At 49.3% G+C, this 125,278-nt stretch overlaps 1 protein-coding gene across 4 annotated transcripts; it reads right to left on the bottom strand.

The window, feature by feature from the left end:
• Positions 1 to 26,227: 26,227 nt before the first annotated feature.
• On the bottom strand, positions 26,228 to 112,874 carry LOC148138675 (uncharacterized). 4 transcript variants are annotated; one of them, XM_087981380.1, is made up of 4 exons: positions 112,717 to 112,874; positions 111,294 to 111,409; positions 31,371 to 31,486; positions 26,228 to 27,448 (listed from the first exon to the last, which is right to left on the bottom strand). In XM_087981380.1, exons 1-4 carry the CDS (start codon positions 112,862 to 112,864, stop codon positions 27,427 to 27,429), a joined length of 402 nt encoding a protein of 133 aa, XP_087837506.1. In that variant the 5' UTR covers positions 112,865 to 112,874; the 3' UTR covers positions 26,228 to 27,426. The 4 variants fall into 4 exon arrangements, 2 of the variants coding, with proteins under 2 accessions (XP_087837506.1, XP_087837507.1); XR_015753819.1 differs by lacking the exon at positions 112,717 to 112,874 and adding an exon at positions 112,058 to 112,410 and having other exon boundaries at positions 26,259 to 27,448; XR_015753818.1 differs by lacking the exons at positions 26,228 to 27,448; positions 31,371 to 31,486 and adding exons at positions 39,640 to 39,748; positions 42,612 to 42,668.
• Positions 112,875 to 125,278: the final 12,404 nt, after the last annotated feature.

Below are 125,278 nucleotides of genomic sequence, written 5' to 3' on the forward strand. Positions count from 1 at the left end.
GTCACCCTGACGCCCTCACACTCACTCCATCACTACCACCCTAATCACCTCACACTCACTCACTCCATCACTGCCTTCCTGAACCCCTCACACTCACTCCATCCCCGTCACACTTAAACTCCTCACCCTCACTCCATCAATGTCACCCTACCCCCTCTCACTCACTCCATCACTGTCACACTGACCCCCCTCACACTCACTCCATCCTCGTCACATTTAACCCCCTCACACTCACTCCATCAATGTCACCCTGACCCCCTCACACTCACTCCATCACCGTCACCCTGAACCCCTCACCCTCACTCCATCACCGTTACACTGACCCTCTCACACTCACTCGATCTCTGTCATCCTAACCCTCTCACACGCACTCAATCACTGTCACACTGACCCCTTACACTCACTCAATCACCGTGACACCCTGACCCGGCACACTCACTGTCTCAGAGTCACCATGACGCACACGCACTCACTCCATCACTGTCACACTGACCCCCCACACTCAATCCATCACCGTCACCCTGACCCTCTAACACTCACTCCATCACCGTCACCCTGACCCTCTAACACTCACTCCATCACAATCACCCTGACCCCATCACACTCATTCCATCACCGTCACCATGATTCCCTCACACTCACTCCATCACCGTCACCCTGACCCCCTCACACTCATACCATCACTGTCTCCTTGACACTCTCACACTCACTTCATCACCATCACCCTGACTCCCTCACACTCACTCCATCACTGTCACCCTGACCCTTTCACACTCACTCCATCGCTGTCACCCTGACCACTTCACACTCACTCCATCCCGACACACTGACCGCCTCACACTCACTCCGTCACCGTCAAACTGAGCCCCTCACTCTCCCTCCATCACTGTCACCCTGACCACTTCATACTCACTCCATCATCGACGCACTGACGAACTCTCACTCACTCCATCACCGGCACGCTGACCCTCTCACACTCACTGCATCACTGTCACCCTGACACTCTCACACTCACTCAATCATTGTCACCCTGGCCCCCTCACACTCACTCCATCATCGTCACCCTTAACCCCTCACATTCACTCATCACCGTCACTCTTAACCCCTCACACTCACTCCATCCACGTCACACTCAACCCCTCACACTCTCTTCATAATGTCACCCTGACCACCTCACACTCACTCCATCACTGTCACCCTGACACCCTCACACTCACGCCACCACCGTCACACTGACACGCTCACACTCATTCCATTGCCGTCACACTGACCCCCTCACACTCACTCCATCACTGTCACCATGACACACTCACACTCACTCCATCACTGTCACCCGGACGTCCTCACACTCACTCCATCACCGTCACCCTGACCTCCTCACGCTCACTCCATCACCGTCACACTGACCCTGTCACACTCATTCCATCATTGTCACCCTGACGCCCTCACACTCACTCCATCACCGTCACCCTGACACGCTCACACTCATTCCATCACTGTCACACTGACCCCCTCACACCTCTCCGTCACCGTGACCCTGACCTCCTCTTGGCTGATCATCCACAATCAGTATCCTGTTCCTGCCTTATCCTCATAACCCTTGATTCCATTATCTTTAAGAGCTCTATCCAAATCTTTCTTGAAAGTATCCAGAGGCTTGGCCTCCACAGCCTTCTGTGGCAGAGCATTCCACACACCCCCTCACACTCCACCACCATCACACACTGCCCCACATCACCCCCACCCTCACACCCTCACACTCCACCACCATCACACACACTGCCCCACACCACCCCCACCTTCACGCTCACACCCTCACACTCCACCACCCTCACACACGCTGCCCCACACCACCCCCATTGTCATGCTCACACCCACACTCTCTACCAACCTCACACACATTGCGCCACACCATCCCCACCGTCACGTCCCCCCCTCACACTCCACCACCATCTCACACACTGCTCAATATTACCCTCACTGTCACGCTCGCCCCCTCACACTCCACCACATTCCCACACACTCGCCCACACCACCCCACCTTCACGCTCACACCCTCATACTGCACCACCCTCACACACACTGCCCCACACCACACCCACCGTCACGCTCACCACCTCACACTCCACCACCATCACACACACTGCCCCACACCATCCCCACCGTCACGCTCACCCCTTCACACTCCACCCTCACACACACTGCCCCACACCACCCTCACCGTCACGCTCACCCCCACACACTCCACCACCCACACACAAACTGCCCTACAACTCCCCCACCTTCACGCTCACTCCCTTACACTCCACCACCATCACAGGCACTGCCCCACCCCACCCTCACGGTGATGCCCACCCGCAAACACTCCACTACCCTCACACACGCTGCCCCACACCACCCCCATTGTCATGCTCACACCCACTGCCCCACTACACCCTCACCATCATGCTCACACCCACACTCTCTACCAACCTCACACACATTGCGCCACACCATCCCCACCGTCACGTCTCCCCCACACACTCCACCACCATCTCACACACTACCCCACTCCACGCCCACCGTCACGATCATCCCCACACACTCCACCACCCTCACACTGCGCCACACCTCCCCCACCATCACGTTCATACCACACTCAAACACACTGCCCCACATCACCCTCACCGTCACGCTCACCCCCACACTCCACCACCCACACTCACACTGCCCCACACCTGCCTCACCCGTCACGCTCACCCCCACACACTCCACCACTCTCACACACACTGCCCCACACCTGCCTCACCGTCACGCTCCACCCCACACACTCCACCACCCACACACACACTGCCCCACACCACCCCCACCGTCAGGCTCACCCCCCTCACACTCCACCACCATCACACACACTGCCCCACACCTCCCTCACCGTAACACTCACCCCCACACACTCCACCACCATCACACACATTGTCCCTCACCTCCCTCACTGTCACGCTCACCCCCTCACACTCCACCACCATCACACACACTGTCCCACACTGCCCTCACCGTCACGCCCACCACCACACACTCCATCACCACCACACGCACTGCCCCACACCTCCCTCACCTTCACACTCATCCCCACACATTCCACCACCATCACACAAACTGCCCCAAACCACCCCCCACCCTCACACTCAACCCCACACACTCCACCACCATCATACACACTGCCCCACACCACCCTCCCCGTCACGCTCACCACCACACACTTCACCACCCACACACACTGCCCCACACCACCCCCAACGCCACGCTCACCCCCACACACTCCACCACTACACAATCCACCACCATGACACGCACTGCCCCACACCACCCCACCGTCACGCTCACCCCCACACACTCCCCTACCGTCACATTCACTCTCCTGCAGTCACCCACCATCACACTCACTCCACCACACAATGCCCCACTGTCATGCTCACCCTGCACAAAGCCTCACCACCAGACTCACTGAAATACACTCTTCCCCACTGTAACACTCACTCCCCCCCCCTCCACACACAGCCCCATCCTGATTCTCAGACCCCGTGCACTCCCCCCACCACCACACTCACTCCCTCACACATTCCCCCATTATCCCGCTCACTCTCCCACACAATCCCCCACCATCCCACTCACTCCCTCGCACACTCCCCCAGCATCACGCTCACTGTCCCACACAATCCCCCATCACGCACACTCCCCCAGCATCCCGCTCACTCTCTCACACAATCCCCCACCATCACGCTCACTCCCTTGCACACTCCACCATCATCCAGCTCACTCTCCCACACAATCCCCCACCATCACGCTCACTCCCTCACACACTCCCCCAGCATCACGCTCACAGTCCCACACAGTCTCCCACCATCACACCCCTCACACACCTTAAACTGAGCTCCTGCCTGTGAAAACTGACCCAGTTGATCCCCTCTAAATGGCTTTTAACCCCATCCCCATTCTATTCCCTGAGTAACAGACAGTATGTCCCACACAATGTGTTCTGTTTGTGATATCCTGTTGTACCAGTATCAGCCACAGCCTACGGTGCCACTCCACCTGTTACCCACTAGTAACAGCTCGTGTTCTCACACCCACTATGCCCCGAGCAATGGCGTTTGGCCCAAGCTCCATACAGTTGCCCTAGCAATGGCCTGATATGTCATCCCAATCTCTGTTCCCTAACATCGGCCTGAAGATCGATATCCCTCTTCTGTTCCCCCAGCACCGAAGGATTCCAGGAAGACAGTAACATTGGGAGGTTATGATCGCAAGATGGAGAGAGAGTGAATGAGATTGGGGAAGGCAACGACAGTGGAATTGAGTGTGTAAATGGGAAAAGGAGAGAGAAATAGCAGTGCATTGTGAGAGTGGGAGGGATATATGGAGGGAGAGTGACAAAGGGAGCAAGGTGAATTCTGCTGAGAGCCACGTTGGAGTGGGAGACCCAGAAGGGAAAGTAAGGACAGAGGGATTTAAACCCAGCTCCTGAGCTCAGGGCGCAGTGCCCTCCCCTTCCCTGAGGACCAGGACTTGGGGCTGAGTCTGCCTCTCTCCAGCTCAGCTTCTCCAACACAAAGACACACAACAACATCGGTCACTCTGCTGCTTGGCACGCTTTAATCAACATTTTTATTGTGTACAATACAGTCAGTGAGATAGTGCCTTTTCTCACTGGCCCCTGAGTTGTGAGAAACATTGAAATGTTTCCCTGTAACCCCCCCCACCCCCCACCCCGTGGGATAAGGATGGACAAACCAGCGCTACCCTCAGTCTGTTACCATAGCGACAGGCTGCTCCATCGCTGAAACACTGAACTGAAATGAGAAAATCCCAGATGGATTGATTAATGAGGGAATTTGATTGATGGATGGATATGGGTGAAGGGATATTTCAGCACATTCTTCAGCTGCTGCCTGAACTTAGTCTGGGTCACGGCATAAATCGCGGTGTTTGTGCAGCAACTGAGGAGCTGCAGCATGAAGCCCAATTCCTGCACAAAGTCATGGAGATACACAGACCAATACCCAAAATACCACATCTGGTTCAATATAGAATACAGCATTAACGTTGACCATAACAGAATGAAATTGGCCGAGATCACAAACAGTAAAATGATGGATTTTTTTTTGGCTTCTCATTTCTGTGTCAGACTGAGCGTCCCCATTGGTGTGAGCACGGAGTCTCCTGTGGGCTCTGCTGGTCACTAAAATGTGTCTGACGGTGAGAACATTGAGCAGCAGAATCAGGAGAAATGGGACACACGGGGTTAGAATCTGGTGGAGGAACTCGATTGTGACCCAGTCAATGGAGGATACAACAGCGACTGTTACATCACAAAACCAGGGGCGGTTCTCCAGCCAATACTGAGCCGTGAGCATAAAATACCGGGAAATGTTCTTTTTATCAGCTCAGCACAGTCACTGCTCCCAGAACCACAGCCGCCGTTTTCTCACTGCAATATTTACTTTTCAGCTTCTGGCAACAAATGGCCACAAACCGGTCAAAGGTGAAAGTGACGGTGAACCAGACAGAGCAGTCAGTGGCTTCATAAAGCAGGATGGCGTGGATATTACACTGGGACGGAGTCCATCAGGAAATAAAACTGTTCCAGATAAACAATGGGAATGTGTCTCAGTATCAGGTCGAGGATAATGACCAGGAGATCCGCCGCTGCCATGGCACCCAGGTAACGCCTGACACATGGAGACAATCCACAATCTTTATAAAGCAGGACATAGATGGTCACTATGTTAACTGTGAGGAAGGAAAGGCAAAGGGACCCGTTTGATCTGGGACCCAGTGAGATTTTCAAATGTGTCCCTGTATTCAGGGATTTATTAAAATAATTGGAGTTGGAATAACAAATGGGAAGTTCAGAATTACTGACAAAAATGTGACATACACCACAAGAAACCCTCCCTCCCCAAACACTCAAAGACACATCCATAAGGGCAGATGGTTTCTAGAACATTCCCACACTCTCGCTCACTCGAGAGCAGACACAGGTCACTCCTTCCCAGTTCCTAAGACGGAGGGTGAAAATGTTGCTGTCCTGAAGGATTCTCTCCCAGTTTCCTGAAGACAAACGGAGTTTGGGGATTTCTGTATTTTGGTTAAAATTGTGGTCGATCCTGTGTCAGGAAGAAATGTAAATGCAGGGAAAACGTATTCACCCCTTTAACTGCCTGAGGGGCCTTCGGAACAGTGTCTCCTTCTGCCTGGAATGGGATCTCTTCCCTCGGGATCTTATCGTTTGTTCAATTCACTGATGTCCGGCCGTCACAAACAATGTCAGGGACAGAACGTTCCGGGGAGTGTCGGTTTTTGAATGTTTGGGACAGAACGTTCCAGGGAATGTCAGTTATAGAATGTTGGGGACAGAATGTTCCAGGGAATGTCAGTTATAGAATGTTGGGGACAGAACGTTCTGGGGAATGTCGGTTATAGAATGTCAGGGACAGAATGTTCTGAGGAATGTCAGTTATAGAATGTCAGGGACAGCACGTTCCGGGGAATGTCAGTTATAGAATGTCGGGGACAGAACGTTCCGGGGAATGTCGGTTATAGAATGTCAGGGACAGAATGTTCTGGAGAATGTCAGTTATAGAATGTCGGGGACAGAATGTTCCGGGGAATGTCAGTTATAGAATGTCGGGGTCAGAACGTTCCGGGGAATGTTATTTATAGAATGTTGGGGACAGAACGTTCCGGGGAATGTCAGTTATAGAATGTTGGGGACAGAATGTTCCGGGGAACTCCTTGACCTGTCCATCACCTTTCCCCCCTACCCACCCCATCAACATTATGAACTGTGCCGGGAAACACTGTAACATTAATGGGGTGAGAGGCAGAGGGTCCAATCACAGGAATGGGAACTAAAAGCATTCAAAGTTTGTGAGAAGATTTGTAGCTCGGGTGCTCGTTGCTGTGGTTCTGTTCGCCGAGCTGGAAGTTTTTGTAGAAGATTTGTAGTTCGGGTGCTCGTTGCTGTGGTTCTGTTCGCCGAGCTGGAAGCTAGAACTAAAGGCATTGACAGATCAGCTGAAAGGGTGAGATATACCACATTCTCAATCCACCTCACAGAACCAGCCTAGACACCATCAACCCAGAGGAGATATCCGTTCACCGTGGAACACGGTGCAGACCAGGCCAGTGTACTGCTCAGTACAACCCAGCAATCTGTCCAGATTCATCCATTACACTGGTCAATACAACCCATCAATCTGTCCAGAGTGGAGCACTGCACAGATCAGATCAGGGCATTGATCGATAAGCCCAGACCATATATCTGTCCAGCACTGGGAGCTGTGCAGACCACAGCAGTGCATTGATCTATAAACCCGGACTAGATATCTGTCCAGCACGGGGAGCTGTGCAGACCACAGCAGTGCATTGATCTATAATCCCGGACTAGATATCTGTCCAGCACCGAGAGCTGTGCAGACCACAGCAGTGCATTGATCTATAAACCCGGACTAGATATCTGTCCAGCACGGGGAGCTGTGCAGACCACAGCAGGGCACTAATGTGCAAACCTGAAACAAATATCCATCGCTGGGGCTACACAAACCACATCATTGCATTATCTATAAACCTCAACCTGATAGTCTGACCAGCACAGCGACCTGTGCAATGATCACCCGTGAATTAATCTGTAAACCAGGAGCAGTTACCCTCCCAGCATGTAGGACTGTGTACATCACCCCAGTGCATAGATCTGTAAACCAGGAGCAGTTACCCTCCCAGCATGTAGGACTGTGTACACCACCCCAATGCATTGATCTGTAACCCAGGAGCAGTTACCCCCCCCCCCCCCCCCAGCATATAGAGCTCTGTACCCCAGCCCAGTGCATTGCTCAGTAACACTGTGTTAGATCCCTGCCCAGCGTGGGGAAACTTGCAGCCCATGCTGGGAGTGACAGGTTGTGTAGCTCCCACCCATTTACAGCTCCATATCTCCATTGTGCCCTGACAACGGGGTGCTGTGGATGTGAACATCACTGCCAGAGAGAGATGGCGGAGGAATCAGTTTAAATATCACCACATGGGAGGGGTTTGGGAAATAGACAGAGAGGGGGAGACTGAGGGACAGTGTCATGGAAAGATGTGTTCCCAAGTTTCAGAATGCTGAAATGTAGACACTTGGATAGCATCCTGTAACATGAGCCAATCTTCCCAGGAAAGATGGGAAAAAGGGATATTGGTGTGAGGCCAGATGAGCATTTGTTCTGCATCTTTTTAACTGGAATTGGTTTCAACACAATCTATGACTCATTGGGCAGTTTCTAACAATAATTTGTCTGAGTGACATTTTCATTGAGTGTGACAGAGGGATTATCTGCACGAGGCTGAGCTAGTTTCCTGGTGCTATCTTATTGAGCTCATTAACTACCCACCCCACCCCATGGTGTCCCTCTCATTCAATACCAGCCCGATTCTCCCACTCATCATGGCTGGAGGTACACACCATCGCCTGGTTATACCTGGATATTTCGTGATCCCTGACACTGGCGCCATCTTTAAAAGGCAAATGAGCACACAGTTGAGCTTTCTTATTTGGGAACTGGCCTGCACAGTTTACCCTGAGCATGGGGGATAAGGTACAATTACACCACGGTTTGTCGACAGGGGCACGGAGGTCCTGGTACAGAGGGGGACCATTCTCTTCCCAGAGGGGGGCACACCACCAGACCCACCGAGCATGGTCTGAGCTCCCCACTCAGCTCAGTGCAGTATCTGCTGTCTGTAGAAATGCCCAGCAACACAGGACAAGCATCAATAACCTTCCCCGTTCTGTCAGGGTAAGGATCGCTGTATTCTCTCTGCACCCTCACACTCACGGATATCTGTTTTAGCACCGGCCCCCGAACAAGGCTCATGCTCCACCACTCTCACTACTGCATGCAGCACCTTCTCTCTGTCTCTGTCTCTGTCACTCTTTCTCTCCCTTCCCCCTCTCTCTCTCACCCTTCCCTCTCTCTCTCCCTCCTCTCTCTCACTCTCTCTCCCTCCACTTTACCTCCCACACCAATAACACTGCCTGGATACAACACTGTCGACTGACTCCCTCCGGACACCTCACCAAATCTCCTCCCACCCCTCACCCACACCGACACTAACAGTAGGACCACCCACTCCCACCCTCACTCCCTCCATCCATTTCTCCCATTCGAGGAGAAACAGGAATAGGACAGAAAGGGCCAAGCCGGGTGGTGGAGTGCCCGATATCAGTTCTCTCACTCCCCCAACCCCCACTCCCTGCCATGTGGGGAGGACCCTGGTAGGAGCTGGAGAGGACCGGGACACCTCGTGTGGAGATTCTGAAACATCCACGTCCCACCGACTGAGTAAGGAGCAATGTTCAGTGAAGGGCAATTCTCACTTTAAACCCATTGGCAGCTCCGTTTCCCCCCGGCACAACTTAGAAGCTATAGCCCTGATGCCATCTCCCATTTGTGTCGAGCTGGCACGGTCTCGGTGGACAGGAGGGTGGGCTCACAACACATCGTCACCCCCACCTCCCAGGAAGGTAGCACAGAGACTCCCTCCTACACCTCCCCCTGTAAACAGCTCAGATACTGAAACTAATCTGTGATAGTTACTGCTCTCCTCATTTGTCCTGACATCTTCAACAATCTGTGCTCATATACACGCAAAGTTCTCTGCTCCTGCCCCCCCCCCTTTATAACAGTGCAGCCTGTTTTGTTTTGTCTTTCATTATCCTTCCTATCAAAGTGCATCACCTCACACTGCTCTGCATTGATACCCACCTGTGTGAAAATTACACCAATGAGTGATTTTACTGTTAGAGTTCCACACGGTCCTCCATAGCCTTCAGAGTTCTTCCAGTTTCGGTGCCATTTACAAACATTGAAATTGTCATAGTATCACAGACCCCAAGAAACAACTGAAATCCTGCCACACTCACAAGTGCGAGCAAGTGAAATACTGATATATTCCCACGGAGGGAATCAAATAATGAAATACTGTCAACAGACCAACAAAAATCCTGATACCCACCAGGCACATTGACAAACCATGGGGCAAGAGAAATCCGGATGTGCTCTGCTTATCTTCATTGACTTCATGGTATTAATGTTATGAAGTTGAAAGTGTGTACTGTACCTTTAAGAGAGAGTGAATTTGGTTCTGAACTTATCCTCTCTGAACACATCCTCTCATATACACAGGAGCTTCCAAGCTCCTGTGTATATGAGAGGATGGCAGACACAGAGTGTCAAGGACAACTGAAAATATGTCACAATCTGGCTATGAAATTGATCCCTGAGTTGGTTGCTCTTTGGACAACAATTGGAATTTTACCAATCCGTTTAAATTATGCCCCAGGATACTCAAACCAAATCAAGTATGAATTTATTGGTTTTCGATAATATCCCCAATCTGATGTTGGGGATATTAAGAATGCAGGCATTTTGAAAATTGCAAACAGCGCAAATACCATCAACATAGATCCAATAAATTGGAAAACAATCTCTATCAAAGGTACCTTTTCATTTGAAACATATTCATAGTAAAAGAAAGAAGATAACCCAGGGAGATCCACAGCTGAACGAAAACACCGAAAACAACAGCTGCTGTGTGGTTTTGAAATTAAGGTGATGTAATTTTAATAAGTGTCTTATTGAAACAGTATATTGCTATAGGGTTGGAATGGGGTAATAGGGATTGGGGTCCCAGAGCTGTGAATAGTTGATGTAAAATGTTCACTTTCAGAGTTCAAAAATAAATTGATGTTTTTATTTAAACAGTGGAATTTGGGAGTTCTCTGTCACTCAGATGTTAACAGTTTTTGATGCAAATTGAGCTTTTCTTGGTGTTTAGGTTAAATTACCAGATGAGCTTCACGCCGTGTCCTAACAATTGCTGTGCGTGTATCTGTGTGTCTCCGTGAGGGGCAGGTCCAGCAGTCACTGTGGTGTTTAAAGTGATGCAATACTACCCTCTGCTGGCCTCCCCACGCCACTGCACAGGCATTGGCAGAGGGTGAAAACCAACAGGGATTTATTCAGAGGAGGAGGAGGGAGAGGGCAGCTGCTCACAGCACCATCCAAACGGATGTCTTATCCATGTACTGATCTAAATGTCCCTTAACCGTTGTAACTGTCACTGCTTTCGTCACTTCCTCTGGAAGTTCATTCAACACACAAGCCAGCTTCTGTCTAAAATAATTACCTCTCATCACTTTTGTAAATCTCTTTTCCTCGCATCTTAAAATGTAACTCAGTTTTGAATCCCCAACTCGAGGGAAAAGACATCAGCCCTTCAGCTTATCTGTACCCCTCATGATTTTATAAACCTCTGTAAAGTTACCCCTTAATCTCATACTCTCCAATGAAAAAATGTCCCAGCCTATCCAGCCTCTTCTTATAGCTCACTCCCTCCATTCCCAGCAAAATCCAGGTTAATCTCTTCTGAACATTCTCCAGCTTAATAATATCAAGATCAATAATATCAAAGTGAATAGTCAAGGTGTTTTCTAAGGGTACAGGGAGTCCAAAACTAGAGGACATAGGTTTAAGGTAAGAGGTGAAAAATTTAACAGTGACATAAGGGGCATCTTTTTCACCCAGAGGGTGGTGTGCCTATGGAATGAGTGGGCAGGATGACCAGATTGGACACAGTATTCCAGAAGAGGTCTCACCAATGTCTTATACGACCTCAACATGACGTCCCAATTCCGATACTCAAAGGTCTGACCAATGAAGACAAGAGTGCTATACACCTTCATAACCACACTATTTATATGAGATGCAAATTTTAAAGAATTATACCTGACGGTAAAGGTCTCTGTTCTCCAACACCGCCAAAGGCCCTACTTTTAATTGTATTGGTCCTGCACTTGGTTGATTTACCATATCCAATACCTCGCATTAATTCAAACTAAACTCCATCTGCCACCCCTCAGCCCTTCTCACCTTCCACCTTTAATTTTACAATTCTCTCCCCCTCTCCAGGAAGCCTGCACACTTCGGCCTTGATTTTCACAAAGACCCTGAGCTTGGTTTGCCTTGTGTGGCTGGGGGAGGAGGGACAGATTGCAGACACAGTCAGTGGGGAGGAGAGGCTGGACAGTAATCAGCGGCCTGGTATCATTTCATGGTTTTAGGAAGAGGGTAGTCACACATTAGAGGTAGGCAATAGTGATCGTTTTTTTTGGGACCAGAAATTATAGTCTTTTTGGTCTCTGGTGTTCAGTAATAAATATCTATTCGAGACCCATCATTGTGCAGAGTGTGTCTGCATGATTTATGTCCTTAATATTGCAGACTACAGATAATAGCGATTTAAAATAGAAATCATAGCCAAGCAATTAAAGATGTTGTGGGCGGCACGGTGGCACAGTGGTTAGCACTGCTGCCTCACAGCACCAGAGACCCAGGTTCAACTCCCACCTCAGGCGACTAACTGTGTGGAGTTTGCACTTTCGTCCTGTGTCTGCGTGGGTTTCCTCCGGGTGCTCTGGTTTCCTCCCACAGTCCAAAGATGTGCAGGTCAGGTGAATTCGCCATGCTAAATTGCCCGTAGTGTTAGATTAGGGGTATGGGTCAGTGTGGACTTGTTGGGCCGAAGGGCCTGTTTCCACACTGCAATGTAATGTAATCTAAATCTAATGTTCATGGTTTATCTTGATGGCACAGCACATGCACTCAGCATGTTACAGTTGCGACAAATATCTTGCATTTGTTTAACAATGAAAAGTTTTTTGTGTAGTACAGCAATATTAAACAGATTTTAATAAATCCACACCGACTGAAAGCTGGTAGTTAAAATGTGACCCAAATTCTGGGCATGGATTAGATTTTGCATCATGAGTAATGCCCCTGCCTCTGAGCCAGAATTCTGGATTTGATTCTAATTGCTGAACATGTGTGATATTCTCCCTAACTCTAGACCAGACGGTCTGGATTCAAGTCCTACCTGTTGTGGAGGTGTGTTCACAGCATGTCAGAACAGGCTGATGAACAAACACACAGGAGAATAATATGGCAGCTTTGGGCCTATTGCTCTATCTCTGGGCACAAGGTTCTCATTTCAAACCCCACAAAGGTGTTTCATGGTGTGTTTAATCAATCTAATGGAGAAGGAAGAGGTGTCATTAACAGGAGGTTTCATTAACAGGAGAATCGAGTTTAAGAGCCGTGAGGTTTTGCTGCAGCCCTACAACTCCCTGGTGAGACCACACTTGGAATATTATGTCCAGTTGTGGTCGCCCTACTACAGAAAAGATACAGAGGCTTTGGAGAGGGTGCAAAGAAGGTTTACCAGGATGCTGCCTGGACTAGAAGGCTTGCTTTATGAAGAAAGTTTGAATAAGCTTGGATTTTTCTCTCTGAAGACAAGGAGGAGAGAGGAGAGCTGATCAAGGTGTACAAAATAATGAGAGGAATAGATAGAGTCAATACCCAGAGAATTTTCCCCAGGGCAGGACTGACTAGTACGAGAAGTCATATTTTGAATATATTAGGAAGAAGGAATAAGGGAGACATCAGAGGTAGGTTCTTTATGCAGAGAGTTGTGAATGGTGGTGGAAGCAGAGTCATTGGGGACATTTAAGCGACTGCTGAACATGCACATGGATAGCAGTGAGTTGAGGGGTGCGTAGGTTAAGTTACTATATTTTACATTAGGATTAAGTCTCGGGACAACATCGTGGGCCAAAGGGCCTGTTCTGTGCTGTACTTTTCTATGCTCTATGTTCTATTTTGTATACTTAAAACAGATACAGATAAGTTCTTGACTGACAAGGGGATCAAAGGTTACTGAGAGGAAGCAGGGAAATGGGGTTGAAAATCTATCAGTTGTGATCGAATGGCGGAGCAGACTTAATGGTCCGAATGGCTTCATATCTGCTCATATTGTCTTGTGACCTTATAATATATCGGTCCTGGATGGCACGGTGGCTCAGTGGTTTGCACTGCTGCCTCACAGATCATGGAACTGGGTTAGATTTCCTCCGGGTGCTCCAGTTTCCTGCCACAGTTCAACGTTGTGCTGGTTAGGTGAACTGGCCATGCTGAATTTCCGATTGTGTTCAGGGATGTTGAGGTTAGGTGCAATAGTCAAAGGTCTATGAATAGTATTAGGGTAGAGAATGGGTTTGGTTCACATGCACTTTGGAGGGTCAGTATAGACCTGTTGTGCTGAAGGGCCTGTTTCTGGACTGTAGGGAATCTAAGAAAATGCAGGCTGCTGCAATGTTCCAATGAAGCACAACCCAAGCTCGAGTAACACCTCACTTTTCACTTTGGTACGTTACAGTCTGTAGGAGTTAATATTCAATTCCATAAATTCACAGCCTGAACCCATTATGGCTGTTCTCCATTTTCCGTACACTCTCCCTCCTGGATCTTCCTAAGATCGTGTCTTTTTATGTTGCATTCAACAGAGAGAATCAATTTCTAATATTTACACATTAATTTACACCCATTATATGTTTGTGTCTCTTTCACCACAATTTAAAGCCCATTTGCCTTTCACACTGGGCCTCCAAACACACTTTCCCACCTCTGCCAAGATACTAAAATGCTCACTTTCCAATCCTTTACACTTCTGAAGAAGATTTACACTGGATTGAAACATTAACATTGTTTGTCTGTCTCTGCGGATGTTTCCAGAGTTCATTCAAAAATGAAAAGTTACAGAACACATTTTCAATATAGCAAAGATCATTGGACACAGGAAATCTGAAACAAAAACAAAAATTATTGGACTTACTGAATGCTTTGAGGAACAGTCACAGAACCCGAAATATTAACTCTGCTTTCACTCCACAAATGCTGTCAAACTTGTCAGTGTCTTCAGCAATTTCTGTGTTTGAACAAGTTTCAAACATGTGTGTCAAAGCTGCTCACACGCCCTGTCCAACATGGAGAGCCATACACCGGGAAGTGCATGATAACGCAAGGTATACAAATTAATTAGTTCTGAAACTACATAAGGCTGTCATCACCGACACGACAGAACTTTTTATCATGCTCATGGAGAGAAACAGAGGGAAACACATTCCCTTTAAACAGAAGATGGCATTACTGGAGGGGAAAGGATTCAGATGAAAACATTAAATGTTTTTGAGGAATGATACGAATTGGAGGCATGGCATCATGAAGATACTCTAACAGCGTGAGAATTTTTAAAAAAGGAAACGTTCCCACATCAGAAATCAAAATAGGGCACTGTGTACAGGGTAGAAGGGTGACCAGGTCCCCGTGCAAATTGAGGACAGGCAGCAGAATTGTATTGCAGATATTGCAGCTCAAACTGGGCATTCATGTGATGCTGCAAATCATAGCAGCTGTAGTAGCAGCAGCAGCAGAATTATATTCAACCACCATATAATCTCTCAGTCTACCATTACCATGAAGCTGGTCTCCGGTTCAGTGATGAGTGTGGGTGAACATGCCAAGGTCAGAACCATGTGTACCTAAACCTGATGACAACCCATTCAAGCTACCACGCTTACTGCTTACATTAACAAACAGCAGAACTAACATCTGGTAGAGAGGGCGCAATGACCACAAGACTGTGACCACTTCTTTTAAAACCAGCTATGAATTACTGCTGACCTGTCTACTCTTACTCTTATCTGTTAGAAAAATCCTTGTTTCTTTTGTTAGAGACGGTTCAAGAACTTCCCTCCTATTACCATTTTGTTTACATCATTGAAATATTTACTGTGCCTTCCCCTGTGAGGAAAGATGTAAAACATGGGTGTAAATTATCTGTCTGCTCCCTGTAGCCAATTCTTCAGTCACACCCTCCAATTATCCTCGATATACTTTCCTGACTTAATTTCACCTAAGGTCACACACTCATCCTGAACTTTTTTTATATGCTCGGAAAAGCTCGTGCTGCTTGTTTTTTGTATTTCTTGCCAAATGACTACAGCATTCGTGTCAGAGCCCTCAACTCTGACTGGTCAAAAAGCAGTCCCTGCCCCACACTGTGGCCTATTGATATGTGCAAAAGACGTGAACACAAGGGCTCAGGGAAGAGTGATCGGCCCTGACATCAAGGCATCATTTAACTAAGGACGGTCTCAAGGAGCCTGAGCAGGATTGCACTTAATGGGAATGAGTTGTAAACTTCCCTGGTTAGAATGATTTAAAGCATAACGCACAATGATTGTGGTTTGTGGACAAAAATCCATACATTCCTGGACATGTTTGCAAAAGATCCTCAAGGTAGCTTCCTCAGCACAAACATCTTCAGCTGTTTCAAAAATGTCTTGCCCACACCATAAGATTAGAATTGGGGGTGTTCACTGAAGATCACACAATATTCAGGAAAAATGTCCCCCTTCAGCTCCTGAACTAGTCTGTGTCCATGTGCAGCAAGACCTGGACAACATTCAGGCTTGTGCTGTTGGAAGTATCGGTAACATTCATGCAACAGTGCTGCTGGACACTGCACATTTAAAAGGAGGAGATTATTCAGCGCCTCACGCTAGCTTCACAGGAATATGAGGAAGTCATTCAGCTCAATGAAATTATTGGAGAAGTGTAGAGATAGCCCATTTAGTGACTCCAACCAATTATAAGGAAGAGAAGGAGTCACATGTTATGGACGACAGCAGAGCTCCTCAAAAATATTTGAAGGCGTTGGCCTAGACTCTATTAATAATTAAGTGTTCTGATACATGTACTTGGCAAAAAGGAAAGATCAGACACAGATTCTCAGATGCAGTTCTCCAATCGAGGAGGGAAAACAAATCAAGTGAAAATTTAGAGAGAGTTGCAGCCAGGAGACTTCCACTGAAGCTTCCAATTCTGTGGAGACCCCAATAGTTTCTGATGTTACTGAGAAACCAAAACACTTGCTGTAATATGGCTGCCAGAACTGCACACAGTAATCTATCTATGGCTTAACCAATGGCATGTTTAACTCATGTCGCCTCGATGAATAAACACTATGCCTACAGTCCCGTGTGATTTCTTAACTGGCTATTACACTGTCCAGTCACATTCAGGGATGTGTGGAGAAACACCCTCTGACATCCCTTGTGTTCTACTATTCATTGAATTCCCCCCTGTCTGGTTACTTCTTACAAAGTGCATCACCTCATATTTATCAGGGTTCCATTCCATCTGCCATTGATCTGATCATCTGACCATTCTATCTGTACCTTCCTGTAACATAAGGCCTTCTTCATCACTGCCAACCACCTGGCCAATCTTTGTGTCAAACACAAAATTACTTATTATGCTCAGCCCCCACCTCCCACACATTCACATTTACATCATTTATGAATACCACAAATAATTTGATATACTGCACTGCTCGCTGTGGTACACCACGAGACACTGGTCTATCTCTACTAGGGACCAGCTATGTGGTCCCAGTAACTTGGGACCACATAGCTGTTCTCCAGTCCTCTAGCACCTCCCTTGTGTGGTCAGATTCAACTAAAACATTTAGGTCAGGACATTTCCTCTCTTGTCTCCAACAGCATCCTGCGATACAACTCATCTGGACTTTACATTATCCAAAACCATCAATCCCAACTTGCATCTTATATCAATTTGTTCGAGAGCTTCCCAGTCCATCTTCTTGAATTCTGTACCTGCATCTTCCTTCTCCCAACTAAAACAGATGTGAAGCTCTCGTGTTACAGTCTAACAATTTTCCCAGTTTCACATACTGAATACCCCCTTGGTTTCGAAATGGATCCTAATTTTTCCCTGGTTATTCAGCAATGGAGGAGACCTGAACCATGCTGGAACTGATCTCAGCCAAGCTGCAGAAGCATGACCAAGAGATCCAGCGTCTCGGGCCACACGTTGTGGAGGTGGTAGAGTGGACTGCGGCTTTGGAAACCATGGCAGAATCCTCAGCGGGTCGGGTCCAAGCCCTAGAATGGTAGGTACAGGCCTTAGTAGAGCAGGTCGAGGACCTCAAAAATTGGAGCCGTCAGAAGAACATCAGCTTGGTCAGGCTGCCGGAATGGAACAAAAAAGCCAGCTTGTCAGCTTCTTGGAACAATGACTCACACAAGTTTTGAAACTGGAAGTCAGGGCAGACTGGGTGCGGGTCGAGCGGGCCCACCGGGTTGCAGTGTGCAGGCCCGGATCGGACTAGCATCCCTGTCCGGTCCTTGTGCAACTCCAGCACGATAGAGAAAAACAGGTGCTGGAAGCTTCTTGGGTCGTACAATTAAGGGGAGACTTTAACTGATGTGTGGACCCAGAGGTGGATAGGATGTCAAGGGGTATCGTAGGTATTTCCCCGCCACCCAGGCAGCTGGTGGACCTGAAAAGGTAGCTGGGTTGGTGGATGTGTGAGATGTCTTCACCCTGAAGATAGGGACTTCACCTTTTTTTCGAACCCACCTAAATGATATACTAAGATTGGCATGTTGTTTGCCCTTTGGTCGTCTTAAATTCGATGCTGTCCTTTAGAATTGGGAACGATTTCTGATCATGTGGCAGTGTACATGGAGGTCAAGGATGGTGGTGATGGGACAGGCTCACGACACTGGCACGTGGATCCTTTCCTCCTGAGGGATAGCAAATTCATTGAGTATTTTTCGGGGGAATTTAATTTTTTTTGGAACATGAACTTGTGCACGATCAGTAATCCGATGGTGCTCTGGGAGACTGCCAAAGTCTATACAAGGGATTTGATTATTTCTTACTCAGTGACTCAGAAGCGGCAGAAGGGAGAACAGCTGCGTATGCTTGAGGCTCGGCTGAAGAGAGCTGATACACCATATTTTGTCAGACCGTCTATAACTTAATTGCAGCAGATTACAGCCCTCCGGACTGCTCTGAATGCTGCACTCACCCAGAGAGCAAAGAGAGAGATTTCCTTTGTGAAACAGATGATATTTGAGCATGGTGATAACCAGAGCTTCTTCAGGAACCCGAAACGTCGATTCTCCAGCTCATGCCCGAAACGTCGATTCTCCTGCTCCTTGGATGCTGCCTGACCTGCTGGGCTTTTCCAGCAACACATTATCAGCTCTGATCTACAGCATGTGCAGTCCTCACTTTCTCCATGGTGATAACCAGGTAGATATTAGGCATACTTGGCCGGAAAGAAGATTGCTGCTATTATCACCCGCGATCCCAAAAAGATTAATGCAGCGTTCAGGAAGTTCTACTCTGGGTTGTTCCAGTCAGCGGGCTTGGAGGACTGATTGGCGATGATGGAGTCCTTTATTAAGACCTTGAACCTCCCAGGTGTAAGTTCAGAGCAGGCGTCTCTTTAGAATGCCCCTCTGATAATCAGAGAGATACAGGAGACATTGAGGCAGCTCCAGAGTGGTAAAGCCCCCGGCCCAGATGGATTTTTGGTGTGAGATAGACATGCTGGCTGGGCCAGTGTTGGATATGTACAATTATTCCTACAGTCAGGACTGCCTCCCATCCTCTCTGAGAGAAGGAAATATTCATCTTATTCTCAAGAGAGGGAAAGTCCCAGAGGATTGCACTTTGTATGTGCCTATTTCATTATTAAACATGGACTTTAAAATTTTGTCGAAAATGCTGGCTTTGAAGGTCCATTGTGAAAGAGGACCATTTTTATTAGGGGCCATAGGTCCTCTGATAATATTAGAAGAGTGCTAAATAAGGTTCCAGTCTGCCAGCAAGGCTCAGTTGTCTCCCTGGATGCAGAGAAAGCACTTGACCTGATGGAGTGGATGTGCACCTTTTATGTCCTTGAATGGTTTGGTCTTGGAGGGGTCTTCGCCAGGTGGGGTGGCAGTGTTATATAGTGACCCAAAAGCAGCAAATTTCATTAATGGTATAAGATCTGACAATTTTAGTATTGACAGTGGCAGCCAACAAAGTTGCCCCCTTTCACTGTTACCATTTACATTAATGATTGAGCCGTTGGCATCTGGAGCAACGCCAATATCACTGGCAAGGAGGAATAAGATCACCCTTTAAGCAGATGGCATTCCTCTCTTTCTAACTAACCCAATGATATCTGTGTCCTGTTTAATACGAATGATTAATTTATTTGGATCTTTCTCAGGTTATAAAGTCAATTTTATGAAATCGGAGGCCATCCTGTTGGGGGTCTTATTGGAGTACCCGACCTTGATTACCGAATCTGATTACCTTCCAGATGGTCACAAGGAGGTTTAGGTATTTTTATCATCCAAGTCTTCGATTAATTATATAAAACTAACTTCGTGCAGTTGCTAGAGAATCATCCAATATTCTGTTTGGGTTAGCTCTGGTTAAAATGAATGTCCTTCCTTGTTTATGATACCCCATGCCAATGCTCCCTTTGACGCTGCCTAGGCAGGCGCTATGGAGGCTTAACAATTGGCTTTGATCTTTCATCTTGTGTCAGAGATGGCCTCCTATTAACCTGGACAAATTGCAGCTTCCACAGTGAATGGGGGCGTGTCGATTTTCCATAGTTTAAGAAATACCAATCAAGTTCCTTGCTATCTGATGTGGCTGATTGGGCTTTTCAGGACCCATGGTCAATTTGACTGGACATCGAGGCCTTCTAGGCAAATTGTCCCCTCATTAATCTGTTGTTCATGGACAAGATGAGGACTGTTAAGGAGAATTGCAGAAACCGATCGTCCTTAACACAGTGAAAGCATGGAGAATGATGGACAAGTTGAGAGCACTTTACAAAACAAAAACTTCGGCTTTCACTCCCATTGTAGGATTGGGAGGATTCCAGCCGGGATTTTTGGATTCTGGCTTTAGGCTCTGGGAGTCCAGATGAGTTTCCTGTTTGGGAGAATTTTTTGACGGGGAGGTCATGATGAATTTTGAGCAGCTGAGACAGGAATATGAGGTATCTGGGAGGGACCTCTTTTGTTACTTTCAGCTTCAGGACTTTATACAGAAAAAAGACTATATTAATGGTTCATCTCTGTAAGTCAGATATGGAGACGAGAGTGCTTCAGAGTACGGGCACTCTCTCGTTCAGTGCCTTCTGTCATTTATTAGGAGGTAGTGTCTTGAAGGACATTGACCCTGTTACACCAGTACAGGAAGAGGCTATTCAGCCCCTGAAGCTTGATATACAGTTACGAGAGGAGGTCAGTCAGCTCTTCAAGTCGATAACACTGGGCCCAGAGTAGGCATGCAGCACCAGTACCCTGTTATGCAGCAATAGGAGCAGTCTATTCAGCCTCCTCAAGTCTGTAACATAGGAACTGGAAGAGGGACTGGAGATTGGTGCACTGGGATACCTGGAGAATATTCAGTCCCATCAAGCCTGTTGCACGGGAATTGGAGAAGGATGCAAACTATAAGATTTCTTATAGGAAAGGAGGAAGAAGTTTACCTCACGTGTCTGGTTTATGGGAACAGAAGAAGGCCAATGATTCCCTCAGTCCTATATCAGGGATGCAGGAGAGACCGTTCAGTATCTCCAGCCTGTAATGGAGGAATATGAGAAGTTTTTTTCATCCCTCAAACTGTTACACAGCAACAGGAAGATTGCATAAGCTCTCACGACTCTTACGCATCAACAGGAGGAGGACAGGCAGACTACCGAGATGGTGATGTGGAACACCAGAAAGACATCAGCCTATCGATTTTGTGCACAAGGAAGAGAATGAGTCCATTCAGCGACTCAGACTTCTTCGAGAGCAATCAGAGCAGGTCATTTCACGCCATATGCCAATTATACAGGATTGGAGCGAACAAAGAGATTATAGAGAGGTAAAAATTTAGAATTATCACCTTCACGATGGAATATAGAGTAGTGAGGAAAACTGTTGAAATTTAAGAAATATTGTTAAAGTCGATTATTCAGAAATTTGAAAAGTCAAACCACAATCCATCAGAATCAACATGATTTGGATCATTGTGGTCCTAGAGATGAAATATTTGGACTTCCAGAAGGCATTGAATAGCTCTGCACAAATGATTAATCTGCAGAATAAGATCGTTTACGATTAAAAGTAATTTTTCAGCTTGGATACAGGCTTAGTGAAGCAACAAAATGCAGTGAGATGGAAAAAATATGGGTCATTTTCTGTTTGGCAAAATTCAACTTTTAGGAAACCATATGTCTTGGTCCCCAGGCCCCAACTATTTACAATCTATAGTCTTAAGTAGTTGAGAGGATAGAACATGTTATAACCAAATTAACAGATGACACTAACTCAGGTGAGAAATTGCAATGAAGATGCAAGAAGTTAGAAAATGTATATGGATAGGTTGGGGCAACATTTGACAGAAGAAACTGAACAACGAAAAGTATAAGTGTATCCGTTTGGATCAGTGTAACAGAAAGGCAAATTATTATCCAAATGGAGAGAGACTTCAGAATGATTAGGTGCAGAGGGATCTGGCTGTCCGCGTCCAGAATACTCAGATATAGGTACAGCAGATAATGAGAAAGGCAAGTGCAACTTTGGCATTTATTTATAAAACAATGGATAATAAAGGGAGGGAGGTGTGAGATCGCAACGGAGTACTGTGTGCAGTCTTGGTGTCCTGACTGTAGGAGGGATGTATTTGCCATGGAGGCAGTTCAGAAGTGGTTTAATCGATTTACTCCAGAGGTTTGTCCTCTGAAGAGAGATTGAGCAGTTCAGGCCAACACTGCCTGGAGTATAGAAAAATGAGAGGAGATGTCGGAGGTCTGGACGATGTTAAAGGTGATTTACAATGTAGATGTGAAGTTGATATTTCCTCATGTGGGACAATCTCGAACGATCCTAAAACCATAGTTTTAGGATGAGGTGGGGGAGAAATGAAACAGGGGTGAGGAGAACATACTTCTGTCACAGGGTTGGGAATCTGTGTAATTCACTGCCCAGAGTGCAGTAGGTGCTGGGATATTGAGTAACTGAAGGAATATGGAGAGCGGACAGGAACGTGGAACTGAGGCCGCAATGACATCAGCTATGATTGTATTCAATGTCGGAAGGCCTGAGGGGCTGGATTGCCGAACTGATGCTCCTCGTTCTTATTCAGTGCTTTGAATGTGTTACACATAAATGGGGGAGGACTGGTTATCAGACAGGAAGCAGACACTCCAGATAAATCAGCCTTAGTCAGTTTGACAGAACGTCACCAGTGGAGTCACACAGTGACCAGTGCAGGGTCCACAGCTCTTTACAATCTGTATAAAGGATCAGGAGGAGTGGAACAAATGTACTGTAACTATGTATGCCGATTAAACTGAGATAAACAGGAAACTAAATTATCAAGGGAAGGTGGAGAGTCTGTAATTGGATATGGATAGACGAAGTCAATGGATAAAAGTTTAGCAAATGGGATTAAAGATAATATATAGTCTGTCATTTTCTTTAGGAAGAATGGTAGGAAGTGTTACTGAAACGGAAAAATACTACAGGCCTTAGTGATGCAGTGTGTACTGGAGGGTTCATTCTGACCCGATCAGACAGGGGAAGTGTTGCTCCATCTTCCTGATGTTCCCAGGTACCCCATTGCTCTCAACTACCATATATATCCTCCGTCTCCAAATGGCGACGTTGACGTCGACATACTGGGAGATGATGGATCTGTCACCCACTCCTGCCTGGAAAGTTCGGGATCATAGAAGCTGAGTGAAACAGTGACCCCGGCAGCACCGTCCTCCCCTGGTGTGAAGATGGAGATTGTGTTGAAGGAAGTGACACCACTCTGTGACCAGCTCCTTGTTCAGAGCTGAAAATGTGTTGCTGGAACAGCGCAGCAGGTCAGGCAGCGTCCAGGGAACAGGTTCCCTGGATGCTGCCTGACCTGCTGCGCTGTTCCAGCAACACATTTTCAGCTCCTTGTTCAGTCAGGCTCCCCTCACACTCTGCTCCTGAATTAAATGTAACTTTGGGTTTTCCAGGAACAGCTTCCCGAGTGGATACAGCAGATCCCTTTCCCCAAGCACTCACTCCGTGGTTTCAGATCTTCCTCTCTATGCAGCCTCTGCTCCATTTGTTGTTCATCTTACAGACGCAGGTGTTGTAACTACAGTCCCTCTGCGCCATCCAAAGTTGGGTCACCAAATCCTCAGGTCTCCCTGAATGTCTGAGGCGGGTCACAGCACAACCTCTAGCAAACCATTCACTAACCTCCACTAACCTTTCAATAACAGGAGACAGTCAGAAGCCCCTCAGCTACAAGTTAGAGGCCTGCTCCTTTACAATAATACTCGAGAGGTTTCTTCGTGTTACTGACCACACAATCATCTGAGAGAGACAAGCACAGTGGACACGCACAGTCCAAGGTTCAAAGGCATGTCTAAAGCAGCCGGAACCCCTGTCCAACATGAAGCACCACATGGGGCACACCGGGAAGTGAACAATAGACCAGCACGCACACACACCTGTCCAATGATCACCACATGGGGCACACCGGGAAGTGAACAGCAGCCAAACACACCCCCCCGCCCATGGACCAGTACATGGGACACACCGGGAAGTGAGCAACAGTCAAACACATACACCCCTGTCTTTGGAGTACCACATGAGACACACCAGGAAGTGAACAACAGCCCAGCACACACCTCCCTGTCTATGGAGCACCACATGGAACACACTGGGAAGTAAACAGCAGTGTGACACATACCATTTCATTGTTTCTGAGCTTCGCAATGCCAGCTCTCGATACACTAGGGATCCAAATGGGACTCACAGCCAAATGGGACGTACAGGAGACCACGAGCCATACATTTTGCAAATTGTTTCTGAGCTTCATAATGATTTCCCCGGGATTCCAGGGATATGAGTACCAACGGCCAGGTTAAGGTACAGAAGGACGGATATTCATGTTATAGTTGGATGAGTACTTGATCGACAAGTTCAGTAAACGTGGCTCTTCTCAGACAAATGGGATTAACTGGATGAGTAGTACTTTCTTAGGTCCAATAACAAAAATATGCATATAAAGTAAATGTGCTGACTAATCAGCTGAAATCCACGTCACAGAATCAGACACCATAATCCAGATGATATATCTGTGCAGCATGTAGCAGTGTTCAGACTAGGCGAGTGTACTGCTCAATATAACCCAGCAATCTGTGCAGACCACACCAGTCCATGAACTGCCTCTCCAGCACTGGGAGCTATGCAGTGAACAGCAGTGAATTGTTATGTAAACCAGGAGCAATTACCCTCCCAGCATGTAGAGCAGTGTATGCCACCCCAGGGCATGGATCTGTAAACCAGGAGCAGTTACCCTACCAGCATGTAGAGCTGTGTACACCACCCCAGTGCATTGAACTGTAAACCAGGAGCAGTTACCCTCCCAGCATGTAGAGCTGTGTACACTGCCCCAGTGCATTGTTCTGTAACACTGTGTTAGATCACTGCCCAGCCTGGGGAAACCTGCAGCCCATGCCGGAAGTGACAGGATGTGCAGCTCCAATCCATTTGCAGCTCCATATCTCCATTGTATCAATGGATGTAGAATATCTCAAGAGGAAGGAGGAAAATGACTTAGGGTTAAGTAGGCAAGGATCAGACAAGGCTCTAGAGGGTTACAAGGTAGTCAGGAAGGAAGTGAAGAATAATCTCAGGAGAGCGAGAAGCGGGCATGAAAAAGACTTGGTGAGTAGGATTAAGGTAAAACTTAAGATGTTCTATATTTTTGTGAGGAACAAGATGATGGCTTTAGTGAGGGTAGGGCTCATCAGGATAGTGGAGGGAACTTGCGCCAGGAGTCGGAGGAGGTAGGGGAACATACAACATAGAACACTAGAGCGCAGTAAAGGCCCTTCGGCCGTCTATGTTGCGCTGACCTGTCATACCAATCTGAAGAGGTAAAAACAATGACTGCAGATGCTGGAAACCAGATTCTGGATCAGTGGTGCTGGAAGAGCACAGCAATTCAGGCAGCATCCGAAAAGCTTCGAAATCGACGTTTCGGACAAAAGCCCTTCATCAGGAATAAAGGCAGAGAGCCTGAAGTGTGGAGAGATAAGCTAGAGGAGGGTGGGGGTGGGGATAGAGTAGCATAGAGTACAATAGGTCAGTGGGGAAGGAGATGAAGTTGATAGGTCAGGGAGGAGAGGGTGGAGTGGATAGGTGGAAAAGGAGCTGGGCAGGTCGGACAAGTCCGGACAAGTCAAGGGGGACAGTGTTGCTGGAGGTTAGAAACTAGGATGAGGTGGGGGAAGGGGAAATGAGGAAGCTGTTGAAATCCACATTGATGCCCTGGGGTTGAAGTGTTCCGAGGCGGAAGATGAGGCGTTCTTCTTCCATGCGTCTGGTGGTGAGGGAGCGGCGGTGGAGGAGGCTGTTTCAAAAAATTCTCAAGGTCAGGTTCGTAGGAGAGTAGTCTGACACAGAACAAACGACCAAGAGGCGAGTCTGCTAGAATATGGGCATTTTATTCCCCGCAGCGTCGCCACAACGGGTCTGGCTTATACTCACTCTACATGTTACCAAAACTGGGAGCCGTCAGTTCTCGTAGAGCGGTTGCCAACAACCCACGCTCGGCGGTTAAACGTAACCCCGGAGCAGACTCACCGAACTGGAGACTTTTTCAGCTGATATACTCTTTTCCAGATATAAACATTCATGTGAACAGCAGAGCAAGGCTAAAAAACACATTCCATTCTGGTTACATACAGATAAGAAGATTCACACGGGACTAAGCAACACCTCCATTCCGGTTAGATTCACACATGTATTGGGACATAATTTTTAACCGTTTCACCACATTCCACTGCTTGGAATTTTACACCACATTCCACTGCTTGGCCCAATACATGTGTTACATTATGCTTAATTCAGTTCAATTCGTTTCAGTTAATTTCAGTTCAGTCAATTCAGTGTAATTCAATTCAGCTCAGTTCAGGTCTGTTCAGTTCAATTCAATTGTGTTCAATTCAGTTCCGTCCATTTCAATTCAATTTAGCTCAGTTCCATTTTGTTCCGTTCAATTTGATTCACTTCAGTTCCACTCAGTTCAGTTCAGTTCAATCCCATTCAATTTTGTTAACTCCGCTTCAGCTTTTTGGACATGCCCACATCCTCCGCTGTACCCCAGGCAAGGGGTTCTTCGGCAGGACTGGGATCCTTTCTCAAACAAACTGCCACGTACATGCCCACATCCATGCCATCCCGGGACGGTCGGGACCTCCACAGTTTGTTCTTCTGGTTTCTTAGTCTTTTTCCAAAACATTGTTCTGTATCAAAATCTCTCCTCAATTGCGATTGACCCTGCTCGACTACGCCAAATGTTTCAAAAAATTCTCAAGGTCAGGTTCGTAGGAGAGTAGTCTGACACAGAACAAACGACCAAGAGGCGAGTCTGCTAGAATATGGGCATTTTATTCCCCGCAGCGTCGCCACAACGGGTCTGGCTTATACTCACTCTACATGTTACCAAAACTGGGAGCCGTCAGTTCTCGTAGAGCGGTTGCCAACAACCCACGCTCGGCGGTTAAACGTAACCCCGGAGCAGACTCACCGAACTGGAGACTTTTTCAGCTGATATACTCTTTTCCAGATATAAACATTCATGTGAACAGCAGAGCAAGGCTAAAAAACACATTCCATTCTGGTTACATACAGATAAGAAGATTCACACGGGACTAAGCAACACCTCCATTCCGGTTAGATTCACACATGTATTGGGACATAATTTTTAACCGTTTCACCACATTCCACTGCTTGGAATTTTACACCACAGAGGCCCAACACCTCCATATCCTCGGCAGAGTGGGAAGGGGAGTTGAAAACCAAACCGCCCTGTGGGCACCAATGAACCAAACCGCCCCGTGAGCACAAATCAACCAAACCGTCCCATGGCCCAGCATTTCAACTCCCCCTCTCCCAAAACCGGGTCCCTGATACAGTGAGACAGCTGTGCTAACTACTGAGACATCATGCCCCCCTCCTCCTCCCCCAGATCGGGTCCCTGCTCCTGTGAGACAGCCATACTAACCACTGAGACACTATGCCCCCTCCACCTCCCCCAAAACCGGGTCCCTGGTCCTGTGAGACAGCTGTGCTAATCACTGAGACACGATGCACCCCCTCCCCTCCCCCACAAACCGGGTCCGTGGTACTGTGAGACAGCCGTGCTAACCACTGAGACACCATGCACCCCCTCCCCCTCCCCCAAACCGGTCCCTGATACTGTGAGACAACCGTGCTAACCACTGAGACACCATGGCCCCCTCCCCCCCAAACCGGGTCCTTGGTACTGTGAGACAGCCATGCTAACCACTGAGACACCATGGCCTCCTCCCCGCTAAACCGGGTCTCTGGTACTGTGAGGCAGTCGTGCTAACCACTGAGACACCATGCCCCCCCTCCTCCCATCCCACCAAACCGGTTCCTTGGTACTTTGAGACAGCCGTGTTACCCACTGAGACACCATGCCCCCTCCCCCTCCCCCGTCCCCCAATCAGGGTCCCTGGTACTGTGAAACAACCATGCTAACCACTGAGACACCATTCCCCCGTCCCCACCCCCATCCCTACAACCGGGTCCCTGGTACTATGAGACAGCCGTACTAAACACTGAGACACCATGCCCCCCTCCCCCTCCCTCCAAACCGGGTCCCTGGTACTGAGAGACAGCCGTGCTAACCACTGAGACACCATGCCCCCTCCCCCTCCCCCCCAATCAGGGTCCCTGGTACTGTGAAACAACCATGCTAACCACTGAGACACCATTCCCCCGTCCCTGCCCCCTCCCCCAAAACGGAGTCACTGTACTCTGTAATACTGGGGAAAATGTAAATAAAAGTGCTGAGCTTAGAACTATGTTGTTGTAGCCATAACAGAGACGTGGGTTTCTCAGGGGCAGGAATGGTTGCTGGATGTTCCAGGGTTTAGAACATTTAAAAAGAATAGGGAGGAGGTAAAAAGAGGAGGGGGTATAGCACTGCTAATCAGAGAGGGTATCACAGCTACAGAAGTTATTATTATCGAGGAAGGTCTGCGTACTGAGTCAGTATGGGTGGAAATTAGGAACAGTAAGGCAGCAATCACCTCATTAGGGGTTTACTACAGGCCCCCCAATAGAAGCAGGGAGATTGAAGAAAGCATAGGTCGGCAGATTTTGGAAAAGTGAGAATGGAATAGGGTAGTTGTAATGGGTGACTAACTTTCCCAATATTGATTGGAACCTTCTTCCAGCAGATGGTTTGGAAGGAGCTGTTTTTGTAAGGTGTGTTCAGAAGGGTTTCCTAACTCAGTACGTTGACAGGCCGACAAAGGGAAAGGACATTTTGGATTTGGTGCTCGGCAATGAGCTGGGGCAGGTGTCAGATCAGGAGAGCATTTTGGTGATAGTGACCACAACTGCCACATATTCTACATAGCCATGGAGAAGGAGAGAAGCAGGCACAATGGGAGGATATTTAATTAGGGAAAAGGAAACTATGATACTATCAGACTGCGTTGCGAAGCATGGACTGGGAGCAATTGTTCCATGGAAAGGGCACTATAGACATGTGGAGACGGTTTAAGGAACAGTTGTTGCGAGTGATGCACAAATGTGTTCCTTTGAGACAGGCAAGAAGGGGTAAGATAAAGGAACCTTGGATGACGAGAGCGGAGGAGCTTCTCATCAAAAGAAAGAAGGCAGCTTACGTAAGGTGGAGGAAGTAAGGGTCTTGCTCAGCTCTAGAGGATTACAGGCAGGTGAGGAAGGAGCTCAAAAATGGTCTGAGGAGAGCCAGGAGGGGGCAGGAAAAAGGCTTGGCAGGAAGGATTAGGGAGAATCTAAAGGCATTTTGCACATATGTGAGGAATAAGAGAATGATCAAAGAAAGAGTAGGGCCGATCAGAGATAGCATAGGGAACTTGTGTATAGAGTCTGAGGAGGTAGGGGAAGCTCTAAATGAGTTTTTTGCTTCTGTCCTTACGAAAGAAAAGGACCTTGTAGTGAATGAAACCATTGAGGAGCAGGTAATCATGCTGCAACAGATAGATTGAGGAAGCTGATGTGCTGAAAATTTTGACAAACATTAATATTAACAAGTCGCCAGGGCCAGACCAGATTTGTCCTCGGCTGCTATGGGAAGTGAGAAATGTGATTGCTTCGCCGCTTGCGAAGATCTTTGCATCCTCGCTCTCCATCGGATTAGTACCAGAGGACTGGAGGGAGACAAATGTAATTCCTCTCTTCAAGAAAGGAAATAGGGAAATCCCCGGAAATTACAGACCAGTCAGTCTCACGTCTGTCATCTGTAAGGTGTTAGAAAGGATTCTGAGGGATAGGATTTATGACCATCTGGAAGAGCATGGCTTGATTAAAGGCAGTCAGCACGGCTTTGTGAGGGGCAGGTCATGCCTCACAAATCTTATTGAGTTCTTTGAGGATGTTACTAGACAATTTGATGAGGGTCGAGCTCATGTTGTGTATCTGGACTTCAGCAAGGCATTTGATAAGGTTCCCCATGGTAGGCTCGTTCAGAAGGTCAGGAGGAATGGGATACAGGGAAATTTAGCTGTCTGGATACAGAATTGGCTGGTCGACAGAAGACAGCGAGTGGTAGTGGAAGTTAAATATTCTGCCTGGAAGTCAGTGGTGAATGGTGTTCCACAGGGCTCTGTTCTTGGGCCTCTATTTTTTGTAATTTTTATTAATGACTTGGATGAGGAGATTGAAGGATGGGTTAGCAAGTTTGCAGAGGACACAAAGGTTGGAGGTATCATTGACAGTATACAGGACTGTTGTAGGCTGCAGCATGACATTGCCAGGATGCAGAGATGTGCTGAGAGGTGGTAGATGGAATTCAACCTGGATAAATGTCTGGTGACATTTTGGAAGATCGAACTTGAAAGTTGAGTACAGGATTAAAGGCAGGATTCTTGGCAGTGTGGAGGAACAGCGGGATCTTGGTGTGCATGCACATAGATCCCTTAAAATTTCCACCCAGGTGGACAGGGTTGTTAAGAAAGCATATGGTGTTTTGGCTTTCATTAACAGGGGGATTGGGTTTAAGAGCCGTGAGATCTTGTTGCAGCTCTATAAAACTTTGGTTAGACCGCACTTGGAATACTGTGTCCAGTTCTGGTCGCCCTACTATAGGAAAGACATGGATGCTTTGGAGAGGGTTCAGAGGAGGTTTACCAGGATGCTGCCTGGACTGGAGGGCTTATCTTACGAAGAGAGGTTGACTGAGCTCGGACTTTTCTCGTTGGAAAAAAGAAGGAAGAGAGGGGATCTAACTGAAGTGTACAAGATAATGAGAGGCATAGATAGAGTTGATAGCCAGAAACCTTTCCCCAGGGCAGCAATTGTTAACACGAGGGGTCATAGTTTTAAGCTGTTTGGCGGAAAGTTTAGAGCAGATGTCAGAGGCAGGTTCTTTACGCAGAGAGTTGTGAGAGCATGGAATGCGTTGCCAGCAGCAGTTGTGAAAGCGAGGTCATTGGGGATATTTAAGAGACTGCTGGACATGCGTATGGTCACAGAAATTTGAGAGTTCGTACATTAAGTTTACCTCACATGAGGATCAATGGTCGGCACAACATCGTGGGCTGAAGGGCCTGTTCTGTGCTGTACTGTTCTATGTTCTAAACAGTAAACAGTGACAAAACACCACAGATGAGTCAGGATCTGGAGGTAGAAACAGAGGCAGCATATTAGGTCTGATATGATCCTCTTCTGAAAAACTCATATTGGAATCAAAAAGTTAATTGTGTTTCTCTCTGCTCAGAACCTGCAAATGTTTTCCTGCACTTTCAACTTAGTTACTCTTTTGGACAGTGGATATTTGTCTGATCTGAAAGGGAACAGCGAAGCTGCCATTTCTGTTGACGCTCTAGAACTTGGTTATGGTTTTTGAATGAAAAATGAAAAACTATGTGCCTGACAGCTCCCCAAATACCGATAGTTTATTGCCATTGTCATAATGCATTATGAAAATGTTGAACTCGGTGGTCATCACATGATCAATCCTCTGAAAGTAACTGATTGAAGTACTGATCCCAATTATTAACAATGTCTTATCATGCTCCTGATGTCACTGGCATCGTACTCATCCAGCAATATCTTACCTTTCCGAGAGTTTCCATATATTTATGAAAACATAAAATATCTTTGTATTTTTTAACAAGACATATTCATCCAGGGTTTTGGAAGGCACTAGCAAGGGCAGACTTTATTTGTCATTCCCAATGGCTCTGCAATAAGCGACACAGAGTTGCCCTGTTTTACCTCTTCAATCCAAAGTAATGCAGATCCAGACAGAGCTGTTTGTAGGGGCATTCCAAGAATTTTAACAAATACTTGTGAAGGATCAGCAAATTAGTCCCTAGTCAGGATGACATGCAACTTGGAAGATACCTTTCAGAGACTGATTTTTCTCTTGTTTCCGTTCCCAGTGCAGAATGTTCTCAAATTCCCATTAATCACAGTTTTGCTCAGGGTCCTTGATTCCACCTTCAGTCAAGTCCTGCTTCGATTGAAAGGGAAGTCACTCTGATCTCACCTCAAACTACACAGGCAGATCAGGTGAAAGAATAAGGAGCAACAGACAAGAACACTGTTTGCTTGAACAATGTCCTCGCAATATTCAAAAGAAAATTGATGCATGGTCTTCCTTAATGCATTATTTCAACATGACATCACTTTTCAAACAATATTCTGAACGGTGGGTGTTTGTTCTTTTAATTTGCTTCCAAGTCAGTGTAGAAATGAGAACGTGAATTGATCTTCTATAGTGTGTTTATAATCCAGAATTTAATTCAATCTTTATCATCATTGCTCTAGCTCTTTGAAACAAAAATAATGAATGAGCCTGTGTCCATCTGCAGGTGAAAAAGTTCTTTCAGCTCTGACTATTGCAGCGAATGTTGTAAAGAATAAACTACAGACCCACATAAAATGGAAATGTTGCAGGGCAAGGTGCCAAACGCTAGTCCAAGATTAATTATGTCCAAGCATTATGAATAATACATGTAGAGGGGCGGAGTATAAAAGCAGAATTCAGCTCCATGTCCAAAATACTGTTTGTGGCTCCCTCACAAAAGACCACAACTGATTCACGGTGTAAATTCACCAAAATAGGAAAAACAAGAGACTGGAATTCCCAATTCTGCAACCACATCGGTAGAACAGGAAGAAAATCAAGGTTTGTTTCTGAAATTCATAAATTGTGATGATAAGAATGTGGTATATGTGGGGGGGGGGGGATGTTAGAGGATGATAAACAATGTTGGACGATGATAAACAATGTTGTAGATGACACAATGATTATCCAGGTGGGTCACAGTGAGCAGGAACGTGTTGGTTACAGGAGGGTACAAACAGATTTTCAGATGGCCAGATCAATGACTGATAAAAGGTAACACTGAAATATGTGAGATGCTGCACTTTGGAAGATGTAACAAGACAAGGGAGAACACAAACCATGAAGATAGATTAGATTTGCTTTTGGAGCAGAGAAAGGTGAGGGGTGAACCTGACAGAGGTGTATTATAGCATAAGAGGTATGGGACGAGTGAACAGACAACAACTATTCCCCTTAGTCAAAGGGTCAAAAACAATGGGAAATACGCTTGAAGTCAAAGAGAATATACTAACAGAGGATTTGTGAAATCTGTTTCGAACCCAGAGCATGATATGTGTCAAAAATGCATTGCCTGGGAGGACGGTTCAGGAAGGCAACCTCACAAACATTATAAAACACTTGTATCAGCACTGGGTGGTGCAGACTCTACGGGCCTTGTCTTTATTACATGATTCCATGTGGTGGCAGCCATGAAATGTCTGATATATTCTGAAGCAGCAACCAATTTGTTCCAACAAACTGTGCTCAGTAAGTGGTGAGATTACAAACAAGCATCATCCCATGGAGTATCAGCACTTACTCAACCTAGGACAGCCCAGCAATCTTTAAATCATCCAAGATAATTCACATGCTCAGTGTAAGAATCGTCCAACACAGCATCAACATTATTCCAGCTGTTTGACACCATTATTTTAAGTTCACCAATAACATAGAAACAGACTTCGCTTCATTATTATATAGACTTCTCGTGTAAGGTTGTTATTTCTCTGAAGACTAATAAATTCCTTCCCATATATTTGTATTGACAAAGAGTCTGTATTCCTGCGAGCTGTTCCTCACCAGTAATATTTTCTCCCAGTTAAACCGGCACATGAGATGCACTGCTGGCACTCTCTCCCAACAGCCACTTGAATGGAACAACATCAACTGGACTGGAACTTCTCAAGGGCGATTAATGCTGGTCTAGCTCCAATAAAATCCCAAATGAACTAAAAAGACAATCCGATTTTCTAATAATTATTAAACAACAAGGGCATTTTGTTGATCTGAAGAGTTTGTCGCTGTCTTTGAAATTGTGAGAACTGTGTTATTTTATTTTCAGTATCTAAAGACAACAGAAATGTAAAAACTAGCATCAGGAGTAAGGAATCAAAACAACTCCATCATGTGATAAGGTCGTGGATGATCTGATTGTGACCTCAATCGCACATTCCTCATTTGCCCTTACAATGTTCGTGCATCATTCTTAGTCAAGAATCTGCCTGTCTCTGCCTTAGGAATATTCAATGCCTTATCCTCCATCGCTATCTGGGAAGAGAATTGTACAGGAGAAAGTGAGGTCTGCAGATGCTGGAGATCAGAGATGGAAATGTGTTGCTGGAAAAGCGCAGCAGGTCAGGCAGCATCTAGGGAACAGGAGAATCGACGTTTCGGGCATTAGCCCTTCTTCAGGAATGAGGGAAGTGTACAAAGACACAACACTCTGAGAGGATGACACCAAATCACCATCTTCTTAACAGAGACATTTTTTCTGTTTTACTCTCCATCCACTCATGGTAATCTCTCACACAAGCTGAAATATTGTTTTAGAATTCAACTTGAAAGACTACTTGGAATATTTTGAGGTTAAGCAAGTCCACATGTTGTTCGCCTAAACCCCAGCAAATCCAGAGCCAGTCATTTCAAGATTTCCTGCTGAAATAAATGCTCCTCCCAGGAGTCAGCTGAGTGAATCTTCTCTGCAACTCATATCATTGTGGCCATCGTTCTCTCGATGTGGTTACACCACTACATTGTAAATCTGTACAAAATCATCCCAACTTTTAAATGTATTCTGTTTCAGAAAGTTTCAACATTTGTCTTACCTCCCTAAAAATTTGATGTACACGTAAAATTTTTATTTTGTAATCCAAATGCACGGTTCCTCTGTGCCTAAAGCCAATCTCTCCACTGAAATAATACACTACGTTTCCATTCAACCCGCCAATATATTTTAGCACAGACACATTTTTCCTACTATGTTCTATACACCAATATTTGCCTGTTCACTTGACCCACCTTAATCTCCTTCTCGACTCATGTCCTCTTCATTATCTTCCTTCTCGAACAGTTTCAAGTTTTTTTTTAGATTAGTTACAGTGTGAAGACAGGCCCTTCGGCCCAACAAGTCCACACCAACCTGCCGAAGTGCAACTCACCCAGACCCATTCTCCTACATTTACCCCTTCACCTAACATTACGGGCAATTTAGCTTGGCCAATTCATCTAACCTGCACATTTTTGGACTGTGGGAGGAAACCGGAGCACCCAGAGGAAACCCACGCTGAAGTTTGCATTCTTCCATAATAAAGACAGAATATTTGGCCAAATAAATACACTGTGGCCATATTACCAAAGTAATTGACAATGAAATATTGTTACTTCATGTCTAAACTATAAATTTGAGACAATGCTACAGTGTTTTGCAGTCGCATCACTCAGTTCCATTACTTAAAATAGAGTCAGATGGTGCGGAATGTGTCTGGGTAGAATTGAGGAACCATAAAGGTGAAAACCCGTAGTTGGAGTTATGTACAGGTCAACAAATCGTGGTCAGAAGCTGGGGCGCATGATAGATGAGGAGATAGAAACGATATGTAGGAAAGGCAAAGTTACAGTGACTGGGGGGATTTCAATATGCAGGTGGACTGGGAAAATCAGTAGTAGTGGTTTGCAAGGAAAGGAATTTGTGGAATGTCTACAAGATGGCTTTTTGGAGCAGCTTATGGTGCAAGCAACGAGGGAACGGGCAATACTGGATTTAGAGCTGTGCAGTGAGGCAGACTTGATAAGGAAGCTTAAGGTGAAGGAACCTTTAGAGGCAGTGATCATACTATGATTGAACCTACTCTTCAATTTGAGAGGGAGAAAGTAGAATCGGAGTTAATATTACAGCTAACTAAAGACACCTTCAAAGACATAAGGGAGGAGCTGGATAGAATTGACTGGGAGAGGAGCCGAGCAGGAAAGACAGTGGAACAATAATGGCGGGAGTTTCTCGGAGCAATTTAGGAGTCACAGCAGAGATTTATCCCGAGGTAAAAGATGCATTGTACAGCGAGGATGAGGCAACCATGGATGACTGGGACAGTCATGGCTAGGGTAAAAGAAAAATAGAAAGTAGATAACATAGCAAATAGCAGTGCGAAACCAGAAGATTTGGAAGCTTCAAAGATGAACAGATGGCAACAAAATAAGAAATAAGGACGGAGAAGATTAAGTATGAGGTTAAGCTATCCAGTGATATAAAGGACAACTGTAAGAGTTTCTTTAGACATATAAAGGGCAAAAGATAAGCAGAAGTGGATATTGGGGCACTGGAAAATGACGCTGGAGAGATAGTCATGTGGAACAAATAATAGATGAAAAACTGAATAACTATTAAGAGAGTGGGCAAAGAAGTGGCAGATGGAATACAACTTGGGAAAGTGCGAGGTGATGCACATTAGTAGGAAGAAGACAGGCACAGACTACTTTATAAGTGGAGAGAAAAATCAGAAGTCTGAAGTGCAAAGAGAGCTGTGAGTTCCAGTTCAGGATTATCTCTGGATAAACTTGCAGGTTGAGTCAGCAATTAGGAAGGTGTTGTTTCTGGGGCACAGTGTGATTGAAATCTTATATTCAGCAAAAGAACTGAGTTAACTCTTACAAACAATATTTGTTTTTTGAACACAATTAATATTAGAACAATAAAACATATTATAACGCAATGATAAATGCTACACATTATCTTATGCTTTAACTTAACTTTGGATGATCACAAACCACCCCACTAGAAGTTGACTGGGATCGACTTGGTGATGTCTTCTTGTTCTTCTGATGATCTTGGAGGGGTCTTCTCTTTCCCTGGTTATTCTCCAGTTACTGCACTGTGTGGGGATTTGTGATGATTCTTATCCTTCCAAGTCTTCACGCCCTTTTGGGAAGGTAAGGAGGATCTGTCAATGGATTGATCAGGTTCATTTACCCTGATCAATCAGACTCAATCATGGGTTGGCTCAAGGGCAACATTCCATTGTCCCATTCAGGTCCAACTTCAGGTGAGTATTACAGGATCTGTAGTTTCAGGTTTATTTGCAAACCATCTGTGGGTATCTGCAGCCTGTATGGATTCTGCAGCATGTGGATTAGCACAGAGACTTTAGTCAAAGCTGGGGTCCATTTCACAGCATGCTTTAATAATTGTTCATTTTTGTAACTCCATGGTAAATTTATTATTGCCCTCGTAAGATTATTCTTTCAGGTGGCCCGCCCGGTCAGAATGGCCTTCAGCCTGAGAGTGGTGAATCTATAGTAAGGATGACAGTTTCCTTACCCAAAGGACATTAGTGAACCAGGTGGGTTTTTCTTGGCAATTGATTCATAACCACTATCAGTCTCTTAATTCCAGATTAGAATTCAAGCTCCCCTACTTGCTGTGGCAGGATTTGGACCCAGGTCACCAGAACATTATCTGGGCTTATCACATAAGAATTCAGTTATAACACCATGAGGCCACTGACTTGCCCAATCCTCCATAGTGCGACTAACATGTGCAGTATGATATGCACTAGGATTTGCCTTCATGTTCTCCTTGACTTCCTTATCAAGATATGGATGATATTTTTTTTCCATTATGCAACTCCTGTTCGGTCTTCAGTATCTCCCTAATTATTTGCCAAATTTCTTCATCTGCCTGCCTTTGACTATTCTTTTCTCCCACCCTCACCCACCCCCCAGTCCACCCAGGCGAAATCCTTCCTTAGGCCAGTATAATTACCATTGCCTAACACTAAAACTCTCATGTATGACTGAGTCTTCACTTTTTCAATATGAATGTGAAACTCCAGCATGTTGTGTTTACTCCTTCCAGGGCAAAGCTCATCCACCAATCCTTCCTTGTTACATAATATCAAATCTAAATTAGCCCATTCTCTGGTTGGTTCCATGCCATCCTGCTCTCAGAAATAATCTCTCATACACTCCATAAATTTTTATTCAAGGATATCACTGTCAAGTTGATTAATTGAGTCAATTTGCATGTTCAAAACATCTATCGTTAAAATTGTGCCCCTGTTACAAGCCCTCACTATATTCTACCTCAGAAGTACTTTGGGGGGACAGTGGCTGAAAATTACTCTTCCCAAGATGTTTCTTCTCTTGCTTTTTATTTGCACTGAGGCAGATTTCAAACATTTTTTGGCACAAAACAGTTTGAAAAGGTCTGAGTTCCCACTCGCACGAACAAATGTTCATTTTCTTTACACAAACCACATTTCACAGTAAATATTGAGGAATTAAGAGGGCTAAAAGTGGTCATGAGATATCTTTAGCAAACAGGGTTGAGGAAAATACCAAAGACTTTCATATCTAAGCAACAAGAGGATAACTCGAGAACTGTTTGGCCCACACAGGACAAAGGAAGAAAGTTATGCATGGAGTCAGAGAAAATGGGTGAGATTCTTAGCGAGTACTTTGCATCTGTATTCACCAAGGAGAGGGACATGATGGATGTTGAGGTTAGGGATAGATCTTTGCATACTCTGGGTCAAGTCGACATAAAGAGGGAGGAAGTTTTGGATATTCTAAACGGTAGAAATGTAGACAAGCTCCGAAGTCTGGATGAGATCTACCACAGGTTACTGAGGGATGTGAGTGAGGAAATAACTGGGGCTTTAACAAATATCTTTGCAGGACCCTTGTATATGGGTGAGGTCCCGGAGTACTGGAGCATTGCTCATGCTGTCTCCTTGTTTAAGAAGGATAGCGGGAATTATCCAGGTATTTATAGACTGGCGAGCCTCAGATCAGTGGTAGGGAAGCTTCTGGAGAAGATACTGAGGGACTTGAGTAAGGTGTTTTATTAGGTTCTCAGGGTAGGCTGATGGAGAAGGTGATGCCGCATGGGGTCCAGGATGTTTTATCTAGATGGATAGAGAACTGGCTGGCCAACAGGAGACAGAGAGTAGTAGGGGAAGGGGATTTCTCAAAATGGAGACCTATGACCAGTGGTATGCAACAGCGATCTGTGCTGGGACCACTGTTGTTTGTGATATATGTCAATGATTTGGAGGAAGGTATCGGTTGCCTGATTAGCAAGTTTGCAGATGACACCAAGACTGGTGGAGTAGCAGATAGTGAAGGGGAATGTCAGAGAATGCAGCAGAATATAAATAGATTGGAGAGATGGGCACAGAAATGCCAGATTGAGTTCAGACTGGGCAAATGCGAGGCGATGCATTTTGGAAGATCCAGTTCAAGAGCAACAATACAGTAAACGGAAAAGTCCTGGGGAAAATTGACATACAGTGAGACCTGGGTCCATTGTTTCCTGAAGGTGGCAACGCAGGTCAGTAAACTGGTCAAGGCAACATAAAGCATGCTTTCCTTCATTGGATCAGCTGTTGAGTCCAAACGTTGACAGGTCATGTTACAGTTGCATAGGACTTTGGTATCACTGCATTTGAAATACTGCATATATTTCTGGTCACCACGTTACCAAAAGGATGTGGATGCTTTGAATAGAGTGCAGAGTAGGTTCACCAGGATGTTGCCTCGTATGGAGGGTGCTGGTTATGAAGAAAGATTGAGTAGATTAGGATTATTTTAATTTTAAAGACAATGGTTGAGGGGGACCTGATTGAAATCTACAAAATCAAGAGTGATACAGACAGGGTGGATAGCAAGAAGCTTTTTCCCCAGATTTTGGAACTCAATTACTAGGCATCATGAGTTCAAAGTGAGAGGGGAAGGGTTTAGGGTAGATATATGTGGGAAGTTCTTTACACATAGGGCGGTGGCAGCCTGGAACGTGTTACCAGCAGAGGAGATCGGGGCAGGTACAATAGCGTTATCTAAGATGTATCTGACAGATACATGAATGGGCAGGCAGCAGAGGGATACATTCTCTTAGAAAATAGGTGGCACGTTTAGAAAATAGGAGGATCTGGATCAGCACAGGCTAGGAGGGCCAAAGGTTCTGTTCCTGTGCTGGAACGTTCTTTGTTCTTTATCATTCATTCTAAAAATAGCAAGATTTCAACTATTGTATACTACAATTTAATGATATAAACCATTTATTTGACAGTACATATCAAATTATTGTCATTTCTAAATTACAGTCACAGAGTCAAAGAGATGTACAGCATGGAAAAAGTTCCTTCGGTCCAACCCGTCCATGCCGACCAGATAACACAAACCAATCGAGTCCCACCTGCCATCACTCAGCCCATATCCCTCTAAATCCTTTCTATTCATATACCTATCCAGACACCATCTAAATGTTGCAATTCTACTAACTTCCACCACTTCCTCTGGCAGCTCATTCCATACACAAACCACTCTCTGTGGGAAAAGGTTGCACCTTAAATCTCTTTTATATTTTTCCTTCCCAACCTAAACCTATGCCCTCTAGTTCTGGACTCCCCCACACCAGGGACCTTGTCTATCTCCCCATTCATGGCCCTCATGATTTTATAGGAGAAAGTGAGGTCTGCAGATGCTGGAGATCAGAGCTGAAAATGTGTTGCTGGAACAGCGCAGCAGGTCAGACAGCATCCAGGGAACAGGAGAATCAACGTTTCGGGCATAAGCCCTTCTTCAGGAATGAGGAAAGTGTGTCCAGCAGGCTAAGATAAATGGTAGGGAGGAGGGACTTGGGGGAGGGGCGTTGGAAATACGATAGGTGGAAAGAGGTCAAGGTGAGGGTGATAGGTCAGAGTGGGGTGGGGGCGGAGAGGTCAGGAAGAAGATTGCAGGTGAGGAAGGCGGTGCTGAGTTTGAGGGATTTGACTGAGACAAGGTGGGGGGAGGGGTAATGAGGAAACTGGTGAAATCCGAGTTCATCCCTTGTGTTTGGAGGGTTCCTAGGCGGAAGATGAAGCGCTCTTCCTCCAACCGTCGTGTTGTTGTGGTCTGGTGATGGAGGAGTCCAAAGACCTGCATATCCTTGGCGGAGTGGGAGGGGGAGTTGAAGTGTTGAGCCACAGGGTGGTTGGGTTGGTTGGTCCGGGTGCCCCAGAGGTGTTCTCTGAAATGCTCCGCAAGTAGGCGGCCTGTCTCCCCAATATAGAGGAGGCCACATCGGGTGCAGCGGATGCAATAGATGATGTGTGTGGAGGTACAGGTGAATTTGTGGCGGATATGGAAGTTTCCTTTGGGGCCTTGGAGGGAAGTGAGGGGGGAGGTGTGGGCGCAAGTCTTGCACCTCCTGCGGTTGCAGGGGAAGGTGCCGGGAGTGGAGGTTGGGTTGGTGGGGCGTGTGGAACCGCCTAGGAACCCTCCAACCACAAGGGATGAACTCGGATTTCACCAGTTTCCTCATTATCCCTCCCCCCACCTTGTCTCAGTCAAATCCCTCAAACTCAGCACCGCCTTCCTCACCTGCAATCTTCTTCCTGACCTCTCCCCCCCCACCCCACTCTGACCTATCACCCTCACCTTGACCTTTTTCCACCTATCACATTTCCAACGCCCCTCCCCCAAGTCCCTCCTCCCTACCTTTTATCTTAGCCTGCTGGACACACCTTCTTCATTCCTGAAGGAGGGCTTATGCCCGAAATGTCGATTCTCCTGTTCCCTGGATGCTGTCTGACCTGCTGCGCTGTTCCAGCAACACATTTTCAGCTCATGATTTTATAAACCTCTTTAAGGTCACCCCTCAGTCTCCAACATTCCAGGGAAAATAGTCATAGCCCATTCAACCACCAGCTATAGCTCAAACCCTCCAACCTTGGCAACATCCTTGTAAATCTTCTTAGAACACTTTCAAGATTCACAACATCCTACCGATATGAAGGGGAACAGAATTGCATGCAATATTCCAAAAGTCGCCTAACCAATGTCCTGCACAGATGCAACATGACCTCACAACTCCTGTACTCCATGCTCTGACCAATTAAGGAAAGCATACCAAATGCTTTCTTCACTAACCTACCTACCTGTTCCTCCACTTACAAGGAACAAGGTTTCTTTGATCAGCAACACTCCATTGGACCTCACCATTAAGAATATTAGTCCTGCTAAGATTTACCTTCCCAAAATGCAGCATCTCACATTTATCTAAATTAAACTCCATCTGCCACTCCTCAGCCCATTGGCCCATATGATCAAGATCCTCTTGTAATCTGAGGTAACCTTCTTCGCTGTCCAGTACACCTCCAATTTTGGTGTCATCAGCAAATTTGTTAACTATACCTCTTATACTCACACGCAAATCATTTATATAAATGACAAAAAGTAGTGGACCCAGCACCGATCCTTCTGACACTCCACTGGTCACATGCCTCCAATCTGAAAAACAACACTCCACCACCAGCCTCTGTCTTCTACCTTTAGCTAGTTCTGTATCTAACTGGCTAGTTCTTCCTGTACTCCAATGAAATCTAACCTTGCTAAACAGTTTCCAATGAGGAACCTTATCGAATGCCTTACTGAAGTCCATATAGATCACGTCCACCGCTCTGCTCTCATCAATCCTCTTTGTTACTTCTGCAAAAAATTCAATCAAGTTAGTGAGACATCATTTTCCACACACAAAGACACATTGACTATCCCTAATCAGTCTTTGCCTTTTTAAATACATGTTCATCCTGTCCCTCAGGATTCCCTGCAACAACATGCCCTCCACTGACGTCAGTCTCACTGGTCTGTAGTTCCCTGGCTTGTCCTTACCACTTTTCTTAAACAGTGGCACCACGTTCGCCAATCTCCAGTCTCTGGCACCTCACTTGTATCTCAATGGTACAAGTATCTCAGCAAGAGGCCCAGCAATCAGTTCTCTAGCTTCCCACAGAGTTCTAGGCTACACCTGATCGATCGGGTCCTGGAGATTTATCCACTTTTATGCATTTCAAGACATCAGCACTTCCTCCTCTGTAATATGAACATTTTTAAAGATGTCACCATCTATTTCTCTGTATATCTACATCGCCCATGTCCTTCTCCTGAGTAAACACTGATACAAAATACTCATTTAGTACCTCCCCTCAGTCCTGCAGCTACACACAAAGGCTGTCTTGCTGAACTTTGAGAGCTCTATTCTCTCCCTATTTACCCTTTCGTCCTCAATGTATTTGTAAAGTCCTTTTGGATTCTCCCTAAATCTATTTGCCAAAACTATCTCATGTCCCCTTTTTGATTTCCTGACTTCCCTCTCTAGTATACTCCTCTAGTATACTCTTCTAAGGATTCACTCGACCTATCCTGCCTGTACCTGTCATATATGCTTCTTCTTTTTTCTTAACCAGACCCTCAATTTCATTAGTCATTCAGCATTCTCTATACCTACCAGCCTTTCCTTTCATCCTAACAGGAATATATTGTCTCTGGACTCTCGTTATCTCATTTCTGAAGGCTTTCCATTTTCCAGCCATCCCTTTTCCTGTGAACATCTGCTGCCATCAGCTTTTGAAAGTTATTGCCTAATAACATCAAAATTGGCATTTCTCCAGTTTAGAACATTAACATTTACATCTAGTCTATCCTTTTCCATCATTTTAAAACTAATAGAATTGTTGGCAAATAGCTGAAGCTCACATATTTCAGGTGAGAAATTAAATCGATTGATTATATTTAAATGTGTAAGAGTTGTAAGTCTATTTGATTTTTCAATCATTTGTTCAATCTGAATATGTAATCAGTTAGAGGTCAGCCACTTTGTAAATGATAGAGCGACAATGTATGTATTTGAATACTGAGATTCAATGTGTAATTGTGATCACCAAAATAGCCAGACATGTTCATTTTCAATACAAAACAAAATGTGATTCCTAACTTTTGTATAATAAAAGGTTTTTCGTGTTTATATTTTAATTCCATCAATAAAGAATCAACTTAATTGTTTTCAGAGATGATGCAGTTATTGTTCAGTTGAATAATTGTAGCTCATATCTTATTATTGCACAATTCACAAACATGGCAAGCTCCTGATCATTGTTCAGATCAGTAAACCAATGACTTTGCATCATGACCAACATTAAAAGTGGATTCCAAAAGGCCTGAATTCAGGTACAGTGCTACTGGACCTCACAGCTGCCTGTGGCACTGAGTGAGACACTGGCCTGCTCCTGAATCTGACCAGACAGTTTCCAACCTGGGTCAGGGCAGTCATTCAAACATTCTCTGACAGAGATTCATTTGGGATCCGCCTTGAGCAGGACGAAACTAGCCAACAGGCTATCACTGCTCTCAGTGTATGTACAAATGCTGTCTAAATTAGATATCAATGACTGACCAGGAACCATGCCTTATAAATTCATCATCAGTCAGAGCCTGGCCCAGGGAGGAGATGTATGGACATGGAGTGAAATAATCACATCGCACACGTTACTATGGTGATGACATCTGGCATGACCTCCAGATTCCATACATCTGCCCCCTGGACCAGACACTGGGTGAAAATGTTCACAATTGGCAGTCTATTGCAGCATCTTGTGTTTCACAGTGAACCCTCTGAAACTATATCCACTAAATGTACCTTCACATTAACCAGGATCAAAATAAAATTGTACATGCCTGTGGATACTCAGATACTAATTATAGGTCATCCAACAGAATGTATCTGAAGAAACCAGGAGCAAGTGGCAAGCCAAGAATCGTTTTAATAACTGAACTTGGTGGATTTTGTCTGGTCTTGGAAACCTCACATATTGGTTAGACCAAGGCGAATGTAACAAAGCACAGCAAAACTGGAAGTCTTGGTCTAACGCCCCACCCCAGATTCCTGACCTCACACACCTCACTCCCTCACCCGCCTCACTTCCTCCCACATTCACCAACCGACGAGAATCCACAAACTGAGTGAAACTTGAAACATAGTACAGTACAGCACAGTGTACAGCACAGCTCTCAATGTTTTGGCAGCCTTTTATCCTACTCTAAGATCAGACTAACCTACATAACCTTCAATGGACTAACTTCCATGTGCCTATCCAAGAGTCTTCTTAAATATCTCTAATGTATCTGATTCTACTACCACCACTGGTGGTGCATTCCGCCCCCACCACTTTCTGTGTAAAGAACCTATCTCTGACAGTCCCCGAAATCTTTCTCCAATCAACTTAAAATTATGCCCCTTGTTGATAGCCACTTCTGCCATGGGAAAAGACTTTGGCTATCCAATCTATCTATGTCTCTCAACATCTTGTACACCTCTATCAAGTTACCTCTCATCCTTCTTCGCTCCAGGGAGAAAAGCCCCAGCTCCTTCAAACTTTCTCCCTAAGATGTGTCCTTCAGTCCTGGCAGCATCCTGGTAAATCTCCTCTACACACTGTCTGAGGCTTCCACATGTTTCCTATACTGAGGCAACCAGATCTGAACACAATACTCCTAGTGTGGTTGAACCGCAGCTTTATTGACCTAAGCATTAACCTCGCCACTCTTAAACACAATCCCCCATAATGAAAGCCAACACACCATACACCTCCTTAACAACCTTAACAACGTCGGTGGCAACACTGAGGAAACTATGGACATGGACCCCAAGATCCCTCTGTTGCTCCACACTACCAAGAATTCTGCCTTTAACCCTGTATCCTGTATGCAAATGCAACCTTTCCAAATTAAATCAATTCACACTTTTAACGGTTAAACTCTATCTGCCACTTATTAGCCCAGCTCTGTATCTTGTCAATGTCTTGTTGCAAACTACAACAACCCACCACACTATCCAGAACTCCATCAACCTTCATGTCACCGGCAAACTTTCTAACCCACCATTCCACTTCCTCATCAAAGTCATTTATAAAAATCACTAAGAGCACAGGCCCCAGAACCGATCCCTGTGGAACGCCACTGCTCACTGAGCTCCAGGCTGAATACTTTCCATCTGCTACCACCCTCTGTCTTCTATGGGCCAGCCACGCCCGTATCCAGAGAGCCAAATTTCCCTGCATCCCATGCCTCCTTACCTTCTGAATGAGCCCACAACGGGGAACCTTATCAAACGCCTTCTAAAATTCGTGTTCACCACATCTACTGGTCTATCTTCATCAACATGTTTTTTTCACAACTTCAAAGAATTCACTAAGGTTTGTGAGGCATGACCTGCTTTTCAAAAAGCCATGCTGACTAACTCTGATCATACTATGGTTTTTTTTAAGTAATTGTAAATCCTGTCTCTCAGAATCATCTCCAATACTTTGCCCTCCACTGGTGTAAGACTGACTGTTCTATCATTCCCAGGGTTATCCCTATTCCCTCCCCTGAACAAGGGGATAACATTTGCCACCCCCCAAACATCTGGCACTACTCTAGTGAACAGTGAAGACGCATATATTATTACCAAAGTCACACCAATCTCTTCCATCACCTCCTGGAGTAACCTTGTGTATACCCCACCTGGCCCAGGGGATTTATCCATCCTTATGTTTGTACTTCAATCAGTCTCTATTTCCCCTCAACCTATCCAACCAATTGATTGACTGCTTTCCTTTTCATGCTATATACAGTGCTGCCTTGCTGAGTAACTATGGTTCCCAACATCCTGCAAATCACGGAATCAAAAAAAAGGGAATGCACCAATGCCTTCCTGATAAAGAGCTCATGCCCGAACTATCGACTCTCCTGCTCCTCGGATGCTGCCTGACATGCTGTGCTTTTCCAATACCACACTTTTGGACTCTGATCTCCATCAACTGCAGTCCTCATTTTCTCCATTACTGAGGGCTGCCCCTCTGCACACTGAGCGGGAAATTAACCATCAGAAACTCATTGTATGTGGAGCTGACTGCTCAGTTCTGGAAAGTTGCACTTGATGAATACATTTTTTTTTAAAAAGAAATTACAATTCAACAAATATTCATTCAGTCCCAGAGTTACAATTTTGGTTCAAGGTTTGGGCAGCCTGATAACAAATAGTGAATGATTGAGAAACTCCGATACACAGAGTATTCTAGGTGTTATATTCCAGCTTACATTAATGCTGAGAGTATTATCAGACAGACTGTAGTGACAATGGCATGAGTCGACATGTGGAGGTGGAATATTTTTGCCATCACAGAGACGTATTTGAGGGAGGTCAGGGCTAGCAACTCAGTATTCTGTTGTACTGGAACTATAGTCAGGACAGGAGAGGGTGTTAAAGAGGAGGTGGTGTTGCAAAATTAATTAAAGAACAGTTACTGCAGTAAGGAGGGACGATATCTTGGACGTGTCTTCAAATGAGGCATTATGGGTCGAGGTGAGGTTCCAAACGATGACAGGCACACTGCTGGGGATGTTTTATAGAGCCCTAGAAAGATGAAGATGTAGGACCAAATATATAACCAATTCACTGAGGTGTGTAAAAACCAATTCACTGAGGTGTGAAGGAAACCAGGCTGGAGATGTTAGATAGGAAAGCAAAGCTGGAGATGTTACAGGGAAGAGGAAAGCAATGTTTGAGGTGTTACAGGGAGAGAGGAAAGTAAGGCTGGAGATATTACAGAGAGATAGGAAAGCAAGGCTGGAGATGTTAGAGAGAGAGGAAAGCAAGGCTAGAGATGTTACTGAGAAAGGAAAGCAAGGCCAGTGATGTTACAGAGACAGAGATTAGCGAGACCAGAGATGTTACAGAGAGATAGGAAAACAATGTTGGAGATGTTACAGAGAGAGAAAAGCAAGGCTGGAGATGTTACAGGGAGAGAGGAAAGCAAGGCTGGAGATGTTACAGGGAGAGAGGAAAGCAAGGCTGGAGATGTTAGAGAGAGAGGAAAGCAAGGCTAGAGATGTTACAGGGAGAGAGGAAAGCAAGGCTGGAGATGTTACAGAGAGAGGAAAGCAAGGCTAGAGATGTTACAGGGAGAGAGGAAAGTAAGGCTGGCAATGTTACAGAGAGAGGAAAGCATGGCTGGAGATGTTACAGAGAGAGGAAAGCAAGGCATGAGATGTTACCAAGATGGAAAGTAAGGCTGGATGTGTTACAGAGATAGGAAAGCAAGGCTGGAGATGTTACAGAGAGAGGAAAGCAAGGCTGGATGTGTTACAGAGATAGGAAAGCAAGGCTGGAGATGTTACAGAGATAGGAAAGCAAGGCTGGAGATGTTGCAGAGAGAGGAAAGCAAGGCTGGGGGTGTTACAGAGAGAGGAAAGCAAGGCAGGAGATGTTACCGAGATAGGAAAGCAAGGCTGGATATGTTAGAGAGAGAGGAAAGCAATGCTGGAGATGTTACAGAGATAGGAAAGCAAGGCTGGGGGTGTTACAGAGAGAGGAAAGCAAGGTGGAGATGTTACAGAGATAGGAAAGCAAGGCTGGAGATGTTACAGAGATAGGAAAGCAAGGCTGGAGATGTTACAGAGAGAGGAAAGCAAGGCATGAGATGTTACCAAGATGGAAAGTAAGGCTGGATGTGTTACAGAGATAGGAAAGCAAGGCTGGAGATGTTACAGAGAGAGGAAAGCAAGGCTGGATGTGTTACAGAGATAGGAAAGTAAGGCTGGAGATGTTACAGAGATAGGAAAGCAAGGCTGGAGATGTTGCAGAGAGAGGAAAGCAAGGCTGGGGGTGTTACAGAGAGAGGAAAGCAAGGCAGGAGATGTTACAGAGAGAGGAAAGCAAGGCTTGAGATGTTACCGAGATAGGAAAGCAAGGCTGGATATGTTAGAGAGAGAGGAAAGCAATGCTGGAGATGTTTCAGAGATTGGAAAGCAAGGCTGGGGGTGTTACAGAGAGAGGAAAGCAAGGTGGAGATGTTACAGAGATAGGAAAGCAAGGCTGGAGATGTTACAGAGAGAGGAAAGCAAGGCAGGAGATGTTACAGAGAGAGGAAAGCAAGGTTGGAGATGTTACAGAGAGAGGAAAGCAAGGCTGGGGGTGTTACAGAGAGAGGAAAGCAAGGTGGAGATGTTACAGAGATAGGAAAGCAAGGCTGGAAATGTTACAGAGAGAGGAAAGCAATGCTGGAGATGTTATAGAGATAGGAAAGCAAGGCTGGAGATGTTACAGAGAGAGGAAAGCAAGGCTGGGGGTGTTACAGTGATAGGAAAGCAAGGCTGGAGATGTTACAGAGAGAGAGGATAGCAAGGCTGGAGATGTTACAGATAGAGAGGAAAGCAAGACTGGAGATGTTACAGTGATAGAAAAGCAAGGCTGGAGATTTTACAGTGATAGAAAAGCAAGGCTGGAGATGTTACAGAGATGCAAAAGCAAGTCTGGCGATGTTACAGAGAGAAGAAAGCAAGGCTAGACATGTTACAGAGATGCGAAAGCAAGGCTGGAGATGTTATAGAGGTGCGAAAGCAAGGCTGGAGGTGGTCGAGAGATAGCGTGGCCTGTGCATGCTAGAACATGTTATTGAGATATTTTATAATTCATTCACAGGATATGGGGAGAGGTGTAGCAGCTGGATGTTAGAGAGATAGGGCGGGGTGCAGGGGCTGGCGGAACTTACAGTGAGAGGTGGGGCTGGAGTATGAGATAAAGATTGTGGAGATACGGAGGGTTACTGAGATACAAATGGATGTAGCAGCTGGAGGAGATGACAGGGAAAGATACAGAGATACACGTAGATAGTTTAAAAACAGAATTATGCAATGTCTTAATAGAGAAAATATTGTAGAAATCTGTGGAATAGACAAGGCGTCCTTGGAGGAACTGAAGGAGTGAGACCTGGATTGTCCAATCACATGAGTCATAGAGTGAGTGTCATACAGTACAGAAGAGGCCATTCGATTGATAGTGACAAAAATTAAAAGCACTGCAGACACTGGAAATCCCTCCTTCCTAAAGTCTGGGGACTAGGGCGAAATGTGGGAGAGGCATTCAACAGAATCCTCAAGCAACAATGTGACATAACGAAACCTCATGGTGTCAGATCAAACACTGAAATGGAAACCTCCTGATGACTCCACTGCCTGAGCTGGTGGATCAGTGTCCCTCTACATTGAACAACACTTGGAGGACGCACTGACAGAGTGAATGAGCTGGGGAATGTATACTGGGTGGGCCATTTCAAACCCCACCACCAAGAGGGGCTCAGCAGCAGCATTGCTGATCGAGATGGTCGGGTCCAAAAGGACATAGCAGCTGGACTGGGGCTGCACCGAATCGGGAGGGAACGACTGACAGGCAGAAACATACTTGACCTCATCCGCACCAAACTACTGGCTGCAGGCACATTGATCGAGGACCATATTGGGAATGGTGACAGGGCATACAGTATTTCTACAGAGAAAGTCCCACTTTTACATTGCCAATAGTGTGTGTGCCTGTGTGTGTACATACATGCATGAGCGCACATGTGAGAAATACTATCACCATGCTAAATGGTAAAGATTTCAAAGAGATCTAGAATACAGCACTAGCACAATTTTCACTGTCACTGCCTGGCATATGCTCCGCTTTACCCTCACCATCAGGCCAGGGGTTAAACCCGTGTTCTATGAGGAACACAGGAGGACCGGTCAAGAGCAGCACCAGGTATACCTCACAATGAAGTGACGTTACCAAACAGGATCACTTACTCACCAAGTAGCGTAAACAGCCAGCGACAGACAGATCTAACCAACAAATCATACTTAATTTCTGCAATCCTGACGCATGCAATCAGCGTGAATTGTGTGGTCAATCAAACAACTCACTGGAAGAGTAGGATCCACAAATATCACCCTCCTCAACGATGAAAGGGCCCAGTACAACAATAGAAAAGCTAAGGCTGAAACATTCACAATAATGTTCAGACCAAAGTGTCGATGGGATGATCTATTTTAGTCTTCTCCAGATGGTCTATTCACTGTGTGTGGTAACTCCAAACGGCTGAAGGGATGGGGAATGCAAAGGCTGTGGGCCCTGAGAACATTCCATTCAAGCTTTTCCTGCTGGGATACATCACTGGCACCTACCTGACAATGTGGGAAACTATCAGGGTGTGTCCTGTACACACACAGACAAAACATCAGACAATCAATGACTGCAGCATTGCTCTAATTCCCAACATTAATAAAGTGATGGAAGATGTCATCTACAGTGGGATCAAGCAGCACTGCCTCAACACCAACCTGCTCGCTGAAGCTCAGTTTGGGCTCTCATCCCTTAGGCACATTGAAGCCTTAGTTTAACCATGTACAACAAGAGAACACACAGCTGAATTCTCGAGTTGAGGTGACAGTGACTGCACTTAACATCATCATAACTGCATTTGACCAAGTGTCATATCCTGGATTAACAGCAAAATTGGAGCAAATAGGAATCGTCTGCACTAGCTGAAGTTATACCTGGTACAAAGGAAGGTGGCTGGGGTTGGTGGGGAGCAGCCATCTCAGCTCCGCCGCAGGTCCCCAGGGGAGGGGTTTCTGAGTAAACCTGTAGACCAGAAATGGAAAGGCAGGGCACCATACACCAACAGGATGATAGGATTGTTTTCTTGTTAGATAGATGCGACTAGCGGCAGTTTAACTGAACAGTCATCATGCCTCAAGCAAGGGAGAGGTTGAGTAAGACAGCCCTTTTCAGGCACCTCATTCAATGCTGGAACTGAACCCACACTGTTGGCATTAATCTGCATTACAAACTAGCCGTCCAACTGATTGAGCTAACCAAGTTCTCGCTCCTTGGGGAAGATAGTGTAACATTATTCTGTTCAGATATGTTGTTAGACACCTTTGGAGCAGGTGGAACTAGAAGCAAGCTTCCTAGCTCAGAGAGAGGGACAGCATCAGTGGGCTGTAAGAGTTCTCTCTGCCCTAGGCCCAATAATTTTCAGCTGCTTCATAAATGACCACCCCTACTCAAGTAAAGTCACAACTGGGGATGTTGGCCAATGATTGGACAATGTTCAACACCATTCGTGATTTACTCAGATACTGGTCCAAATGCAACAGGTCCTGGAACTATGCAGGTGTGTGCTTAACGGTGACAAGTACCATTTCCATTACACACATGCCAGACAACGATTACCTCTGACAATAGAAAAGTGTACCATATCATTTAATGTTCAATGCCACCACCATCACTGAACACCCACCTAGCAATATCCCGGGGATTACCGTTAACCAGAACTGGACAGACCACATAATTTCATTACCCTGTCCTGTGAAGGGCTTATACTAAAACGTCGACTCTCCTGTACCTCAGGTGCTGTCTGACCTATTGTGCTTTTCCAGCGTCACACTTTGACACATATTAATTCATTGGCTACAAGAATATGTCAGGGGCAAGAAATCCTACAGGAATGACTCACCTCAAAATTTCAGAAAGCCTGTCTCCCATCAAAAAGACTCATGTTGAATGTGTGTGTGATTAAATACCTCCATTTGCCTGCATGAGTGCAGCTTCACCCCTCATCCACTGACACTCAGAAGCAGCAATGTCTGCCATCTACACGGTGCTCTGCAGAAATTTGCCAAGGCTCCTTACAACGTAACTCTGAACTCCCGACCATCAAGAAGGACAAGGGAAGCAGATACATGGGACCACCATGTTCACGTTCCAATCCAAGCCATTTGCCGAGCTGATTGGGAAGCATATAGCCGTTCTTTCAGTGTCACTGTTTCAACTTCCTCCCTAATGGTGTTGTAAGTCTATCTACAGCACATGGGCTGCAGCGGGTCAATGTGACAGCTCACGCCCACCTTCTCAAGGGCAACAAGGGACTGGCAATAAATACTAGCCTTATCATATTCCATGAATAAATTGGCATGAAAAATATTGTCCAGACCTGCCTAATTCTGGACACTTTACTTTGGGTTTTGTGAGCTCTGGCTGGTTGGGTCCAGGCAGTAACCTACTTGTTGTAAACAGCTGAAGGGATGTGCTGTTGAAACAATCGGACAGTCTCTCAGAGGCATGGCCTACATACCGAGCATCACACAGACACTGACAGTCACATCACACATTACTGAGCTCTGAGACAGACAGAGGCAATTGAAAATATACTCATATCTGACTAACATGTTTAATCACACAGTGATATTGTTACCACAAAAATGATTATGAGTGAATATTCGCAGGGGGAAAGTGAGGACTGCGGATGCTGGAGATCAGAGTCAAAAAGTGTGGTTCTGAAAAAAGCACAACAGTTCAGGCAGCATTTGAGGAGCAAGAGAGTCAACTATTAGTTCAAAATATTAATACAAGAGAAAATAATTGTATATTTTCAAAGTCCTTGTACTTAATAATAATTTGGTCTTGGGTGTGGGAATGAGATTTATAATTTCAATGCTCCTTACTGTGAGTTGTGCACTGTTTTCATCATAATAGTTATAAAAGTGAACGGAATAAATGGGTGGATTTTAGATTACATTACATTACAGTGTGGAAACGTAATCTAATCTAAAATCCACCCATTTATTCCGTTCACTTTTATAACAACATTATGATGAAAACAGTGCACAACTCACAGGAAGGAGCATTGAAATGATAAATCTCATTCCCACACCCAAGACCAAATTATTATTAAGTACAGGGACTTTTGTGCTTATTGGACAATCTAAAAGTTGGTATTATAAAAGGCTATTGAAACTTCAGTAAAGACACTTTGCTGTTAACAGTTAGAGGAGAAAGTGAGGTCTGCAGATGCTGGAGATCAGAGCTGAAAATGTGTTGCTGGAAAAGCGCAGAAGTACAGGCAGCATCCAGGGAACAGGAGAATCGACGTTTCGGGCACTCAGCACTGTCTTCCTAACCTGCAATCTTCTTCCTGACCTCTCCGCCCCCACCCCAGTCTGACCTATCACCCTCACCCTCACCTTGACCTCTTTCCACCTATTGCATTTCCGATGCCCCTCCCCCAAGTCCCTCCTCCCTACCTTTTACTGTATAGTGGCAGGTATGTCGGGCCGTGATGGTTACTGTACAGTAGGAGGTATGTCGGGCCATGATGGTTTCTGTACAGTAGGAGTTATGTCAGGCCGTGATGGTTACTGTACAGTGGGAGGTATGTCAGGGTGTGGCGGTTACTGTACAGTGGGAGGTATGTCTGGGTGTGACGGTTACTGTACAGTGGGAGGTATATTGGGGTGCCTGCTGGACAAAGTTTCCTCATTCCTGAAGAAGGGCTTATGCCTGAAACGTCGATTCTCCTGTTCCCTGCATGCTGCCTGACCTGCTGTGCTTTTCCAGCAACACATTTTTAGCTGTTAACAGTTAGAACAATGCTGCAAACATTTACACAGAGATTTTCAACTAAATTCACACACAAGATCATTGGGCTGGGATGATGCTGGCCATCAATGGAGCTGCACAATTCTGTTTGGATACTGACATTGTTGGGGCTAACATACACTGGATATGGTTTATGATGGATTCAATGTAAGTTGCCATGTACTGCAGGAGCCCATCACCTTTATAACACCTTCATTCAGGATCAGGTCCAAGGTGCAGAATTACAGATTTAGGTGCCATACCAGAAGAGATATACTTGCAAGACATGGCTGTTTACAGGTCATTGTTACAAATGTTGAACTGGGTCTGGATCAGCGCCATGTGCTAGTCCATTGACCAGATTTCCCCACTCACATCTCTCCGTTGTTCAGGTATGTCTCTAACTAGTCTACTGTGAGGGATTATGTCAGTAACTGCCCAGCTCCAGTTTGGAAACTCACTGGACAGATTCTGGAGATGGCCAGTGTTTTGGAGGTCATGGTGAGGGCCAGTAACACTGTGTCTGAATTCAGGCTTTTCCTCAAAGTCATTTCAACAGCTTTGCTGCCTGCAAGATGGTGTGTTCATTCATCTGAACATCAATCAGCTGTTTACTACAGTCACTGAATTGTGTAATAGCTGTGTGCTCTGGTAATTCAATTATTGTTCACTTCAACGGTTTTCAACTAAAAAATGATGTTTGGTTTATTTTAAAATATGTAAGAATCAAAGTGATATTAACTCTTCATTATACAAAATGTAAAAGTGACCTGTTGTATATATCCAACAGACTAATCAAGCAACAGTCAGATATTATCTGTAAAGCAGGAGTCTGTGAACAGGACTAATACCAGGCAACATCACCACCCTCTCTGTTAGGGTATGTCACACTGACAGGACAAGCCAGGCAGAGGGGAACAGCTCCGTAGTATATAGTCAGTATCGTGCTCAGCATTGATGCTGCATCCTGTGGCTGCTGAACTGCTCTGCGGCAGGTTATGGGGGAATCAATAAAAGGGAAACATATAATTGACCACATCATCACCGATCTGCCTGCTGCAGATACACCTCTCCATTTCATATATCAGTAAGAATGGTCACTGCACAGTCCTTATGGGGAACAGGGGCTACCTTTACATTTTACAGACTCCACTCACCATGATATGTAGCCCCCTGGGCTTTAAACAGATTGAGAAACTAATGATGATGCATCCATGAGGTGCAGTGGGCCACAGTCAGAAGCAGAATCATACTCTGTACAACTCATACAGTCTGCAACCTCACAGCCTGACATAACACCCACTATACAGTAACCGTCACACCCCGACATACCTCCCAATATACAGTAACCATCACGGCCAGACATAACTCCCACTGTACAATAACCGTCACACCCTGACATACCTCCCAATATACAGTAACCATCACGGCCCGACATACCTCCCACTTTACAGTAACCGTCAACAGCGGCACTGTGGCTCAGTGGTTAGCACTGCTGTCTCACAACGCCGGCCTCATGTGACAGTCTGTGTGGAGTTTGCACATTCCCCCCGTGTCTGTGTGCGTTTCCTCTGGGTGCTTCGATTTCCTCCCGCAGTGCAACAGTGGATTGGCCTACTAAATTGCCCATAGTGTTAGGTCTGGGTAGGTTACTCTTCGGAAGTTTGGTGTGGACTGGTTGGGCCAAACGGCATGTTTCCACACTGTAGGGAATCTAATCTAACCTCCAAGGTTCAAGTGATAGTTATGATGGAATAATCAATTGTCTGAATGAGTGCAGCTCCAACAGTACTCTAGTATGGACTTACGAGCGACAGGAAACACAGTTGTGTGGGGAAGATCATGTTCACAAACTTGATTGATTATTTTGAGAAAGTGATGGTGGAACCGTGCTTTTGTGACTGGAGATCTGTAAATAGATTGGTGGAGTTGCAGATTGTGAGGATGATTGCCAGAAAATACAGCAGGACAGAGAAAACACAGATGTAACTTTATCTGGACAATTGTGACGTGATGCATTTTAGAAGGTCTAATGCAGAAGAGAAGTATACAGTAGATGGAAAAACTACTGATTGCATCAACATCCAAAGGGATCTAGGTGTACAACTCCACAGTTCCCTGAAAGTGACAAGACGGATGGATAGGGTGATCAAGAAGACTGAAGGCAAACTTGCAGACAGGCATCCGAGCATGCAGTATGAAAATTAGCAGGTTATATTGCAGCTGGAGAGAAACTTAGTTCGAGCACATTTGTAATATTGTATACAGTACTGATTGCTACATGATGTGGAAGTGTTGGAGAGGGTATGGAAAAGATTTACCAGAGTATTGTCTGGTTGGAGGGTATTAGCCAGAAGGAGAAATTGAACACACATGGTTTGTTTGCACCTGGGCATCATTGACTATGGGGCTACCTGATAAGATATTTACAAAATTATCAAAGGCATAGATAGAAGGACAGTTAGAGGTTTTTTCCCCAGAGTAGAAATATCAATTACTAGGGACCATAGGTTTTAGGTAAAAGGGAGAAAGTATGATAGGTAAGTTTTTTTTTTGCTTTTCCAGACAGAATGTGAAAGTGCCTGGAATACACTGATAGAGGGGAAAAGCTAATATAGCAAGGTTAAAGAGGGATCTTGGCACAGAGACGAGACAGCAGCGAACAGAATGACATAGAATGTGTAGAAGCATAAACTTTCGTTTTAACTTTCAAAGGGCATCATGTGTCAGTGCGGACTTGCTGGGCTGAAGGGCCTGTTCCTGTGCCGGACTGTTCTTTAAGACAAGATTTGAGTGCAGCAGTGGCGAGATGCTGAATGAATGATTCCTGATGATCAACAACCACATTCATGGAGGTCGCTCCTCATCAATTTTCAGCTTCATACCCTCCCTCCCACAGTAGGGAAACTCAATATGGAGAATTTGACATGAAAGTCAGAGCTGGTAACTGGTGACTCCATCCCGCCCCTCGATCCTATGGCCTTCTATCTTGGACAGCAACGTCTTGGGGAACACTGCACTGACAGAAGCTGCATGTAATCCACACCCACCAACACTGGTATCTGTCACATGCCATCCGAGCACATCTCCAACCCACTACAATACACTTCTGTACTTCAATGCTGCAGCTCAGGGTACACTGACAACTCTCGTTGCAATGCTGCTGCAAGGACACTGTGCTCAGTGACACACACCCAGCTCATGGACTGTCCCTCTGGGCTGCTCAATCTGTGTTTGTACACATTCACTTTGAAATGCCTTGAGTGTTCACAGAATTATTGCTTTACCTTACCCTGCCCTCAGCAGTGTTTATCCTCAGCCAGAGATTAGATTAGATTAGATTACTTACAGTGTGGAAACAGGCCCTTCGGCCCAACAAGTCCACATCGCCCCGCCAAAGCGCAACCCACCCGTACCCCTACGTTTACCCCTTATCTAACACTACGGGCAATTTATCATGGCCAATTCACTTGACCTGCACATCTTTGGATTGTGGGAGGAAACCGGAGCACCCGGAGGAAACCCACGCAGACACGGGGAGAATGTGCAAACTCCACACAGTCAGTCACCTGAGGTGGGAATTGAACCCGGGTCTCTGGCATTGTGAGGCAGCAGTGCTAACCACTGTGCCACCGTGCCGCCCAAAAGAGCTATCAGTCTCAGCCGCCTGCTACATTGTCTTGGTGTTTAGCACAGACACAAACCCAGAAAGCTGAATATCATTGTCCACAGTCAGTCACGGTGCCCAGTAGTGAGATGAGGGGACTCTCAGATCCCAGTCTGGGAGCTTGGACACAGTCAGGAAGTCTCTTGTGGTTGTTAGGGTTAGGATCCTTCTCCTGTGAGGGATCTCCTGTGTTGGGGAGATCCACGCCTCTCTTGGCACTTGCTCTCCTATTGGGGGATGGGATGTGAAAATTAGCAAGAGGTATTAAGGGAGATGGAAATGTTTGATGCAGCTGTTAGAGCTGGTAAATCCGGGGGAAAGGTGGCAATGTGTCCTCAGTGAGTGAGTGGGCAGCACAGACAACAGGCAGAGTTGGGTAGAGGGGCAGTAATGAGGTTGGAGAGACTGAGAGAAGGTGCTGGATTCAATGAGGGTGGGTAAGTTCACATGCAGTTCCAGGGGTGAGGGTGAGGGTGGGAGAACATGAGCCTTGGTGGGAGGTAGGTGCAGTAACAGAGAGAGTGAGAGCAAGGTCACAAAGTGCAGATGGTGGCACTTACCCTGGTGGAATGGCGAAGATCACTGCTGGGCATTCACCCAGAAGGCTGGCACCTCACTGACTCAGGGGTCACCCTTGGACCAAACTGGCAGGATCTGGTTTCATGACCTCCCCTGCCAGTCCTGGAGGAAGATAATGTCCTTCTCGTGCACCATGCCATCCACCAGAACCTCAGGGGCTTGGTCTCAAAGTGAAGCCCCAGATTTATCCCCTCTGCCATGTCCAGGGTGTTTCGGAGTGACAATCCTAGAGTGTAATGACTTTTTAAAGATGGCCCCTGTAACAGGGAGGCCGGTTCATTCTGGGATACCCAGGCAGCGGGCAGTTGTTATGACAAAGGGGAAAATCCTCGCGTTAGTATCAGATGAGAGAAAGTCCACATGGGCAGGGAAGGTAGTTAATGAAGCAGATTGGGGATGGTGTCATGAGAAAAAACACTTTTCCTTGTGGAGAGAAACCCTCCATGAAACTCGTCTAAAATGAGACTTGACCAAATCAAAAGATGGTTGAGGCCTCTGTCTGTCTGAATCAAAATGGGAATGCAGTGTGAAATTCAGGAGATTCAAATCCTTTAAAAGGGGTAATACAATGCTCCAAACTGTTAAAAGGAGCTGGGGAAAATCCCTGGCCTTATAGTTACCTACATTATCCAATCCTCACTGGATGCAGGGATGGTGCCGGAGGCCTGGAGACGGCAGCTTTGTTTAATGTGGAGAAAGAGACTGACTGAATCAGTCATGGTTGGAATTCTGAGACAGTGGATAAACGGTCACTGAGGAAGTCCCAGGGACTCCAGGACAGTCAGTCTGGATTTGTTCAAGGAATTACGTGTGTAATTAATCTGACTGTGTCGGTTTGAGGCAGTAACTTGTAACTGCATGTGACTTAATTGGATTTAACGAGAGATCCCATGGCAGGATGTTTAAAAACAGAATCTATGGGGTCCAGGAGAATGGAGCAAACAACCCAGAGAAGTGTAAGGCAAGACATTTGGGGACATCAGCAATAGTGGGGAATGGACAATAAATGAGAGTATAGTCAGTGTGGGCAGATAAATGAAGGTAGCTGGAAACATCAAGAACCTCGTTAATGTAGCAAATGGAATCATTTCCTCTATCAGCCAAAGTGCAGAATTTAGAGCAGAAAGTTAATGCTGGAACTGTATACATAATGAGTGCAGTCGCAGCTTGAGGAATGTGCGCAGTTCTGGTCACCCCAAGACATGGAAGGATGGAATTGGACTGGAGAGTGTGTAGAGGAGATTCGTTACCCTGTGACAGCGGAAGTGCAGTTATGAGAAAAGGCTGGAACGGAGGATGCTGAGAGGAGATTTGATCGGACTGTAAATATTGTCAGGGACCTGAGTAGAGAGGGAGTTTGCAAGAAGTGAAAAAGCTGGACCTCAAGTGCAGTGGTCTCCAGATTATTCCCAGTGCCACGTGCCAGTGAGGATAGAAATATTAAGAGAGACCAGATGGATGTGTGGTTGAGGAACAGCAGTTTCCTCCAAGACCGTGTTAGGGAACTGGAGCTGGAGTTGGATGAACTTCGGATCATTCGGGAGGCAGAGGGGGTCATAGATCAGAGTTATAGGGAAGTAGTAACTCCAAAGATGGCAGATAGATGGGTGACAGTGAGGGGGACTGGGAGGAAGCAGCCAGTGCAGGGACCCCCTGCGGCCGTTCCCCTCAAGAACAGATATACCGTTTTGGATACTTGTGGGGGGGATGACTTACCAGGGGTAAGTAACGGGGCTCAGGTCTCTGGCACGGAGCCTGTCCCCGTTACTCAGAAGGGAAGGGTGAAGAAGAGCAGAGCAGTAGTAATTGGGGACTCGATAGTTCGGGGCACAGATAGGCGGTTTTGTGGGAACGAGAGAGACTCACGTTTGGTATGTTGCCTCCCAGGTGCAAGGGTACGTGATGTCTCTGATCGTGTTTTCCGGGTCCTGGAGGGGGAGGGGGAGCAGCCCGAAGTCGTAGTCCATATTGGCACCAACGACATAGGTAGGAGGAGTGCCGAGGATGTTAGACAGGCTTTCAGGGAGCTAGGTTGGAAGCTCAGAGTTAGAACGAACAGAGTTGTTGTCTCTGGTTTGTTACCCGTGCCACATGATAGAGATTCGAGGAATAGGGAAAGAGAACACTTAAATGCGTGGCTACAGGGATGGTGCAGGAGGGAGGGATTCCGGTTTTTGGATAACTGGGGTTCTTTCTGGGGACGGTGGGACCTCTATAAACAGGATGGTCTACACCTGAACCTGAGGGGCACCAGTATCCTTGGGGGGAGGTTTGCTAGTGCTCTTGGGGGGGGGTTTAAACTAACTCTGCAGGGGCATGGGAACCCAGATTGTAGCTTCAGGGTGCAGGGCCTGGAGTGTAGGGAGGTTAGGAACATGGCATCAATTTCAAAGGAGGGTGCCTGTAAACAGGAAAGTGGCTTGAAGTGTGTATACTTCAATGCAAGAAGTATACGAAATAAGGTAGGTGAACTTGCAGCGTGGGTTGGTACCTGGGACTTCGATGTTGTGGCTATTACGGAGACATGGCTAGAACAGGGACAGGATTGGCTGTTGCAGGTTCCAGGATTTAAATGTTTTAGTAGGGTCAGAGGTGGGGGTAAAAGAGGGGGAGGTGTGGCATTGCTTGTCAAAGATAGTATTACAGTGGTGGAAAGGACGATGGATGAGGACTTGCCATCTGAGGTAAGGAATAGGAAAGGTGAGGTCACCCTGTTAGGAGTCTTTTACAGGCCTCCTAATAGTCCTAGAATCATTGAAGAAAGGATAGGGAAGGTGATTCAGGAGATGAGTGACAGTAATAGGGTGGTTGTTATGGGGGACTTTAACTTTCCTGATATTGATTGGGAAAGCTATAGCTCAAGTTCGTTAGATGGGTCAGTGTTTGTTCAATGTGTGCAGGAGAGTTTCCTGACACAATATGTAGACAGGCCAACAAGAGGTGAGGCCATACTGGATTTGGTTCTGGGTAACGAACCAGGCCAGGTGTTAGAATTAGAGGTAGGTGAGCACTTTGGGGATAGTGACCATAATTCGGTGATTTTTACTCTCGTGATGGAGAGGGATAAGTGTGTACTACAGGGCAAGAGTTATAGCTGGGGTCAGGGAAATTATGATGCGGTGAGGCATGACTTAGGATGTGTGGCTTGGAAAAGTAGACTCCAAGGCAAGAGTGTAAATGATATGTGGAGCTTGTTCAAGGAGCAACTATTGAGTGTCCTTGATAATTATGTACCTGTCAGGCAGGGTGGAAAGGGTCGTGCGAGGGAGCCGTGGTTTAATAAGGAATTGGAATCCCTTGTTAAATGGAAGAGGGCGGCCTATCTCAAGATGAGACGTGAAGGTTCAATTGGGGCGATTGAGAGTTATAGGGTAGCCAGGAAGGACCTGAAGAGAGAGCTAAGAGCAGCAAGGAGGGGACATGAAAGGTCCTTAGTCGGTAGGATTAGGGAAAACCCTAAGGCTTTCTATAGGTATGTTAGGAATAAAAGAATGACTAGGGTAGGAATAGGTCCAGTCAAGGATAGCAGTGGGAAGTTGCGTGTGGAGGCGGAAGAGATTGGGGAGACACTGAATGAATACTTTTCTTCAGTATTTACTCAGGAACAGGGCATTGTCGTCGATGTGAATACTGAGTCACAAATAAGTAGAATGGATGGCTTTGAGGTATGTAGAGAAGAGGTGTTGGAAATCCTGGAAAAGGTGAAAATAGATAAGTCCCCTGGGCCTGATGGCATTTATCCTAGGATTCTCTGGGAAGCAAGGGAGGAGATTGCAGAGCCATTGGCCTTGATTTTTATGTCCTCTTTGTCTACAGGAGTAGTGCCAGAAGACTGGAGGATAGCAAATGTGGTTCCCTTGTTCAAAAAGGGGAGTAGGGATAACCCTAGTAACTATAGGCCGGTGAGTCTCACTTCTGTTGTGGGCAAAGTCTTAGAGAGAATTGTAAGGGATAGGATTTATGCACATCTGGATAGGAATAATGTGATCAAGGATAGTCAGCATGGTTTTGTGAAGGGCAGGTCGTGCCTCACAAACCTTATTGAATTCTTTGAAAAGGTGACGAAGGAGATTGATGAGGGGAAAGCGGTAGATGTGGTATATATGGATTTTAGTAAGGCGTTTGATAAGGTTCCCCATGGTAGGCTACTGCAGAAAATACGGAGATATGGCATTGAGGGTGAGTTGGAGGTTTGGATTAGGAATTGGCTGGATGGAAGAAGACAGAGGGTAGTAGTTGATGGCAAAGTTTCTTCATGGAGTGCCGTCACTAGCGGTGTTCCGCAAGGATCTGTTTTGGGACCATTGCTGTTTGTCATTTTTATAAATGACCTGGAAGAGGGGTTAGAAGGTTGGGTGAGCAAGTTTGCGGATGATACGAAAGTCGGAGGAGTTGTTGACAGTGAGGAAGGATGTGGCAGGTTACAGCAGGATATAGAGAAGCTGCAGAGCTGGGCAGAAAGGTGGCAAATGGAATTCAATGTAGCTAAGTATGAGGTGATTCACTTTGGGAAGAATAACAAAAAGATGGGGTACTGGGCTAATGGTTGGATACTTGGTAGTGTGGATGAGCAGAGGGATCTTGGTGTCCATGTACACAGGTCTCTGAAAGTTGCCACCCAGGTAAATAGTGCGGTGAGGAAGGCATATGGCGTACTGGCTTTTATTGGTAGAGGAATTGAGTTCCGGAGTCCTGAGGTCATGATGCAGTTGTATAAGACTCTGGTGCGGCCGCATCTGGAATATTGTGTGCAGTTTTGGTCGCCATACTACAGGAAGGATGTGGAGGCACTGGAACGGGTGCAGAGGAGGTTTACCAGGATGTTGCCTGGTATGGAAGGAAGATCGTATGAGGAAAGACTGAGACACTTGGGGCTGTTTTCATTAGAGAAAAGAAGGTTTAGGGGTGACTTGATTGAGGTGTACAAGATGATTAGGGGGTTAGATAGGGTTGACAGTGTGAACCTTTTCCCGCGTATGGAGTCGGGTATTACAAGGGGGCATAGCTTTAAATTAAGGGGGGGTAGATATAGGACTGAAGTTAGGGGTAGGTTCTTCACTCAGTGAGTCGTAAGTTCATGGAATGCCCTGCCAGTAGCAGTGGTGGACTCTCCCTCTTTATGGGCATTTAAGCGGGCATTGGATAGGTATATGGAGGATAGTGGGTTAGTATAGGTTAGGTGGGCTTGGATCGGCGCAACATCGAGGGCCAAAGGGCCTGTACTGCGCTGTATTCTTCTATGTTCTATGTTCTATGTTCTATTCTGTTTGGTTACCATAGCCCTGCCAAATCAGTTTAAATTCCTCTCAACAGCATTAGCCAAACACTGCATAAGGAAATCAGTCCCAGCTCTGTCATATGTTACCCAATCCAACTTGTACAGTTGCTGCCTTCCCCAGAACCAGTCCCAATGTACCAGGAATCAGAAGCGCTTCCTGCTACACTATCGTTCCAGTCACACTCTCACCTATTTAATATTCCTAGTGCTGCACTGCCTTGCACACAGCACTGTGAGTATTCCATGGATTGACACATTTGAAGCCCTGTTTGCTAACCTTCCATCTACCTCGCTAAATTCTGATTCCCAGACCACGTCACATTTCACACCCAAGTCACTGAGACCAACACAGACCATGACCTTTGGCTGCTAACCATCTCCCAGACCAATATTCTGCAGACACAGTGACATTCTCGAGCCCACAATCCTGGAATTACATTGACAGTCAAAGAAATGCTAGTGATTTCCTCAATTTCCTGACTCCCCTGTGACTATTGCTCCTCCTTCCTTCTCCCTCCCCACCTGTACAGTCAGACTGCTTGTGGAGCCACAGACATGGCTCTGACTGCCCTTCCCTGAGCAGCCAATACCTTCATCAGCTCCAAACTGGGAAACTGAATTGAGAGGGAGACATCAGGCTATTCTTGGATTCCCTGACTGTATCTTCGATTGTGCAGTACCCCATTCCTTCATTCTTCCAGGCCGTCATGTCTGCAGGGTGATCAGCACTGTGTGTGTGTCGTCCCCCAACTCTCAGCATCACAGATATCTCATAGAATCTCTAGTCACTGTCTGAGCTCCATGACCAGTGTTCATCTAGGACACGAGCAGGGGGCTATGGCTTCCCAATGTAACAGAACACATTTTCCATCTGACAAACATGTCTTAAAATACAACATGTCTGGAGTAACTTAATTAATTACCTCGAATGAAGTTTACATCAGGGAAATAACAAAGTGGTTAAGTCCCTTATTCAACTGTGGCTTAGTGAGGATAATTTATTATAGTGGCTCAGAATTTCACTTCTTCCTCTTATTTCTCAGTTCAACCCTTATTTCAGAAGTTGAAAAACTAAATTTGCTAACTAATAGCAATTTAGAGACAGTCACTAATAACGGAGTATTATCAGCCAATTAACTTACAGCCTTTTCTGTGATGGCTCTTGCACTTTTTTCAAACTCGGTGCAGGCAGGTCCCAGCAGCAGAAAGTTATCTCTGTGACTCCCAGATACGTGTAATCCTCCAGCTCCCACTCCACTCTGCTCCCTCACAGGGTCACCATCTCTGTGAATCCCAGGTGTGTCCAGGCCTCGATCCCCAGTGCTGATTTATATCGTCTGTAACCACATGTTCCTGCTTCAAGTTGCTCTATCACATGGTCACTCCATCTGTGACTCGGTGCTGATTCAGAGCCTCCTGCTCTGCTGTTTCTCCAACGCCAAGTCCTGCTAGGCCTTGGTCCTCGCTGCTGATTTATATTCTCCCGCTTTGTGCTGCTCACTGTCAGGTTCTCTCCCTTTGTGACTCCCAGGTAATAGTAGGCCTCAAGCCTCAGCTGAGATGTGTAACATCCCATTCCACGCTGCTCCCTCACAGGATCACCGCTGTGCGTAGAAGACAGTGGAAAAGAGGAGGATGAGTGTGTGCAGAGGGTGTTACAGTGATTGAGCGATCTGTCGGGGATGGAACAGGTTATCTGCGGAGGTAGGCAGACCTGAAGTGTCTAAAGCAGGTTATTGGAAGATACAGGGAGAGTTGCAGGCACTGAGGGTGGCAAAGAAAATAGATACATGGTGGCTTGTTGGTGACGGAGCCTTGTAAAGTCTAAAGGGCTTTTTGTGAGCTGCTTCCTGAGATATGAAGACTTCAACAAATGCAAATTGACAGCCAGTAAGTGTTGTAAGGTACTGGAGACTGTTGGATGTTACAGAGTTAGAAGACTCGCAGTAACTGGGGGGGGTACAGATGTTTAAAGCACTCGTGGTGTTCAAGGACCCTCAGGGCGTAAGGGGGTACAGAGAATGGGAGCCTTGCAATTAATGGGATTGCAGGGGCTGGAAGATCTAAGATGGATAAGGAGGATGAAAAGTACCAATGTAGCACAACCAGCCGCTGTAATTCACAGAGATTTAAGGAAGGGAACCTGTGCTGTCATTGAATACAGTTTTATGGCGAGTTACAGGTACTGAGGGGTTACAAATTTAGAACGGAAGAGGTTATAGGTGATCAGAAGTATAAACAAGAATAAAGAAATTTGAGAGATCACTAGCACAAATGGGAATGGAGATGGTGAGACATTCTGATGAACAATAAGTGTTGTTGGCAGAGAAGGATGTTTGTATGCATTTACAGACATGAGTGTTGTAGCGCCTGCTGGAGGGGACACAGATAACAACAATTCCAATAGCTGGTGCAGTGGTTCAGGAAGGCAGCTCACCACCACCTTCTCAGGGACAACTCCAAATCAACAATACATACAGCAATGCTCATGACCACGAGTGAATAAATAAATAAAAAATCTACAAGCAGCACTGAGGTCACTCAGGAAGGCCCTTTCAGAACCACATCATAAACCCAGAGCAACTATACCCTGGAAGGACAGGAATTCCAGCTGCACAGGAACACCAGGATTTCCAAGGTGCCCTCAAAACCACGCTCCATCCTGCCAGCACTGTGTCTGTCCCTACACGCAAAGGACCGCAATGGGTCAGGAAGGCAGCTCACCACCACCTTCTCCAGGTAATTACAGATGGGAAGGTAATGATGGCCAAGCAAGTGATGGCCACATCCCATCAATGTATTTGTACAAGGGAAACTCATGGACTGTTCATGTCTCCTTTGCTTCATCCACACAACCCACATTCCCATCTCGTTGTGTCAGCAACAAACATGGAATCAGTAGATTTTGTCCATCCATCAAATGTATCAAATCCCTTTGTGAATAGTTAGGGGTCAAGCACTAATCCATTTATTCCCACTTAGTTTTATGTTAAAGAATTCCCAATCCATGCCAGTACATTCCCTTCAATCCCACATTTGGCAATATTGCTTATCCACCTCTTCAGTGGGACCTTGTTGAAAGGTTTCTGAAAATCCCGACAAACCATTCCTCCCTTTTATCTACTCTGCTTGTTCACAGCCAGACAGGAAAACAAATCCATTAGGGTTTGTGAAATGAAATTTCAGTTTCAGAACAACATGTTTGATATGAATAGAGGAATAGCTGATAAGCAGAAGAGAGTAGGTATAAAAGGGTCATTTTCACGATGGGAACTGGTGACGAGGGGAACTCCGCAGGGGTCAGTGTTGGGGCCACCCTGTACATGTTATGCATTAACAGTCTGGAAAAAGGATGTGAGGGGGTACAAGAACTAGTTTTACAAGAATGAAATGCTTGCCATATGAGGAGCAGGTGAAGTCTCTGGGTCTGTACTTGATGAATTTTCAGAGGCGGCGGTGGCAGGATCTCATTCAAACTTACAGAATTTTGAGGGGCCTGGATGGATTGGACGTGGGGGAGGGGAAGATGTTTCCTCTAGTCGGAGAGATTAGGAGCCAAGGGCACAGCTTCAGAATGAAGGAACGACCATTTAGAATGGAGATCTGGAAGAATTTATTCAGCCAGAGGGTATTGAATCTGTGGAACGGTTCCTACTGTAGGGAGGGTTATAGAAGAGGGTGACATTTACTCAGATAGGGCTACAAGCGCTGCAGCAGATTATGGAGATGATTAGATGGATGGAGATACTAGAGGAGCTTACATTGACAGGGTGGGTGATAGTGACGGGAGAATGTTACACAGATAGTGACTCTTGTAGGAACTGGATTGGGAGAGTCACAGGCATTGGACTGGGTTCTACAGGTTGGGAGTATTGCAGTGACCTGAGAGGATTGCACAGATATGGAGGATTGTGGGGTCTCCACATGTTGAGAGGGTTTCCGGAAGAGGTTACACTAATAAGGAGGAATGTTGGAGCTGTCGTAGTTTAGAGAGGTTTGGAGCTGTTTAATTGTTAGAGGCATATTTTTAGGGTCAGTAATATGGAACGCAGAGGGAGAGTTTAGATGTTATTACATTCCCTACAGTATGGAAATGGCACTTTGGCCCAACAAGTCCACACCAACTCTCCAAAGAGTAATCCACCCAGACCCATTTTCCTCTGACTAATGCACCTAACGCTATGGGCAGTTTTGAATGGCCAATTCACCTGACCTGCACATCTTTGGACTGTGGAAGGAAAACAGGGCACCTGGGGGAAACCCATGCAGACACAGAGAGAATGTGCTAACTCCATGCAGACAGTCCCCCAAGACTGGAGTCGAACCTGGGTCTCTGGTGCTGTGAGGCAGCAGTGCTCACCGCTGAACTGCCATGTCACCTAACCTGCAGAGCTACACAAAGAGAGTGTTTGAGATGCAGGGAGGAGCGCACAGAGATGGGGAGTGTTGTTTCCGCTGCAAAAGGGTCTGGAGGTATTTACACAGATAAGATGGTCGGTAGGCATGGGAGATGGTTACAGAGGTCGTGTAGTGCTGTACGCCAGGAGACAGGAATGGGATCGGGCCTGCAGAAGGTTACAGTGATATCATGTTCTCTTGGGGCTGGAGGAAGGTACATAGGGGGTATTTTGGTCCGGGCTGGAGGATTTTACAGGATGGACTGCAGTTATTGTGGAAAACTACAGAAATAGAGATTATTGTACTGACTGCAGGATGAGATTATTGAGATGGGCATGTTGTCAAGACTGGAGCAATTTACAAATAGGGAGAGTCGTCAGCATTGGAGTAGGTTTCAAATATACAGCAGGATTATGGGAGGGGTGGAGGTTACAGAAATAGGAACTTTTCTGGCAATTACAACCAGTCAAGACACTGATGCAGATGAGATGGACCAAAAGGTGTGTTTCCTTGCTGTATGACTCTATCACATGACAAGTGACCGTGTGAGAGGGAGAGTAGGGAACAGAAAGATCCCAGGTTTCAACACCAACTTCTTAAGGGAGGCCTCATTTCCCAGATGTTGTCCTGATGCTCACTACGATAGCACAGGCCTGGATGGATAACTGTGAACTTCCTATATTGTCACAGGAAGGCTCAGAACTGCAGTGATGCAAGTTAGCAAGAGAGTGGAGATTGAGCCTGGGACCTTCATGATCTGTTTCACCCTTCAGCACTGTCTCTGTGTCAGGTCTTCCAGACTAAACTTCGATCCCTTAAATTCGCTCTGCTCTGTTCACTGTGAGTGATCTTACTTCGCTGCAGGATTTATTGAAGACTCCAGATCTCCCTGCCCTCTGGCTGACCAACTGTGTTCAATGAGATGGATGAATGAAACACCCAGCAGTTGGAAAGTTTATTGAGTCAGGACTGCCCTGAATATATGCAAGAGACAGAGAAATAGACAGAATGGGAAATTAGACTGATCCAGTGAGGGTTACGCATAGAGAATGGCACTGAGTCCCACAGAGATCTGGAAAATCCCAGTCTCCATGCCTGGCCTGCGTTGCCTCGTCTCCCTGGAGTGCAGAATTCTGTTGGCTCGGGATCTGGAGTAACTACAAAAGCTGTAGTCACCAGCAGCAATTAGAACCTCACAGTGACAGCTATCACATGGAGAGATACTGAATGATAGCACCAGATTGCTGGAAGGTGTCAGGATCAAACCACGGTCAAGAAGAAGGGGTTTGATTCACGGTGCACTGAGATCAGTGCTCAGGGATGAGGGAGCTATCAGTGGGCCAGGCGATGGCCTAACATTACTCTCACTAGCCTGTTCATCCAGAATTTAATGCCAGTGGCAGGGAAAAGCATCTGAATGCTCAATATCTGTTCAGGAAGGAAATTAGTGGTAGGCAGCTGGTCTGACCTACATATGACTCCAGACCCAGAACAATGGAGTTGACTTTAAACTGCCCTCTGTATTAGTCCAGCAAGGCACTCAGCTCAAGGGCAGCTCGGGCGTGGGCATGAAATGCTGGCCAGCCAGAGACAGCAAAATCCTACGAGTGAATTAAAAACAACATCGTTGGGACCAATGTCCTTGCCAATCATGTCGGTAGATTTATGGACAGGGCTTTAAGCTAACATGGAGGATGCAGGGACAGGGTTCAGGTGAAAGGAGCTTTCCAAATCCAAAGAGAAAAGGTGACGCATCAAAACAGCATGGGAATGTGACTGAAGACAAGCAAAAACGAACAGGATGGGACAGAGTTTAACTAAAACTGTACATCAGTGAATTGGTTTGTGACAGGACATTGTGGGAAAGAATAAATTATATATATTTTTTGGAATTGCCAAAGTATCTGCAATAAGGTAATAGACTTGTGGCACAGAGATAAATGGGATTTAGTCAGCAGAGAGATGTGGTTACGGGGTGAACAAAAGGTGGAACGTAAATATACAGTGGTTCACAACCTTGTGGGATCTCAGGCAGAATGGGAGTACAGGATGTGTAACCCTGACAGTAATCAGTAACAAGGACATTACAGAGAAAGCATTTGGCCTCAGATGATGTGGCTGAATCAGTCTGAATGTGAATTCTGGGTCCCATGTGTCACAAACACAAACTTTTGTTTTCGGCTGCCTCGCAGCATTTCATTGTTCCTCCCTGCATTAAACAGGAATTCATTGGAATTTGTAACAAAGGCATTATGATAGTTTTAGGAGACTTCAATCTTTGCATGATCTGGGACAGTCACACTGACAAGAGTGATATTATCAAAGCTCCTCTTTGAATGTTTTTTTTGTCAGTGTTTCTTTGAATAACATATTGTGCAGATGGCTAGGGATATCATGATCTCAGATTGACCGTTGAGTGATGAAGCTGAGTGAAGGTGTGATGTCACACAGAGATCCTCCAGGAGATTGTAATACAGTGGAATTCAAAGAGATTATTAAGTTTTCAAGTGACCATAAAGCACACCCGAGCATCAGAAACAAAGCTAATTCCATGAGTTTGTGAGGAGAACTGACCAAGGTAAACAGAGGAAACAAACTGAAATGTCAGGCTGTAAATGAACAGTGGAAAGAAAAATAGAGTCATAGAGTGATAGAGATGTACAGCAGAGAAACAGACCCCTCGTTCCAATTCGTCCACGCCAACCAGGTATCATGACCATTCTAGTTCCATTTACCGGCACTTATCCCACTAAATCCTTCCTATTCATATACCCATCCAGATGTCTTTTAAATGCTGTAAGTTTACTTGCCTCCACCACTTCCTCTGGCAGTTGATTCCGTACACATAGCACCGTCAGCGTGAAAAAGTTGCCCCTTAGGTCCCTTTCAAATCTTTCACCTCTCCGCCCTGAACTTATGCCCTCTAGTTCTGATCTCCCCCATCTCAGGGAAGCGACCTTATCCTATCCATGCCGCTCCTGACTTTATAAATCTCTATAAGGCCACCCCTCAACCACTGACACTCCAGGGAAAACAGCCCCAGTCGATTCAGCCTCTCCTTGTAGCTCAAATGCTCCAACCTGGGCAACATCCTTGTAAATCTTTTCTGAACCCTTTGAAGTTTCACAACATCCTTCCAATAGGAATGAGACCAGAGTTGCACGCAATATTCCAACAGTGGCCAAACAAATGTCCTGTACAGTCGCAAAATGACCTCCCAACTCTTATACCCAATACTCTGACCAATAAAGGAAAGCATACCAAACGCCTTCTTTACTATCTTATCTACCTGCAGCTCCACTATCAAGGAACTATGAACCTGCACTCCAAGGTCTCTTTGTTCAGCAACACTCCCTAGGACCTTACCATTAAGTGTATAAGTCCTGTGAGGATTTGCTTTTCCAAAATGAAGCACCTCACATTTATCTAAATTAATCTCCATCTGCCATTCCTCACTTCATTGACCCATCTGAAAAACAAGAGATATTGAGGTCTGCAGCTGCTGGCGATCAGAGTTGAGAGTGTAGTGCTGGAAAAGCACAGCATCCAAGGAGCAGGAAAGTCGACGTTTCGGGCAGGAGCCCTGCATCAGGAATAAGGCTGGGAGGCTCGGGGGTGGAGAGATAAATGGGAAGGGGGTGGGGTTGGTTGAAGGTGGCTGAGAGTGCAATAGGTGTTTGGAGATGGGGTAAGAGTTCTAGGTCAGAGAAGAGGGTGGAGCAGATTGGTGGGACAGGTCATGAGGGTGGTGCTGAGCTGGAAGGTTGGAACTGCGGTAAGTGGGGAAGGGGAAATGCGGAAACTGGTGAAGTCCACATTGATGCCATGGGGTTGAAGGGTCCCAAGGCAAAAGAAAAGACGTTCTTCCTCCAGGCGTCAGGTGGTGAGGGAGTGGCGGTTGGAGGAGGCCCAGGACCTGCATGTTCTAGGCAGAGTGGGTGGGGGAGTTGAAATATTTGGCAACAGGTCGTTGGGTTGATTTTCAGGTATCCTGGAGACTTTTTGTGAAGTGCGCTGTGAGAAGGCGCCCAGTCTCCTCATCTCCTGTACATTGAGGACATGGGACACCTTCTCACAGAGCAGGTTAGAGAACACCTCCGGACATCGGCACCAATCAACCCCACCGCCCTGTTGGGCAGGATTCGAACCTGTGTGGGCAAGCCCCAATGGATTTCTAACCCATCGCCTAAACCACACGACCACAACTATGCTTACAGAGGTTATAGAGCTAAGGAGAATTGTAGGGACTGGAAGAGGTTTCACAGTTTAAGAGTGTAGTGGGGACTGGAGTAAAATACCAAAATAGGGAGGGTTGACGTTTGAAGGATTCTGCAGAAAAATTTTACAGGGTTAATGCAGGATTCTTGACAGTGAGGAGTAGCAGAAAAATCTTGGGTCAATGTCCAGGGATCCTTCACAGTTGCGAACCAACCCTCCTCTAGCTTATCTCTCCACGCTTCAGGCTCTCTGCCTTTATTCCTGATGAAGGGCTTTTGCCCGAAACGTCGATTTTGCCTGTCCTCGGATTCTGCCTGAACTGCTGTGCTCTTCCAGCACCACTGATCCAGAATCTGGTTTCCAGCATCTGCAGTCATTGTTTTTACCTCGTTGACTTTAACCCTACTGCGAATCCTCTTGCAAGGATGCCTGCCTTGAAGAAGTTTTCCTTCTCTCTCTACAAGAATCTCAGGGAGTCCCTCTCCCACTGCAACCCCCAGGTCATTTCCTCTGCCCTGAAGCTCTTCAACCATGTCCTGAAACAAACCCGCTACTACAGCACCTTCATCTCCTCCCCCACTGACCTATTGTACTCTATGCTACTCTCTCCCCACCCCCACCCTCCTCTAGCTTATCTCTCCACGCTTCCACCTCTCTGCCTTTATTCCTGATGAAGGACTTTTGCCCGAAACGTCGATTTTGCCTGTCCTCGGATGCTGCCTTAACTGCTGTGCTCTTCCAGCACCACTGATCCAGAATCTGGTTTCCAGCATCTGCAGTCATTGTTTTTACCAGGGTTGTTAAGAAAGCCAATGATGTGTCGACTTTTGTTTGCAGGGGCCTTGAGTTTAAGAGCTGTGAGGTTATGTTGCAGCTCGATACATCCAGTGGTTAGACCACAATTAGAATATTGTGTTCAGTTCTGGTTGCCTCATTACAGGAAAAATGTGGAAGTTTTGGAGAGGTTGCAGAAGAGATTTATCAGGATGTTGCCTGATCTGGAGGGGAAGTCTAACGAAGGAAAGTTGAGGGAGCCAGGGCTTTTCATTTTGGAATGTAAAAGGATGAGAAGTGACTTGATGGAGGTAAAAGATTATGAGAGGCAGACATAGGATGGGTGGCCTGAGATTTTTCCCAGTGCGAATATGGCTATAACTAGGAGGCAAAATTGTAAGGTAATTGGAGGAAGGTTGAGGGGAGAAGTCAGAGGTAGCTTCTTTACACAGAGTGTGGTGGGTGAGTGGAATGTATTGCCAGTGTGGGTGGTAGAGTCATTAGGGACATTTAAGTAATTTTTAGATAGCCACATGAATGATAGCAAAATGAATTTCTCAAAATGGAGACCTGTAACCAGTGGTGTTCCACAGGGATCCGTGTTGGGACCACTGTTGCTTGTGATACATATCAATGATTTGGTGGAAGGTATTGGTTCCTTGATTAACAGGTTGCAGATGACACTAAGATTGGTGGAGTAGCAGATAGAGAAGGGGACTGTCAGAGAATACAGCAGAATATAGATAGATTGGAGAAGCGGGCTGGGAAATGGCAGATGGAGTTCAATCCGGACAAATGCGAGGTGATGCATTTCGGATGATCTAATTGGAAAGTGAACTATACAGTAAATGGAAAAGTCCTGGGGAAAATTGATGTACAGAGAGATCTGGGTATTCAGGCCGATTGTTCCTTAAATGTGGCAACGCAGGACAGTAAATTGGTCACGGCGGCATATGGTATGCTTTCTTTTATTCGAAGGGGTATCGCGTACAAAAGTTGGCAGGTCACATTACAGTTGTACAGGACTTTGATTCGGTCACATTTAGAATATTACATACAGTTCTGGTCGCCATATTACCAAAAGGATGTGCATGTTTGGAGAGGGTGCAGAGGATGTTCACCAGGAAGTTGCCTGGTATAGAGGACACTAGCAATGAGGAGAGATTGAATATATTCGGATTATTTTCGTTAGAAAGATGAAGGTTGACTGGGGACCTGATTGAGGTCTGCAAAATCATGGGATGCATAGATAGGATGGATAGCAAGAAGCTTTTTTCCCCCAGAGTGCGGAACTCAATTACTAGGGGTCACGAGTTCAAAGCGAGAGGGGGAAGGTTTAGGGCAGATACGCTGGAACGATCTTTATGCAGAGGGTGATGGGGACCTGGGACGCGAGGCCAGCAGAGGTGGTACAGGCGGGAACGATAACGTCACTTAAGATGTATCCAGACAGATGTATGAATGGGCAGGGAGCAAAGGGGTACAGATCCTCACAAAATAGGCGACAGGTTTCGACAGAGGATCTGAATTGGCGGAGGCTTAGAGGACTGAAAAGCCTGTTCCTGTGCTGTGATTTTCTTTGTTCCTTGAATGGTTTGCAGGTAACACTGATCTTAGAGACGGGTAAAACATGGACACAATATTGAGGGCTGAAGGGCCTGTACTATGCTGTACTGTTCTGTGTTCTAAATAGGGAGGGTTACAATGACAGGAAGAGGTTTCGGGAGGCTGGAGAGGATGGTATCTGAATGAATAGATACATTAGGGAGGTTTACTAGGATTGTCCGCGGTAACAGAGACAGCAATGGTCTGATCTGGTGCAGACGACCCAGACTAGGAGGGTCTTGGGGACTGGAGGTGGTTTCACAGGGACGAAATGTGGAGAGCTGTAGGGCCTGCAGGAGTTCATGGAGATGGGGAGGTTGGGAGGGATGGGCAGTTTACAGGGAGAAGAAAGTTGGTAGGATGGAGCGGTTTACACAGACAGGGAGAGTTTTCGGTGAATGGAGCAGATGACAGTGATAAAGTGGGTTGTACAGACTGGAGGACCAAACAGAGATATGGAGGGTACTCGTGACTGAAGATGTATATATATATATATATATATATATATATAGGAAGGTTTCCTTCTGCGGATTATTTAGATATGAAGGGTGTGGAGACTGACAGATATTCCAGAAGAGCAGTAACTTTGGTTGGAGACAGTTTCACAGATAAGGGAGCATTAGTAACCTCCTCCAGTTTGGTCAAAGTGGGAAGGGTTGTATGGGAGGGTGACATTTACACAGATAGGGGTGTAAGAGGTGGAGAAGGTTATGGAGATGAGTAACTGGATGGAGATACAGGAGGAGCTCACATTGATGGGGGTGTGTTAGCGATGGGATGACGTTACACAGATAGTGAGTCTTGTCAGAACTGTAATCGAGAGAATCATAGGCTTTCAGTGGATTCTACAGATCGGGAGTGCTGAAGGGACATATGAGGATTGTAAAATCTCCACCGAGTAATCGTGTCTTTAGGACTGGAAGAGATTACGTAGATACAGAAATATTGAAGACAATATGTGCCTTCTTCTTTTTATTGAACAGAGCCTCAATATCCCCCATCAGACGGGGATCCTAAACCTGCCAGCTTTTCCCTTCACTCAATTAGAGACATATTGGATTCTTTAGATCACACTTTTCAAAGTCTCCCATTTGCCAGTCATTCCTTTTCCTTCACACAGACTCACCCAGTTGATGGGAGCATGATGTGGAGGAGCCGGTGTTGGACTGGGATGAACAACCTTAAAAATCTCACAAAACCAGCTTACAGTCCAAAAGGTTTATTTGGAAGCACTAGATGTCAGAGCACTGCTTCATCAGGTGGAGCACAATCATAAGGCACAGAATTTATAACAACAGGATAGCAGTGTCATGGAATGTAATATCAAACACATTTAGTTTAAGTTTTCATCTTTAAGAATGATTACCTGCACTTCAAAAGCTGGTGCTTCGAAATAAACCTGTTGGAGTATAACTGGCGTTGTGTGATTTTTAATTCACCCAATCAACCTCTGCTCGATCCTGCCAAATTGCCCCAGAAGTGGCCCTACTCCAGTTTAAGACCTTAATAGACCTGCCTGATCTTTTTCAATCACTATGTTAAACTAAGACAACTGTGGTCACTGGACATAAAGTGCTCTCCGACTTCCACTTCAGTCACTTGCCCGACCCCGTTTTCTGAGGGAAGATCTCGTTTGAAGCCACCTGAGTAGAGTGCAGCCCTCTACATATTGATCTCGGAAACTTTCTTGGACATATTTGACAAATTACACCCCATACCGGCCTTTTACACTCCGGGTGGTCCAGTCAATACACTTTTCCAAGTTGGGCCTTAAAAATGAGGGGCAAACAATGGGCAAGAAATATCCTTGGCAGATACTGTAAAGGAAAGGTCATTAGGTGTTTGTGCAGTGTGTCCAGGAAGCTTTTCTAACACAGTATGTAGATTGTCCGACCAGAGGGGAGGCCATTTTGGATTTGGTACTCGGTAATGAACCGGGACAAGTGATGGGCTTGTTAGTGGGTGAACATTTTGGTGATGGTGACCACAATTCTGTGACTTTCACCTTGGTTATGGAGAGAGATAGGTGCATGCAACAGGGTAGGTTTTACAATTGGGGGAAGGGTAATTACGATGCTGTAAGACAGGATCTGAGGAGCATAAGTTGGGAGCATAGGCTGTCGGGGAAGGATGTCGTGGAAATGTGGAACTTTTTCAAGGAACAGATACGATGTGTCCTTGATATGTATGTACCTGTCAGGCAGGAAAGAAATGGTCGTGTGAGGGAACCTTGGTTGACGAGGGAGGTTGAATGTCTTGTAAAGAGGAAGAAGGAGGCTTACATAAGGTTGAGGAAACAGGGTTCAGACAGAGCAGTGGAGGGATACAGGATAGCCAGAAGGGACCTGAAGAAAGGGATTAGGAGAGCCAAGAGAGGGCATGAAAAATCTCTGGCGGATAGGATCAAGGATAACCCAAAGGCATTTTATGCGTATGTGAGAAACATGAGAATGACGAGAACGAGGGTAGGTCCAATCAAGGACAGTAGTGGGAGACTGTGTATTGAGTCGGAAGAGATAGGAGAGGTCTTGAATGAGTACTTTTCTTCAGTATTTACGAATGAGAGGAACCGTATTGTTGAAGAGGAGAGTGTGAAACGGACTGGTAAGCTAGAGGAGATACATGTTAGGAAGGAAGATGTGTTGGACATTTTGAACAACTTGAGGATAGACAAGTCCCCCGGGCCTGATGGGATATATCCTAGGATTATGTGGGAAGCAAGAGAGGAAATTGCAGTACCGTTGGCAATGATCTTTTCATCTTCACTGTCAACGGGGGTGGTACCAGGGGACTGGGGAGTGGCGAATGTTGTGCCCCTGTTCAAAAAAGGGAATAGGGATAACCCCGGGAATTACAGGCCAGTTAGTCTTACTTCGGTGGTAGGTAAAGTAATGGAAAGGGTACTGAGGGATAGGATTTATGAGTATCTGGAAAGGCACTGCTTGATTAGGGACAGCCAGCACGGATTTGTGAAGGTTAGGTCTTGCCTTACAAGTCTCATTGAATTCTTTGAGGAGGTGACCAAGCATGTGGATGAGGGTAGAGCAGTGGATGTAGTATACATGGATTTTAGTAAGGCATTTGATAAGGTTCCCCATGGTAGGCTTATGCGGAAAGTCAGGAGGCATGTGATAGAGGGAAATTTGGCCAACTGGATAGAAAACTGGCTCACCAGTCGAAGTCAGAGAGTGGTGGTAGATGGTAAATATTCAGCCTGGAGCCCAGTTACAAGTGGAGTTCCGCAGGGATCAGTTCTGGGTCCTCTGCTGTTCGTAATTTTTATTAATGACTTGGATGAGGGAGTCGAAGGGTGGATCAGTAAATTTGCAGATGATACGAAGATTGGTGGAGTTGTGGATAGTGAGGAGGGCTCTTGTCGGCTGCAAAGGATATGATGCAGAGCTGGGCTGAGGAGTGGCAGATGGAGTTCAACCCTGCCAAGTGTGAGGTTGTCCATTTTGGAAAGACAAATAAGAATGCGGAATACAGGGTTAACGGTAGGGTTCTTAGTGAGGTGGAGGAACAGAGGGATCTTGGGGTCTATGTTCATAGGTCTTTGAAAGTTGCCACTCAGGTGGATAGAGCTTGTAAGAAGGCCTATGGTGTATTAGCGTTCATTAGCAGAGGGATGGAATTCAAGAGTCGTGAAGTGATGTTGCAACTGTACAGGACTTTGGTTAGGCCACATTTGGAGTGTGCAGTTCTGGTCGCCTCACTTTAGGAAAGATGTGGAAGCTTTGGAGAGGGTGCAGAGAAGATTTACCAGGATGTTGCCTGGAATGGAGAATAGGTCGTATGAGGATAGGTTGAGAGTGCTAAGCCTTTTCTCGTTGGAACGGCGAAGGATGAGGGGTGACTTGAGAGAGGTTTATAAGATGATCAGAGGAATAGATAGAGTAGACAGTCAGAAACTTTTTCCCCGGGTACAACAGAGTGTTACAAGGGGACATAAATTTAAGGTGAAGGGTGGAAGGTATAGGGGAGATGTCAGGGGTGGGTTCTTTACCCAGAGAGTGGTGGGGGCATGGAATGCGCTGCCTGTGGGAGTGGTAGAGTCAGAATCTTTGGTGACCTTTAAGCGGCAATTGGATAGGTACATGGATGGGTGCTTAAGCTAGGACAAATGTTCGGCACAACATCGTGGGCCGAAGGGCCTGTTCTGTGCTGTATTGTTCTATGTTCTATGTTAGGTATTTTATGAGTGTAGTTAGAGGAAGAAGATTGCCAGTTAAAGAGTTGCACCTGTTAGTAACCAAAGGGATAATCTGTGCATTGAACCAGAGGAAGTAGGTGAGGTCTTCAATGAATACTTCCCATTTGTATTCACACAGGAGAAAGGCATTGTAGCTGGGGATTTCAGTTGGGATGGTGAGGTTCGAGAACATGTTAAGACCAATAAGGAGCAAGTATTAAATGTCTTCACAGGCATAAAGGTGGAGCAATCCCCAGTGCCCAATGAAATGTATGCCAGGCTGCTGTGGGAGGTAAGGGACGAGATTGCTGGGGCCGTGGGAGGGACACACACACAGCGTGGGAGGGACACACACACAGCGTGGGAGGGACACACACACAGCGTGGGAGGGACACACACACACAGCGTGGGAGGGACACACACACACAGCGTGGGAGGGACACACACACAGCGTGGGAGGGACACACACACAGCGTGGGAGGGACACACACACAGCGTGGGAGGGACACACACACAGCGTGGGAGGGACACACACACAGCGTGGGAGGGACACACACACAGCGTGGGAGGGACACACACACAGCGTGGGAGGGACACACACACAGCGTGGGAGGGACACACACACACACAGCGTGGGAGGGACACACACACAGCGTGGGAGGGACACACACACACAGCGTGGGAGGGACACACACACACAGCGTGGGAGGGACACACACACACAGCGTGGGAGGGACACACACAGCGTGGGAGGGACACACACACAGCGTGGGAGGGACACACACACAGCGTGGGAGGGACACACACACAGCGTGGGAGGGACACACACACAGCGTGGGAGGGACACACACACAGCGTGGGAGGGACACACACACAGCGTGGGAGGGACACACACACAGCGTGGGAGGGACACACACACACAGCGTGGGAGGGACACACACACACAGCGTGGGAGGGACACACACACACAGCGTGGGAGGGACACACACACACAGCGTGGGAGGGACACACACACACAGCGTGGGAGGGACACACACACACAGCGTGGGAGGGACACACACACACAGCGTGGGAGGGACACACACACACAGCGTGGGAGGGACACACACACACAGCGTGGGAGGGACACACACACACAGCGTGGGAGGGACACACACACACAGCGTGGGAGGGACACACACACACAGCGTGGGAGGGACACACACACACAGCGTGGGAGGGACACACACACACAGCGTGGGAGGGACACACACACACAGCGTGGGAGGGACACACACACACAGCGTGGGAGGGACACACACACACAGCGTGGGAGGGACACACACACACAGCGTGGGAGGGACACACACACACACAGCGTGGGAGGGACACACACACACAGCGTGGGAGGGACACACACACACAGCGTGGGAGGGACACACACACACAGCGTGGGAGGGACACACACACACAGCGTGGGAGGGACACACACACACAGCGTGGGAGGGACACACACACACAGCGTGGGAGGGACACACACACACAGCGTGGGAGGGACACACACACACAGCGTGGGAGGGACACACACAGCGAGGGAGGGACACACACACACACACACACACACACAGCGAGGGAGGGACACACACAGCGAGGGAGGGACACACACACACACACACACACACAGCGAGGGAGGGACACACACACACACACACACAGCGTGGGAAGGACACACACACACACACACAGCGTGGGAAGGACACACACACACACACAGCGTGGGAGGGACACACACACACACACAGCGTGGGAGGGACACACACACACACACACACAGCGTGGGAGGGACACACACACAAAGGGTGGGAGGGACACACACACCCACACACACAGGGTGGGAGGGACACACACACCCACACACACAGGGTGGGAGGGACACACACACCCACACACAGGGTGGGAGGGACACACACACACACAGGGTGGGAGGGACACACACACACAGGGTGGGAGGGACACACACACCCACACACAGGGTGGGAGGGACACACACACCCACACACAGGGTGGGAGGGACACACACACCCACACACAGGGTGGGAGGGACACACACACCCACACACAGGGTGGGAGGGACACACACACCCACACACAGGGTGGGAGGGATACACACACACCCACACACAGGGTGGGAGGGATACACACACACCCACACACAGGGTGGGAGGGATACACACACACCCACACACAGGGTGGGAGGGATACACACACACCCACACACAGGGTGGGAGGGATACACACACACACACACACACACAGCGCGTGGGAGGGACACACACACACACACACACAGCGCGTGGGAGGGACACACACACACAGCGTGGGAGGGACACACACACACAGCGTGGGAGGGACACACACACACAGCGTGGGAGGGACACACACACACAGCGAGGGAGGGACACACACACACACACACAGCGAGGGAGGGACACACACACACACACACACAGCGTGGGAAGGACACACACACACACAGCGTGGGAAGGACACACACACACACAGCGTGGGAAGGACACACACACACACAGCGTGGGAGGGACACACACACACACACAGCGTAGGAGGGACACACACACACACACACACAGCGTGGGAGGGACACACACACACATACAGCGTGGGAGGGACACACACACAAAGGGTGGGAGGGACACACACACCCACACACACAGGGTGGGAGGGACACACACACCCACACACACAGGGTGGGAGGGACACACACACCCACACACAGGGTGGGAGGGACACACACACACACAGGGTGGGAGGGACACACCCACACACAGGGTGGGAGGGACACACCCACACACAGGGTGGGAGGGACACACCCACACACAGGGTGGGAGGGACACACACACCCACACACAGGGTGGGAGGGACACACACACCCACACACAGGGTGGGAGGGATACACACACCCACACACAGGGTGGTAGGGATACGCACACACACACACACAGCGCGTGGGAGGGACACACACACACACACACACAGCGCGTGGGAGGGACACACACATACACACACAGCGCGTGGGAGGGGGACACACACACACACACAGCGTGGGAGGGACACACACACACACACAGCGTGGGAGGGACACACACACAAAGGGTGGGAGGGACACACACACCCACACACACACACACAGCGTGGGAGGGACACACACACACACAGCGTGGGAGGGACACACACACACACAGCGTGGGAGGGACACACACACACACAGCGTGGGAGGGACACACACACACACAGCGTGGGAGGGACACACACACACACAGCGTGGGAGGGACACACACACCCACACACAGGGTGGGAGGGACACACACACCCACACACAGGGTGGGAGGGACACACCCACACACAGGGTGGGAGGGACACACACACCCACACACAGGGTGGGAGGGATACACACACACACAGCGCGTGGGAGGGACACACACACACACAGCGTGGGAGGGACACACACACACACAGCGTGGGAGGGACACACACACACACAGCGTGGGAGGGACACACACACACACACAGCGTGGGAGGGACACACACACACACACAGCGTGGGAGGGACACACACACACACAGCGTGGGAGGGACACACACACACACAGCGTGGGAGGGACACACACACACACAGCGTGGGAGGGACACACACACACACAGCGTGGGAGGGACACACACACACACAGCGTGGGAGGGACACACACACACACAGCGTGGGAGGGACACACACACACACAGCGTGGGAGGGACACACACACACACACAGCGTGGGAGGGACACACACACACACAGCGTGGGAGGGACACACACACACAGCGTGGGAGGGACACACACAGCGTGGGAGGGACACACACACAGCGTGGGAGGGACACACACACAGCGTGGGAGGGACACACACACACAGCGTGGGAGGGACACACACAGCGTGGGAGGGACACACACACAGCGTGGGAGGGACACACACACAGCGTGGGAGGGACACACACACAGCGTGGGAGGGACACACACACACACACACACAGCGCGTGGGAGGGACACACACACACACACACACAGCGCGTGGGAGGGGGACACACACACACACACAGCGTGGGAGGGAGACACACACACACACAGCGTGGGAGGGACACACACACAAAGGGTGGGAGGGACACACACACACCCACACACACACACACAGCGTGGGAGGGACACACACACACACAGCGTGGGAGGGACACACACACACACAGCGTGGGAGGGACACACACACACACAGCGTGGGAGGGACACACACACAGCGTGGGAGGGACACACACACAGCGCGTGGGAGGGACACACACACACACACACAGCGCGTGGGAGGGGGACACACACACACACACAGCGTGGGAGGGGGACACACAAACACACACAGCGTGGGAGGGACACACACACACACAGCGTGGGAGGGACACACACACACACAGCGTGGGAGGGACACACACACACACAGCGTGGGAGGGACACACACACACACAGCGTGGGAGGGACACACACACACACAGCGTGGGAGGGACACACACACACACAGCGTGGGAGGGACACACACACACACAGCGTGGGAGGGACACACACACACAGCGTGGGAGGGACACACACACAGCGTGGGAGGGACACACACACAGCGTGGGAGGGACACACACACAGCGTGGGAGGGACACACACACAGCGTGGGAGGGACACACACACAGCGTGGGAGGGACACACACACAGCGTGGGAGGGACACACACACAGCGTGGGAGGGACACACACACAGCGTGGGAGGGACACACACACAGCGTGGGAGGGACACACACACAGCGTGGGAGGGACACACACACAGCGTGGGAGGGACACACACACACACACACAGCGTGGGAGGGACACACACACACACAGCGTGGGAGGGACACACACACACACAGCGTGGGAGGGACACACACACACACAGCGTGGGAGGGACACACACACACACACACAGCGTGGGAGGGACACACACACACACAGCGTGGGAGGGACACACACACACACACACACAGCGTGGGAGGGACACACACAGCGTGTGAGGGACACACACACACACAGCGTGTGAGGGACACACACACACACACAGCGTGTGAGGGACACACACACACACACAGCGTGTGAGGGACACACACACACACACACACAGCGTGTGAGGGACACACACACACACACACAGCGTGTGAGGGACACACACACACACACACAGCGTGTGAGGGACACACACACACACACAGCGTGTGAGGGACACACACACACACACAGCGTGTGAGGGACACACACACACAGCGTGTGAGGGACACACACACACAGCGTGTGAGGGACACACACACACAGCGTGTGAGGGACACACACACACAGCGTGTGAGGGACACACACACACACACAGCGTGTGAGGGACACACACACACACACAGCGTGTGAGGGACACACACACACACACACACAGCGTGTGAGGGACACACACACACACACACACAGCGTGTGAGGGACACACACACACACACACACAGCGTGTGAGGGACACACACACACACACAGCGTGTGAGGGACACACACACACACACAGCGTGTGAGGGACACACACACACACACAGCGTGTGAGGGACACACACACACACAGCGTGTGAGGGACACACACACACACACAGCGTGTGAGGGACACACACACACACACAGCGTGTGAGGGACACACACACACACACACACAGCGTGGGAGGGACACACACACACACAGCGTGGGAGGGACACACACACACACACACACAGCGTGGGAGGGACACACACACCCACACACACAGGGTGGGAGGGACACACACACCCACACACAGGGTGGGAGGGACACACACACCCACACACAGGGTGGGAGGGACACACCCACACACAGGGTGGGAGGGACACACACACCCACACACAGGGTGGGAGGGACACACACACCCACACACAGGGTGGGAGGGACACACACACCCACACACAGGGTGGGAGGGACACACACACCCACACACAGGGTGGGAGGGACACACACACCCACACACAGGGTGGGAGGGACACACACACCCACACACAGGGTGGGAGGGACACACACACCCACACACAGGGTGGGAGGGACACACACACCCACACACAGGGTGGGAGGGACACACACACCCACACACAGGGTGGGAGGGACACACACACCCACACACAGGGTGGGAGGGACACACACACCCACACACAGGGTGGGAGGGATACACACACACCCACACACAGGGTGGGAGGGATACACACACACCCACACACAGGGTGGGAGGGATACACACACACACACACACACAGCGCGTGGGAGGGACACACACACACACAGCGCGTGGGAGGGACACACACACACACAGCGCGTGGGAGGGACACACACACACACAGCGCGTGGGAGGGACACACACACACACAGCGCGTGGGAGGGACACACACACACACAGCGCGTGGGAGGGACACACACACACACAGCGCGTGGGAGGGACACACACACACAGCGTGGGAGGGACACACACACACAGCGTGGGAGGGACACACACACACAGCGTGGGAGGGACACACACACACAGCGTGGGAGGGACACACACACACAGCGAGGGAGGGACACACACACACAGCGAGGGAGGGACACACACACACAGCGAGGGAGGGACACACACACACACACACACAGCGAGGGAGGGACACACACACACACAGCGTGGGAAGGACACACACACACACACACAGCGTGGGAGGGACACACACACACACACACAGCGTGGGAGGGACACACACACACACACAGCGTGGGAGGGACACACACACACACACAGCGTGGGAGGGACACACACACACACACACACACACACACACACAGCGTGGGAGGGACACACACACACATACAGCGTGGGAGGGACACACACACAAAGGGTGGGAGGGACACACACACCCACACACACAGGGTGGGAGGGACACACACACCCACACACACAGGGTGGGAGGGACACACACACCCACACACAGGGTGGGAGGGACACACCCACACACAGGGTGGGAGGGACACACCCACACACAGGGTGGGAGGGACACACCCACACACAGGGTGGGAGGGACACACACACCCACACACAGGGTGGGAGGGACACACACACCCACACACAGGGTGGGAGGGACACACACACCCACACACAGGGTGGGAGGGATACACACACCCACACACAGGGTGGGAGGGATACACACACCCACACACAGGGTGGGAGGGATACACACACCCACACACAGGGTGGGAGGGACACACACACACACACAGCGTGGGAGGGACACACACACAGCGTGGGAGGGACACACACACAGCGTGGGAGGGACACACACACAGCGTGGGAGGGACACACACACAGCGTGGGAGGGACACACACACAGCGTGGGAGGGACACACACACAGCGTGGGAGGGACACACACACCCCGTGGGAGGGACACACACACAGCGTGGGAGGGACACACACACAGCGTGGGAGGGACACACACACAGCGTGGGAGGGACACACACACAGCGTGGGAGGGACACACACACAGCGTGGGAGGGACACACACACACACAGCGTGGGAGGGACACACACACACACAGCGTGGGAGGGACACACACACACACACACAGCGTGGGAGGGACACACACACACACACAGCGTGTGAGGGACACACACACACACACAGCGTGTGAGGGACACACACACACACACAGCGTGTGAGGGACACACACACACACACAGCGTGTGAGGGACACACACACACACACAGCGTGTGAGGGACACACACACACACACAGCGTGTGAGGGACACACACACACACACAGCGTGTGAGGGACACACACACACACAGCGTGTGAGGGACACACACACACAGCGTGTGAGGGACACACACACACAGCGTGTGAGGGACACACACACACAGCGTGTGAGGGACACACACACACAGCGTGTGAGGGACACACACACACACACACAGCGTGTGAGGGACACACACACACACACACAGCGTGTGAGGGACACACACACACACACACAGCGTGTGAGGGACACACACACACACACAGCGTGTGAGGGACACACACACACACAGCGTGTGAGGGACACACACACACACAGCGTGTGAGGGACACACACACACACACACAGCGTGTGAGGGACACACACACACACACACAGCGTGTGAGGGACACACACACACACACAGCGTGTGAGGGACACACACACACACACACAGCGTGTGAGGGACACACACACACACACACAGCGTGTGAGGGACACACACACACACACAGCGTGTGAGGGACACACACACACACACAGCGTGTGAGGGACACACACACACACACAGCGTGTGAGGGACACACACACACACACAGCGTGTGAGGGACACACACACACACACAGCGTGTGAGGGACACACACACACACACACAGCGTGTGAGGGACACACACACACACACACAGCGTGTGAGGGACACACACACACACACACAGCGTGTGAGGGACACACACACACACACACAGCGTGTGAGGGACACACACACACACACACAGCGTGTGAGGGACACACACACACACACACAGCGTGTGAGGGACACACACACACACACACAGCGTGTGAGGGACACACACACACACACACAGCGTGTGAGGGACACACACACACACACACAGCGTGTGAGGGACACACACACACACACACAGCGTGTGAGGGACACACACACACACACAGCGTGTGAGGGACACACACACACACACAGCGTGTGAGGGACACACACACACACACACAGCGTGTGAGGGACACACACACACACCATGTGAGGGACACACACACACACACACACACAGCGTGGGAGGGACACACACACACACACAGCGTGGGAGGGACACACACACAGTGGGAGGGACACACACACACACACAGTGGGAGGGACACACACACACACACAGTGGGAGGGACACACACACACAGACACACACACAGCGTGTGAGGGACACACACAGACACACACACAGCGTGTGAGGGACACACACAGACACACACAGCGTGTGAGGGACACACACAGACACACACAGCGTGTGAGGGACACACACAGCGTGTGAGGGACACACACAGCGTGTGAGGGACACACACACACAGACACACAGACAGCGTGTGAGGGACACACACAGACACACAGCGTGTGAGGGACACACACACAGACACACACACAGCGTGTGAGGGACACACAGACACACACACAGCGTGTGAGGGACACAGACACACACACAGCGTGTGAGGGACACACAGACACAGACACACACACAGCGTGTGAGGGACACACACACACAGACACACACAGCGTGTGAGGGACACACACACACACAGACACACACACAGCGTGTGAGGGACACACACACACACAGACACACACACAGCGTGTGAGGGGAACACACACACAGACACACACACAGCGTGTGAGGGACACACACACAGACACACACACAGCGTGTGAGGGACACACACAGACACACACACAGCGTGTGAGGGACACACACACACAGACACACACAGCGTGGGAGGGACACAGACACACACACAGCGTGTGAGGGACACACACACACAGACACACACACAGCGTGTGAGGGACACACACACACACACACAGCGTGTGAGGGACACACAGACACACACACAGCGTGGGAGGGACACACACACACAGACACACACACAGCGTGGGAGGGACACACACACACACAGCGTGGGAGGGACACACACACACACAGCGTGGGAGGGACACACACACACACAGTGGGAGGGACACACACACAGTGGGAGGGACACACACACACATACACACACAGTGGGAGGGACACACACACAGCGTGTGAGGGACACACACACAGCGTGTGAGGGACACACACACAGCGTGTGAGGGACACACACACAGCGTGTGAGGGACACACACACAGCGTGTGAGGGACACACACACAGCGTGTGAGGGACACACACACACAGACACACACACAGCGTGTGAGGGACACACACAGCGTGTGAGGGACACACACAGACACACACACAGCATGTGAGGGACACACACAGAGACACAGCGTGTGAGGGACACACACACACACAGCGTGTGAGGGACACACACACACACAGCGTGTGAGGGACACACACACAGCGTGTGAGGGACACACACACAGCGTGTGAGGGACACACACACAGCGTGTGAGGGACACACACACAGCGTGTGAGGGACACACACACACAGACACACACACAGCGTGTGAGGGACACACACACACAGACACACACACAGCGTGTGAGGGACACACACACACAGCGTGTGAGGGACACACACACACAGCGTGTGAGGGACACACACACACAGCGTGTGAGGGACACACACACACACAGCGTGTGAGGGACACACACACACACAGCGTGTGAGGGACACACACACACACAGCGTATGAGGGACACACACACACACAGCGTATGAGGGACACACACACACACAGCGTGTGAGGGACACACACACACACAGCGTGTGAGGGACACACACACACACACAGCGTGTGAGGGACACACACACACACACAGCGTGTGAGGGACACACACACACACACAGCGTGTGAGGGACACACACACACACACAGCGTGTGAGGGACACACACACACAGCGTGTGAGGGACACACACACACAGCGTGTGAGGGACACACACACACACACAGCGTGTGAGGGACACACACACACACAGCGTGTGAGGGACACACACACACACAGCGTGTGAGGGACACACACACACACAGCGTGTGAGGGACACACACACACACAGCGTGTGAGGGACACACACACACACAGCGTGTGAGGGACACACACACACACACACAGCGTGTGAGGGACACACACACACACACACAGCGTGTGAGGGACACACACACACACACAGCGTGTGAGGGACACACACACACACACACAGACACACACACAGCGTGTGAGGGACACACACACACACACACAGACACACACACAGCGTGTGAGGGACACACACACACACACAGACACACACACAGCGTGTGAGGGACACACACACACAGCGTGTGAGGGACACACACACACAGCGTGTGAGGGACACACACACACAGCGTGTGAGGGACACACACACACAGCGTGTGAGGGACACACACACACACAGACACACACACACAGCGTGTGAGGGACACACACACACACACAGCGTGTGAGGGACACACACACACACACAGCGTGTGAGGGACACACACACACACACAGCGTGTGAGGGACACACACACACACAGACACACACACAGCGTGTGAGGGACACACACACACTGACACACACACAGCGTGTGAGGGACACACACACAGCGTGTGAGGGACACACACACACAGACACACACACAGCGTGTGAGGGACACACACACACAGCGTGTGAGGGACACACACACACACACACACAGACACACACACAGCGTGTGAGGGACACACACACACACACACAGACACACACACAGCGTGTGAGGGACACACACACACACACAGACACACACACAGCGTGTGAGGGACACACACACACACACAGCGTGTGAGGGACACACACACACACACAGCGTGTGAGGGACACACACACACACACACAGCGTGTGAGGGACACACACACACACACACAGCGTGTGAGGGACACACACACACACACACAGCGTGTGAGGGACACACACACACACACACAGCGTGTGAGGGACACACACACACACACACAGCGTGTGAGGGACACACACACACACACACAGCGTGTGAGGGACACACACACACACACACAGCGTGTGAGGGACACACACACACACACAGCGTGTGAGGGACACACACACACTGACACACACACAGCGTGTGAGGGACACACACACACAGACACACACACAGCGTGTGAGGGACACACACACACAGCGTGTGAGGGACACACACACACACACACACACAGACACACACACAGCGTGTGAGGGACACACACACACACACACACAGACACACACACAGCGTGTGAGGGACACACACACACACACACAGACACACACACAGCGTGTGAGGGACACACACACACACACAGCGTGTGAGGGACACACACACACACACAGCGTGTGAGGGACACACACACACACACAGCGTGTGAGGGACACACACACACACAGCGTGTGAGGGACACACACACACACACACAGCGTGTGAGGGACACACACACACACAGCGTGTGAGGGACACACACACACACACACAGCGTGTGAGGGACACACACACACACACACAGCGTGTGAGGGACACACACACACACACACAGCGTGTGAGGGACACACACACACACACACACAGCGTGTGAGGGACACACACACACACACACAGCGTGTGAGGGACACACACACACACACAGCGTGTGAGGGACACACACACACACACAGCGTGTGAGGGACACACACACACACACACAGCGTGTGAGGGACACACACACACACACACAGCGTGTGAGGGACACACACACACACACACAGCGTGTGAGGGACACACACACACACACACAGCGTGTGAGGGACACACACACACACACACAGCGTGTGAGGGACACACACACACACACACAGCGTGTGAGGGACACACACACACACACACAGCGTGTGAGGGACACACACACACACACACAGCGTGTGAGGGACACACACACACACACACAGCGTGTGAGGGACACACACACACACACACAGCGTGTGAGGGACACACACACACACACAGCGTGTGAGGGACACACACACACACACAGCGTGTGAGGGACACACACACACACACAGCGTGTGAGGGACACACACACACACACACAGCGTGGGAGGGACACACACACACACAGCGTGGGAGGGACACACACACACACAGCGTGGGAGGGACACACACACACACAGCGTGGGAGGGACACACACACACACAGCGTGGGAGGGACACACACACACAGCGTGGGAGGGACACACACACACACACAGCGTGGGAGGGACACACACACACACAGCGTGGGAGGGACACACACACACACAGCGTGGGAGGGACACACACACACACAGCGTGGGAGGGACACACACACACACAGCGTGGGAGGGACACACACACACACAGCGTGGGAGGGACACACACACACAGCGTGGGAGGGACACACACACACACACCGTGGGAGGGACACACACACACACAGCGTGGGAGGGACACACACACACACAGCGTGGGAGGGACACACAAACACACAGCGTGGGAGGGACACACACACACACAGCGTGGGAGGGACACACACACACACAGCGTGGGAGGGACACACACACACACAGCGTGGGAGGGACACACACACACACAGCGTGGGAGGGACACACACACACACAGCGTGGGAGGGACACACACACACACAGCGTGGGAGGGACACACACACACACAGCGTGGGAGGGACACACACACACACAGCGTGGGAGGGACACACACACACACAGCGTGGGAGGGACACACACACACACAGCGTGGGAGGGACACACACACACACAGCGTGGGAGGGACACACACACACACAGCGTGGGAGGGACACACACACACACAGCGTGGGAGGGACACACACACACACAGCGTGGGAGGGACACACACACACACACAGCGTGGGAGGGACACACACACACACACAGCGTGGGAGGGACACACACACACACACAGCGTGGGAGGGACACACACACACACAGCGTGGGAGGGACACACACACACACAGCGTGGGAGGGACACACACACACACAGCGTGGGAGGGACACACACACACACAGCGTGGGAGGGACACACACACACACAGCGTGGGAGGGACACACACACACACAGCGTGGGAGGGACACACACACACACAGCGTGGGAGGGACACACACACACACAGCGTGGGAGGGACACACACACACACAGCGTGGGAGGGACACACACACACACAGCGTGGGAGGGACACACACACACACAGCGTGGGAGGGACACACACACACACAGCGTGGGAGGGACACACACACACACAGCGTGGGAGGGACACACACACACAGCGTGGGAGGGACACACACACACAGCGTGGGAGGGACACACACACACAGCGTGGGAGGGACACACACACACAGCGTGGGAGGGACACACACACACAGCGTGGGAGGGACACACACACACAGCGTGGGAGGGACACACACACACAGCGTGGGAGGGACACACACACAGCGTGGGAGGGACACACACACAGCGTGGGAGGGACACACACACAGCGTGGGAGGGACACACACACAGCGTGGGAGGGACACACACACAGCGTGGGAGGGACACACACACAGCGTGGGAGGGACACACACACAGCGTGGGAGGGACACACACACAGCGTGGGAGGGACACACACACAGCGTGGGAGGGACACACACACAGCGTGGGAGGGACACACACACAGCGTGGGAGGGACACACACACAGCGTGGGAGGGACACACACACAGCGTGGGAGGGACACACACACAGCGTGGGAGGGACACACACACAGCGTGGGAGGGACACACACAGCGTGGGAGGGACACACACACAGCGTGGGAGGGACACACACACAGCGTGGGAGGGACACACACACAGCGTGGGAGGGACACACACACACACACACACACAGCGTGGGAGGGACACACACACAGCGTGGGAGGGACACACACACAGCGTGGGAGGGACACACACACACACACACACACAGCGTGGGAGGGACACACACACACACACACAGCGTGGGAGGGACACACACACACACACACAGCGTGGGAGGGACACACACACACACAGCGTGGGAGGGACACACACACACACAGCGTGGGAGGGACACACACACACACAGCGTGGGAGGGACTCACACAGCGTGTGAGGGACACACACACACACAGCGTGTGAGGGACACACACAGACACACAGCGTGTGAGGGACACACACAGACACACAGCGTGTGAGGGACACACACACACACACAGCGTGTGAGGGACACACACACACACACAGCGTGTGAGGGACACACACACACAGCGTGTGAGGGACACACACACACAGCGTGTGAGGGACACACACACACACACAGCGTGTGAGGGACACACACACACACACAGCGTGTGAGGGACACACACACACACACAGCGTGTGAGGGACACACACACACACACAGCGTGTGAGGGACACACACACACACACACACAGCGTGTGAGGGACACACACACAGCGTGGGAGGGACACACACACACACACACACACAGCGTGGGAGGGACACACACACAGCGTGGGAGGGACACACACACAGCGTGGGAGGGACACACACACACACACACACACAGCGTGGGAGGGACACACACACACACACACAGCGTGGGAGGGACACACACACACACAGCGTGGGAGGGACACACACACACACACACACAGCGTGGGAGGGACACACACACACACAGCGTGGGAGGGACTCACACAGCGTGTGAGGGACACACACACACACAGCGTGTGAGGGACACACACAGACACACAGCGTGTGAGGGACACACACAGACACACAGCGTGTGAGGGACACACACACACACACAGCGTGTGAGGGACACACACACACACACAGCGTGTGAGGGACACACACACACACACAGCGTGTGAGGGACACACACACACACACAGCGTGTGAGGGACACACACACACAGCGTGTGAGGGACACACACACACAGCGTGTGAGGGACACACACACACACACACAGCGTGTGAGGGACACACACACACACACAGCGTGTGAGGGACACACACACACACACAGCGTGTGAGGGACACACACACACACACAGCGTGTGAGGGACACACACACACACACAGCGTGTGAGGGACACACACACACACACACACAGCGTGTGAGGGACACACACACACACAGCGTGTGAGGGACACACACACACACACAGCGTGTGAGGGACACACACACACACACAGCGTGTGAGGGACACACACACACACACAGCGTGTGAGGGACACACACACACACACAGCGTGTGAGGGACACACACACACACACAGCGTGTGAGGGACACACACACACACACAGCGTGTGAGGGACACACACACACACACAGCGTGTGAGGGACACACACACACACACACAGCGTGTGAGGGACACACACACACACACACAGCGTGTGAGGGACACACACACACACACACAGCGTGTGAGGGACACACACACACACACACAGCGTGTGAGGGACACACACACACACACACAGCGTGTGAGGGACACACACACACACACACACACAGCGTGGGAGGGACACACACACACACAGCGTGGGAGGGACACACACACACACACACACAGCGTGGGAGGGACACACACACCCACACACACAGGGTGGGAGGGACACACACACCCACACACAGGGTGGGAGGGACACACACACCCACACACAGGGTGGGAGGGACACACACACCCACACACAGGGTGGGAGGGACACACACACCCACACACAGGGTGGGAGGGACACACACACCCACACACAGGGTGGGAGGGACACACACACCCACACACAGGGTGGGAGGGACACACACACCCACACACAGGGTGGGAGGGACACACACACCCACACACAGGGTGGGAGGGACACACACACCCACACACAGGGTGGGAGGGACACACACACCCACACACAGGGTGGGAGGGACACACACACCCACACACAGGGTGGGAGGGATACACACACACCCACACACAGGGTGGGAGGGATACACACACACCCACACACAGGGTGGGAGGGATACACACACACACACACACACACAGCGCGTGGGAGGGACACACACACACACAGCGCGTGGGAGGGACACACACACACAGCGTGGGAGGGACACACACACACAGCGTGGGAGGGACACACACACACAGTGTGGGAGGGACACACACACACAGCGAGGGAGGGACACACACACACAGCGAGGGAGGGACACACACACACAGCGAGGGAGGGACACACACACACACACACACAGCGAGGGAGGGACACACACACACACACACACAGCGTGGGAAGGACACACACACACACAGCGTGGGAAGGACACACACACACACACACACAGCGTGGGAGGGACACACACACACACACAGCGTGGGAGGGACACACACACACACACAGCGTGGGAGGGACACACACACACACACAGCGTGGGAGGGACACACACACACACACACACACACACAGCGTGGGAGGGACACACACACACATACAGCGTGGGAGGGACACACACACAAAGGGTGGGAGGGACACACACACCCACACACACAGGGTGGGAGGGACACACACACCCACACACACAGGGTGGGAGGGGGACACACACCCACACACAGGGTGGGAGGGACACACCCACACACAGGGTGGGAGGGACACACACACCCACACACAGGGTGGGAGGGACACACACACCCACACACAGGGTGGGAGGGATACACACACCCACACACAGGGTGGGAGGGATACACACACACACACACACAGCGCGTGGGAGGGACACACACACACACACAGCGCGTGGGAGGGACACACACACACACACACAGCGCGTGGGAGGGGGACACACACACACACACAGCGTGGGAGGGACACACACACACACACAGCGTGGGAGGGACACACACACACACAGCGTGGGAGGGACACACACACACACAGCGTGGGAGGGACACACACACACAGCGTGGGAGGGACACACACACACAGCGTGGGAGGGACACACACACACAGCGTGGGAGGGACACACACACCCACACACAGGGTGGGAGGGACACACACACCCACACACACACACACAGCGTGGGAGGGACACACACACACACAGCGTGGGAGGGACACACACACACACAGCGTGGGAGGGACACACACACACACAGCGTGGGAGGGACACACACACACACAGCGTGGGAGGGACACACACACACACAGCGTGGGAGGGACACACACACACAGCGTGGGAAGGACACACACACACAGCGTGGGAGGGACACACACACCCACACACAGGGTGGGAGGGACACACACACCCACACACAGGGTGGGAGGGACACACACACCCACACACAGGGTGGGAGGGACACACCCACACACAGGGTGGGAGGGACACACACACCCACACACAGGGTGGGAGGGACACACACACCCACACACAGGGTGGGAGGGATACACACACCCACACACAGCGCGTGGGAGGGACACACACACACACAGCGTGGGAGGGACACACACACACACAGCGTGGGAGGGACACACACACACACAGCGTGGGAGGGACACACACACACACAGCGTGGGAGGGACACACACACACACAGCGTGGGAGGGACACACACACACACAGCGTGGGAGGGACACACACACACACAGCGTGGGAGGGACACACACACACACAGCGTGGGAGGGACACACACACACACAGCGTGGGAGGGACACACACACACACAGCGTGGGAGGGACACACACACACACAGCGTGGGAGGGACACACACACACACAGCGTGGGAGGGACACACACACACACAGCGTGGGAGGGACACACACACACACAGCGTGGGAGGGACACACACACACACAGCGTGGGAGGGACACACACACACACAGCGTGGGAGGGACACACACACACACAGCGTGGGAGGGACACACACACACACAGCGTGGGAGGGACACACACACCCACACACAGGGTGGGAGGGACACACACACCCACACACACACACACAGCGTGGGAGGGACACACACACAGCGTGGGAGGGACACACACACACACAGCGTGGGAGGGACACACACACACACAGCGTGGGAGGGACACACACACACACAGCGTGGGAGGGACACACACACACACAGCGTGGGAGGGACACACACACACAGCGTGGGAGGGACACACACACACAGGGTGGGAGGGACACACACACCCACACACAGGGTGGGAGGGACACACACACCCACACACAGGGTGGGAGGGACACACCCACACACAGGGTGGGAGGGACACACCCACACACAGGGTGGGAGGGACACACACACCCACACACAGGGTGGGAGGGACACACACACCCACACACAGGGTGGGAGGGACACACACACCCACACACAGGGTGGGAGGGATACACACACCCACACACAGCGCGTGGGAGGGACACACACACACACAGCGTGGGAGGGACACACACACACACACAGCGTGGGAGGGACACACACACACACAGCGTGGGAGGGACACACACACCCACACACAGGGTGGGAGGGACACACACACCCACACACACACACACAGCGTGGGAGGGACACACACACACACAGCGTGGGAGGGACACACACACACACAGCGTGGGAGGGACACACACACACACAGCGTGGGAGGGACACACACACACACAGCGTGGGAGGGACACACACACACACAGCGTGGGAGGGACACACACACACAGCGTGGGAGGGACACACACACACAGGGTGGGAGGGACACACACACCCACACACAGGGTGGGAGGGACACACCCACCCACACACAGGGTGGGAGGGACACACCCACACACAGGGTGGGAGGGACACACACACCCACACACAGGGTGGGAGGGACACACACACCCACACACAGGGTGGGAGGGACACACACACCCACACACAGGGTGGGAGGGATACACACACCCACACACAGCGCGTGGGAGGGACACACACACACACAGCGTGGGAGGGACACACACACACACAGCGTGGGAGGGACACACACACACACAGCGTGGGAGGGACACACACACCCACACACAGGGTGGGAGGGACACACACACCCACACACAGGGTGGGAGGGACACACCCACACACAGGGTGGGAGGGACACACCCACACACAGCGTGGGAGGGACACACACACACACAGCGTGGGAGGGACACACACACACACAGCGTGGGAGGGACACACACACACACAGCGTGGGAGGGACACACACACACACAGCGTGGGAGGGACACACACACACACAGCGTGGGAGGGACACACACACACACAGCGTGGGAGGGACACACACACACAGCGTGGGAGGGACACACACACAGCGTGGGAGGGACACACACACAGCGTGGGAGGGACACACACACAGCGTGGGAGGGACACACACACAGCGTGGGAGGGACACACACACAGCGTGGGAGGGACACACACACAGCGTGGGAGGGACACACACACAGCGTGGGAGGGACACAAACACACACAGCGTGGGAGGGACACACACACACACACAGCGTGGGAGGGACACACACACAGCGTGGGAGGGACACACACACACACACAGCGTGGGAGGGACACACACACAGCGTGGGAGGGACACACACACACACAGCGAGGGAGGGACACACACACACACACAGCGTGTGAGGGACACACAAACACACACACAGCGTGGGAGGGACACACACACACACACAGCGTGGGAGGGACACACACACAGCGAGGGAGGGACACACACACACACACAGCGAGGGAGGGACACACACACACACACAGCGTGGGAGGGACACACACACAGCGTGGGAGGGACACACACACACACACAGCGTGGGAGGGACACACACACAGCGTGGGAGGGACACACACACACACAGCGAGGGAGGGACACACACACACACACAGCGAGGGAGGGACACACACACACACACAGCGTGGGAGGGACACACACACAGCGTGGGAGGGACACACACACACACACAGCGTGGGAGGGACACACACACAGCGTGGGAGGGACACACACACACACACAGCGTGGGAGGGACACACACACAGCGTGGGAGGGACACACACACACACAGCGAGGGAGGGACACACACACACACACAGCGAGGGAGGGACACACAACACACACAGCGTGGGAGGGACACACACACACACACAGCGTGTGAGGGACACACACACAGCGTGGGAGGGACACACACACACACACAGCGTGGGAGGGACACACACACAGCGTGGGAGGGACACACACACACACACAGCGTGTGAGGGACACACACACACACACAGCGTGGGAGGGACACACACAGCGTGTGAGGGACACACACACACACACAGCGTGTGAGGGACACACACACACAGCGTGTGAGGGACACACACACACAGCGTGTGAGGGACACACACACACAGCGTGTGAGGGACACACACACACAGCGTGTGAGGGACACACACACACACACAGCGTGTGAGGGACACACACACACACACACAGCGTGTGAGGGACACACACACACACACACAGCGTGTGAGGGACACACACACACACACAGCGTGTGAGGGACACACACACACACACACAGCGTGTGAGGGACACACACACACACACACAGCGTGTGAGGGACACACACACACAGCGTGTGAGGGACACACACACACAGCGTGTGAGGGACACACACACACACACAGCGTGTGAGGGACACACACACACACACAGCGTGTGAGGGACACACACACACACACACAGCGTGTGAGGGACACACACACACACACACAGCGTGTGAGGGACACACACACACACACAGCGTGTGAGGGACACACACACACACACAGCGTGTGAGGGACACACACACACACACAGCGTGTGAGGGACACACACACACACACAGCGTGTGAGGGACACACACACACACACAGCGTGTGAGGGACACACACACACACACAGCGTGTGAGGGACACACACACACACACAGCGTGTGAGGGACACACACACACACACACAGCGTGTGAGGGACACACACACACACACACACAGCGTGTGAGGGACACACACACACACACACACAGCGTGTGAGGGACACACACACACACACACAGCGTGTGAGGGACACACACAGCGTGTGAGGGACACACACACAGCGTGTGAGGGACACACACACAGCGTGTGAGGGACACACACACAGCGTGTGAGGGACACACACACAGCGTGTGAGGGACACACACACAGCGTGTGAGGGACACACACAGACACACACACAGCGTGTGAGGGACACACACACACAGACACACACACAGCGTGTGAGGGACACACACAGACACACACACAGCGTGTGAGGGACACACACACACAGACACACACACAGCGTGGGAGGGACACAGACACACACACAGCGTGTGAGGGACACACACACACACACAGCGTGTGAGGGACACACAGACACACACACAGCGTGGGAGGGACACACACACACACACACAGCGTGGGAGGGACACACACACACACACACAGCGTGGGAGGGACACACACACACACAGCGTGGGAGGGACACACACACACACAGCGTGGGAGGGACACACACACAGTGGGAGGGACACACACACACATACACACACAGCGTGTGAGGGACACACACACAGCGTGTGAGGGACACACACACAGCGTGTGAGGGACACACACACAGCGTGTGAGGGACACACACACAGCGTGTGAGGGACACACACACAGCGTGTGAGGGACACACACAGCGTGTGAGGGACACACACACAGCGTGTGAGGGACACACACACAGCGTGTGAGGGACACACACACAGCGTGTGAGGGACACACACACAGCGTGTGAGGGACACACACACAGCGTGTGAGGGACACACACACAGCGTGTGAGGGACACACACACAGCGTGTGAGGGACACACACACAGCGTGTGAGGGACACACACACACAGACACACACACAGCGTGTGAGGGACACACACACACACAGCGTGTGAGGGACACACACACACACAGCGTGTGAGGGACACACACACACACAGCGTGTGAGGGACACACACACACACAGCGTGTGAGGGACACACACACACACAGCGTGTGAGGGACACACACACACACACAGCGTGTGAGGGACACACACACACACACAGCGTGTGAGGGACACACACACACACACAGCGTGTGAGGGACACACACACACACACAGCGTGTGAGGGACACACACACACACCATGTGAGGGACACACACACACACACACATACAGCGTGGGAGGGACACACACACACACACAGCGTGGGAGGGACACACACACAGTGGGAGGGACACACACACACACACACAGTGGGAGGGACACACACACACAGACACACACACAGCGTGTGAGGGACACACACAGACACACACACAGCGTGTGAGGGACACACACAGACACACACACAGCGTGTGAGGGACACACACAGACACACACAGCGTGTGAGGGACACACACAGACACACACAGCGTGTGAGGGACACACACAGACACACACAGCGTGTGAGGGACACACACAGCGTGTGAGGGACACACACACACAGACACACAGACAGCGTGTGAGGGACACACACAGACACACAGCGTGTGAGGGACACACACACAGACACACACACAGCGTGTGAGGGACACACAGACACACACACAGCGTGTGAGGGACACACAGACACACACACAGCGTGTGAGGGACACACAGACACACACACAGCGTGTGAGGGACACACAGACACAGACACACACACAGCGTGTGAGGGACACACACACACACACACAGCGTGTGAGGGACACACACACACACAGACACACACACAGCGTGTGAGGGACACACACACACACAGACACACACACAGCGTGTGAGGGGAACACACACACAGACACACACACAGCGTGTGAGGGACACACACACACAGACACACACACAGCGTGTGAGGGACACACACAGACACACACACAGCGTGTGAGGGACACACACACACAGACACACACACAGCGTGGGAGGGACACAGACACACACACAGCGTGTGAGGGACACACACACACAGACACACACACAGCGTGTGAGGGACACACACACAGCGTGTGAGGGACACACACACACAGACACACACACAGCGTGTGAGGGACACACACAGCGTGTGAGGGACACACACAGACACACACACAGCGTGTGAGGGACACACACAGCGTGTGAGGGACACACACAGACACACACACAGCGTGTGAGGGACACACACACACACAGCGTGTGAGGGACACACACACACACAGCGTGTGAGGGACACACACACACACAGCGTGTGAGGGACACACACACACACAGCGTGTGAGGGACACACACACACACAGCGTGTGAGGGACACACACACACACAGCGTGTGAGGGACACACACACACACAGCGTGTGAGGGACACACACACACACAGCGTGTGAGGGACACACACACACACAGCGTGTGAGGGACACACACACACACAGCGTGTGAGGGACACACACACACACAGCGTGTGAGGGACACACACACACACAGCGTGTGAGGGACACACACACACACAGCGTGTGAGGGACACACACACACACAGCGTGTGAGGGACACACACACACACAGCGTGTGAGGGACACACACACACACAGCGTGTGAGGGACACACACACACACACAGCGTGTGAGGGACACACACACACACACAGCGTGTGAGGGACACACACACACACACAGCGTGTGAGGGACACACACACACACACAGCGTGTGAGGGACACACACACACACACAGCGTGTGAGGGACACACACACACACACAGCGTGTGAGGGACACACACACACACACAGCGTGTGAGGGACACACACACACACCATGTGAGGGACACACACACACACACACACACACACAGCGTGGGAGGGACACACACACACACACAGCGTGGGAGGGACACACACACACACACAGCGTGGGAGGGACACACACACACAGACACACACACAGCGTGTGAGGGACACACACACACAGACACACACACAGCGTGTGAGGGACACACACAGACACACACACAGCGTGTGAGGGACACACACAGACACACACAGCGTGTGAGGGACACACACAGACACACACAGCGTGTGAGGGACACACACAGACACACACAGCGTGTGAGGGACACACACAGCGTGTGAGGGACACACACAGCGTGTGAGGGACACACACACACAGACACACAGACAGCGTGTGAGGGACACACACAGACACACAGCGTGTGAGGGACACACACACAGACACACACACAGCGTGTGAGGGACACACAGACACACACACAGCGTGTGAGGGACACACAGACACACACACACACAGCGTGTGAGGGACACACACACACAGACACACACACAGCGTGTGAGGGGAACACACACACAGACACACACACAGCGTGTGAGGGACACACACACACAGACACACACACAGCGTGTGAGGGACACACACAGACACACACACAGCGTGTGAGGGACACACACACACAGACACACACACAGCGTGGGAGGGACACAGACACACACACAGCGTGTGAGGGACACACACACACAGACACACACACAGCGTGTGAGGGACACACACACACACAGCGTGTGAGGGACACACACACACACAGCGTGTGAGGGACACACAGACACACACACAGCGTGGGAGGGACACACACACACAGACACACACACAGCGTGGGAGGGACACACACACACAGACACACACACAGCGTGGGAGGGACACACACACACAGACACACACACAGCGTGGGAGGGACACACACACACACAGCGTGGGAGGGACACACACACACACAGCGTGGGAGGGACACACACACAGTGGGAGGGACACACACACAGTGGGAGGGACACACACACAGTGGGAGGGACACACACACACATACACACACAGTGGGAGGGACACACACACAGCGTGGGAGGGACACACACACAGCGTGGGAGGGACACACACACAGCGTGTGAGGGACACACACACAGCGTGTGAGGGACACACACACAGCGTGTGAGGGACACACACACAGCGTGTGAGGGACACACACACAGCGTGTGAGGGACACACACACAGCGTGTGAGGGACACACACACAGCGTGTGAGGGACACACACACAGCGTGTGAGGGACACACACACAGCGTGTGAGGGACACACACACAGCGTGTGAGGGACACACACACAGCGTGTGAGGGACACACACACACAGACACACACACAGCGTGTGAGGGACACACACAGCGTGTGAGGGACACACACAGACACACACACAGCATGTGAGGGACACACACAGAGACACAGCGTGTGAGGGACACACACACAGCGTGTGAGGGACACACACACACAGACACACACACAGCGTGTGAGGGACACACACACACAGACACACACACAGCGTGTGAGGGACACACACACACACAGCGTGTGAGGGACACACACACACACACAGCGTGTGAGGGACACACACACACACACAGCGTGTGAGGGACACACACACACACACAGCGTGTGAGGGACACACACACACACACAGCGTGTGAGGGACACACACACACACACAGCGTGTGAGGGACACACACACACACACAGCGTGTGAGGGACACACACACACACACAGCGTGTGAGGGACACACACACACACAGCGTGTGAGGGACACACACACACACAGCGTGTGAGGGACACACACACACACAGCGTGTGAGGGACACACACACACACAGCGTGTGAGGGACACACACACACACAGCGTGTGAGGGACACACACACACACAGCGTGTGAGGGACACACACACACACAGCGTGTGAGGGACACACACACACACAGCGTGTGAGGGACACACACACACACAGCGTGTGAGGGACACACACACACACACAGCGTGTGAGGGACACACACAGACACACACAGACACACACACAGCGTGTGAGGGACACACACACACACACACAGACACACACACAGCGTGTGAGGGACACACACACACACACAGACACACACACAGCGTGTGAGGGACACACACACACAGCGTGTGAGGGACACACACACACAGCGTGTGAGGGACACACACACACACAGACACACACACACAGCGTGTGAGGGACACACACACACACACAGCGTGTGAGGGACACACACACACACACAGCGTGTGAGGGACACACACACACAGACACACACACAGCGTGTGAGGGACACACACACACTGACACACACACAGCGTGTGAGGGACACACACACACAGACACACACACAGCGTGTGAGGGACACACACACACAGCGTGTGAGGGATACACACACACACACACACACACACAGACACACACACAGCGTGTGAGGGACACACACACACACACAGACACACACACAGCGTGTGAGGGACACACACACACACAGACACACACACAGCGTGTGAGGGACACACACACACACACAGACACACACACAGCGTGTGAGGGACACACACACAGACACACACACAGCGTGTGAGGGACACACACACACACACAGCGTGTGAGGGACACACACACACACACAGCGTGTGAGGGACACACACACACACACACAGCGTGTGAGGGACACACACACACACACACAGCGTGTGAGGGACACACACACACACACACAGCGTGTGAGGGACACACACACACACACACAGCGTGTGAGGGACACACACACACACACACACAGCGTGTGAGGGACACACACACACACACACACAGCGTGTGAGGGACACACACACACACACACACAGCGTGTGAGGGACACACACACACACACACAGCGTGTGAGGGACACACACACACACACACAGCGTGTGAGGGACACACACACACACACACAGCGTGTGAGGGACACACACACACACACAGCGTGTGAGGGACACACACACACACACAGCGTGTGAGGGACACACACACACACACAGCGTGTGAGGGACACACACACACACACAGCGTGTGAGGGACACACACACACACACACAGCGTGTGAGGGACACACACACACACACAGCGTGTGAGGGACACACACACACACAGACACACACACAGCGTGTGAGGGACACACACACACACAGACACACACACAGCGTGTGAGGGACACACACACACAGACACACACACAGCGTGTGAGGGACACACACACACAGACACACACACAGCGTGTGAGGGACACACACACACACAGACACACACACAGCGTGTGAGGGACACACACACACACAGACACACACACAGCGTGTGAGGGACACACACACACACACAGACACACACACAGCGTGTGAGGGACACACACACACACAGACACACACACAGCGTGTGAGGGACACACACACACACACAGCGTGTGAGGGACACACACACACACACAGCGTGTGAGGGACACACACACACACAGACACACACACAGCGTGTGAGGGACACACACACACACACACAGCGTGTGAGGGACACACACACACACACACAGCGTGTGAGGGACACACACACACACACACAGCGTGTGAGGGACACACACACACACACACAGCGTGTGAGGGACACACACACACACACACAGACACACACACAGCGTGTGAGGTACACACACACACACAGACACACACACAGCGTGTGAGGGACACACACACACACAGACACACACACAGCGTGTGAGGGACACACACACACACACAGCGTGTGAGGGACACACACACACACACACAGACACACACACAGCGTGTGAGGTACACACACACACACAGACACACACACAGCGTGTGAGGGACACACACACACACAGACACACACACAGCGTGTGAGGGACACACACACACACAGCGTGTGAGGGACACACACACACACACACACACAGCGTGTGAGGGACACACACACACACACACACACAGCGTGTGAGGGACACACACACACACACACACACACAGCGTGTGAGGGACACACACACACACACACACACACAGCGTGTGAGGGACACACACACACACACACACACACAGCGTGTGAGGGACACACACACACACACACACACAGCGTGTGAGGGACACACACACACACACACACACACAGCGTGTGAGGGACACACACACACACACACACACACAGCGTGTGAGGGACACACACACACACACACACACAGCGTGTGAGGGACACACACACACACACACACAGCGTGTGAGGGGGACACACACACACACACACACAGCATGTGAGGGACACACACACACACACACACACAGCATGTGAGGGACACACACACACACACACACACAGCATGAGGGACACACACACACACACACAGCATGAGGGACAAACACAGTGAGGGAGGGACATGCACACATACATACTCACACAGTGAGTGAGTGATACGCATACACACACATACAATGCGAGGGGAGGACACCCTCACACACTGCAAGCGGGACGCACACACACAGCGAGGTTGAGACACGCACACCGAACGGAGAATTCACCACAAAGGTATACAGGAAAGCCACACACACAGACCAAGTCCTAAACTACAAAAGCAACCACCCCAACACACACAAAAGAAGTTGCATCAAGACACTGTTCAAAAGGGCCACAACACACTGCAGCACACCAGTACTGCAAAAAGAGGAAGAAGAACACCTATACAATGTATTCGCCAAAAATGGAACCCCCACAATTTCATTCGGGATTGTCTGTATGGATTTGCTAGACGACTGTCCTCTGATATTGATGAGGGTAGTGCAGATGATGTGGTTTATATGGAGTTCATTAAGGTCTTTGATGAGGTCCCACACGGAAGGCTGGTCCAAAAGGCAAATTGGCTCCACAATTGGTGGAGGGTTGTTTTTGTGATTGAATGCCTTTGCCCAGCGGATGTACCACAGGGATCTGTGCTGGAACCATTGCTGGCTGTTACGTACATTAATAACTTGGATATCAAAGCAGAAGGAATCATTAGTAGGTTTGCAGATGACATGAAAGGTGAGGGCGTTGTGAGGGGGATGGACTCAGGCTGCAGTCTGATATCAATCAGATGATAAACTGAGCAGAGTAATGGCAGACAGAGTTTACTTCTGATTACTATGAGGTAATGAACTGTGGGAAGTCTAATAAATGAATGATATACATCATGAATGGTAGGTCCTCCTGGAGTACTGAGGAACACAGGGATCTTGGTGGGCAAGTCCCTGGATGTCTGAAGGTGTCAGCACAGATTAGATTAGATTAGATTACTTACAGTGTGGAAACAGGCCCTTCGGCCCAACAAGTCCACAGCGCTCCGCCGAAGCGCAACCCACCCATACCCTTACGTTTACCCCTGACCTAACACTACGGGCAATTTAGCATGGCCAATTCACCTGACCTGCACATCTTTGGACTGTGGGAGGAAACCGGAGCACCCGGAGGAAACCCACGCAGACATGGGGAGAATGTGCAAACTCCACACAGTTGGTAGTTCCCGCCTGAGGCGGGAATTGAACCCGGGTCTCTGGCGCTGTGAGGCAGCAGTGCTAACCACTGTGCCACCGTGCCGCCCACACGGGTTGTGTGTGGAATGAACTTCCCAAGGAAGGGGTGAACATGGGGACAATTACAATGTTCAAAAGACATTTGGATTAGAATAGGAATAGGAAAGGTTTGAAGGGATATGATCCAGGAACAGGCAGATGGGATGAGATCCGTTTTAGAGTATGGTTAGCGTTAACCGAACAGTGCGGTATGACTCTCTGACTATGATTATAATGTTGTGTCATTAATTAAGAAAGGCTGCAAGAGAAAGCCAGGGAACTACAGACTGATGAGCGAGACATCAGGGTGGGTCAGTTGTTGGAGGTCATTCTGAGAGGTAGGCCTTACATGTATTTGGAAAGATAAGGCCTGATTACGGACAGCCAGCATGGCTTTGTGCATGGGAAAACATGTCCCACAAACTTGACTGGAGTTTACTCAAGATGTGACCATAAAGATAGACGAAGGCAGAGCAACAGACGTTGTTTCTGGCTTCCGCAAACCCTTGTTCAGGGTGTAGCATGATACATTGGTTAGTAACGGTAGATAACAAAGGATCAGGGAGAGCTTGCCAACTGGATACAAAATGGGAGAGGGTTGTTGTTCAGACTGGGGCCTCTGACCAGCAGTGTGCTATAAGGATTGGTGCTGGGACCACTATTGTGCACCATTTACATAAACAATCTGAGTGAAAAGATAGCAGTCCCTGTGAGTATGTTTGTGGATACCAAGATTAGTGGAAGAGTGGGCAGGGAATATAGTTATCGAAGGTGATGTTAATCAACTGGGCCAGTGGGCCAATGAATGAAAGATGGAATTTAATTCAGGTGTTGGATTTAGTTCAGACAAACCAGGGAGGACTAACACAGTTAATGGTTGGGTCCTGGACAGTGTTGTAGAAAAGGGAGAGACCAAGGGGTGCAGTTACATTGTTCCTTGGACTGGCATCACAGGGTGACAGGGTGTTGAAAGCGGCAATTGGCACACTTGTCTTCATTGGTCAGAGCATTGAGTACATGAGTTGGAGATATTGGTAACATTGTCGTCTATATTTCTCCTGGGCAGAGGAGGCCACGGGGTGACCTTCTAAAGGTTTATGAAACCATGTGGGGCCGAAGTAAGGTGAATTGCCAAGGGTAGGTGAGTCCATAGCAGGAGGCATAAATGTGAGGTGAGAGAGCAAGGATTTAAAGAGGGAGCTGAGGGGCAACATTGTCCACAGAGGATGGTGCATAGACGGAATGGACGGCCAGAGGAAATGGTAAAAACAAGTACAATTACAACATGGAAAAGGCACTTGGGCAGGTACATGGAGAGGAGAAGATTTGAAAGGATATAGGTCAAATATAGGCAAACGCAACTCATTCCATTTAGGGAACCTTAGCCGAAGAGTCATGCCACACAGAAACAGACCCTATGTCTCCAGTTATTCGAGGAGGAGACTATCGAGACAAGGCATGTTGTAGAGACTGAAGCAAGTTACAGCGATAAGGATGGTCATCTAGACTGGAGGTTTCAAATATGTGAAATAAATGGTGAGAGGGGAGGAGATGACAGAGATAGGAACTGTTATAGGAGTTAGAATGATTGAAGACACTGGTCCTCAATACAAGCCATTGATACAGTGTTGGAGAGGGAATAGAGAACAGAAAGATCCCAGGCAGCATTACCACGTGGGAGGCCTGCTTTCCCCTCAGCTGTTCTGATGATCCCTAAGAAAGCACAGGCCTGGACTGATAACTGGGAACTCCCGATGCTGTCACATTACTACAAAACTTGCAGCAGGTGTGGTGATTGAGCCTGTCTGTACTGTGCTCCCCCTCCAGTACTTTCTCTATGTCATGTCTTGTTAGCTGATGTTTGGATCCCCCTTATTACTTTCTGCTCTGTGCACTGGAATGATCTTACCTGGCAGCAGGATTTATTGAAGACTCCCGACCTCCCTGACTTTGTCTTTCTGGCTGACCAACCATCGTCCAAACCAGCAGTTGGCAAGTCTATTGAGTCAGGAACTCCATGAGTACCTGTAGAAGACACAGAAATAGGCAGAATGGGAAATTAGACTAATGCTTTGAGGGTTACACATATAGAATGGCACTGAGCCCACAGAGATCTGGAAAATCCCAGTCTCCATTCCTGACCTGTGCTGCCTCATCTCTCTGGAGTGGAGAATTCTGTTAGCTCATGATCTGGAGTAGCTTCAAGAGTGAGAGACGCTGACAGAGGCAGCAATTAGACCCACAGAGTGAGGGATATCACATGGAGAGGTACTGAGTCACATCACCAGAGTGCCGGGTCAAACAATTAGTGGGCGGCACGGTGGCACAGTGGTTAGCACTACTGCCTCACAGCGCAGCACTGCCTGAGCCGGGGTCAATTCCCGCCTCAGGCGACTGACTGTGTGGAGTTTGCACGTTCTCCCCGTGTCTGCGTGGGTTTCCTCCAGGTGCTCCGGTTTCCTCCCACAGTCCAAAGAAATGCAGGTCAGGTGAATTGACTATGCTAAATTGCCCATACTGTTAGTTAAGGGGTAAATGTAGGTGTATGGGTGGGTTGCGCTTCGGCGGGGCGGTGTGGACTTGTTGGGCCGAAGGGCCTGTTTCCACACTGTAAGTAATCTAATTGTGGAGGAAGAAAGGGTTTTGATTCATGTTGCACTGGGATATACAAACCGTGAGCAGGCGAAGTGATGGCCTAGTGGCATTATTGTGTGACAATTTATCCAGAAACTCAGCAAGTGTTCTCTGGGCACAGGTCCAAATCCCACCATTGCAAATGATTGAATGTGAAGTAAATGCTTCAAAAATGATGTAATTAAAAACCTGTAAGTGAGTATTAAACAAATGCTGATGTTAAGAAAAATCCATCGGGTGCATTCCTGTCTTTAGTGAAGTAATCTAGGATGGGACTGGGATATCACAGGTATTACAGAAACACAGCTGAGGGAGGGACAGGACAGGACAGGCAGCTCAATGTTCCAGGGGACAGATGCTGCAGGAAGGACAGAAGGGGAGCTGAGAGAGGAGGAGAGCTGCTGGTTCTGACTGGGTGAACCATCCCAGCAGGACTGAGAGCGGATATTCCTGCGGGACCGCCCAGTGACGCTGTGTTCGTGGGATTAATCAGTAACAATGGGTCTTCCCTTTCCTCTGATTGTTCTACAGACCCCGAGAGCCCCGGCCTCCTGCACCTTGACCTTCTCAAGATGGCGGCCCTGAGCGCTCCCTCTTCCCTCAAACAAATGGCGGCCGTGACTCTGGGCCGCTTCCCTGATCAGAGACCGCCGCCTCCTTACACGGGCCTGGAGGGTGTTTTTCGAGTTATTTTTAACCTGTATCCAGGACTTGTGAAATCTCTCTACTCCTTTCTCCTTGCGAGGCTCCCGCAAACTGGCTCTGAAGCCGATCGCAGCCGCTGCCGGAGAAAGCAGCTCCATGTCTCTGTGTAATGATCAATGTGACACTGCGCATGCTCCACATAGAAACCAAACTGCGCGTGCGTCTGAGATTATCGGTGAGTTTATAGAGAATATTCATATCTGCAAAGGATCATGGGTGAAGTCATTCACAATTGCTCTGTCGAGTTACAGTCATTGAGATGATTAGTATGAAAATAGATTGTTCGGTCCAATTTAACCATACTAGCCAGATATGTAAATTACCAATCGTTCTGGGAGTTTGAAAATAAGTTTCTTACTCGAGTTGTGTAAACCGACCTGTGAATTACTCTCAGCTCGTCCCCCACACTATTGCAAAATCACCCATGTGTTTATCTAAGGGTTGTTTAAATCTCCCTAATGTAGGTTATCAGATTTACGTCTCAACTATTTCTTTAAAATCTCACATTGATTCATGGGAGTGGTTTAATGCTCCACTATGTAGTGAGAATGATCAATCCTGCAAAATAGTTTGCTTTCTGACCAATCCTGAAGCGTTCACTCCCCGAGAATGCTTTGGCCCCGCTCCTCACTCTCTCTGGTAAGACGACCGGCCGCCGCTCGGTCCTCCTGTTCCGCCCCGCCCAATTGCGGAGTTGATTCAGGCGCGACTCAGCAGGCTAAGGGACAAGGGAAGTTAGAGTCGATGCCTTGTGATGTGGTGAAAATATCCCGAAACTTGGATCGAGAGGCCTGAGTTCATTCCACAGCTTGTGCAGGTGTGTGTAATAACAACTTTATTAAGAAAAAAACAAGGAAAGGCAGGAACAAAGTAAAAACAATAGAACATGCAAACAATGTGGTGGGGCTTCTGGATCAGTGGTGCTGGAAGAGCACAGCAATTCAGGCAGCATCCGAGGACAGGCAAAATCGACGTTTCGGGCAAAAGCCCTTCATCAGGAATAAAGGCAGAGAGCCTGAAGCGTGGAGAGATAAGCTAGAGGAGGGTGGGGGTGGGGATAGAGTAGCATAGAGTACAATAGGTCAGTGGGGAAGGAGATGAAGGTGATAGGTCAGGGAGGAGAGGGTGGAGTGGATAGGTGGAAAAGGAGTTGGGCAGGCCGGACAAGTCAAGGGATCATGTTGCTGGAGGTTAGAAACTAGGATGAGTGGGGGAAGGGGAAATGAGGAAGCTGTTGAAGTCCACATTGATGCCCTGGGGTTGAAGTGTTCCGAGGCGGAAGATGAGGCGTTTAGATTACTTTACAGTGTGGAAACAGGCCCTTCGGCCCAACAAGTCCACACCGACCCGCCGAAGCGCAACCCACTCATACCCCTACATTTACCCCTTACCTAACACTACGGACAATTTAACATGGCCAATTCACCTGACCTGCACATCTTTGGACTGTGGGAGGAAACCGGAGCACCCGGAGGAAACCCACGCAGACACGGGGAGAATGTGCAAACTCCACACAGTCAGTCGCCTGAGGCGGGAATTGAACCCGGGTCTCTGGCGCTGCGAGGCAGCAGTGCTAACCACCGTGCTGCCCACAAATTATCCCAGGTGTATATCATAGCAGAAAAAAAAACCCTCAAGATCGGTCTGCCCTGTCCAGTGCCAGCTCTGAGTATTTGCAGGATTGTCTTTTTTGACTTTTGAATGAACAAATAGACCTGAATTTTCTTCAAAAACGCTTTATTGTCTGTAATTTCGCTGGCCCTGTAGTGCGCTAAAAAGTCGAGTGCTTGATCACAAATATATCACTCTCAAAATATTATCTCTGTTTCTCTTTCCACAAGTACCGCACTATCCGTCGGTTTTCTGCAGTATTCTGTGAATTTACTGTGCACAAGTGCTGCATTTCATTAAGTTCCTTCAATCACAGTCCTCTGGACACTGACCCTGTTCAGTGACAATACTTCCTCCTGATCGTCAATGTGCCAATCCCCACCGCTCCCTCCCCCATCAAGATAAACAGCTGCAGAACATCTTCAGTTCAGTCTCTTGGCTCCAAAGAAAACCTCGGGAAACTCTCCAAATGCCAGGAAATCTCGGCCATGGACATGGTGAAAGACAGAGGAGTGTTAAAGAGATTTTGGGAAAATATTATCAATTGGCAGGTGGAAAAAATGTTAAAGAGGCAAACCTTATAACCCAGTCTCCAACATTGTGTATCTTCAGAAACTCTGTGAGAAGTGAACTCCAAGGAGAATGAAGAAGGGTGAACTGCCCAAATGACCAGAGACAGTCAAGAGAGCTTCCCCATCTTTAAGAGGACAGACCATTAACTTTGATGTTCTCGGGACATGAACTGATCTGAGACATTGAAATAATTCTCGTTCCCCTACATGACAAATACAAACCTCATCTCGACTCCAGGACAATGAAAAAACTCACGACCACACAAGGGACAAGAAGGCTTGAAGGGAGGTGGTCCCAGTTGGAGGAGAGATGGTGCTCAGTGACATGGGTGTGTCTGTCGTGGATGGGATAAGACTGTCCCCATGCCTCCATAATGAATGTTATGGAGGCATGGGAACTGATAAAACTGATAAGAGGGCACTTCTCGGTCTGGGAAGGACAGACTGAAGTCTGTCACAGCCTGCTTTAGATGTTCGGGCAAGGTTTTAGGTTGGAAGTTTCAGCGTATTAGACCGTTAAATGAAAGGCTGGTTGTTCAAGACCTCCAAAGGCAACATCGATCGTTGTTATTAAAGCATCTGTTTTCTCTGCTGCAGTGCTTCTTGTTTCAAATGGGGGCAGGAAAATGTTCCTCAAACGGAAAATTTCCGTGTGAAGAACCACAAAGAACTTTCTGCAATGGTTTAAAGGTTAATGTAATGAACTGTGGACTCTGGGAATCTGAAACAAAATCAGAAACTGCTGACAAAACTATCTGATTTGGCAGGACCTGTGGGAGATTATTGAGTTCTGATGAAGTTGTTAAATATTGTCCACGATTCTCTCTTATCACGATGCTGCCAGACCTGCTGGATTTTGTTGTGGAAAAAGTATAGAGAATCACCAGGAGATGTAGAGTGTTCTTCAAGAAGTCGGTCTGTTATTTGCAAACGAAAAACCGTGACACTGAGAAAGCAGATTCTCGAATGCTCTCGAACTTCATTGTCCATGGTTTTTTATACATTTTTCCCATGCTTTGTTTGCTTATCAGCATATCTAAATATATTAATCAAAGTACCTCACACTCGCTACACAATAAACCAGTGATGTTAGTTCCCATCATCTCTTTAATTGTTCATTCTACTTAACGTTATTCTCATGTGACGGTTAGATATTTAATCTCACCTTTTGCAACAATGGTCTTTCATTCCAGACCCTACTTCATATTTTCCCGATGTCATAATTAGTCATTTATTGTCAATAATCTCAATCAGGCTGACTCTATTAACTATTAATTAGATATTTAATGTCATGTCCCAAATATTTATAGAACATAGAAGAATACAGCGCAGTACAGGCCCTTGGGCCCTCGATGTTGCGCCGATCCAAGCCCACCTAAACTACACTAACCCACTATCCTCCATATACCTATCCAATGCCCTCTTAAATGCCCATAAAGAGGGAGAGTCCACCACTGTTACTGGCAGGGCATTCCATGAACTAACAACTCGCTGAGTGAAGAACCTACCCCTAACATCAGTCCTATATCTACCCCCCCTTAATTTAAAGCTATGCCCCCTTGTAATACCCGACTCAATACGCGGGAAAAGGTTCATACTGTCGACCCTATCTAACCCCCTAATCATCTTGTACACCTCAATCAAGTCACCCCTAAACCTTCTTTTCTCTAGTGAAAACAGCCCCAAGTGCCTCAGTCTTTCCTCATACGATTTTCCTTCCATACCAGGCAACATCCTGGTAAACCTCCTCTGCACCCGTTCCAATGCCTCCACATCCTTCCTATAGTATGGCGACCAAAACTGCACACAATATTCCAGATGCGGCCGTACCAGAGTCTTATACAACTGCATCATGACCTCAGGACTCAGGAACTCAATTCCTCTACCAATAAAAGCCAGTACGCCATATGCCTTCCTCACCGCACTATTTACCTGGGTGGCAACTTTCAGAGATCTGTGTACATGGACACCAAGATCCCTCTGCTCATCCACACTACCAAGTATCCGACCATTAGCCCAGTACCCCATCTTTTTGTTATTCTTCCCAAAGTGAATCACCTCGCACTTAGCTACATTGAATTCCATCTGCCACCTTTCTGCCCAGCTCTGCAGCTTCTCTATATCCTGCTGTAACCTGCCACATGCTTCCTCACTGTCAACAACTCCTCCGACTTTCGTATCATCCGCAAACTTGCTCACCCAACCTTCTAACCCCTCTTCCAGGTCATTTATAAAAATGACAAACAGCAATGGTCCCAAAACAGATCCTTGTGGAACACCGCTAGTGACGGCACTCCATGAAGAAACTTTGCCATCAACTACTACCCTCTGTCTTCTTCCATCCAGCCAATTTCTAATCCAAACCTCCAACTCACCCTCAATGCCATATCTCCGTATTTTCTGCAGTAGCCTACCATGGGGAACCTTATCAAACGCCTTACTAAAATCCATATATACCACATCTACCGCTTTCCCCTCATCAACCTCCTTCGTCACCTTTTCAAAGAATTCAATAAGGTTTGTGAGGCACGACTTGCCCTTCACAAAACCATGCTGACTATCCTTGATCACATTATTCCTATCCAGATGTGCATAAATCCTATCCCTTACAATTCTCTCTAAGACTTTGCCCACAACAGAAGTGAGACTCACCGGCCTATAGTTACTAGGGCTATCCCTACTCCCCTTTTTGAACAAGGGAACCACATTTGCTATCCTCCAGTCTTCTGGGACTACTCCTGTAGACAAAGAGGACATAAAAATCAAGGCCAATGGCTTTGCAATCTCCTCCCTTGCTTCCCAGAGAATCCTAGGATAAATGCCATCAGGCCCAGGGGACTTATCTATTTTCACCTTTTCCAGGATTTCCAACACCTCTTCTCTACATACCTCAAAGCCATCCATTCTACTTATTTGTGCCTCAGTATTCTCATCGACAACAATGCCCTGTTCCTGAGTGAATACTGAAGAAAAGTATTCATTCAGTGTCTCCCCAATCTCTTCCGCCTCCACACGCAACTTCCCCCTACTATCCTTGACTGGACCTATTCCTACCCTAGTCATTCTTTTATTCCTAACATACCTATAGAAAGCCTTAGGGTTTTCCCTAATCCTATCTACTAAGGACCTTTCATGTCCCCTCCTTGCTGCTTTTAGCTCTCTCTTCAGGTCCTTCCTGGCTACCCTATAACTCTCAATCGCCCCAATTGAACCTTCACGTCTCATCTTGAGATAGGCCGCCCTCTTCCATTTAACAAGGGATTCCAATTCCTTATTAAACCACGGCTCCCTCGCACGACCCTTTCCTTCCTGCCTGACAGGTACATAATTATCAAGGACACTCAATAGTTGCCCCTTGAACAAGTTCCACATATCATTTACACTCTTGCCTTGGAGTCTACTTTTCCAAGCCACACATCCTAAGTCATGCCTCACCGCATCATAATTTCCCTTACCCCAGCTATAATTCTTGCCCTGTAGTACACACTTATCCCTCTCCATCACGAGTGTAAAAATCACCGAATTATGGTCACTATCCCCAAAGTGCTCACCTACCTCTAATTCTAACACCTGGCCTGGTTCGTTACCCAGAACCAAATCCAGTATGGCCTCACCTCTTGTTGGCCTGTCTACATATTGTGTCAGGAAACTCTCCTGCACACATTGAACAAACACTGACCCATCTAACGAACTTGAGCTATAGCTTTCCCAATCAATATCAGGAAAGTTAAAGTCCCCCATAACAACCACCCTATTACTGTCACTCATCTCCTGAATCACCTTCCCAATCCTTTCTTCAATGATTCTAGGACTATTAGGAGGCCTGTAAAAGACTCCTAACAGGGTGACCTCACCTTTCCTATTCCTAACCTCAGCCCAAACTACCTCAGATGGCAAGTCCTCATCCATCGTCCTTTCCACCGCTGTAATACTATCTTTGACAAGCAATGCCACACCTCCCCCTCTTTTACCCCCACCTCTGACCCTACTAAAACATTTAAATCCCGGAACCTGCAACAGCCAATCCTGTCCCTGTTCTAGCCATGTCTCCGTAATAGCCACAACATCGAAGTCCCAGGTACCAACCAACGCTGCAAGTTCACCTACCTTATTCCGTATACTTCTTGCATTGAAGTATACACACTTCAAGCCACTTCCCTGTTTACAGGCACCCTCCTTGGAAATTGATGCCATGTTCCTCACCTCCCTACACTCCAGGCCCTGCACCCTGAAGCTACAATCTGGGTTCCCATGCCCCTGCCGAGTTAGTTTAAACCCCCCCCAAGAGCACTAGCAAACCTCCCCCCAAGGATACTGGTTCCCCTCAGGTTCAGGTGTAGACCATCCCGTTTATAGAGGTCCCACCGTCCCCAGAAAGAACCCCAGTTATCCAAAAACTGGAACCCCTCCCTCCTGCACCATCCCTGAAGCCACGCATTTAATTGTTCTCTCTCCCTATTCCTCGAATCTCTATCACGTGGCACGGGTAACAAACCAGAGACAACAACTCTATTTGTTCTAACTCCAAGCTTCCAACCTAGCTCCCTGAAAGCCTGTCTAACATCCTCAGCACTCCTCCTACCTATGTCGTTGGTGCCAATGTGGACCACGACTTCGGGTTGCTCCCCCTCCCCCTCCAGGACCCGGAAAACACGATCAGAGACATCACGTACCCTTGCACCTGGGAGGCAACATACCAAACGTGAGTCTCTCTCGTTCCCACAAAACCGCCTATCTGTGCCACGAACTATCGAGTCCCCAATTACTACTGCTCTGCTCTTCTTCACCCTTCCCTTCTGAGTAACGGGGACAGGCTCCGTGCCAGAGACCTGAGCCCCGTTACTTACCCCTGGTAAGTCATCCCCCCCACAAGTATCCAAAACGGTATACTTGTTCTTGAGGGGAATGGCCGCAGGAGGTCCCTGCACTGGCTGCTTCCTCCCAGTCCCCCTCACTGTAACCCATCTATCTGCCATCTTTGGAGTTACTACTTCCCTATAACTCTGATCTATGACCCCCTCTGCCTCCCGAATGATCCGAAGTTCATCCAACTCCAGCTCCAGTTCCCTAACACGGTCTTGGAGGAGCTGGAGATGGGTGCACTTCCTGCAAGTGTAATCGGCAGGGACGTCGATGGCATCCCTCACCTCATACATGTTGCAGGAGGAACATTGCACTGCCTTCACTGCCATCCCTCTAAAGCTAACTGTTTAAACAAAAACTGTGTCTAAATAATACAAGCAAAATTCAGCACTTACCTGCTTGCCACAACAGATGTTATTATTAGGTTAGAGGAGGAGGGCGGGTGGGAGGCACTACCCATGTAGTGCCTCGGGTTCCTCTCCTTCACGCTTTTAAAGGGGGAAAAAACTAACCCAGCTAAGCTTACACTAACTGCTTCCGGGTCTCGGCTGCCCCTCTGCTTGCCGTCACTTCCTCTGCTGCTCCCGCTCTTTCTGTGAAGGAGAGAGAAAACAAAACACCGATGCCCGCTACAGGTAAGTAATTTTGAAAAAAACTCTTACCTTAGCTGTAGTCTCCCGGGTTCACCTCAACTCGGCCGCTGCTCCCACTCAAATCTTCTTCTTCTTCCATGCGTCTGGTGGTGAGGGAGCGGAGGTGGAGGAGGCCCAGCACCTCCATATCCTCGGCAGAGTGGGAGGGGGAGTTGAAATGTTGGGCCACGGGGCGATTTGGTTGATTGGTGCGGGTGTCCTGGGGATGTTCCCTAAAGTGCTCTGCTCGGAGGTGCCCAGTCTCCCCAATGTAGAGGAGACCGCATCGGGAGCAACGGATACAATAAATGATATTAGTGGATGAGCAGGTAAAACTTTGATGGATGTGGAAGGCTCCTTTAGGGCCTTAGATGGAGGTGAGGGAGGAGGTGTAGGCACAGGTTTTACAGTTCCCGCGGTGGCAGGGGAAAGTGCCAGGATGGGAGAGTGGGTCGTAGGGGTGCGTGGACCTGACCAGGTAGTCACGGAGGGAACGGTCTTTGCGGAAGGCGGAGAGGGGTGGGGAGGGAAATATATCCCTGGTGGTGGGGTCTGTTTGGAGGTGGTGGAAATGTCGGCGGATGATTTGGTTTATGCGAAGGTTGGTAGGGTGGAAAGTGAGCACCAGGGGCGTTCTGTCCTTGTTGCGGTTGGAGGGGTTGGGTCTGAGGGCGGAGGTGCGGGATGTGGACGAGATGCGTTGGAGGGCATCTTTAACTACGTGGGAAGGGAAATTGCGGTCTCTAAAGAAGGAGGCCATCTGGTGTGTTCTGTGGTGGAACTGGTCCTCCTGGGAGCAGATACGGTGGAGGCGGAGGAATTGGGAATACGGGATGGCATTTTTGCAAGAGGTAGGGTGGGAAGAGGTGTAATCCAGGTAGCTGTGGGAGTCGGTGGGTTTGTAGAAAATGTCAGTGTCAAGTCGGTCATCACTGATGGAGATGGAGAGGTCCAGGAGGGGGAGGGAGGTGTCAGAGATGGTCCAGGTAAATTTAAGGTCAGGGTGGAATGTGTTGGTGAAGTTGATGAATTGCTCAACCTCCTCGCGGGAGCACGAGGTGGCGCCAATGCAGTCATCAACGTAGCGGAGGAAGAGGTGGGGAGTGGTGCAGGTGTAATTACGGAAGATCGAATGTTCTACGTAGCCAACAAAGAGACAGGCATAGCTGGGGCCCATACGTGTTCCCATGACTACCCCTTTGGTCTGGAGGAAGTGGGAGGATTCAAAGGAGAAATTGTTAAGGGTGAGGACCAGTTCGGCCAAACGAATGAGAGTGTCGGTGGAAGGGTACTGTTGGGGATGTCGGGAGAGGAAAAAAACGGAGGGCTTGGAGGCCCTGGTCATGGCGGATGGAGGTTTAGAGGGATTGGATATCCATGGTGAAGATGAGGCGTTGGGGGCCGGGGAAACAGAAGTCTTGGAGGAGGTGGAGGGCGTGGGTGGTGTCTCGAACGTATGTGGGGAGTTCCTGGACTGGGGGGATAGGACAGTGTCATGGTAGGTAGAGATGAGTTCAGTGGGGCAGGAGCATGCTGAGACAATGGGTCGGCCGGGGTGGTCAGGCTTGTGGATCTTGGGAAAGAGGTAGAACCGGGCAATGCAAGGTTCCCGGACTATGAGGTTGGGAGCTGTGGGTGGGAGATCTCCTGAGGTGTTGAGGTTCTGTATGGTCTGGGAGATGATGGTTTGGTGGTGGGGGGTGGGGTCATGGTCAAGGGGGCAGTAGAAAGACGTGTCCTCGAGTTGGCGTTTGGCTTCAGCGGTGGAGAGGTCAGTGCGCCAGACTACCACTGCGCCCCCTTTATCTGCTGCCGAAATGGTGAGGTTGGGATTGGAGCAGAGGGATTGCAGGGCTCCGCGTTGTGAGGGTGAGTGGTTGGAGTGGGGGAGGGGGGTAGACAGGTTGAGGCGGTTAATCCCTGGCGGCAGTTGGAAATGAAGAGGTCGAGGGCAGGTAATAGGCCAGCGTGGGGTGTCCAGGTGGATGGAGTGTGTTGAAGGTGGGCGAAGGGGTCCTCGGAAGGTGGGCAGGAGTCCTGATTGTGAAAGTAAGCTCAGAGACGGAGGCAACGGAAGAATTGTTTGACGTCACGGCGTGTATTAAATTCATTGATGCGTGGACAGAGGGGGATGAAGGTGAGGCCTTTGCTGAGAACTGATCGTTTGTCCTCAGTGAGGGGAAGGTCTGGAGGGATGGTGAAAACTCGGCAGGGCTGGGAGCTGGTGTGGGTGTGGAGCTGCGAGTGGGGGTGGAGCCTGTAAATGGAGTGGGGGGAATGGAGGTGGAGTCATGAGCAGGGTTCCACCCCCATTCCCCCCACACTGACGTCATCATCCTAGGAAAAATACTTCCATTGTCTACCTTTCTAATCCTCTGATCACCTTGTATGTCTCTATCAAATCCCCTCTAGCCTTATTCTTGCCAATGAGAAGAGTTTCAAGTCTCTCAGCCTTTCCTCACAAGACCTTCTGTCCAGACCAGGCAACGTTCTGGTAAATCTCCTCTGCACCTTTTACAATGTTTCCAGATCCTTCCGGAAATATGGGCACCAGAACTGAACACAATATTCCAAGTGTGGCTGCACCAGCGTTTTGTATAATTGCAGTATGGTATTTCAACTTCGGAACTCAATCCCTCCATGAATGAAACCTAACACACCATATGCCTTCTTAACAGCACTATCAATCTAGGTGGCAACTTTCAGGGATCTATGTACATGGACTCAATGATCCCTCTGCACACCACACTACCAAGAATTTTTCCATTGACCCAGTATTCAGCCTTCCTGTTATTCTTCTCAAAGTGCATCACCTCACATTTAGTTGCATTGAACTCTATTTGCCACCTCTCAGCCCAATTCTGCAGTTTATCCAAGTCCCCTTGCAACCTGTAACATTCTTCCACACTGTCCAATACTACACTGACTTTACTGTCGTCTGCAAATTTCCTAATCCATTCACGTATACCTGCAGTCGTCCCAAAACAGATCCTGGTGGCACGTGACTAGTAACTGGACTCCAGGCTGAATATTTTCCATCAACCACCACTTGCTGCCTTCTTTCAGAAAGCAAGTTTCTAATCCAAACTGCTAAATCACTCTCAATTCTATGCCTCTGCATTTTCTCCACAGCCTACCATATGGAACCTTGTCAAAGACTTTACTTTTGTTCATGTGTACCACGTCAAATGCCCTACCCTAATCTACAAGCTTGGTGACCTTCTCAAAAAACTCCATGAGGTTTGTGAGACATGACCTGCCCTTGACAAAACCAAATTGACTATCTGAAATCAAATTGATGTTTGCCAGATGATTATAAATCTTATCTCTTATAATCGTTTCCAAAACCTTTCCTACAACAGAAGTAAGGCTCACTGGTCTATAATTACCTGGGTCATCTCTACTGCCCTTCTTGAACAAGGCCACAACATTTGCAATTTTCCAGTGCTCTGGTACCAAATCTACAGACAATGACAACTCAAATATCCAAGCCAAAGGCTATGCTACCTTCTCCCTAGCTTCCCAGAGAATCCTCGGATAAATCCCATCCAGCCCAGAGGACTTGTCTATTTTCACTCCTTCCAGCATTGATAACACCTGTTCATAACTAACCTTGATAATTTCTAGTCTAATATCTCATACCTCATTCTCCTCCTCTACAATATTCTCCTTTTCCTGAGTGAAAACCGATGAGAAATGTTAATTTAGCATCTCTCCGATCTCCTCAGGGTCAACACTCATCTTCCTATTCTGTCTGTGATTGGCCCTATTCCTACACTAATCATCTTTTTATTCCTCACATACCTATAGAAAGCTTTAGGGTTCTCTTTTATTCTATTTGTTAAAGACTGCTCGTGTCCTCTCTTTGCTCTTTTTAACTCTCTCTTTAAATCCTTCTTATCTGATCTGTAATTCTCCATCGCCTCATCTGAACCATCTTGCCTCATCAACACCTAAGCCTCCTTCTTCTTTGTAACAAGAGATGCAGTTTCTGCAGTAAACCAAGGTTCCCTTACCTTATCACTTCCTCCTGCCTGACAGGGACATACCTATCAAGGACACGCAATATCTGTTCCTTAAACCAGCTCCACATTTCCATTGTCTGCATCCCCTGCATTTTTCTACCCCATTCTGTGCATCTAATTCTTGCCTAATAGCATTATAATTGCCCTTGCTCCATCAATAACTCTTGACCTGTGGCATGTACTTATTCCTTTCTATCGCTAAACTAAACTTAACTGAATTATGGTCACTCTCTCAAGTGCTCACCTACAACTAAATCAAACACCTAGGACCAGATCCAATGTGGCCTCCCCTCTTGTCGGCCCTTCAACATACTGTGTCAGGAAACACTCCTGTACACATTGGATAAAAACTGATTCATCCAACGTATTAGAGTTATAGCATTTCCAGTCAATTTTGGGGAAGTTAAAGTCCCCCATAATGACCACCCTGTTACTTTCACTCGTATCCAGAATAATTTTGTTAATCCTCTCTTCCACGTCCCTGGAACTCTGTGGAGGCCTATAAAAAAAAGCTCCAAGCAGTGTGACCTCTCCTTTTCTGTTTCTAACCTCAGCCCACACTACCTCAGGAGACTAGTCCTCATCAAAAGTTCTCTCAGCCACCGTTATACTCTCCTCGACTAACGTGACATGCATGGACCTATTGTAGTGCTTCAAACTCCATGAGGCAGACAACTCAGTCTGGAACCTCCTCTCTCCTTAAGACCTTATGCACTGCCTGTGCTCCTCCATTTCCTCTTTGCATGTTCCCTTTCCAACCCACCCCACCTGCTTCACTCCATGAATGGTGCTGTCAAGGGCAGAAGTCTGTGGAATACCCTCCCTAACCTTCTCTATCCTCCTTTAAGATGT

Source organism: Chiloscyllium plagiosum, unplaced genomic scaffold, assembly GCF_037043375.1.
Source record: "Chiloscyllium plagiosum isolate Xiang-an unplaced genomic scaffold, Cpla_swu_hap1 HiC_scaffold_39, whole genome shotgun sequence".
NCBI classification, from domain to species: domain Eukaryota; kingdom Metazoa; phylum Chordata; class Chondrichthyes; order Orectolobiformes; family Hemiscylliidae; genus Chiloscyllium; species Chiloscyllium plagiosum.

Excerpts from the sequence above, each read along its gene's own strand:
- LOC148138675 (XM_087981380.1), bottom strand. The coding sequence starts at position 112,864 with ATGTGGAGCATGCGCAGTGTCACATTGATCATTACACAGAGACATGGA. Across the intron at positions 111,410-112,716 it reads TTCACAAGTCCTGGATACAG|GTACTCATGGAGTTCCTGAC; the intron begins GTTAAAAATAAC and ends TGTCTTCTACAG. Across the intron at positions 27,449-31,370 it reads ACCATTGATCCTCATGTGAG|CCTTGCTCTGCTGTTCACAT; the intron begins GTAAACTTAATG and ends TGTGTTTTTTAG.